Genomic DNA, 144,179 nt, shown 5'->3' with positions numbered 1-144,179 from the left:
ACCAAAAGTTTGTAAAGCGGTCAGTGCATTTTCCTGTTATACAAGTGTCATAAGTGAACCTTATATAAACAAATAGAGAATTATCTGGGAGACTAAGCAGACTTCTGCACCGAGGAGCAGTGCAAAGGGAGTGCCAATTGGGAGCAGGCACCAATTTCTTGTAAAGCTGTAACTAGTCTTTTGCATTTTGTGTCTTAGCCTCTTTAAGGCCCTAGGCTTTAATGCAGCAATATCTAAATGAACACGCAATACAATTCTATGAATTATTTGCTTGCAGTTTGTCTTAGATTCTGTTTTAGGTTGTTTATTTTTTGTGCAATGCTCACAGTTCCATTTTGGTACAGTGTTTTTTATTGGAGATTTTTTCCACATTTTTGAATTTTTTATTAATATTTATCTTTACAAAGTTTTTTTTTCTCTTCAAGGTAAATTTGTTATTAAAGCACCTCAAATTCAGTATTTCAATGGTTGAGGTTGTACAAGATGTAAGAGGACATGCCAAGGAGATCAACTGGACACTAAGGGGATCAGGGGATCGGGTGGGAAAGTGGAGTTGAGCTCAAAGATCAGCCACGATCTTAATGAATGGCGGAGCAGGCTCGAGAGGCCATATGGTCTACTCCTGCTCCTATTCCCCCCATAGGCTTGCATGAAGACCTTTCTTAAAAAAAAAAAGTCAAATGACATGTTAGTATTTCTTATGCTTCTTAACTGGCACCAGACTGTATCTACAGATCTTGGCAAACCTATCTGCCAATGACAAGGACAGCAGCCTTAGTTTGCTACAGGTCAGCAGAACAGAGCTTTGCCATCTGCAGCAAGGGCATCCACAGCTAACTTGCAAATAGTGGTTGGCAAGGCCATCACTGTCCTCAATTGTTATACTTGTGCCTCATTCCTACCTAGCACTTCAATATCAGTTAATCTGTTGTCCAGAAATGGAACAAACAGGTGACTGATGCATCAGTCAGCATAGCCAACAATTTCATCTCTTTTCTCATTGATTAGCATGTCACAGCTGCCCAGTGTCACCACATTGGTGCATTTTCCAAAGCAGATGGTGTTACTGATCACTGTCATGTATCAAAGCAGAAGCCCATCCTGGATGTCCGTAAATGACCAGGTTTATATTCCAAAGCTTTGATGTGTGAAGCTCATGGAAGATGAGGCAAGGTTTCAACTTTATGCTGCATTTGGCCTGTGGCCTCGTCCTTTGGGGCTTTTTTTTGTGGGTGGTAAGGGGCAGGGGGGAGGGAGACCAGGACTTTCCTTGTTGGGCCAGGAGGAGCACTCCTGCTTCTCCTAGCCCCACTTAGGAAAGTTTTTGACTTACCTTGGAATGTCTCCTCTTCTTCCTCACTCTGATTAGCATATATTAATGAGGCTCCTGACTGAGTCAGACAGGCACCTTGAGCGCCTAAATTAAACGGCCCAGTTAAGATGGCAGTAGGTGAGATTCAAACGAGAACGGGGCGGTAAGTCTTTGCACAACTATTTTAACGGCGCACCCTTCCGTTCCAGTTGGGCGAAGTGGATTAAAATCCCCCCCCATAGACTTGCATGAAGACAGTGCCCGTTTTAAAAAAAATCAAATCACTTGTTAGTATTAGCAATAATAGATTATCTTCAGCTCCAGAACAATTCTGCTAACAGCCCTTTGGACCTACTGAGTACCGTAAAAAAAAATCTGGAAGAGCTGCAGTGAAACAAATTCCGGAATCTGGGGTTTCAACATATTTCACATTAAATGCTTGATGTTCAGGAAATGCCTCAGAATCAACATGGGGATTTTTGGCCTATTTTTACACTAGTTTTTCCATATGTTTCTGAACAATATGTTCTGAGCTGGGCTGAAACCAGCTTTTAACTTGAAACGAGGCCAGCATTTAAATCATGTAATTAACCAGACAAATGTACACCATGGACAAGGACTTCTCCCCATTTGAGATATAAGGGTGATATCTGGTTTATGCACAGTAAAAGCCTATAGAGGTTTTTGTACAACTTTACATGCTTTTGATTTTGTACATTCCTATCTTTATTGCAATCAATATCATCTGACTTACTACAAGTAACACCACTGGAGATCTGTTAGCTATATATTAAGAACAATACGATGGGGGACATTTCCTTTCTGTCACAGCACACTTCTTGTGTGTCACGCTTCAAATGTCACACTCTTTGATTGACAGGCGATAGTGAATCAGCCGTCCATTTTGCACTCCGCCCATTTTCTCTTCCATGACTTCAATGGGTGGAGTGTAAAACAGGCTGCCGATTCGCTATTGCCCGTTTTTGCCCTACCTGCCAAGACGCATTTATACCCCTAAGGGGTAGATTTTTGGCTCCACTGCTTGGGTGGTAATCTGGTGGAGTAGACCACCTGCCCGTTATTGAAACCTGCCTGATTTTCATGCCATTAAAATCAATGGAATGAAAATCAGGCAGCTTCTTTAAAGGGCGAGCAATCCACTCCACCAGATTACTGCCCAAGCGGAAAAGATGGAAATCTACCCTATGTTTTTATAAGGCAGAAGTAGTATGTTGTGTAATGCAGAATGTATTATTCTTCTGTTATAGCAGAGCCATGTCCCTTTAAGGCCTCAAAGTCTAATTGTTAAGTAAATGGAGCTTGAGATCATTGGGCTGGAACTTGCCCTGACCAGCGTGGCAAGGATCTCTGAACATCCTGCGAATAAAAATTATGAAGGTACTTATCGCGTGGCCCACGACGTCCACTTGCTCCATTTTGAATTCTTCTCCAGTGGTGCGCTCCGAGATCAGCGTATAGAATCATAGAAAGGTTACAGCATGGAAGGAGGCCATTCAGCCCGTCGAGTCCGCGCCGGCTCCATGCAAGAGCAATCCAGCTAGTCCCACTCCCTCGCCTTCTCCCCGTAGCCCTGCAAATGTTTTCCTTTCAAGTACTTATCCAGTTCCCTCACAGGCCCTCATACGCATGCATAGACTGTGAGAATGGCAACCCCACCCACAAGCAGGCAAGTAATACTCATTCATTTAAAGTGACATTCCCTATGTTAGTCTAAATAAAAACTTAACATACCTTATTATAAAAAGGCAAGGAAATGATTTATGATGTACTGAAACATACAGAAATTAAAAGTTTAAAAAAATATTTTAAAAAATGTTTTAGTACATTTTTTAAATGATTAAAACATATTAAAATATGAATAATTTGACATTCCACGTTTTGAAAATTAAATTTTTTGTTGTTTTGCAGTCATTATAAGTCACTGCGCTTTTAAAAAGTAACGTAGGGCTGGCATTTTCAAGCCTACCTTCTCGTGGCGTAAGTATCTTCGTTCCAACTGAGCAGATGGCTAAGTTTACAGATGTTTGCTGATTGTAGTGTCGGTGGCCCTTTAATTCGTAACCGTCAAAATGCCAGTGAACCAATCGGAGCAAGTTCGCGATTTCAGGGTTTTACTGCGCATGTGCACATTTGCGAACTTGCTCTGATGGATTCGCTGGCGGTTAGAGAGGACGCCATTGAGGGACAATGTCCCGACTGAGTAAGTTCTGCCCCAATGATTTTCTTTATTGTTTAGTCAGGGAACTTTGCAAATTGGAATGCGCTTGTCAATTTCATTCTCAATCCTGAGAAGCGAATAGCATTTTAAGATTGTTTTGCATCTGTAACAAAGTGTACCTGCAGCGTGGCATCTGCGTGTGCTTAGGTACCATGAGTGACCTCAGGTTCTGTCTATTGAACAATTACGTACCATTTTAAATATGTTGGCAGATCTTCTCTGGTGCTGCTCATTGTGAGCAGGAGGATGTTCCTTTTTATAAGGACAGGAACATTATAACCATGAGAAACATAATGCGTTATTCTACTTCTAAAATGTAGGTTGTGTCCCTTTTGAGTTAACAAGTCTTCTCAATGTGTGACTTCATACACAAGTCAATGAAATGGATGCAGTCATTGTGACTCTCATATTATCTGTTGCTGGAGTGTTTGTTGATGCATTCCAAATGACTGACCTTGTTTCTTTATATTTTTTTCAAGTATAAAAATTTGAATTAGTCAGTGTATGATATCTGAAGCGTGATGGAAATTTGAAGTGGAGGAATTCCCTGCCTAAACCTCTCCGCCCCTCCACCTCTAAGACCCTCCTTAAAACCTATCTCTTTGACCAAGCTTTTGGTCACCATCCTAATATCTCCTTCTTTGGCTCGGTGTCAATTTTTGTCTGATTACGCTCCTGTGAAGGGCCTTGGCATGTTTTCCTACATTAAAGGCACAATATAAATGCAAGTTTTTGTTGTTATGAAATCACTATGCAAGGCTGCACACATGTAGCTAGTGCGAATTGATGTGCACATAAAAAGGACTGTAGATGATGACATATTAGTTGTGGGAAGAGAGAAAACAGGCACAGAACTGGTGAGTCACAGGCCAGCTCTGATAATAGAGAAGTTATCTATGTGGCCTTAATTAGTGTAGCCTTCCCTTGGAAAGTGAAGTATCTTCAGGCACTGTTCCTCAGTCAAATGCAGGTAGACATGTCTCTGCCTTATACTCATGTGGAGGTACCAGTGGTGGGTGCCATTTGCCTCTGGGGCAACCTCGCCAATCTGGCATCCCTCTATTGCTTCTCTTCCTCATCTTCCTCCAAGAATCAAAGATATTGGAGAATTTCCAATGGGAAAGGTATTGTGCCCTGTCTGAATTGAGATAGGGTGAAAATGGCAACCCCTCAGCAAATGGCACAAAAATGTATGGCAAAGTTGTTGGCAACAGTAAAAAAGAAGAAATTACTGAGAAATAAGCTTTTAACTGAATCTATAAAGGTTCAATCTATGCCCATTAGATACCCTTCCATCTCCCCTGTTGGACCCAGTAACCATGGTTTCCCATGTTAATACTGCATGAAAAGGAATGGGTGCAAATGAGGTCGAAAAGATGGAAATGGAGTGTATGATGTCACCAGATCATTGCCACCTCATTTACATATGCTCAAGTCAAAAATGATGATGGAAAATGGGACACTCACTAAAGCGGATAGAGATGTGGCATTGTGGAGGTGCACCCCAGCATTGCTGATGGTGCCAGAGGCTACTACATTGTTGAAGGCAGAGTATTTATGTAAATGTCCTGACCCCGGTAATGCAGACAGAGTTAGGGGTGCCTGGGGCCAGCAGGTGGAAATTCTGCCCCACCGTGGGTATGAAATTCGAGGCCTGGGATTCCAGAGTGGAACCAATATCTGCTTTAATTTGACTTGAGATTGTCAGTGTAAAATGCAGAAATATCTGCTCTGCAAATCTATCATAATATGTTTATTATTTAAACATGAACAACAGCAAAAATTGATGTAGATGTAAAACCTGATTTTTTTTATTTAGTACAATAAAATGGGATGCTATTAACAGAGCTTTATGAATCCAATACTGAACCATAGTCAGGAATCTTCAGTACAACTGAGGCAACAATACAGACTGTGAAAGATTCCTGGTGGTAGATTTTCTTGGATCGCTTAGGGTATTAAGAAAGAAAAACTACCGTTTATAGAGCGTCTTTCACAACCTCAAGGACATTCCAATGCACTTTACATCCAATGAAGTACTTTTGAAGTGCAGTCACTGTTTTAATGAAGGAAATGCAGCAGCCAATTTGTGCACAGCAAGGTCCCACAAACAGCAATGAGATAATCACCAGATAATCTGTTTTAGTGATGTTGGTTGAGGGATAAATATTGGCCAGGGCACCTGGGAGAACTCTCCTGTTCTTCTTTGAAATAGTGCCATGGGATTTTTTATGTCCACTTGAGAGAGCAGATAGGGCCTTGGTTTAATGTCTCATCCGAAAGACAGCACCTCCGACAGTACAGCACTCCCTCAGTATTGCAATGGAGTGTCAGCTCGGATTTTGTTCTCAAGTCTCTGCAGTAGGACTTGAACCCATGACCTTCTGATTCAAGAGTGCTACCACTGAGCCACAGCTAACACCTTACTACTACCCCAGCCTTTCACAGACACCGCACCGTTCCACAAGAATGATCCAGATATTTTATTTACTTTCTCTTCCCCTCCCCGTCTCATTCTTATAATCTCTCTCCTGTCCTTCATCCTACAGTCTTCTAGCCTTTAAAGCCGAGCTTGGCATTATTGAATCACTATTCTCAGATTCACCTTGTCTTCTCCTCTGATCCTTGGTGCTGGTGTCTCGCACGATGAATTATTCTCCTAGGTTTCTCAGTTGAAAGGAAATGTAGGAGCCTCCTACTTTCTGTTCATTGAAGCTTACAGATAGAATAGGAATTTGCAAGGCACAATGCAAAAGTCTGACTGTGATATGAGCTCAGCAACAATCTCTCAGCTTCTAAATGAAGAATCTCTGTGGTGAAGTATGTTCTATAGCCTTTGTACCTCCCTTTGCAAAATGTGTTTTTAATTATTCTAAAGTTGTATATCCAGTTTCCTCAAACTTTTTATAAGTCTGTAGAAATCTATAAAAACAATAAAAGCACATTGTCCCGTGTTTAAACTTGTGCAATGATTCCAATCTGATTGTTTTTCTTTTTGAAGCTGTTACATTCCGTTTCATTAATCTAGTTGAAATTTGTATTACATCTAAATTTGCCCTGAGTTTTATAAGGAATAAAATAGATAAAGCGACTGATCCCAGCAGGGAGTTACGCTGGAAGTACCAATTCTCCGATCCACACACCCTTGCAGTGTGGCTCCCTGCTGGACACGTGGAATCGGTGAATTTATCCTATGGTTTCACTTAGTTAAATATCATGTTGCACACCTATTTTGTTTTAAATGAAGAAAGGGATACCATGAAGTTACTTAAAAATTCTGGCTAAGCCTCTCGACTAACGAAAATGCTACGATCTTATAATATCGCTACAAAACTCAGAATAGCTAATCTCCGATTCCTCACAGTGTTCCCTCTTCAACCGTCTGCCTTTACAATTTTTTTTTTACAAACATCAGACATGTGACCCTGAGGTATAGATATTTAACTCAGTCAACTTTTATTTACCGACGAATTACCTCTATGGTTACATAGGAACAGGAGTAGGCCATTCAGCCCCTCGAGCCTGCTCTACCATTCAATTGGATCATGGCTAATCTGCACCTGAACTCTATTTACCTACTTTAGCTCCATATCTCTTGATACCCTTACCTAATAAAACTCTATCGATCTCAGTCTCGAAAGCTCCAGTTGACCCAACATCCACGGACTTTTGGGGCAGAGAATTCCGGAATTCTACTACCCTTTGTGTGAAAAAGTACTTCCTGATTTCTCTCCTAAATGGAAATATATTATTACACATTCAGACTAGTATTGCCATAAAGCATGCATTTAAATTAGTGAAAAGTCAACTTAGAACAGGTATTAAGGAGAACTTCTTTGTTTGAAGGGCATTAAGTATTTGGAATAAGCTGCCAGACAAGGTAATAGGGACAAAGATAAGAGCATTCAAAATGCAGTTGGATGCTAGTCTGGGTGAGTTAGGCTACTAGAGGCATGAGCTTTAATGTGCCAAATAGTCTTTTCTCATCCTTGATTTTTATTATGATTTTCTTAGTCTTGATCGTTCTATGCACAGACATGAAGCATCTTTAGTAATAATCATCCACAAACTGTCACCATCTCCTAGTTACACTGCCAAGTTTATGTTAACCTGACATAAAATCCATTCTGGAGGAAACTGGGAAGCATAAACTGTTCATGGAGTGTTTTATTGGCATCACCACTCCCGCTTTGTAGAATAGGGTCTGAAAAGGCCATGGTCTACAACAGTAAAAAATTATGCAGATTTTTGCATGGTACCTGGAGTAATTAATATAAAATGTGGCCTAACTGCAACTCTTGCTCATTCTCCTCTGCCCAATTTGAGGAGCACAAAAGCAGCTGTTGCTAGTCCTTGTGACTGGCACCCCTCCAATCAGAAGGTCTGAAAAGGCACAATAACCCATTGGATCCTTAAGATTGAAGATCATTACTGCTGTTGCAGGCCTGAGAGTAGTGACTAGATTTCTGTCAAATGTAAGGAATCTTACAACAACAGGTTATAGTCCAACTGTTTTATTTGAAAATCACAAGCTTTCGGAGGCTTTCTCCTTCGTCAGGTGAGCACACTCCTTACATTTGTCAACCCCAGTCCATCACCGGCATCTCCACATCATAGATTTCTGTCAACAATTCTGGACGCACCCCTGCCAGGGGTAATCCTGGATGGCAGAGGGGCACCTCAGAGCCGCACTAATGACCTGAACCCACAATTCCAAGCAGGGTCAGATTAGGTCAGGCACAACACACTTCAGGAGCCCTGCACTTAAATATCACCCTGACGCAGGAGGGGAAAGGATATCCGGACTATTGATTCCACTTTAAATTTTCTACTGATTCTAAATAGACTGAATGGTCAACTCAGTCACAGAAGAGATAACCTTTTCCTCTTGGGGGAGTCCAGGGGTCATGCATTCAGTGGTGAATCAACAAGTGAGAAATGCTGCATGAATTGAGTTGATAGCACACCTACGTAACAACAATGTGTAACTATAACAAGCTGTCTCTGGTTTTTGTTTCAACCGATGGAAACACTAATCACCACAGCGTGTATTCATTAGCAGGTACTGATTACCCCATGAATCTATATTATGGAAGCTATAATCTCCCGGCAACCATAGCTTCCTGCCACCACAGGCCATCATTGTTTGACCCCCGATGACCTGCACCAAGAGATTAGCCTCTGTTGTTTACAGTGAAGATCAGGAAAAAGGCTCAGTTAGATATTGACATAGCTGTATCCACATCACAATTGCGTTTCCTTTATGGGTTGCTGCATGAGTGCTTAAATCCTTGAATTTATCATTCTCTAAAGTGTTACGGGTGAAGCCTGGGTCAGAGAATATCTCCGGTCTAGTCTGAAATCCTGGTAGTTACATGGAGTATTTTATTTAGATCAGATATAAATCAAAAATTGATTCCATTTGGACAATATAAGGAAAAGAAAATAATCATTTAACCTTGTGTAGCGACAAAATACATATCTTTGCTATCACACAACATCTGCCAAAATGCAGTTCATAGGGATTTTATTAATGCCAAACAGATTTTGAGAACATTTATTAAAAAAAACCCCAAAATAACATTTTTCAATTCACAGTACTCGTCAGTAAAATGGAATAAAATAGAAGCAGAAAATTCTAGAAATGTTCAGCAGGTTCGACAACATCTGAAAGAAAAAAGTGATGTAAATATTTTGGTGGGACCCTTCAGTTTGTCAGTCACGTCACTGACCAGCACCCCCCCCCTTCCCCCCACCAATAGGGTTTATGGTGGCTTATGTTTTGTTCCTTTTAAAATTCAACATCATAATGCCTGTGTAAAAAATAATACACACAGGGTTTTAAACAAACACATTCTACTTTCGCACGTCAAGTTCACCAATTGGAATTTCTACCCTCTGATTGTTTTTCTTGCAGATACAAGACCCCAGCAAACCTTCCAAATAATGCAACATTTATTACAAAATATAACCACAGGAATTTGCTGATTGATAAAAGCATTCTATATATCAATGATTACAAGGTTATTATTAGAACAGTATAAAGCAGTGGTTATAATCCATATAATGTACAAGAAGTTCCTAATCCATCAAACCAAGCCATCTCGTGCTCGTAGAGTTTCATTTCCTGCCTAGATCTCTTCCCTGTGCCTCCTGTGTACTCATCACTAATATAGCTGTAGAAGATTAGGGAAGATTAGAGATGCTTTTACTTGTAGGCAAAGGAAAACATCAGCAGCAAAAATTATTTTTCTTACATTTTAAATACTAGTGTTGTATCAATTTGCAAGGGAGGTAGAACACAAATAGATGTCATGAGTCAGCTGGGTCACCAGTGCTGACTAAATGATGGACTGGGATAGTGCCAGTAACCTCAGTCATACATCTTGACAAGCTTTAGTTTTGACCCTAAACATTGACACTGAAAAAGTATGCAACAACATGCTTTTCCAAGCTAGTAATGACCAATGAGCCCCACAGATGAGAGGCAGACCTAATATACAGTAGAGAAGTATCCTTAAGCAGGGTTTGTTAAATACGAATGGGCTGAAAAAACATGGCTTATTGCTGTGGACAACACTTCTGATGATTTGTGTGAGATGTGAATGCTGAATCTGCTTCTCCAGGGACACTTTCAACTGGAACTCGGCTTAGTCATGAGTAAGGTGCTGTCATTTATTCAGCACGATGTCAAGCAGTCTGAAAGTTGTCAAGATAGAAAGATTTCATGTTGTTGCTGTTTTACTTCTTGTTACTTGAGAGTGGTAATTTTCCCAGGGCCTAAACACATAACCTGATTTATTGACTGCCCGATGGTGTGGTTTCCTGTTTTTAAATAGAATCCCTGCATCCTCCATACATACTAGTAGCCATCTGTTCCACCAGAAGGAAGACAATCGTTGAGAATAGTGAGGCATGCCACGTTCTGTAACTCTGAAGATGGGCAGGGCATTATCTCATTTGAACAAACTGATTTGTACATTACACACAATGGGGGTAATTTTGACTTTGGGCGATAGTATAAAACAAGCAATATCGATTTACATCGAATTACAGCGGATTATAGAATTATAGAATGGTTACAGCAAAGAAGGAGGCCATTTGGCCCATCGAGCCCATGCCGACTCTTTGTAAGTGCAATCCAGATAGTCCCATTTCCCCCACTCTTTCCCCATAGCCCTGCAATTTTTTCCCTTCAAGTATTTATCCGATTCCTTTTTGAAAGCCACGACTGAATCTGCTTCCACCACCCTTACAGGCAGCGCATTCCAGATCATAACTACTCGCAGCATAAAAAAGTTTTTCCTCATGTCGTCTTTGTTTCTTTTGCCAATAATCTTAAATCTGTGTCCTCTCATTTTCGACCCTTCCGCCAATGGGAACTGTTTCTCTTTATTTACTTTATCTAAACCCTTCACGATTTTGAACAGTATTTTCAATTCTATGCCTCTAGAAATGAACCCTAGTGCTTGATTTGCCTTTTTTGTGGCCTTATTAACCTGTGCCGCTACTTTTAGTGATTTGTGTATCTGTGCCCCTAGATCCCTTTGCTCCTCTATCCCATTTAGACTCTTATCCAAGCAGTTTGTGGCCTCCTTATTCTTCCTACCACCTCACACTTATCTATATTGAAACTCATTTGCCAATTACACACCCATTCTGCCAGTTTATTAATGTCCTCTTGCATTTTGATGCATTCTTTGTACTTTGTATTAACTACACCCCCCAATTTAGTGTCATCCACAAATTTTGAAATTGTACTTCCGATTCCTGAATCCAAATCGTTAATGTAAATTGTGAACAACAGTGGTCCCAGCACCAATCCCTGTGGATCACCACTTCCCACTTTTTGCCAGTCTGAGTAGCTCTACATTTGTCCCCACTCTCTGTTTTCTGTTTTGTAGGCAACTTGCTACGTGTCCCCTGATTCCACATGTAGCCATGAGTCTACAATATGGTACCTTATCGAAGGCCTTATGAAAATCCAAATATATTACATCTACTGCATTACCCTTATCTACTCTTTCTGTTACTTCTTCAAAGAATTCAATAAGTTGGTCAAGCATGACTTTCCCTTCTGAAATCTGATTTAGACAAGTTATACATCCCTCCCAATTTGCATTTCATGGGCGGCTGAACTGATATCGCCCATTTTACACTATCACCTAAAGTCAAAATTACCCCATAATGTGAGGTTGCACATATTCACGCTTTCATAGAAAGGTTATAGCACGGAAAGAAGCCATTCGGCCCATCGAGTCCGCGCTGGCTCTATGTAAGAGCAATCCAGCTAGTCCCACTCCCCCTCCCTCGCCCTATCCCCATTTTCCTTTCAATTATTTATCCAGTTCCATTTTGAAGGCCATGATTGAATCTGCCTCCACCATCTCCTCAGGCAGAGCATTCCCGATCCTAACCACTCGCTGTGAAAAAAGTTTTTCCTCATGTCACCTTTGGTTCTTTTGCCAATCACCTTAAATCTATGCCTTCTGGTTCTTCTCCCTTCCACCAATGGGTACAGTTTCTCTCTATCTGCTCTGTCTCGACCCTTCATGATTTTGAATACCTCAATCAAATCTCCTCTCAACCTTCTCTGTTCCAAGGAGAACAACCCCAGCTTCTCCAGTCTATCCACGTAACTAAAGTCCCTCATCCCTGGAATCATTCCAGTGAATCTCTTCTGCACCCTCTCTAAGGCCTTCACATCTTTCCTAAAGTGCGGTGCCCAGAACTGGACACAATACTCCAGTTGTGGCCAAACCAGTGCTTTATAAAGTTTCATCATGACTTCCATACTTTTCTACTCTATGCATCTATTTATAAAGCCCAGGATCCCGTATGCTTTTTTAACCGCTTTCTCAACCTGCCCTGCCACCTACAACGATTTGTTGACATAAACCCCCAGGTCTCTCTGTTCCTGTACCCCTTTTAGACTTGTGTCCTTTACTTTATATTGCCTCTCCTCGTTCTTTCTACCGAAATGTATCACTTCACGTTTTTCTGCGTTAAATATCATCTGCCACATGTCTGCCCATGCCACCAGCCTGTCTATATACTCTTGAAGTCTATCACTATCCTCCTCACTGTTTACTACACTTCCAAGTTTTGTGTCATCTGCAAATTTTGAAATTGTGCCCTGTATACCCAAGCCCAAGCCATTAATATATATCAAGAAAAGCAGTGGTCCCAGCACTGACCCCTAGGGAACACTACTGTACACCTCCCTCCAGTCCAAAAAACAACCGTTCACCACTACTCTCTGTTTCCTGTCCCTTAGCCAATTCTAAGAACATAGGAACATAGGAACAGGAGTAGGTCATTCAGCTCCTCGTGCCTGCTCTGCCATTTGATAAGATCATGGCTGATCTGTGATCTAACTCCATATACCTGCCTTTGGCCTATATCCCTTAATACCTTTGGTTGCCAAAAAGCTATCTATTTGATGGTTAGCTTTGTGCATATAATTCCAATTGGCATATCTCACACCTATTGTTGCTCATAAGCTCTAATACCTGGTAACAGGCAAATTAAGCTTGACAGATCTGTCATTTCATAAATGCAATAAAACCTTTAAGACAATCACTTAGTCACTGAGAATTTCAGGAATTTCTAAAGACATATCCCTTTCTTTCTGCAAACAGCAGAATAAGAAGCAACTTCTCAAAGGGATCCAAGTGATTAATTACAAGTTTTAAAATAACTCCAAGCTCAAGGACACCTTTTTATATAAATTCTGAACACCAAATCAAAATGCCTCTTTTCCCTAGATTATGTGAAGTGGAGATCAAGTGGTTCCTTAAAAGTCAGGAGAGAGAGGTGGGGAGAATGGGAGGGAAATTAGAGAGAGAGAGCAACCTGGGCTACTCTTGCATGCCTCCTACTGGCTGATTTCAGAATGACATTGGTGGAAATTTTGAAGCTTATAGAATCATAGAATCTTACAGCACAGAAGGAGGCCATTCGGCCCATCGTGCCTGTGCGGCTCTTTGAAAGAGCTGTCTAATTTAGTCGCGCACCCCAGGTTTTTCCCATAACCTTGCAAATTAGTCCTCTTCAAGTACATGTCCAATTACCTTTTGAACGTTCCCATGGAATCAGCTTCCACCACCCTTTCAGGTAGTGGGTTCCAGATCTTAACAACCCTCAGTGAAAAAAATTCTCCTCATTTCCCCTCTTTTGCCAATTATTTTAAATCTGTGACCTCTGGTTACCGACCCACTTGCCAGAGGAAACAGTTTCTCCCTATTTGCTTTATCAAAACCAATCATAATTTTGAAAACCTCTATTTGGTCTCCCCTTAACCTTCTCTGCTCTAAGGAGAACAATCCCAACTTCTCCAATCTCTCCAAATAATTGAAGTCCCTCATCCCTGGTATCATCCTGGTAAACCTCCTCTGCACCCTCTCCAAGGCCTTGGCACCCTTCCTAAAGTGTGGCACCCAGAATTGTACACAATACTCCAGCTGAGGCCTAACTAGTGATTTGTAAAGGTTTAGCATGATTTCTTTGTTTTTGTATTCAATGCCCCTATTTACAAAGCCAAGTATCCCATGCACTTTCTTAACTATCTTCTGATTACCTTCTTGGTTGGGGAAGGTGTTTATCACAGGCAGAATCAAGAAAGAGAAATGAGAGAAAATACCTTTAAAAATGTAATCAGCCCCTTCCTGAAAGTGGGAGTAAATTTTCTTCTTCACCACCTGGGCGTAATCGGGGGAGCTGATCACCTGCCCATTATGGAACACATTGAAAGTAATGGAATGAAAATCAGATGGATTCTACAATGGGTGGACAATCAGTTCCATCAGATTATCGCCCAGGCAAAGAAGATAAAAATTATATGACAGATTCTTTTAATTTTAAGGATGTCTTCAAATATTAGTTTTGCTTATTTGTATATTTTTCGGACGCCTTCTATTTTTGTTGAAACTGCATCTGCAGCACACAAACTCAACAAGTCTTTGTAAAATGCCAAGCGGGTTTACATTTTAATTGGCTCACACATTTACGAAGACAGCAGCACAGAGTGAAATACAGGTTCAGGTTTATCCTACCCTGGAAGCATTTCATTATCTCTGCTGCTGAAAGGATTAAATTATAACCGGTAAGTTAAGGGAAATTCACAGAACCGAGAACTGGAACTATCCAAAGTGGGTTGTTATCTCTTCAAACCAACCATATCTCAGATTGATTACCTGACTAGGCACATTTTGCACTCCTGTGAATGACACAAGTCCACAACATACAATATCCACCTAGGAGCCTAAATTCAGCTACTAGGTGGATGCTGTACTGAGGAAACCTCTCTCATCACTCTTACCCATCCCCGCACCCCCACCCCCCTCCCTGGAATCCAAACTGACATTTGTCTCTTCTTGCATTTCCTGTCTACATGGAGCCATGGGGGTAGAATTTGGCAGCGATTTGAAGCTTGGAAAATCCCAACTGCTGTGTTAGTTGAAATCAGCTAATGCAACAAGATGAGGGATCAAACCTGGGGCTTTATAGTTTGCATGTAATTCACGTCTTAAGGAAAAGCATAGGAGGGAAAAGTACAGTGTTTGAGGGAGAAGGATCTCTCCCCTATCTCTGCTGACTGACTACAAACTTTTTCTTTTGAACTTGTATCCATCTCATGTTCTGAAGGTCCAATGCTGCAAAAGTCATGCTTTGCTGTAGATTAAAAAAATAACTCTTGAGGAAAGCAATAAGATAAAAATAACCATATAATGAGCTTTGTAGTTAACTGCATAGCACAGAAGGATTTATGTTTAAGGTCTTTCATAGCCTCAGGACATTCAGAGTGAACATGGCATTAATTCTAACAAGGAAAATGAAATTCTAAATTAAAACTGTACTTGCATCCTCCAGGCATAAGCATGCAGAGCAACAAAGTTAATCCCAAGCAATTCATTTTTGTATTCTTATTTGATAAGAGTTCTATATCTTCAAACCAGTACATCAATATGAAAATTTTTAAATCTGAATCTTAAATTTATGTCACTGGTGATTTTTTCCAAAATGCACAAGGGAGAAACGTAATTAAAACCTACATAATTACTGGCACATTTTCATTTGCTATATAGTTAGTTAAAGCTTGCCAATAGCTGACATAGCTTTAATATTTCAGTAATTAATTATTACTTAATCACATGCATCACATTTATTGTAGCACAGCTGCTAGAATTTACAAGTATCTAAAATGATATCACCTTCTAATTTCCTACATAAAATTTCTCAGTGACTCACTTTCCAAAGTCTCAATCCACCTGCCTGCTGAAAATAAAAGTAGAAATGCCCAAGAAAGGTCATATTTGAACTCTTGTGTGTATTTGTAAGGCAGCAATGGTTGTCTGCTGAACATCAAAAGTAGTTCACAAGTGAACCAATGTAAGGCCACTTCATGAGCGGAATAGGTTTCAATGCCCACAAGCAAAAAAAGCTGCAGTGATAGCAAACGGTGCTGGGTAATGTGGCCTAACATAAATTACTGTTAGAATTCATCACCAGGCTCCAAATGTGCCAATGCTATCTCATGCTCCCAGGCTGCAGCCATGCCCCCATGTCATGGTATTTAAGGCACGTTACTCAGTAGTTCATGACCCTTTTCATTGGATAATGATGCTGATTAACTCGATTCACTTTATTCCGCACTACATTAAATTGCAATGCTCATACAGGACAGCCCAACATCCGGCCTTAGATTGTTACACGTGGTCACACAATCACAGAGTGATGGGTAAAGTCACTGGAGGCTCATTTTGCAGTAATAAAATTGTATCTATTAGGTCTGAATACAGTGAAACCTGTATAAAGGGACACTTCCAAAAAAGGGATGCTCATTGACTGTCCCAAATAATTTACTGTACATACAATGACCATTTTGAAAATAGGGACACCTGCAAATTAAGGACACCTGATGCAAGTCCCTTTGGTGTCCCTAATTTACAGGTTTCACTATATAATAAAACTCATGTTAGAAATGTAGAAACTGAGAGGAAAAACATAAAACTGTCACCAATGACATGTACAGTGAAAGGTAATAGATGGGGAAGCATAACTATGGTGAAAGGTTCAAGTGTATGGATGATACTGGATGGCAAACGAAGGCAGGAATCCAATCAAGGGGTTCAGATCATGCCACTAACTCTAGTGAAGCCAGATACTCTCCATTATGTATCCACTCATATCTGAGAGGGTGCAATGTGCTAAGCCACAAACTTTGCCCTGACTACTATTAATGCTGTTCAGTACTACAGCCTCAAACAAAGTAGCGTTAGAAGTTTATAGATACCATAATTTTCGTATCTTCACACTCTTCCCCCACTGTGAAGTAATGGAAGGATTTGTGGGCTGTTTAATAGTCTAACAGGCTGGGATGTGAACACTCCTTTCATGGCTGTAACCATCTTTATACCAGCTGCTAGGGTGGTTAGTTCTATATGGTGGGAGGGTTTTATGGGCTCTCACAGCCCAAGTGATGAAGGTGGGGGAGGGGCACCCAAACCCATCAAACATGAGTATCCTGCTGGATGTCAACCTCGGAGCTCCGGTCTCCGCTCGCCAGGATGGTCTGGAGTGGGGTTCGAACGCCGCACCTTCTAACTCAGAGGTGGGAATGCTACCATTGAGCCAAAGGTTCACTCTGATACCATAGTGAGGGAATTGCATGAAATGTGTGCAGTTATTCTTTCTGATTAGGAGTTCGAGGATACACACTGACAAGGATTTTAGACTTGAAATTTCAAGATCAAGCATCATGATAATTCTTTTTGTAATTCTACTGATAATGAGCATTAACAAATTGAACAATAATAAAATTAAAATCATATTAATATGCCTGTGTATTAATGTGATTATTGTAATTTTACAATCCAGTGAAATGTGATTACATAAAAAGCTTACCTCCATTATCATTGTATCATGCGACAACCTGGATGGTAGAAGGTGAACTAGAAGGACCTTGGTCTTTTTTTAATCTAGCAATTCCTACGTTCCTAAATGATAGATCAGGCTTCATTGATGGCTCAGTGGTAAATGCAATATTTTCAGTGGCATTAGAAAAACATTTACAAACCTGCTACTGCTTGAAGATGCTTTACAGCAGCCAAGATAGTTTTGAGATAGAAGCCTAGTAGTGTTTTCATATGGTACGAATTCTAGATCCACTGAGGGCATAAATGTATAATTTGAATTTGTATTTGTATTCCTTAGCACATATTTGCATATTTCTAGGTTATACATTTTTTTATTGAAGGCCTTTGCAAATGTGTGCTTTTATGCATTTATGAGATTACATTCTTTGATACCATTGAACACTTTGGTTTATTTCTAAAGGTGATAGCCATCTGACCTTAGCATCAGAATGTGAAGTTAGAGAGGGCAAAGGGAATTCAAAGTAAAGGGACGGTTGATTAAGGTGCTCCAGCTACTAAGGTGAAATTTTGGGTTGGGTTGATGCACAGAACGCTCCTCAAATTTCCAGCACTGAATCATTGTTATCATTTCATCCATACAGGAAAAACAAGTTTCAAAGGATCTGCTTTCCACTCAGAACGCCCCTTCATACCTTTTACTCTCGGAGGTCACTGAAACCTCTTGCTCCGACATTGCGATTAGTTCTCAGTTGGACCTCATTCTAGAAGTTACAACATAGATGTTCAGCGTTTAATAACGAATCCTCCTGAATTTGCTGGATGAAGCTAAATAACCTCTTCTGCATCTGCCCCGATGCAATAAGTTTTAGATTGGCATAATACTGAAAGCTCGATTGCGTTGGCTTTTTCAGTGCAATCAAGCTCGATCAGCGCAAAACATAGAGGAATTTCGAGTTACACCCGGCGTAATTCGAGTTTCTTGTGCGCTGGCTAAAAAAAAATTGTGCTGAAGCCGGCCCTGGCCACGCCCCCGCTCAAAACAGTGAGAATGGTGAGTTTCTGCCGATTGTGCAGCCTGTGGCTGTTCGAGGAGGCTTTTAAAATTAAGCTAGTTTGCTAATAGGCATGGTTTAAACATTTTAAAATATTAATTTACTAAGAAACTGACTAGTCTACACCAATGAAAGTGGTAAATGCTTCAGTATAGTTTGTTTGAGTAATTTTCAGTGATTTTATGATACTCAGAGGCAGAGGACTGGACACCTTTATTAAAAATGCTTTTTTTTGATAAACACATTTTCAGCTGTATTAATAAAACTACACTCGGTTACCACTCTTAAACACATCTCTTAAATACATGAATGAATATTTTTTATTAAAAAAAATAAAAGATTACACTATTTTAAGCTGCCAAATTGCACTGATACATGGCAGCTTTTAAGTTTGTGATTATGATAATGCCTTTTAGCGGAAACTTGGCGATTCTTGGCCTAATGCCGATTGCACCCAAGGTTCAAACTCTAGGCCAATACTCTTTAAGGTGGTTGCCTGGTGACAGAGCCTTATTTGTATCTGATTTCCATACAATAAATAGCTCCTGCATGCAATGATGGTTCAAAAATAAACATTCCACGAAATAAAAGGTCGGATAGAAACCTCCCAACATTGTTGGGATGTTTGTGGTTACTGATATTTCAAAGTCCTTCATCCAATGACTTCATGCCAGTACATTTCCACATTTTTGTGAAGTTTCTCACCACCTACCATCACAAAAATTCAACCAATTTATTGATGCTACAAAACAATTGATTAGAAGATTAAAACAGGACAATGTTGTAGAAGAGCAGGTACTGCCCAAAGCTGCGTGTTGAACAGCAGAACTTAAGTGAAACCAAATGTAACAATTGCTGTATACCTGAATATCTAACCATTGCACTTAAGATTAGCTTAAGATCAATGCAGTCCTTTGTTCTGATTTTATTCATTTGAATAGGAATCAGTTTCACTCTAATACAGTTAATTGCTTCTATGAAGAACATTTCTTTCCAAGTCAGGGTTATAAAGTTACAGGCCTCTGCTATTGATACTCTTTGAGTGGTGACTGGGAGATGAGTGAGAGTAACATGCAAGTGATGTTTTCTCTCCCTCTCTGGAGAAACACTTCCTTAAGACATTAAGGATGCAACATGTGAGGAATTATATAGGACAAGCTATACCTAATCTCATTATGTCCAAGCATGACAGAGTAGATGCTGAGAGGCTGTTTCCCCTGGATGGAGAGTCTAGACTCCCCAGTCAATTTTACTAGGTGCCACATTCGGTCAGATGCTGCCTTGATGTCAAGGGCAGTCACTCTCACCTCACCTCTGGAATTCAGCTCTTTTGTCCATGTTTGGACCAAGGCTGTAATGAGGTCTGGAGCCGAGTGGTCCTGGCGGAACCCAAACTGAGCATCGGTGAGCAGTTTATTGGAGAGAAAGTGCCGCTTGATAGCACTGTCGCGACACCTTCCATCACTTTGCTGATGATTGAGAGTAGACTGATGGGGCGGGAATTGTCCTGCTTTTTGTGGACATATACATAGACAAACCATCCCAAAAACTGTTTAACTTTCCTAAGAGAATGTGGCGAAGCTCCTGGTTTCAAACAGTAAATTCTGATCATCTCTTCATATAGGTTTCCAACTGATGTGGATAAATGTGAATTTATATTCTTGCTGGGATGAGACCCAAGTCCACAGAATGGCATCAGCATTGAAACAATAGGAGAGAAGTTATAGGAATTATTTTCTAAATCTATGTAAGTGGTTCTAATTTATAAACCCCCTCTCTAACTCCTGGAATGAACATAAGTTTTATCTGGACCTAAAAATTCACTCCATGGGGGTGAAATTTGACTTATGTATGGTTCAAGTTCTTTAAAGATCTATTAAACGCTTATTGATATTGAGGGCTAGAAATTGGGCCATGTGGTGCTCGTTGTTTCGGTGCTACACAGCCTCTCTCAATGCCAAGATGGCATCTTGGCTGCGCATGCATGTTTCCAGCATGATGTGCGCTGGACACCATCTTGGTATAGGTATTAGCACGTGCGCAAATATTGAATGCCGGCAGCAAGCAAAGTAAGAAGAAAATAGATACAATCAGTGTGCAACGCTGATTTAAAGTGATAAGTCCCAAAATGGTGTCTAACACTCAACTCAACGGACAGTCTTAACCACGACCATCTGAACATGTCTTTGAGTGCCTGGAGGACCCCGACCAGTGCTATTTAAGGGGACCATGCAGGATTTACAGGTTAGTGGCTGGATTATTGCTTTTGGCTGCTGATGCATTTGTAACTGTTTTTGGAGGTCTCTTATACTTGAATACTAGAACGCAGGGACAAAGCCTAACATTTAGAGCCAGGACATGCATAAGTGAAGTTAGGAAATGCTTCTACATGCAGAGGGTGGGAGAAGTTTGGAATGCTCTTCTGCAAACGGCAGTTGATGCTAGCTGAATTGTGAATTCTAAATCTGAGATTGATAGATTTCTGTGAACCCATGGTATTAAGGGATATGGGGCTAAGGCGGGTACATGGAGTTAGGTCACAGGTCCTCCATCATTTCATTGAATGGGGGAACAGGCTCGAGGGGTTAAATGCCACTACCACTAGCTGCCTCCTGATATGCACCACCTTCTCCTGCAAGCAAGCGGGACGTGTGTCTGGATGATGTGCCTGTTGTGGTTGAATAGCTGCCAGTGTGTGTGGCCTGTGAGTTGTGGGTGGGCGGCTTGCAACAGTGGTAATGTGTAAGGGTGAGATGAAGCATCCGATTGGAAGAGTTGAGTACTGATGCAAAGATTTTGTTGGTATGTGGTTGATCGGGTGGGTAGTGCGTGGAGCAGTGGATGTGGCTAGTGGTGTAGTTGGTAGGAGACACCACTTGACAGTTGACCTCACTCACCTTGACCACTCATGTCAAAGCATTGAACTTCTTTCTGCACTGCATCCATGTTCGTGGGTGCTGTGCGCCTGGCATTGATTCGTCCCCCGCTACCTCCCACTGCCTTTTGTGCATATATCTGGAGGGCCTCTTGCTTCCCCCCCAGTTATAGGATGTCCCTCTTTCTGTCCACCTCTTGCACCAAGGCCTCTAGTACATCAGCAGAGAACCTTGGTGCACGCACTCTCGCAGGCCTGGTACAAACTCAGATTGGTGAGGTCTGCCGTGCAGATTCGAGGATGTGGGATTTAGTAGTGCGCAACCTTTATTCAATGTTTTAACATAACTCATCAGTTTGTAAACATAGGGATGGGACCTGCATCTATGTTTTATGTGTGCGTGTCTGATCTCCGTTCAGACTCCGTGCAGACAGCAGACTGTTATTTTTAGCAAATAACAGGTACTGGCTACCTTTTAAGAGATTTTTCAAGATATCCTCCCTTTAAGAGATTGGGGCTCTCCCTGATGGTGGAAAGTTTGCATTTACTTGAATTGTTGTGTTAGGCCTAGTTTTCAACGCTGCTGTCAGGTAAGTCCACAGGCAGGACCGATGTCTCGTCCTGCCTGCGCAGGAAGCACCGGGCGCGCGTTAATTGCGGATCGCAATACCCGCGCCCAGTTTTGGGGGTTATCCAATTTAACCCCCTCGTTGTTTTGGAAAAGACGTTGGGGTAGATTTTTGTCACTGCCTGGACAGTAGTCTGGTGGAGCAGATGACCCCATTTTACAGAACCTACCTGATTTTTATTCTATTATGAAGTATTCTAACCTAGCAAAATCTGCTGTTTTTTTTAACCTGGCTACTATCAGTCTTACTTCTTAATTAACTTGATTCATAGTTTTTAGCCTGTTTTATCAGTATTCATGAGTATTTTCTGTCAGTTGGAAAGGTGGTACATAGGGTATCCCGTACCATTTCCGGTGTGTATATCATTTGCGAAAGAGTTTATTGTTCTCCTTGTGGCCTGATTTCCCAGATTACTTTGCATGTAAGGTCATGTTTCACTTCATAGGGAACAAAGGTTGTTCAGGGAGGCATGTTTTTGCTTTGGGCATGAGCACAAATTACCAGGAGTGAGTCCAACAATTCAGCTGAAGACTTGTTCACACAGCCATTACTTTACCTCAGCCGATTCACTATCACCCAGTTCGCAAAATTGCCGAAGATAAATTTCACCCCCAATAATTTATAAGTATAAAACCACAGTAAAACTTCCTGAGAGCAGAATGATCACACATACATGTTACTTTACTGAGGTAAGATTTTATCAAGATAGCGGGACTAGCTGGATTGGGGGGGGATCGGGACTAGCTGGATTGCTCTTGCAGAGAGCCGGCACAGGCTCGATGGGCCGAATGGCCTCCTTCTGTGCTGTAACCATTCTAAGATTCTATGATCCTATGATTTGAATGCAAGTAAATGCCCCTGGAAATTTTACTGGACTTTGAGGAAGAAACAATGTTGTTGTTTGGTGCAACGAATCATAAATCCATTCATGAAGATTTCCTCGGTTTGGTATTTCTTTTTATGAAGACATTTACAATATTGATTGAAATATCAACCAGTGTAAATGAATAATGGAAAGCTAACATCATGGGGTACAGTCACTGTTTTAATGCAGAACCCCAGTAATTTTATTCATTCCTACCTTATAACAGGCTGCTGTTCTCACACGACTTTCAAAATATAAATGTGGCAATTGGAATTAAATTCTGCTATTAGTCTTTGCATAACACGATGGGGTTAACTGAAACGAAAAAATTTTTAGCAGCAGATTTCTGATTTAAAAGTGCACCTTGTTAACAGTCCTTTAAAATACCTTAGAGATTAAGATCTGAACATGCAGACAAAATACAAATGAGGTTAATTAAATGCAACAGGAAATTGAATTCACATTTAACTACACGCACAGCGAGGGCTGTGGTTTTGCTGTTCCTTTGCCAGCAATCATCATTTTTTCCACTGTCACGGCCTTTTCACATTCCAGATGGCTGATGGTAGCCTTTAGTTGTTAGTACACCTGTAACATTTCACACATTCTTTCCCGGTTAGGATTTTTCCATAGGTTTCACCAGCATTGAGCGGCAGCCATTTCTGGCTGCATTTAGACTGTAGTTGCCAGCCTGAGTTCACTAGTTATAGTACTGATTCGCAGCCTGTAGCATTTTATTTATATTGTCCAACTGCGAATTCGGCACTTGTGGCCAGGAGGGAGCTCTGTGCATTTGCAGACCTTTGCTCCTGGGTGGTAAATTGTAAGAGTGTTGAGCACAGGGGCCGGAGGGGCCCACTTTCCCAAACATTTAAATAAACTCTGGTTAAGTTTATAAAATGCTTGTGCACTTCTTAAACTTGACTTGATGCTGCTGTGGGAGCTCCTCGATTGTGACTCACACTACTGCACTTTGAAGTCAGGTCACAACCCGACTCCAGAGGAACACCATCACTTTGCCTCGAAACAATGCAAAAGTGGCAGTAAGTGGTCGCCTCCATTTTGCTGGGGTCCTCCAAGTAGGCAGTCCAAGCAGCTGCCTGAAGAGGGCAAACAATTCATTTAGGTATTTAAATCCGGGTCATTTGACATCAAATAAGACTCGGACTGCCATTGTTGAACTGAACTGAGTGGACAGTGCCCTAGATCTCTTCCTTTAAAACGCTGCTTAAAACCTACCTCTTTGACAAAGCATTTGGTCACCTGTCCTAATGTCTCCTTCTTTAGCTCGGTGTCAATTTCTGTCTGATTATGCTCCTATGAAGTGCCTTGGGATGTTTTACTATGTGAAAGGCGCTATATAAATGCTAGTTATTGTTGCTGGAAAGGTGAAAATCAGCTCCATTGTATCTGCCACATCCTGATGATGCAGGCATGCTTTATTGCATCTTTCTATAATTTTTATGGTTTTCTACTCAAAAACCTTTGGACATTCATATAGCATGAATAGAGCTGTTAATTAGACTCTCCCTACACAAAAATATCAAATTTTTACATTTGATTGCTTTTTCTCTTCCAGTACCTTTCTCCTTGTCCTTCTTAAGCTGTTAAAGTAAACTTGTGTCCTAGATTCTTTAACTTACCTTCAGTTCAGGAAGAAATGAAAGCTGTGAAATTACTGCAACTTAACGTAGTTCTAGCAGAGATAACACCGCTTCAAATATCAGGTTTGTTTAGGATAGACTCCCTGCTGTTGTCTTATCCTGAAGTTCAATGTCAAGGACTCCCCAGTTGACATTGAAGGATCAAACACAATTAAATGATAATGATGACCTTAAAACAACTTGTTTTTGGTTGAGGCAAAACTACTTGTAATAATATGTTTTAAAAAAAACAGCTGAGATCAAAAGTGATACTTCAAAGAAGGCACCCCATAAAGGCCCAAATCAGATGGAAGTGGTTCAGTCCTCTGTAGAGCTCCCTGAATTAGAAGCTTTGCTTTGCACCTGCTTGGGTCAGTACTTTGGAGGCTGAGTTCTACTGCATTGTGAATAGAGCAAGGCACAAGCATGAATAAATTGAAATGAAGCAAAATGAAACAATTGACCCCACAGTGTTACGCCATTAAACCTTTGGCCTGCTCGCTTGCTGAATGACTGGATAATGAGTCCATAAGCAGTCACATACAATGATAAAATACTGGCAGAGGGGAGATAAAAGTTGAAGAGCACATTTAGCAAAAATTCCACATGCAGTATTTTAAGGTGAATCTGGGTATATGTGAACACGTACATCTGAGTGAAGATAATACTAACATTACACAGGACAATGAGTAACATCGTGGGTGCTAATGAGCCAGAACAAGTTTTTTGTGGAATCAAACAGGCAGCCAGGCGAGATTTCATTTACAAAATTTTGTATAGAATTTTTTTTTACCTTTTTAATAGTGTTCCACCATATAAATGCTCACCTAAATGTTCCATCTAAATTGTTTCAAGAGCTCACACATTGGAAAAACTGTAGAATGTTAGAACAAAAACTGTTTGTATTTCCTAAAATTTGCAATAAAATGTAGCACAGTGGCAGTGAACTGCATCAAATCTTGAATCAAAGGAAAAACACATAAAGCAGAAAGTCTGTTGCTAATTATCACAAAATAGTCATTTAGTTACATCTGAAAATAAGACTGTGAACTTGAGGAAAAAAATGTTTCAAAGTAAGCCAGATGCAGTTAAATGGCAACCCGAGTGTTTGCTCAAATGTTTGAAATCATTGCCAATATGTAGATGGATTTTTGAATAAAATAATCAACAGATTCTTCATTAAATCTCAAAAAAGAAAGAGGATTAATTCAGGTCCTTGTTCGCAGGCCGCATTCCTTCCTTTTCTTACCCGTTGTCATGACAACTTTCACGTGGCGATAAGATGGTTCTGTACAACTCTGAAACAATTCAACAGTCAGCAGCTGTCTGCTAGATACTTATTTTGCTTTTGCAAAATTAAATTGGCCAACATTTCTGTCATAGTTCTTGAAGCTACGAAAGGGTCTACAGTTCTCAGCAACAAAGACTCAAAAAGCTTAAACAAGAGCACATTTATTAGAGAGCTCTTAAATCAAGATAAATATGAAAAGTCTGCTTTTGTACTGTGAGTGCATCCACTCATCTCCTGGGCTTTACTGTTGGGTAGCCACTGCATTTTTTTTTAACTGAAGTCCTCCCCTTGCCCAGAATTAAGATATGGCCAGTTAATGAGTAAATCTCAAACTGCAACAAATGGAGATATGCAATGTGCCATGGGACCTGCAAGGTGCAACAGGATAAGTCAGAAGTGTAAGTTTTTCATAAAGATGCCAACACATTTTGGAAATCAAAACATATGGTAAAGTAAACTACTGTGTAAGAAGTTAGGTTAAACGATTAATGTAACGTCTACTGTTTCTTTAAATGACCAGACAGTAGCAGAATGCTGAGAGTAGATAGAACAGCTAGTCATTTGGCAAAACAATCGGTAATTCAACTGGATAAGAAGTGGTTGTTAAATACAGATTACTGCATTTACCATATTACTGAAGTATTCTAGCTAATCAGAGGTTAAGGAAGGGAAGAGCCAATTAGAAATTTATGGTTGGTTGTGTAAAACTTGCATTTTCAACATAGCCAATCATTCTAAGGTGCTTCATAGTGGGGAGGGGGGTAAGACAGTGAGCAGGAACGGGGAAGAAGAATTAGGGGAGGTAACCGAAGGTACAGACCAAGAGGTAGATTTTGAGGAGGTTTTTAAAAGTGGGGAGAGATTAAAAAAAATTCAGAGATTTAGGAAGGGAATTTCAGAGAGCAGTGGCGTGATGGGTAATGCTGGAGCAAAGGAAGTGGGGAATTTCGAGTAGACCAGTGTCAGAAGAGTGGAGAGTGCAAGGTGGGACGGCAGAAGGTTGTAGAGATAGGGTGAGGCAAGACCACGGAGGGATTTGTAAACATGAATGAGAATTTTGAAGTCAATATGCTGGGGTATGGGAAACAAGCAGAGGTTGGCGAGGGCATGGGTAATAGGTGAGCAGGGTTAAATGTTAGTGGTGGGGCTCTGGATAAATTGGAGATTGTATAGGGTGCAGCTCAAGAGTCCGGCGAAGAAGGCGTTGGAGAAGTCAACCCTGGAGATGAAAAAGACATGGATGAAGGTTTCAATCACACAGGTAAGGACAGAAGTGGTGATATTATTGAAGTGGAATTAGGCTGAGTTGGAAATGGAAGCAGATGTGAAGATGAAGCTCAGTAGACTGAGGTTACAAACATACAAAATTGATGGCCAGGGAAAGACCAGCTGGTCCACCAAGCCTGCCCCACGCTCATGACGGCTGGAGCATCATGATTAGACACTTCCTAACCACACACTCACACTCACTCAATCTTCTGGGAGAGGCAAAAAACCAGAGGAAAAGCCCAGGACCAATAAGGAAAAATTACTCTGGAAATTCCTCCCTGACTCCCTAAGGTGATCAAAACCAGTCCAGGAGATCACATGGACCATGTATTATTTATAAAGACACTTCCCTTCTATATGATGCGATCTCTGCCCCAGTCAAGAACCGGTCTAACTCCCTCTTGAAGGCCAACAGAGAGTCAGCACCCACCATACCAGCTGGAAATGCATTCCAGAGGCTCACTACTCTCTTGGGAAAAGAAGAACCACCTAACATCCATCTAGGTTGTATATCGTCAGGTTCAGCCTGAGTGATCAGCCAGGAAATGGGCCCAATTGTAATGGGACAATTTTGCAGCTAAGTGAGAGCGGAACTCTGGAAAGCTTAGCGAAATTGCTATGCTTTTCTGATTTCCAGATTAAATTTAGCTCAATCGACCTTTGAATGTCTGTCTGGTTTCTGCTGTGAAGAAATGAAAAACACTAAAAGCCCAGAGCATTACAATTATGATCAGTCTGAACAAGAACAGCTGAGGATTAGACATGGGCTTAGCATTAAAATGTTTCTTTCCTTGTCTGTTGAAAATCTCATTCTATATTTCCGGGGAATTTATGCTAAAAGCTCATTTTCGGCCGACGTGGACACAATGGGCCGAATGGCCGCCTCCTGTGCCATAAATTTTCTATGATTCAATGTTGGAGCTCACCCCCTTGAAAACCTTAAAAAAAAACTGCCACATCTGCTACACAGAGCACCAAGATGTGAAAGTATCCTGTGTATTACTGACAGTTAATTTTCATTTCTCTTGTTGGTGATTGCTACATGTGCTTACATTTTCAATTACTCTTGTCAGAATTTTGTACGTTGAATCGTTTTTCACATCAAAACTTTTTAAACATGCAAGACTCTGAAGAGATCGTGCTATAAATTACGCTTTGGTTAAGTCAGATTTTTCTCCCTTTAATTCTCAATAGAATATGTATATAATCAACAGATAATTTATGATTCTACGCATTCAGGATTGAATAATCCCTCAAGGCAATTCTCCAGCGATTAAAAGCAGTTAAATCTAAACTGCTAAACAGTACAGAGATAACCTGCCCTCCCCTTCCTGCAACAGGTAGTGCAAAAGTTGCTGTTCTCAAAAGAAACCACAGGAAGTTGAAAGTAGTGTAATAATTTTATTAGATTCTAGCATTTCCCCGGAAAAAATCATTGCCTGCTTTCACAATACTTCTTGACAGACTGAATCTTTTTGCCAGGGAAGATTCCTTTCTGATTGTTTTGGAAACATTTGTCCAGTTAAAATATAATCAATGCAAAAACATGGGATGGGGAGAAAGAAGACAGCAATATTTCAAACTAGCAAGTATTTATTTAAGGGACAAAACCAACTGTTTCTCGTTCATCATGGCTGCACCTGATCCCAACCTACTCAAAGCTGGGCATCAAACAGGCAGCCGATTGGTAGAAAGAATACTAAATGAATGACTGTGTGGCTTAATGGTACTTGAAGAATGAATCTGTAGCGTCCATTCATCGTCTGAGAGGCAAAGGGGTGTGGAAAGGGTTGGAGGACAATTTAAGTGGCTGCAGAGATTAGACTAATGGGAGCTGAAGGCTTCTTTATTCAGGTTTACGAACTGAATTAGTGAAAGAAGCGTAAAAATACAATGGCTGCGGGTTTGAAAGGAGGACCCCACATGAAGCAATGATGTAAGACTAGAGTCCCTGCTTAATCTCCTGGCTTTCAGGCTGGTCTTGAAACGTTTACAGAAGAACCAAATGACAGTGGAGTTGTGTAAACTCTCACGTCCTTCCCGTACAGGGGTTCTCGTCGTTGTGCTTCCTTCTACAACTGGGAGAGTAGCACAGACTGGGTCACAGGTTCTCCCACATTGCAGTCAACCTTGCACCATGATTTGACAAGTGGATGTAGCCTTCTGAGGGACAATCAGTTTTTCCTAATTTGTGTGGCCAAAGCTTCCTCTTTAAAGTATATAGATGTTGTCCCTTTTTCCATTTCTCCACAACAGGCAAAAGAACTGCCGCAACCTCCAGCAAAAGCTCATTGAAACTGAGCACATAGAGGTGTGCAAATGAGTGGCCTGTTATGATTCCCCCTTTGGATTCTTTCCCTCCCTATGAGAAAGAATCTGGCTCTTGGCTCCATAACTCAGGTGGAAAGCTCACCACATGGGTGGGTGGGGTGGGGGGAGGGGAGGGGAGGGGGGAGGGGTTGAGTCAGAAACATTTATGTTGTTACCCATGTTAATATCCCATGCAGCTAGCTGTGGGAGAGGCCAAATCTGACCAAGATCCCAAAAGAAGACGTAGATGCCAGCATAAACAACAACAACTTGCATTTATATAGCATCTTTAAATAGTAAAATGTCACAAGGTGCTTCACACAAAATTTGACACTGAGCCACATAAGGAGACATTAGGACAGGTGAAATTCAAAGAGGTAGGTCTTAAGAAGGATCTTAAAAGAGGAGGAGAAAGGGAGAAAGGGAGAGAGGAGGAGAGGTTTAGGGAGGAAATTCCAGAGCTTAGGGCCTAGACAGCTGAAGGCACGGCCGCCATTGGTGGAGCGATGAAAATCGGGGATGCGCAAGATGCCAGAATTGGAGAAGCGCGGAGATATCTTAAACGGCCCTCTTAAGGGCCTGTTGTTTTGGAGCATCAAGCTACGATGGTAACCTTTCAACTATGATGGTAACCTTTCAAAAAAAATTCCTTCAACCAGTGTTTCTCCCTCGTAGAGTCCTCACCATTGCCTGTTGATGGCACTATTTCTTCTTCAGCCAGATAACTAGGATAGTCTGGGTCATGGACCTCTCAACAGTTCGTACCAATGTTATTTTTTGACCGGTTAATAACCGTGTATTATTAAGTGGGGGAGGAGGGAGTGAGGCTGGGGCATTAGATCTGTCAGTTTTTCTCTCTCCACCTCTTCCTCTGCCACACCGTGCTTCACCCAGCACAGCAGCTGACAGCTGTTGAAACTTTCCCAGTGAGAGAGCAAGCAAATTTGAGTGTCAGTCAACAATGGCGTCTTTGCTCAGGAAGAGACGTAGCATCCCTTTAAGCAGAGTTTTCGGAGCCGGCTATTGCCGACTGTTTCAAGACCTGGAAAACCCCTGGCATACAAGGAACACCTATTTTAAAACGAGAAAAACCAGAATTAAAAAAAAAAGGCTTTCAGCTCTTAATGAGGTAGAACTCAAGCCTCTGAGGTTTCAAAGCCCACCAAGAATGCAAGTAACTGGATCTCTGCTGTCAGAAGGAGGAGGAGGGAGGGACTCACTGATCTCTTTCCCCCTCTGATTCTATAAATCTTCCTCTCAAACATACTGACAGCTTGGCAGACGGTGTCGCCCTATAAACTCCTCTTTATCTAATGTCACAAATAGTACTAATAGTGTATTTAGCTACAGATGAATTAACCTTTGCATCCAAACTGACTACAGGTGACAGATGGTCAGTTGCTAGTGCTTTTGAGTGACCCTAACCAAAGTTTTTGTTTAATCTATAGGTCAAATCACCACAGCACAGTACAGCTGCTGGTTCATGATAATTTCATTAGTGAAGATGTCCATTTTAACTGGATGATGCTTGCAGTCAAGGACACTGCCTGAAGTAGGCAAACTCCTCACATACTTACTCTTCGACAACAGGCTAAATGCAACAGAAACATTTCAATTATCTGTTTTATTTTTGTTACCCGGTCAACTTTGACTTCAAGTAGCCTGAGGATAGAATGCTCTTTAATCCTTGAGCAACTACAATAGAATTTCTACACCAAAAATACAAGTATTTGGTTCATTTCAAAAACAGTAGGGATAATGATATATTGGGTCTGATTTTCCTGGGATTTATACTATGGTGCACTTATACCCAGGACACAAAGCACAGGAGGTATAGGTGGAGACCCCTGACACTGGGGGGTAAATTTTAATGGGGAGCTGGGAAGAGTGGGGGGTGGAGGGGGAATTTCCTGACAGGAAAACCGGAAGTATGGGTTTCCCAGACGTCGTTACGATTTTGACGTAAGGACAACTTTCAATTTTTTTTCAGTAGGTTTCCCGCCCCACAGCCAGCCAGATTGACAGGCTGGCTATCAGTCGGACAGGAGAGCAGCCAAGGAGTGGATGCCAGCAGGTAAGTCTTAGATGGGGTGGGGCGGCGTCAGCCATCTGGCGGGGGTCATCGGAGGGAGTCATCGGGGTCGGCAGTTATGGGGGGGGGTCATCAGGGTCGGCGGTAATTGAGGGGGTGGGGCTCAGTCATGGGGAGGGTCGGAGATCGTGGGGGGGTCGGAGATCGTGGTGAGGAGGTCGAAGATCGTGGGGGGCGGGGGGGTCGACCTCGTGTGGGATTGTGGCAGGTAAGTTTTTGGGGCCTGGTGGCAACACTCCTGGTCCTCCTTGCCCACAAGCAGTGCAATAAAGGCATTTATCTGTTGATCCAGGCCTTCTCTTACATAACATGAAGCAGAAGGCCCGGGAATCCCAGCCTCCAACAGTTTAAAAGATAAAAAAAACCTATTAAAATGGAGTCCTGCGGCCTCGTTAAAAGATTTTACTGACCGACCCGCCTCCTGAGAGCGGGTTGGTCACCCGCCCCTCGACCAGCCTCCATTAAAACTGGAAGTGGGCAGGTTGGGGCGGGTGTTACTTTATTACAATTTTTACCTTCCCACCTGCCCCCAACCCACTTGTTCGTGGGGTTAAATTTTACCCCAGGGTCTTCACACCCTTTATGTTGCCTTGGGATTTCCAGGGATTCTCCTGAGTGGAGATGGAATGAGGGTGGAATTCCTGCACATACAACAGGTGATGTATGGCCTTGTAAATGAGGTGGGAGTGGACGTTCCCAATCCTCCTGCTTCATTTTCCTCAAGGCTCACCAGAAGACTGCCCAGATGCAAAGGCGCCTGAAGAAGCTGGCATTAGGCATTTGCACCAGGGTTGCCAACCCTCCCGGATTGTCTGGGAATCTGCTGGAATTGAGGGTTGCTCTCCCTGGCACTGCTGCTGGCAACCTGGGAGGAAAACGGAATTTCGCGCCCGTGTGTCTTAGACCGACACGAGAGGGGAGAAAATCTGGCCGATAACCAGGAGGGCAGGAAAGCCCTGCATGGAAGCAGGAGTATGAACTTAAAGCAGAATAATTAATCTTCAGCCCTGCAGCATTCCAATTCTCACCTCAATTTAAATTACCTGTGTGAAATCCTGAAATGTGGATTGGGCCAGATTTGGTCACGCGGGGGCAATTGATTGACAGGAACGGAGAGGGCGGGGCCAGGATAATAGGCAACGGCAAAGGACGGCAGCGGTGAGAAGTAAAGGTAAATAAAGGTAATGTGAGGGAAAAAGAGAGAGTGTGCGAGAAACACAGAGAACGTGAGGGTGAAAGGATTTGGAACAGTGGAAGGTTCTTCTTTGGTAGAGAAAAAATGTTCTGCAGTAACCCAAAAACAGCTCAGAAAGTTGGTTACCCAAACTTGCTTTGATTTATAAATTATGTTGTAATTCATCTCACTGAAATCTTTGTAGTCTACAAAACAAAAAGGCTGATATATTTTATTCAGCCCTTGGTGAGATATTCAACTAAGGTAAATTTGCAAACAGCAGGCAAATGTCATGTGATCAAATTTCACTCAAGCATTCTCGTGATTGAATACTACATGATCAACATCACATGATCAATACCTCCAGGAATACGTCCAACCAGAGTTGGCAACCCAACCTCCGTCAAACCCCCTCAGTTCAGAGCATTGGAGTGGGCCAAGGGAGGCCTCAGAAGGTGAGTCCTACATTTCTCTTTTAGGCTCCCCATACACAATTGGGTCGGCAGGTCTTCTGGCAGATTTTTTTAAATTTTTTTTATTCGTTCACGGGATGTGGGCGTCGCTGGTGAGGCCAGCATTTATTGCCCATCCCTAATTGCCCTCGAGAAGGTGGTGGTGAGCCGCCTTCTTGAACCGCTGCAGTCCGTGTGGTGACGGTTCCCCCACAGTGCTGTTAGGAAGGGAGTTCCAGGATTTTGACCCAGCGACGATGAAGGAACGGCGATATATTTCCAAGTCGGGATGGTGTGTGACTTGGAGGGGAACGTGCAGGTGGTGTTGTTCCCATGCGCCTGCTGCTCTTGTCCTTCTAGGTGGTAGAGGTCGCGGGTTTGGGAGGTGCTGTCGAAGAAGCCTTGGCGAGTTGCTGCAGTGCATCCTATGGATGGTACACACTGCAGCCACAGTGCGCCGGTGGTGAAGGGAGTGAATGTTTAGGGTGGTGGATGGGGTGCCAATCAAGCGGGCTGCTTTATCTTGGATGGTGTCGAGCTTCTTGAGTGTTGTTGGAGCTGCACTCATCCAGGCAAGTGGAGAGTATTCCATCACACTCCTGACTTGTGCCTTGTAGATGGTGGAAAGGCTTTGGGGAGTCAGGAGGTGAGTCACTCGCTGCAGAATACCCAGCCTCTGACCTGCTCTCGTAGCCACAGTATTTATATGGCTGGTCCAGTTCAATTTCTGGTCAATGGTGACCCCCAGGATGTTGATGGTGGGGGATTCGGCGATGGTAATGCCGTTGAATGTCAAGGGGAGGTGGATAGACTCTCTCTTGTTGGAGATGGTCATTGCTTGGCACTTATCTGGCGCGAATGTTACTTGCCACTTATGAGCCCAAGCCTGGATGTTGTCCAGGTCTTGCTGCATGCGGGCTCGGACTACTTCATTATCTGAGGGGTTGCGAATGGAACTGAACACTGTGCAGTCATCAGCGAACATCCCCATTTCTGACCTTATGATGGAGGGAAGGTCATTGATGAAGCAGCTGAAGATGGTTAGGCCTAGGACACTGCCCTGAGGAACTCCTGCAGCAATGCCCTGGGGCTGAGATGATTGGCCTCCAACAACCACTACCATCTTCCTTTGTGCTAGGTATGACTCCAGCCACTGGAGAGTTTTCCCCCTGATTCCCATGGACTTCAATTTTACTAGGGCTCCTTGGTGCCACACTCGGTCAAATGCTGCCTTGATGTCAAGGGCAGTCACTCTCGCCTCACCTCTGGAATTCAGCTCTTTTGTCCATGTTTGGACCAAGGCTGTAATGAGGTCTGGAGCCGAGTGGTCCTGGCGGAACCCAAACTGAGCATCGGTGAGCAGGTTATTGGTGAGTAAGTGCCGCTTGATAGCACTGTTGACGACACCTTCCATCACTTTGCTGATGATTGAGAGTAGACTGATGGGGCGGTAATTGGCCGGATTGGATTTGTCCTGCTTTTTGTGGACAGGACATACCTGGGCAATTTTCCACATTGTCGGGTAGATGCCAGTGTTGTAGCTGTACTGGAACAGCTTGGCTAGAGGCGCAGCTAGTTCTGGAGCACAAGTCTTCAGCACTACAGCTGGGATGTTGTCGGGGCCCATAGCCTTTGCTGTATCCAGTGCACTCAGCCGTTTCTTGATATCACGTGGAGTGAATCGAATTGGCCGAAGACTGGCTTCCGTGATGGTGGGGATATCGGGAGGAGGCTGAGATGGATCATCCACTCGGCACTTCTGGCTGAAGATGGTTTTACAACAGTCAGGGGAAGGTCTATGCCGGAATGTGATTGGGCTTTTCCAATGGCCTGACCTACCAAATTCATTCATGGTCAAGTTAGGACAGGGCAGGTGCAGTGCACTTCAGGCACACTACACCTGTCCAGGCAAACAGGTGGACGGGGTAAATTGGGGCTATTGTGTGATTCAGTAGATTTCACTGATTCTGATTAATAAACGTTTAATAAATTTCTAACTTTTGCTTTCCAAAATTTTAAATTCATATTCTGCTCCCTCATGTAATGTGCCATTCCTGAGCCAAGGGAACAGGCAGGCATCCTACAGGCAATCGCTACCTGTATCGTCTTGTAACTTGTCTCCAGGCGGTGTGTGGGAGTGAGTTGGAATAATTCCGTACGATTTTCATTCATTTCCTGTGCAAAAATATCTGGCCCCTACATGCTGCCTGTCCTGATAGCAAGTTGAGGAGTCTAGAACAATGAGCCATAGTTATAAGATTAAATATAAGCAATTTAGAACAGAGCAAAATAAACTTCTTTACACAGAGAGTTGTGAGGCTGTGGAATTCACTTTCAGAGTTAATAGTTGAGGCAGGAAACATGTCAACATTCAAGATAGATGGATGATGGAATAGGATGGACTATTTGTTGGCAGAGAGGGTAAACACCAACGTGGACAGGATGGGCCGAATGGTCAGTTTCCGTGTTATAACTGGTATGTATATCTAAGAACACGAATAATAGCTCGAGGGCCGATTCAGTGGTCGTATGTTCTGCAATAGCAGGTTTGCAACCAGTGCGAAGGGAGCGCAGTATCGGGAGAGTACGCCCTACACTAATTTCTTTCTGGGCTGCAATTCATTACTTTTCTCCATTTAGTGAGTTGACTTGCTTGTGCCTTAGGCTTTAAGGATGAAGGAACTCCTAAATTGCCTTTGTGTGGTCTCTGTGTGATGTTAACAGTACTGTTGTAGTGTTCTTATTACGCATTGTTTCTATATTTCTGAAGTGTTTATTAATATTGACATTTCCAAATAATATCTGCGGAACAATTTCTTTTCCTCTTTTAAGGTAAGTTTTAAAAAATTAATTCTCTGGGTGTGGGCGTCACCGGCATTTATTAGCCATCCCTAGTTGCCTGTGAGACGGTGATGGTGGGCTTTCTTCTTGAACTGCTGCAGTCTGTTCTTTTGTTCCTTTCTAGCGGTTTGATACAACTGAGTGGCTTGCTAGACCACTTCACAGGGCAGTTGAGAGTCGACCACGTTGGTGTGGGACGGGGGTCACATTTACATAAGGACAGCAGGTTTCCTTCCCTAAGGGACATTAAAGAACCAGTTGGATTTTTATGACAATCTGACAGCTTTTTTTTCCAGATTATTTTCTTTTAAAATTGTTTTCCAATTCTCAAACTGCTGTGGTAGGATTTGAACTCAGAATCTCTAGATTATTAATCCAGGACCATAACCACTATGCTACCATAAGTGCCTCAAATGCAATATCCGATGGTTTAAGTGGTACAAGATGAAAGAGGCATGCTAGGGAGATGAGTCGGCATCAGACCCGTTCTGCAGACCTTAGCACCTATCTGCCAAGGTCTCAGCGTGCTCCAGTTTTACCGTCTTGCAGCAAAAACACTTGCAGCTAATTTTCAACATAGGGATGACACTGCCAGTGGTTAGCAAGGCTACCATTGCCCTCAACTGTTACGCCTATAGCTCATTCCCAGCTTGCACTTCAATACTAGCTAATGTGTTGCCCGCACATGGATCAAACAGATGACTGATGTGTTAGGCAGCATGGAAAGCATTTTTATTTCCTTTCTTGCTGAATGACACAGCTGCCCAATGTCATCACACTGCTGCAATTTTCTACATGCAAGAGGTCTATAATGGCTGTCATATGCCCAACCTCAACCCGAAGCCCATCTGCAACTTAATGTCAGGACAGGCAATCTGACTGCATGGAGGAGGTTGTGGCAGTCAAGTGGATGGTGGAGATGTCGAGCTGGCTGTCATAAGAATGCACATGGAAGCTGACCCCATAGGTGTGCTAGCAGCCCTTCACAGCCCTAAATTCCAGCACTGGCAGCAGCGTTGGATTATCGGCCTCAAGGAGTTTACCTTGCTACCATTTCAAATGGGTGCTGAAGGGAAAAAAGAGTAAAGCCAGCAAAAGTCCTACCGAATGGTGCTATATGATCAATCGCATGAAAGCTGAAATAAGGCTAATTCATGCTTGGTGCGCAAACCCTCAGCCTACAGCGTGAGTGGGTATCGTCCTAAATTTGAAGTTCTGTGACTTCAACCTTCCTCATACTAATTTAAAAAGAAAACAGCATTTTGGACTTCCGTCGCTGGCATCACAGTTCCATGCCGCAGTAAACAAGATCACAAGCCCTTTATGACATAATTCCACATTGTGTATAAGACTGGTAGAATTGAAACCTTTTAAATACGTTTTTCATTTTTACAAAAACAAAAACAATAAATGGCCTTGCAATGTTGTCGAATTCATTCTGGCACTTTTTAATCATGCTTTTTTATTAAGCATTAATGCAGTATTTACACCATGTACACTCAAACAATATTGATAATATAACAATATTTACATTCCTAAAAGAGGTACATGACGCTCGATGCCCATCAAACCCTGCCTCCATCTCCTTATGCTTGACAACAAATCTCAACACGTTTCTAAACAAAGACTAAACCCCAGGGCAAAAATGAAGCCGGGGTCGCTGTGCTTTGTCGTGCAAGTGGAGAGGAGAGCTTTCCTTGCTGGATTCAGCTGAAGCTCAAAGTAACGCAAACCATCTGCAATTTGTTTGATATCTACAATGCCATCTGAGCCCTAGCATTTGCAGAATTGACAAATAAACAAATACAGTGAAAGGCCAGAAATGGTTAAGTTCTACATAAATGAGCCAATAAAAGTATTCATTCAAATTGTTTCTAGGGTCTACCCCATATCACTTAATTACAATACCAATTAGTGACCAAGCTGGTCCAGCAAGTGTCGGGGTTAAGCAGAATATCCACTGGCATGCTCCACTTTTTCTACGTATGTCTATGGTCAAAGTGAGTTGCATGTTGAATGACGCACGTAATCAAATGGACTCTAAAGGGGGCTAGCATTCATCAGACTCATTTCCTACCAAGTGAGCATTAAAAGTGAATCCTATTCTCTAGAGTTTAGAAGAATGAAAGGTGATCTAATTGAAATGTATAAAATTCTTAGACAGCTTGACAGGTCAGATGCTGAGAGGTTGTTTCCTCTGGCTGGAGAGTCTAGAACTAGGGGTCATAACCTTAAGATAAAGGGTCAGCTATTTAGGACCGTGATGAGGAAATAATTCTTCACTCAGAGGTTTGTGAATCTTAGGAATTCTCTACCCCAGAGGGCTGTGGATGCTCAGTCGTTGAGTATATTCAAGACTGAGATCAATGGATATTTGGACACTATGGGAATCAAGGGATATGGGGATAGGGTGGGAAAGTAGAGTTGAGGTAGAAGATCAGCCACGATCTTGTTGAATGGTACAGCAGACTCAAGGGGCCATATGGCCTACTCCTGCTCCTATTCCTTATGTTCTTATGTTCTATTCCCCCAAGAAAGAGGTTGACTAAGTCCACTGTGAGGCTTCTGATTTCAGCTTACTTCATGACTTGGCCATTGACTCCTTGAGGGAATCTTTCATATGATGTAAGTTTAAGCATTGGACATTGGACAATGTCATCTACTTGCTTTTGCAAGATGGTTTTCTGTGCTGCCAAAATCCCCAATCAGGCAGAGATCGACTTTAGCTGCTGCTATCCTGAAATTGCCATGGTTAATACCTTAACTAATGTCAACCTGGTGGCTTTCATTATGAATTTGAGCAGAAGTTCTTGCCTCTGGGAAAGTCCCATAACATGTGTATTAGGTTCCTTTTGTTTTCATTATATCTGCATCATGTCACAATGCAAAACATCCGTGCAAAACATTTTGATCGTAATGCTTTGCATGTGACTTAGAATTTTGACTGGAATTAATTTATTGGCTGTTGCAGATTTATAGCCCTGCAGATAGTTTTTCCATCTCTATTAATCCAAATTTATTTGTTAATCTCTGAACCGTATCTGTTGCAAGATGCACTGGAACTCCCAATGAACAAGGAGCTTACAAATCTCAGATACCCCATATGTTTTTGTTTATGATACTCCAAACATTTCCTAACAAGCATGATGTTCAGTGGAGCAGATAAAAGGCTTCCCAAGCACCATCTACAAGTTGGCTGCAGATATTTAAACATCTGGCTGTACAGCAGTTCATACTTTCATTTCAAGTGGTTAAAAGAGCCACACTAACATATTGCAATTGTGTTTAAGCCTGCATTTTTTCCCAGATTTTCCATTTGATCAGTTTCCCTTTAATTTCAAAGACAGGATTATTTTACAAGGCAGCGAATGTACATGGGCCAGGATCATATTTAAAAAGGTGAAGTGCTTATTTAAAGAACAGTACACTGAAGATAAGTATTTTCATTCTAAAGTATATCTTTAGATTGAGGCCACTTAGAATGTTATTTTTGTGTCTCCTATCGGTCAATCATGGAGTAATGGGTTGGAAAGCTGCCGTGACTCCCTTTATTTACCCGTAGCCTAGTTTCTGTGCATCATGCACCAGTAGAGTTTGTTGCCCTCCATTGTCTCACTCAAGTAACCATTCTCCATGTGTGAGCCTACACAATGAGTAGAGGGGAAATCACAGCTGAGCCCAATCCTGCCCTCACCAGACTTCTCCAAACACTCACACAGGGCCCGATATTAGGAGGGAGGCGGGTTGGCAGCGGGGAGTCGACTGGGCATGTGGGTAACGCACCCAGTGAATTCGGGGTGCTCTGCACGCGATCGCAGCCTAATTGAAGGTACTTACGTGTGCTTCCAGGTTTCCCGTTCCAGACCTGCGCAGCGGGTGCACTGCGCACCCGCATCACTGGCTGTCAGCAGGAGGAGCCCTATTTATAGGGACAGTCCTCCAATGCTCCTCCTGCAGCAAAGAACCAATTTTGGATCATGGAGCAGGCCAGAGGCAAGGCTGCTCCAAGGTTCTCTGACTCCTCCTTCCAGGTGCTGCTCGATGGGATGACGAGGAGGAGGGACATTTTTTTTCCATCGGATGGGAGGAGGTGGCCTCCCTCCGCCACCAAGAAGGCCTGGCTGGAGGTGGCCGAGGAGGTCACCAGCAGCGGCAATGTGTGCCAAACCTGGGTCCAGTGCAGGACGCGATTTAATGACCTAACCAGGTCAGCCAAAGTGAGTATACTTACGCATTCTCCCACACTCCGTCTTTCACATCACCTCCACCACCACACAACTCCTTCTGCACTGCCACCACAACGCTCTCGCATCACTCCTCACATCCACTCAACTATCATCCTCACCTTGCCTGCACTTACTCACTACCCCAGTTCCCATTCGAACACTACCACGCAACCCAATCCTCATACAATCTCATGGCTATGTCTCACACGCACCCTCCCATGCATCTCCCTCACGCTCATCCCCACCCACACCAATGCATGCAGTGGGTCACCATGCAACCATCACTCAATCACGCCTCTGTGTTTTGCCTTGATAGGAGAAGAGATGCCAGAATGCCCGGGATAGGGCAAGGACCGGAGGGGGCCCACCACACCAAGTGGTCTTAACAGATGCAGAGCAGCAGGCACTCGAAATAAGCCGGACGCTGGAGTGCCTGTCCGTGGCGGACGCCAAGTCTGGGAGTGCACAAGCAGCTGGTGACAGAAATCTAGCACTCAGCACTCATGATAGCGAATGATCTTAGCATCACTTGGCATCTGCAGCACCTCAACATCTGTCCACATGCTTAATATTGCTTTCTGTTCTCTTGCAGGGCCATCTGTGAGCGCCGTGATGGTGGAGGGCAATTCCTCAGAGGACCTGCCGGCCTCTGAGGGTGCATCGTCACATATGAGCCAGCCATCCACCAGCGCAGATACACACACCTTGGTGGGTCCCCATCCTCACTTAGTTGGGCTTGCACATGGTGACTCACCAAGCATATGTGAGTGCAAGCAGACCCTGGTGGCAGGGGCAGCCGTGGAGAGTCCACATCAGTGGGAGCATTCTTCTCTAGGCTTTGCTCAGCTGGACTCAGATGCTGAACCCTGGGGACCAGCCATGAAAAGGAGAGTCATCCTGGGCCAGCAGCACATTGCCGAGGTACTGGAACAGTAGCCACGCGCACTCTCTACAATCGCGCAGCAGATGGAGGAGTCCAACTCCTACACGAGTGGAATACTGTCACAGGGACGTGAACGTATCTTTGAGATAATGTCGCGGGTAGGTGCAGGAATGTCTGCGGTGGAGGAATGTCTAGCCTCCATCGAGCTTCAAGCACGGCTCAACAATGGATCCATTCAGGCCCTGACAACGGCCGTTCGGATTCAGGGTGAGCAACATTCTGCCGCCTTAAACAGACTGACAGATACCTTACAACTGTCCTTCCAAGGCTTCACACAAGTTCTCCAGACTGTCGTCCAGCAGGGTGGAAGGAGTGATGTGGGCCTGGGCCAGGAGAGGGATGACGGTGAAAGGGGACATGGAAGTGGGGACGCCATTCAAAGCGCTCCCACGTCTCACCTGTTGCCCCCCTCTCAACCAGTACCTGCAATGCTGCCCCCTCTCCAGGTGGCTGAGTCTTCCCCTGCACAGGTGCAGGTGGAGCAGTCTTTGGAGGGGCCCTCAGGGGCACCGAAACCCAGTGGGCGTCCGCACAAAGTATCTCATCGGTCAGGGCATGGTCAAGAGCAACCTGCCACTACCTCTGCTGAAGCCACAGGGTGTAGCACCACATAGGGGTTCCCGTAAATGTAAGGCGAAGCTTTTGTGAGCGCAAAGGGGATGCACAAGGGTGTAAGACAAAATGTCATGTTTTTGATTTACTTTTGTTTGTTTCGCAAAAAAAACATAAAAATTTGTTATCACCACTACTGCCACATCTTTGCAAATCTTGTCTGGTTTGTGCAATAATTCCCTTTCCTGAGGATCACTATGAAGACCCACACCTGATGCCACCCATTGTGTCACTGCAGAGTGGGTGTAGGTGTATTTGCAGGGCTCTTTTGTGCAGACGACCGAGAGATGTTGGTGATGTCCCCAGTGGCACCCTGGAAGGATGTGGAGGAGAAGTTGTTGAGGGCAGTGGTGACTTTGACAGTTACAGGTAAGAAGATGGTGCTCGGGCCAGCCGGCAGCAGCCCGGCATGAAGGAGGCTGCAGATGTCCATGACTACATGTCGAGTGACTCTGAGCCTCCGTGTGCACTGCTCCTCAGAGGTCCACGAAGCGTCTGTAGATCCTGTGGCGAGGGTAGTGCCCTCTGCGACACATCTCTCTCTGCGGTTGTCCTCCCTCCTGCCATGCAGGTGGATGTGTCACAGCACTGTGTTGTGGAGCTCCACGTGTCAGAGGTGGACGGCGTGCCCGGCGAGGCTGGTGATGCTGTTCGTCCTCCGAGGAGGTCATGACTGCAGCTATGGCGGCCCCCATCCGGAAGATGTACGTTTGAGGGGGTCCGCAAGGTCGGTAAATGTGTCTGCACACAGGGGTTGAGGTTACAAGTTGGTGAATTTTATTGTTAGGAGGAGGGTAGTGCAGGCCAAACTTTGTCCAAAGTGACAGATTGGCCTCCTGCAATGATTGAGGGCCTCCCCCACCACCTGTCAACTGGACCTTTGCAGCTGCCACAGGCTGGTGGCTGCAACAAGTCCATTTCAACTGGAAGTGTTTCCCCCAGTTGACCTGAAAATCCCACCCCTCCTAAAATATCCTCCAAATCAGGTCTCCTAATGACCTGAAGTATCAAATTAATTGATTTAAGTGGGATCCTGACGGCTTTAATTGCCGGCGGGAGTCCCGCATGCGGGGACTGTGCACTCATCTAAGCACGTTATTGGGAACCCGGAAGTGGGTGGGTTGGAGCCGGGCTCCGGAGCTGGCCCGGGAATCCCCAATTTTCGGAGCCCCCCCCACCACAAAGGCACCCGCTCGGACGTCCGAAAATTGAGCCCATAACGTTCATGAGCAGTTCCTCACAATTAGCCATGTCCCCGAATTTGGTGTCATCAGCAAACTTCAATATCATTCCTTTTGTACCTACATCCATTTCATTTATATCTTTAAAATCATATGAAATCAGTAAAGATTTAAATAAAAGGTCCACTGGTCAATTTAGAAACCAAAGCACTGAATATTCGGGGGGGGGATGGAACATACATATTCGATGTGCAGTATCAGTCGAAGGCTACAAGGAGGAGATCACTTGGAGAGGAAGCTACACTTTGGGGGTGATTTTAAACCCCAAGAACGGGTGGGTTGGGGGCGGGTGGGAGTTGAAAATAGTTGTTTTTTGGGTTGCAACTGCAACCCGGCTTTATTTCCGGGTTTAATATTGGCGCGGAAAAGTACAGGCATTGCGTTGGGAATGCAAAGTCCGAAGATTTTGCAGTTGTGATTCAAAAAAAAACTATTTTCCCACCCGCCCTCAACCCACCCGTTCTTGGGGTTTAAAATCACCCCCATTATGAGATGGTCTAGGGAGGATATGATATAATATCAAATGAATATTTAATTATGTTAAAGGGAAGAGCTAACTTGTCACAAAATTCCAAATCTCGTAAAAGGATATATCTGCACATGCTGTTGTGCCTGCAAGCCCTTCATTCTGAGCTTTATGTTATAAAGCAGCTGCTTCATGGCAGCCTGACCCAATATCTTGTGCAGAATCTTCCCTGCAGTAACGTCATGAAATTGGTCCAGCAACACATTGTGAATGAGTGAGTCAAGTAACTTTCCTTTGATTATTTCATCCCTTCTTTTGGAAGAAAGTTTAGCCTTCGTTCAGTGCCTCACTCCTGAACAACCCAGACAAGTTCAAAGACTTGTCCTTTGGAGAGTTAGACATCTGAACCCAAACCGTACCATGTTGTGACATAATGCATTAGCGTCCTGATATTTTGTGGCAGTCAGTTATAGTAAAGCATGAATCAACATGGTGTCCCTTGGTTCCCACTGTGACATAGAATCATGGAATCTTACAGCACAGAAGGAGGCCATGCGGCCAATCCTACCTTTGAAAGAGCTATCTAATTAGTCCCAAAGTACGGTGTCTAGAGTGAGAGGTTAAGCCAGCTGACACTAAACCAGCTCAAAGAATGATGATGAAAATAAATATATTTGCAAAAGTAACAACTCTCTAATCTGGATGAAATAGCTCCAATCATTCACTGCAACCAGTGAAACATTAGTCTGCCAGTGAAATAACTGGCTCAGCCTGAGTGTAAACACACATCATGGTTATGAATAGCCTTTCATTTTATTTTTACAAATCAATTTGTCTTGTTTCTACAGTACTGTTAATAGAGTACAAGATGGCCTCAAAGCAAAATGCCAAGTTGGTTCATTGCTAATGTTTCATGGGCGTTTCAGGGAGGAAAAAATGAAAAAAAGAGCTGCCTAGCTGTTCTGTTTCTGCTACTGTCTGCATTTCAGCACTTGTTCCATTTCCAGGTGTTTTCAATTTAAACAGTGCATTTCTCAAGAATAAAGTGGATACAATAAGTGATCTATTTTCATCTGCCACATTAATCAAATTGGCCCTTACAAATGACACATTGTTTTCTGTGTTCACGCCATGTGATGCATCAAAAGAGCTTTCACTAGTCATTTACAAATGGAACATGTTGTTTTGCATTTTAATCTGATAGTTAAAGATTTATTACTTCGTGCCAATGGTTATCACTTATTCTTCTAATTCTTGGAAAAATGCACAAAAATGACTCATTAAGAAAATTTTCTAAAATGAAAATAGCCAGAGAACCCACAGAAGGCAGATTCTTTCCGAAAATTTTTTGATATTATTTACTGTGAGCCAAAACATAATTCTCAAAAGTGGCAAATCCATCCTGAAAAATAAGCTCAGATCCTCTGTTTATTTTAATCCATTCTTCTCCCTATTTTTCTACCCTTTATAACCTCTTGAGTCATATGTCCTGGATTCCAGCAGAGACACTAGATAGGCTTTCTTCAGTGACATTCCATGGTGAGTTAGTAGCTCATGTGGATCTGGGTTGGAACCCCAGCCAGTTATTGTTGTCTCCCACTTTGGCTTTGTTTGATTCTGTGCTTGGTGACCCAGTTAAGATCAATAACTTACCATGTTGGGGAGGCCTGATCATGTATATCAGCCAAAGTTGAAACTTGAAACTTAATCACCCTGTCTGTGTACTGGTATATTGTGCCACTGCCTTCTTTGACCAATCGCAGTGCTCCCATGCCACGATCAGAATTTTCCCACATATAAATACAATGACAACTTGCATTTATATAAAGCCTTCAAAACAGAAAACGTACCAAGTCAATTCACAGAGTAGAAAAGGACCAGGCACCCAGCCATTCTGGGTGGTTTAGGAGAGGTGACTGAAAGCCTGGTTGAAGAGATGCATTTTGAGAAGGTTTTTAAATGTGGAGAGGGAGGTCGATAGGTGGAAGGGTCTAGGAAGGCAGCTCTACAGTGTACGTCCGAAGCAGCTGAAGACTTTGCCACTGACAGTGGAACGGAGAGTAGGGGTGAAGCACAGGAGGACTTGAGGGGAGGAAGGACTGGTAAAGGTTACAGGGCTATGGGTGGGGCAAGGCCGTGGAGGGATTTGCAGACAAGGATTAAGGTTTTAAGTTGAATCTGTTGGGGAATGGAAAACACTTAGGAGGAAAAAATGTAGAAAAAAGAGACACGAAAGAAAGGATATTATTAAACTAGAAAGAGTGCAGAAAAGATTTACTAGGATGCTACCGGGACTTGATGGTTTGACTTATAGGGAGAGGTTAGATAGACTGGGACTTTTTTCCCTGGAGAGTAGGAGGTTAAGGGGTGATCTTATAGAAGTCTATAAAATAATGAGGGGCATAGATAAGGTAGATAGTCAAAATCTTTTCCCAAAGGTAGGGGAGTCTATAACGAGGGGACATAGATTTAAGGTGAGAGGGGAGAGATACAAAAGGGCCCAGAGGGGCAATTTTTTCACTCAAAGGGTGGTGAGTGTCTGGAACGAGCTGCCAGAGGCAGTAGTAGAGGCAGGTACAATTTTGTCTTTTAAAAAGCATTTGGACAGTTACATGGGTAAGATGGGTATAGAGGGATATGGGCCAAGTGCAGGCAATTGGGACTAGCTTAGTGGTATAAACTGGGCGACAAGGACATGTTGGGCCGAAGGGCCTGTTTCCATGTTGTAAACTTCTATGATTCTATGAAAAGAAGAGAAAGGTAGGGAAAGGAGGATAAGACGGAAAAGAAGAGTAAAGAGTATGGCAGCAGTTGGTCATTGCTGATAGCCACTTTTAACCATGTTTATGCTTTTAGCATGTGTTATGACCTCAGGAATACAGCTCATTACTAAAAATACCACATGTAGGATTGGTCCCATGTCGACAGCTCTGATTATTAGCTGCATAGGGATGCCATGTGGCAACTTGCCTGCTGTTTTATTGTTCCTCCCTGGGGGAAGCTGCAATGCCTCCACTCACTAGATCTAACCATACAGGGAATTGTGGGCACAAATCTTCTTTCTATCACAGTGGCATAGCACCCATGCCCTGTGCCACAGTGACACATGTATCATTTATCTGCATTTTATAACTATCAATATATAAGCACTGTATGAATTAAAATTCCAAAAGCACTGTAGGGTACATTTTCCTGCCATCCACTGTGCCCCAGCACTGGACGGGGCAACGTATCTCCTGATAGGGCCTAGTGCTGAAGCAAAGGGCAGGGAATTTAATTTCAGCAAAGGGCCTCTCAGACTGTCAACTGTGTGTTACAAAAAAAGAAAGAACAGGATTCCATTTATAAAGCGCCTTCCACACCCTCAGGATGTCTCACAGCGCAGGAAATACTTTTGAAGTGTAATCACTGTTGCAGGGAGCCAATCTGCGCACAGCAAGGCTCCACAAACTGCAATGGGATAAATGACCAGATAACCAGTTGGTTCAAGGATAAATATTGGTCAGAAGACTGGAAGAACTCCCCTACACTTTTTCAAATAGCATCATGGAATTTTTTACGTCCACTTGAGAGAGAAAACGGGGCCTCAGTGTAACGTCTCATCTGAAAGACGGCACCTCCAACAGGACAGCACTCCTTCAGTACTGCACTGAAGTATCAGCCTAGATTATGCGTTCGGGTCTATGAGTGGGGCTCCAGCTTGCCCCAGGAATCTGCCTTCGTAGGGATTCAGGGGCAGACCACAGCACCATGTTTTTCTAGGAAAATCCTGCACTGAGTCGGCCAGCCAGCAATCCAGCTCCCTCCCTCTTCGCTTGTATCGCTCCCATGGTTCTGCGCATACTACTGGTGTAGGTCCAGCTGCAACCCTACAGGAAAGCACCTTTTTCCTGACCTTTGCCCCCAAGGAAATGGGCGTTCCTGGGGCAAGGGTCAGGAATGTCTAAAGGGGGTACCTCATAAAACCACAAAGGCATCCCTAAACTTTTCTATTTTTTGAGTGAGTATTGCAGAATAAATTTTAAAAATCCCATAGCAACTTTCCATTTGCCAAAACAAATAGAAATGATATATTTGGCATAAATCATTCTTGCCTGCTTTATATCATTGGGAGTAAAGTAATATGGAATGAAAGTAATGTCATTGCCAATTAACTGAGGCCGCCTTATGGTGATATTTCATTACTGTTGCTGTTTAACCCATACTTCTGTGGACATAGGCTAGGAACTCAGAACAAGAGAGCAATGTGAATGACCATCTCACTTCAAAGATTGCTCATTCTCAACCTATTGGTTGAGCTCACAAGTTTTGTTCAACCATTGATCATGCACCCAAGCCCATTCATTGACAACAGTTCTTCAGATTCTTGAGGTGAAACAGATATAATGCTTTGCTCTTCCCAGTTCTTACCACAAAGACCAATTGTCCTCAAAGGTGTTTCATTCTGTTTTCAAAACACTGATGTGTGTTGTGGTGGAGACCAAAACTGGGGGCCATAAATATAAGATAGTCACCACTAAATCTAATAGGGAATTCAGGAGAAACTTCTTTACCCACAGTGTGGTAAGAATGTGGAACTCGCTATCTGAAGGAGTAGTTGAGACAGATAGCAAAGATGAATTTAAGGGGAAGCTAGATAAGCACTTGAGGGAGAAAGAAATAGAAGGATATGCTGATTGGGTTAGATGAAGAGGGGTGGGAGGAGGCTCTTGTGGAGCATAAACGCTGTCATAGATCAGTTGGGCGGAAAGGTCTGTTTCTACTCTGTGAATTCTATGTAATTCACTCCAATATTGAGATTAACAACACAAGGATGAAAAATAACTTATTTTTCTACCAAGGCTGTTAATACATCTGAAACATAGCTTGGTTTGAAAGATTTTTAAAAATTCGTTCATGGGATGTGGGCGTCGCTGGTGAGGCCAGCATTTATTGCCCATCCCTAATTGCCCTTGAGAAGGTGGTGGTGAGCCGCCTTCTTGAACCGCTGCAGTCCGTGTGGTGAAGGTTCTCCCACAGGAAGGGAGTTCCAGGATTTTGACCCAGCGACGATGAAGGAACAGCGAGATATTTCCAAGTCGGGATGGTGTGTGACTTGGAGGGGAACGTGCAGATTGACTTCTTGGTTGCTTTTTTGTTTTGCTTCTAATCAGAATCTCATTTCAAGCTTTCCAATAGTAATTTTCTGTGCTTCTATAGTTGATATAACAAGCACAAGAGCAGAATTGTCAATGAGGTGAAGAAAAAATGTAACTGGATGTTGCTGTGCAATCATACAGACAAGCTGCAGAGAAAGTAACAAGAATTGCCCAGTCATGCTTTATTAGTCCAATTTGTATAAAATTATGTTACTGAATTAGATGATAATAGGATCAAGATTCACATCAATAGTGGTGCCAGAATTGAATTAATTAATGTATTGCTGTCTAATTAGGGAAATACATACAGGGAAAGAAGTCTGACAATAAGAAACATGACATTATCAGTAGATGTTGTCCAATTGTTTCATTTTTGTGGTGAACTGCCTCTTATTGTTCTGACTCACACCTGCAACTAAAATTCAGTTGCTAAGGTAATATCATAACATTAAGTCAAATACACAGCTAGTTCAGACACGTAGAACTATAAAACCTCAACTATTCTTAAGGTTTCAGAGAACCGGTCAGCTTTCTTAATGCTTATAGGTGAAACACAATTGGTTTCATTTAAAAGCTCATTGTTGTCTTCTTGGGGAGTATTGTGTGGATGGCGCAGTTGTTGTTAAAGGCAGGAATTATCTGCCGCACAAAGCAGTCATTTTCCACTCTAGGAAGAAGGTTGGACTTCAGTTTCTCTGTCTGCTATAGTCTGTTATTTTCAAATCGCAATTTTTTAAAAAGTATTTTCTAAAATGATGTACAACTGGTGATGAGTTAATATCATCAGGCTTGTCAGTTTGGCAAACTAAGTTAGCCTGATCAATTGAATTTCCTTCGTCCTCACTTGGGACACGATTTATATATGTATTTTAAATCTTTAGACCATGGAGGATACATCAAGGCAAAAGGGAAAAAGTGCCAGTTTTCAAAGTTGCAGAGCATGATCTTTCCAACAAATTACTTCTGTAAAATGTTTACTTTTGAGCAATTTTCTGAACTTCAGACTGTGACGTTATAAGATTGTTGGAAATTCCATGTAATTGGGGATGGGGTGAGGAGAAATTTATTTCAATTCCTGTGCATCCCCGCAGTCTACAACCCCATAGCCTTCACGTTCATAAGTTCTTTATGCCAGTTTTGTTGTAAGGCTGTTGCCAGTCTTTACCTCTTTTTGTTGTTCATTGTAAATTCTTTTTGCAGTACTTTGTGCTGTAGGACTCCAGATGGTTCAGAGTTCTTTTGGGGGAGGGTGAAAAGGAGGCTTATTGAACAATAAGATTCATTCCGAAAAAGCCAAACTCACAGCATGGCAAATTGTGAATTTCACATTTTGCTGGCCACTTTTAGGCCCAGGTTACATTGCAAAGATCATGAACTGGTCACATGAACAAAATTTACAGATCATTTCAATCAATTATTTGACTGGATGGTTGTTATTCCAATATTGCCTCAAATGTGCTAGGCACAACCTACTTGTGGTTTTCTACAATAATTTCTGATGTATAATGTACACTTGCATTATAAATCATTGTGGGAAACCACACAAGTTCTTTTTATTGTCGATTTCTGTCATAGCTTTGATAACTTGGAACCAAGTCTAAACTGGATTTAGCTGAAGAAGGCTGCCTTATCCAGGTGGAGCTATGCATGAATGTCAGCCACTCCATCTTGGAAGGAAAAAATGCATATAATACTGGTTGCTTCATTTGAATCCCACATCCTATTCACAGGTCTTGAAACAGGATTGATGGTTATAGAGAAGTCTGTGACCCAGACTGTGGAGCTCAATTGGAAGAGAGAAAATGGAAGATAATGCAAAGAAAGTTCAATCTACAAAATAGATAAAGGGGCCCAGGAATGGTAGGGCATTGCATACAAAGCGGTATGATAGAGTTTCATATCTGTGACTTTTAATTAAGGCAGATGCCAAGCTCATCCATGTTGAGGTGTCCTCGGTGAAGTACAGAAGGCTGGTCAGAAGCCAATAAGGCTATGAGATTGTCTACAGGTATGTCCAAATGGAGGGAAATTGTCATTTTATGGTGAAGCTGTTAAACACTTTACATCAAGGGTGAATGTATGAGGAACTGACGGTCAAAAAATAGGCCTCCTGTAATTTTCTTCACACCTCTGAGATCCATTATAGCCTAATAAGTACAAATTCTTGACCACTCTCATTTCTGACTTTCCATTTACCCACTAATTCAATTAGCTTTACGATGCTTTAGAACCCATTTTCCACAATTTTGTTTTCTTGTTGCATTCACTCCAATGAGAAGGAAATGGCTCTAATCTTCTTTCTTCATGCAGCAATGATGTAATTCTGGTATGACACCCAAGAATGTATTGGAATTTTTGATAGTCCAAAACTATACTCCATCATACTGAATATAATCAATCTTTTGCACCTTGATGTATGGAACAATCAAACAGCAACAGCACAAGCCAAAAAATTAGATCCAGCTTGCAATATTATTCAATAGACGTGCACAAATCACACTCAGGAAATCATAGAATCATACAGCACAGAAGGAGGCCATGCAGCCCATCATGTCTGAAAGAGCTATCCTATTCGTCCCACCCCCCCTACTCTTTCCCCATAGCCCTGCAAATTTCACCTTTTCAAGTATATATCCAATGGATACATTCTTTCATAACTTTTCAGAAAGTAATAATTTTTTCATCTAAATAAGTAAGTTTAACATATTATTTATACACTAGTAGTTAAGAGCCTAGCCAATGTCTTTCACGTGCCCTAATTACTATCTTCTGTCACATTGTATGATATCATCTTTTGCACGCACAAGCATGGAGATCAGAGTATAGACAGAGGGAATCCTTCTTGACTGATTTTCTGGTCTTAAATGTTTTACGTAGAAATTTAAATATCTAACATTTCCTAGCTGTTGGGTGTACTGAGAGCTCTTGTATCAGCAGGAGTTTGAGATTTTTGATACTGATTAAATTTGAATAAGAGGGTAACAGCAGGAAGTGGTGACCTCAGGAAGAATAGCAACAGCATGGGGACAAGACTGGATTTTAAGGAATGTGTTGGAAGATATTGTGATATTGCATTCTAGGCTGATTAAGCTCAGCTGTTGTTCTATTTATCAATACAAACCAAGCTTATTCGATATAATTTTTTTTTGCTACATCCTGTTTTATATGTTCTTACCCTGGGCGAGTGTGTGAACTGTGTAGAAAATCAGCCCACTTCAGAAAAATGCACTGTACTGGGTGTGAGCTCAAGGCCCTAGTCAGGGGTCAACGCTTAGACCTTTAACCTTTTCCTCAAGAGATGAGAGCCACCGCCAACTGACAGGTCATGTAAGGTCATTTGTTTCTGAGTCACATTAACATTGTCATTATCAGTTCTTTCAATCTGTTAAAACCTCTATGTTTTCCCAATTTAATCCTTTGGACAATCCCACTTTGAGAATAACTCATCAGAATGGGATTAAAGAATTTGGTTGCCTGTCTTGGGCTCATCTGATTTTGTCATATTTCCCTATCTTTAAATGCAAGTGATTGAGAACTGGTCTAGGTAAAATGAACTGAAAGAACCCAAAGCCACACCAGACAAATATCAGGGTAATTGTATTTAGGCTTCAGCACAGCGAGAGATTTGGGTCTCAGTCCAGACTCCAAATTTGGAATATTACAGTTTGGGAGTTATTGTGAGCATTGTTATTATATGAATACTTAACATGCTTGTATCAAATTCCTTTCCTTGCTATTTTGAGATAGAAATTAAACAATTTAATTTAAGTGGGTAACATCTCCATTAAAATAGCAGAGAGGAATTTGATACATGTTCATGAAAATATTCAATCATTTTTTAGATGTGCAAATCTAAAGTTTGGATACAGATTTTCAGCCCTTTGTACACTGGCATTCAAGTGTGCACGCACATACACGCACACACACACACTTACTAATATACCTGCATGAAATCACATTTCTAAATTACATTTCCCTCCTGGTTTGATCAGCCATGCCACACATCATTTTTTACCAAGACCATCTCCTGCTGAATAACCAGATGCTAAGAAATGCACAAGAGCAACCCAGGCTGATTTGTGTTCTGATTTCCTTCATTTCCTTTGGGATTTTGCCTCCTCCCCACTCTGCAGAGATCAGCACTTTGCCATCCGATGAATTGTGCATGTGAAGCTACATCCTATGTCTGAACTTCTTAATGGCTAACAAGAGAATTTTTTTTTTACATATTAATGTTGTTGTACATTTTTTCACCACTATTACAGAACCATACAATAGAGTCTGAAAAAGGCTACTCCAAGCATTCTAGAAATTCAGCAAAATTCCATTGTTCAATACAGCCTTTTTACTTTACAGGAATACTGCAATTCTACTTTGTGTAGTTTATAGAGAATTAGTTCTGTAGCAGTTAAGTCATTCCAGAGATGGCCAGAGTTTAAAAATGGTAAACTCCTTTCAGTAGTGAAGTAGTTAAAAGCCTCTGTGTGAAAATGACTTTAGTTGTTCAACTGGGTAACAAAACCTGGTTTGTTAAGAACCGTAACTGAGTCTGCACAGCCTTAACTGCGTATATAATGGATTTGTTATGATGTCTTGTCCTGTGGAATACCTAAAATGCATCCTTTTTTGATGTGACAGTGGGTCTATTGAAGTGTAGATCATATGCTGCAAATTACAACACTTAGCCATTGTGCTTTGGGGAGATTAAAATCAATGATAGGATTTTTATGGTGTCTGCTATCTTCCATTCCCCAGATGAGTGCACTGAGGCTATGATAAAGTATTCTGAACATGGACTGCTGTGTTGCCTCATGGGCTTCAAGTGAAAAATCAGTATCTATTTTATGATTTATTTTTCTAAAGGAACATTTGTCTGCATTTATTTATTTGACTATCAATCATTTATTTATTTATTTTCTGCAACATACCACACTGGGCATAGTAGCCTGGTGGCATGAACTAACTGGGGAAACTTAGGGTGCTAAATTGGGCCATGTAGCGCCCGTTGTTTCAGCACTACACGGCCTTTCTGACATCCAAGATGGCATCTTGAATGAGCATGCATGTTTCCAGCTGACGTGTGCCAGATGCCATCTTGGTATAGGAGTTAGCGCAGGTGCAGATAACGAACGCTGGATTCATGTAAAGTAGGGAGAAAATGGCTTCAATCAGTGAGCAATGTTGATTTAAAGTGATAAGTCCCAAAATGGTGTCTAACGCCCAACTCAACACACAGTCTTAACCCCAACCATCTGAACGTGTCTTAGAGTGCATGCAGGACCCCCACCAGCGCTATTTAAAAGGACCAAGCAGGATTTACAGGTTAGAGGCTGGATTATTGCTTCTGGCTGCTGAGACATTTGTAACTGTTTTTGGAGGTCTCTTAGACTTGAATACTAGGACATTTAGAGCCAGGATGTGCAGGAATGAAGTTAGAAAATGCTTCTACACGCAAAGGGTGGGAACAGTTTGGAACGCTCTTCTGCAGACGGCAGTTGATGCTAGCTCACTTGTGAATGTTAAATCTGAGATTGATAGATTTCTGTGAACCAAGCTTATGAAGGGATATGGGGCTAAGGCGGGTGTATGGAGTTAGGTCACAGGTCCACCATGATCCCATTGAACGGTTGAACAGGCTCGAGGGGCTAAATGCCACTGAGACTTGCTGCCGCCTGATCTGCACCACCTTCTCCTGCAAGAAAGCGGGACGTGTGTCTGGGTGATGTGCCTGTCATGGTTGAATAGCTGCCAGTTTGTGTGGCCTGTGAGTTGTGGATGGGCGACTTGAAACAGTGGTAATGTGTAAGGGTGAGAGGAAGCATCTGGTTGGAAGAGTTGAGTACTGATGGGAAGAATTTGTTGGTATGTGGGTGATGGGGGGTGTAGTGCGTGGTGCAGATGGTAGGGGACGCCACTTGACAGTTGACCTCACTCACCTTGACCGCTCATGTCAAAGCATTGAACTTCTTCCTGCACTGCATCCATGTTCATGATGCTGTGTGCCTGGCATTGACTTCATCCCCCGCTGCCTCCCACTGCCTTTTGGATATATGTCTGGAGGGCCTCTTATGCCCTCCTCCCCACCCCCACTCCCACCCCGTGGATATAGGATGTCCGTCCTTCTGTCCACCTCTTGCACCAAGGTCTCTAGTGCATCAGCAGAGAACCTTGGTACATGCATTCTCGCAGGCCTGGTACTAACTCAGATCGGCAGATTGGTAAGGTCTGACGTGCAGATTGGAGGATGTGGGATTTAGTAGTGCACAACCTTTATTCAATGTTTTAACATAACTCATCAGTGTGGAAACATAGGGTTGGGACCTGCTTCTGTGTTTTATGTGTGCGATATCTGATCTCCCTGCAAACAGTAGACTGCTATTTTCAGCAAATAACAGGCACCAGCTCCCTTTAAGACATTTCCAAGAAGCATCCTGCCTTTAAGAGATTGAGCTACCCCTGCTGGTGGAAAGTGTGAATTGCATTGATTGCACGTGCAAGGCCCGGAATGGAACGCTGATTGTAGGTGAGTCCTCGTGCCAGCCGAAACTCACGTCCTGCCTACGCAGAGGTCATTGGGCACAGGGTAATAGCGCATCACGCTACCCGCGCCCAAAAATGGCCCTTATCCAATTTTTTTTTTCCCTTTACTGTTTACACAAGACCACAACACATTTTGTGGGTTTATAGTATTAGTGCTGAGACATCACAATGTGCCATATTACAGTTGTTAGATGTGTAAATCTCTAAACGTCCATCAGTGCTTACATACAAGTTGCAGATGATTGTTCCTTTTTACTGCTGCAGATCAGGATGAAAGGGTAACAGAGAGAAGGTCAGCAGTAGCTACTCATCCATGCAGCTGAATACATTGAGATCTTCTTGTTTGCAGCTAGGGCAGACAAGATTAATACAATTAGAAAAGAGATGGCATGTTATTGTTTAACATCAAGGCTAGAAAACTGGACGGCCAATCTATAATCAGCCCAAAGGCCCTGTCTGAATTTTCAGCAGAATGGAATGTTAGGATGTGTGCTGCATGTGTTAAGGTCTTAATCTTGTGTGCGAATTATGGGGCAGGCAAGGGAGGGAGGGAAAATCGGAGAATCACTGACCTCCCAAACCTCGACCAATGGCACTAAGAATCTGCTGATAGGAAGGATCTTAGTGTGACTGTCCTGAAGACTTTACTTCTCCCAGTGGGAAGCCCCTGGGCAATGCTCTGCATTTCCACATAGTGATCAAGAATTCAACAGTGGGGAGAGGGGGAATGATTGTAGATAGTTCAACTATCAGTATTGACTTAAGATCAAAAAGAAATTTCTCCAAATCTTCAACATGTTGATAATTCCTTTGTCTTCCTTTACACCATCAGTCAACAATATTATTATAGAATCATAGAAATTTTACAGCACAGAAGGAGGCAACGGGCTGAAAGTGTAATGAGGGAACAAAGGAATTACCAGCTCTTTAAAACAGTTATCTATGTAGGTCCACTCCCCAACTTTCCCCAAACTCTTCAAAATTTTTATTTTCCAAATATTTATTCACTTCCCTTTTAAAAGCTAATATGGATTTTGTTTCCAGCACTGTTTCTGGAAGGGTGTTCCATATCATAACAATCATCTCCATAAAAAAATTCTTCTAATCTCTCTTTTTTTCCTTTGGTGAGGATCTTAAATTTATGTCCTCTGGTTAGTGCATCACTGACCAGTGGAAATAGTTTTGCCAAGTTTAGCTTGGCAAATCTGCTCATAATTATGAACAGTTCTGTCAGATCTGCTCTTAACCTTCAATGTTTTAATGAAAAGTGCATCAGTTTCTCTAGTCTCTCCTCAAAACTAAAGCCTTTCATCCTTAGTGAATTTCTTCTGCACCCTCTCTATGGCCTTGATATCCTGCCTAAAGTAAGGGGCCAAAAACAGGACACAATATTCTAACTGCAGCCTAACCAATAGTTTGTATGGGTTTAACATTACTTCTTTGCTTTGGTACTCTATGTTCCTATTTAGAAAACCAAGGATTCCATATGCTTTTGCAACCACTTCGTCCTCCCACTTTTCAAAATGTGTGTATCTGAACCCTTAAATCTCTCTGCTCCTCAATGCCTTTTAAAGATTTACCATTTAGTGTATATGTCCTCACCTAGTCACCTCCCAAAATGTACTTCCTTGCATTTTTCTGTATTAAATTTCATCTGACATCTATCTGCCCAAACTATTAATCCATCGATGTACTTCTAAAGTTATTTACAGTCGTCTTCAAAGATAACCACACTCCCTTATTTTTATGTCATCTGTGTGCAAATTGGCTGCCGTGTTTCTTACATTACAACAGTGATCACACTGCTAAAGTACTTCATTGGCTGTAAAGGTCTTTGGGATGGCCTGAGGTCATAAAAGTGCTACATAAATGCGAGTTATTTCTTTCTTATCTTTCACTACCACCTTCTTCTGAAATTGTGACTATTCACACAGATTTGGATAAACACAAGTTATTCTCCTCCTTACTATTTTCTTTCCTATACACTCCCCTCCTTCCATTCCAAGTCATTGGCCCCCTGATTGGGATGTGGTTCCATTGATGATAATCACACTTTGGTACATCACCTAAATGTCCATTATTCAGCTTTGAGAATGAGTGTCGTGTGACCATCAGAGCCAAGCCTGATCCTATCCTCACCCACCACCCACACACATGTAGGTGTTGCTGTATAATGATCAGGAATGAGAATCCTGGACAATTTTCCCTTGCTAACCCAGGGGTGCTAAGGTCAATTGGGACCGGTTCTGGGGAAGATGGGACCTGTACAAGCGTGACGGGTTACACCCGAGCAGGACCGGGACCAATGTCCTCGCGGGGGTGTTTGCTAGTGCTGTTGGGGAAGGTTTAAACTAGAGTGGCAGGGGGATGGGAACCTGAGCGGGGAGTCAGAAGGGAATAAAGTTGAGAGCAGCAAGAGAGGGGAAGACCCAGGGGAAATCTACAATACAAATAGTACAAACAGTTGTTCAAGAACAAGTGAAAGGGAAAAGCGTAGAGCAGCGGAAAGAAAGTGTACTTTAGGCACGAGAGATAAAATAAAAACTAGAAGGTGCAAGGCGATTAACCCAGCATCAAAGCTGTGGCAGGGGGTTGGGAACCTGAGCAGGGAGACAGAGGAAAGCGTGTCAGGAAGGGACAGAAGGTATGGAGAAAAAGGTAAAGTGTTAAAAAAGGAAAAAGCAGGAACTAAGTGTCACAAAACATATTTGAAAGTTCTTTATCTGAATGCACGTAGCATTCGTAACAAAATGGACGAGTTAACGGCACAAATAACGACGTATGGGTATGATCTTGTGGCCATTACAGAAACATGGCTGCAGGGTGACAACGACTGGGAATTAAATATGCCAGGGTATTTAACAATCAGGAAGGACAGGCAGGAAGGAAGGGGAGGTGGGGTGGCTATGTTAATAAGGGAAGGAATCACTGTAATACAGAGAAAAGATATTGGGACAAAGGATCAGGATAATGAAACAGTTTGGGTAGAGATAAGGAATAATAAGGGGAAAAAAACACTTGTGGGCGTAGTATATAGGCCTCCTAATAGTTGCAACTCTGCTGGAAGAAGTATTAATCAGGAAATAGTCGGGGCGTGTAATAAGGGAACAGCTATAATTATGGGGGATTTTAACTATCATATTAACTGGACAAATCAAATTGGGCAGGGCAGCCTTGAGGAAGAGTTTATTGAGTGTATTAGGGATGGATTTCTTGAGCAGTATGTAACTGATCCTACAAGGGGGCAAGCAATCTTGGACCTGGTCCTGTGCAATGAGCCAGGGTTAATTAATAATGTCCTAGTTAAGGATCCCCTTGGAATGAGTGACCATAACATGGTTACATTCCATATCCAATTAGAGGGTGAGAAGGTTGGTTCTCAAACAAGCGTACTGAGCTTGAATAAAGGAGACTATGATGGTATGAGAGCGGAATTGATTAAAGTGGACTGGGAAAATAGTTTAAAGGGTAAGACGGTACATGAACAGTGGTATTCATTTAAGGAGTTATTTTACAACTTTCAAAATAAATATATTCCACTGAGGAAAAAAGGGTGTAAAAGAAATGACAGCCATCTGTGGCTAAGTAAAGAAATCAAGGATAGTATCCGACTAAAAACAAGGACATATAAGGTAGCCAAACTTAGTGGGAGGATAGAAGATTGGGAAGTCTTCAAAAGACAGCAAAAAGTAACAAAAGGATTGATTAAGAAAGGGAAGATAGATTATGAAAATAAATTAGCAAAAAAATATAAAAACAGATAGCAAGAGTTTCTACAGTTATATAAAAAGAAAAAGGGTGGCTAAGGCAAACGTAGGTCCCTTCGAGGATGAGACCGGGAAATTAATGGTGGGAAACATGGAGATGGCAAAAATGCTGAACAAATATTTTGTTTCAGTCTTTACGGTAGAGGACACGAAGAATATCCCAACAGTGGACAAACGGGGGGCTCTGGGGGGGAGGGGCTAAATACGATTAAAATCACTAAGGAATTGGTACTCAGTAAATTAATGGGACTCAAGGCGGATAAATCCCCTGGACCTGATGGCTTACATCCCAGGGTCTTGAGGGAAGTGGCAGTAGGGATTGTGGATGCTTTGGTAATAATTTTCCAAAATTCTCTGGACTCGGCAAAGGTCCCGGCAGATTGGAAAACTGCTAATGTAACACCGTTATTTAAAAAGGGTAGTAGGCAGAAGGCTGGAAATTATAGACCAGTTAGCCTAACATCTGTGGTGGGTAAAATTTTGGAGTCTATTATTAAGGAGACAGTAGCGGAACATTTGGATAAACATAATTTAATAGGACAAAGTCAGCATGGCTTTACGAAGGGGAAGTCATGTCTGACAAATTTGCTTGAGTTCTTTGAGGAATTAACGTACAGAGTGGATAAAGGGGAACCAGTGGATGTAGTGTATTTAGACTTCCAGAAGGCATTCGACAAGGTGCCACATAAAAGATTATTGCTCAAGATAAAGAATCACTGGATTGGGGCTAATATTCTGGCATGGGTGGAGGATTGGTTGTCTAACAGGAAGCAGAGAGTTGGGATAAATGGTACATTTTCGGACTGGCAACCAGTAGCCAGTGGTGTTCCGCAGGGGTCGGTGCTGGGTCCCCAACTCTTTACAATCTATATTAACGATTTGGAGGAGGGGACCGAGTGTAACATATCAAAGTTTGCAGATGATACAAAGATGGGAGGGAAAGTAGAGAGTGAGGAGGACATAAAAAACCTACAAGGGGATATAGACAGGCTGGGTGAGTGGGCGGAGATTTGGCAGATGCAATACAATGTTGGAAAATGTGAGGTTATGCACTTTGGCAGGAAAAATCGGAGAGCAAGTTATTATCTCAATGGCGAGAAACTGGAAAGTACTGCAGTACAAAGGGATCTGGGGGTCCTAGTGCAAGAAAATCAAAAGGTTAGTATGCAGGTGCAGCAGGTGATCAAGAAGGCCAACGGAATGTTGGCTTTTATTGCTCGGGGGATAGAATATAAAAACAGGGAGGTATTGCTGAAGTTATATAAGGTATTAGTGAGACCGCACCTGGAATACTGCATACAGTTTTGGTGTCCATACTTAAGAAAAGACATACTTGCTCTCGAGGCAGTACAAAGAAGGTTCACTCGGTTAATCCCGGGGATGAGGGGGCGGACATATGAGGAGAGGTTGAGTAGATTGGGACTCTACTCATTGGAGTTCAGAAGAATGAGAGGCGATCTTATTGAAACATATAAGATTGTGAAGGGGCTTGATCGGGTGGATGCGGTAAGGATGTTCCCAAGGATGGGTGAAACTAGAACTAGGGGGCATAATCTTAGAATAAGGAGCTGCTCTTTCAAAACTGAGATGAGGAGAAACTTCTTCACTCAGAGGGTAGTAGGTCTGTGGAATTTGCTGCCCCAGGAAGCTGTGGAAGCTACATCATTAAATAAATTTAAAACAGAAATAGACAGTTTCCTAGAAGTAAAGGGAATTAGGGGTTATGGGGAGCGGGCAGGAAATTGGACATGATTTTAGATTTGAGGTTAGGACCAGATCAGCCATGATCTTATTGAATGGCGGAGCAGGCTCGAGGGGCCGATTGGCCTACTCCTGCTCCTATTTCTTATGTTCTTATGTTCTTAATTGTAGTATCCGTTCAACCGCCTTGGCTGAGATCAGCTAGTTTAGCATAGACCAGACATCACATTTGGTAACTTGTTACACACTTATTTGTGCCTTTAATAGTTCAGTAGCCTCCCCTGAGCCTCTTTTCTAACTTAATCAACAGCTGGGAATTTCCTTGGAGCTGCTCCTGCACCGTATCTTTGCTGGAACTGCGGCAGAAATCACATCTACATGCATAAATGGGGTTTCCGCCATACTTCCAGCAAACCTATGGCGCCAGAGTGGGAGCAGCTCCGAGGAAATTCCCGGCCAATGTTTTCATCAGCGATTTCTTGCATATGTTGGCCTGTTCTAAGCTAATTTATGATTTTCTTGTATGATGTGGGTGTTGTACTCGTACAGCAATTCTGTCCATGCTATACCAGAGAGAAACAAAGGATCCCATCTAAAGAGCCTGGAACACTAGCATTGGGTACTTGACTCCCGTCTTCAGCATCTGAGTTCAAATTGTAACCTTGAGTGTCATTCAAACTCAATAGCTTGCAAATTCTCACCAGACCCATTAGATTTGCCACTTGAAAGAGGAAATGTTGCCAAGTCCAGTTCATTGCCACAGAAATATACTTCATGTCAACCAACCACAATACAATACCAAGAGTAACAATGCAGAAGTTCACACCCATATCGATCTAACCCAACTATCTAGAGGAAGTAAGAAAAGATTTAACAGGGTGAAAACTTGTAAAAAGATCCTTTATAAAAATTTGTTTGCCTGTTCAGAATTGGTGATCATTAACTTGGACCTAATTGACCATAAAATTGTGCTTACATTGTGCAAATGTTCTAATGCATCATGCAAATGTTCTAATGCATCATGCCTCAACTATAAAGAAAATTAAACACTAACGTGTGTTATTGTTTCACAGGGACATAATTATCTTATGATAGGAGTGCTGATCATCTGAACCAGTAAAGATCCTTCAAGTGATTTCAATGAAGCCATTTATCATGGAGATAACATTCTCACCCAACCCACCACCACCTGTTTGCTTATGACAGGAACACTTGTGGTGTTTGCCAGGTCCTGACCTCCACTGAATGTTGCACCCTCTATGTTTAACATTATAATCAAACGTTGTAAAATCACTGTATATTCTGGACCGGGCTCATGCTGTGTGGACAAATTATTTTTTTACATGTATCCCTGTTTACTTGGAGAAATTAGACAACGAGATCCATCAGTCAATGTCTTCAGGAGAGACAGGAAGAAAAGTGGAGTGGAAAAAACTTCAGTTGGAAGCTGAAGAGTTTATTGTGCTGATAAAACAGGTCATTTAACATTTTTTCCAAGGTATTTTATATTGCACTTCTTTTACTCTATTCATTCCTGTGCCAAGCAAAGAGGGAAGGCAGGTAATCTGTTCCCTCATTTCTGTCAATGCCACTCTATAAGCTAGCAAGCAAGCAAAAACACTCTGAAGTAGCCTGTTCTCTGATTTTCCCTGTGGAGAAATGCTTAGTCCCCTCTCTGCGCCAATCTTTGATAGCATGACTAAGGTCAAGAATTCAGCTGATTTGAAATGTTTGAACATTGTTAACTTTTGATTGTGTATGACCTAAAAAGAAGTTAAAAAGTCTTACAAACTAGGGTTTTGATAAGGTTTACATATAATGTTCTCACTTTAGAATGTCCAACTATCAGAGCTTTAAAATTGCCTTTCTAGCAATGGGCTGGTGATTTTGGAGTTTAGCACTTGGCTCGGCACTTGCTTTAAAGAATCTTGCAGTTCCTTTCCTAATATCGGCCACTGTTTCTCAGAATGGCATTTTGTGCAGTTTATACATACATACATCCAGTAGTTCCTGGAAAATTTGACATCTCTTACATTGCAGCTGACAAGCTTTCCCATTTTACATGAATGCAGCAATCATGAATGACGTTCAGAAACAGCTTGCAATTATACGGCAACAGGATGGAAGAAACTTGGATGGAACCAGTAGTTAGTATTGCCTTCGTTTGTACTGGTGTTAAGAGTTGGAAGGTAGACTTAATATGTTGTAGAATACTTTTCAGATTAGCAGATATTGGTTTCAATTATGTTTTTGAACATAATTACTGGAGTAGTAGAACCCTAGCAATTCTTTCTCAGCATTATCTGTTTGTTCAGTAAAGACCCATTTATGTAGGCAATTGGAGGACAAATTGAACCCAAGTGCAAAAGACAGTTTAGATATGACAAATGATATAAACTGAATCAGTCCTGGTTTCACTTAAACTCAGCTGAGGTGTACATCTCATTCATGGTCAAATTTGAATGCAAGTCAAACACAAAGTATAGGAAGTCTCATTATTAAATTGGGCTTCCCAACAGTCTCCAAATGTTTATAATTTATATAGTTTTGGTGAATTATTTTGTGTTTGTCAAGTTGAGAGATGTCAATGAGGATGTGAACAATTTTTCCACTTTTGTTACCCAATGTCAGTATCAAGCACTCTCAGACCAAGTGTAGCATGACTGGGTAGAGAGTAAAGTACTCACTATTCTTCCCCAAAAATACACCTTATCTCTAGCCTTTGAAAAATACCCCTAACTGCCACAAAGAGATTTTTTTTCATTTCCCACAATAGAATCTCTGTGTGCGAATGTCACATTTGTCCTAATTTTTTGCTGAATTGTGCAGAGTTTTGTGCTTTCGTCCACTCCCGATAGGAGCTGAATTGAGGCTATGCAAACTCATTTGTGGTAAACCCTTGCAGCAGGGAGAGAAAGGAGTCTAACATCCCATCAGTCTGAGCTGAATATGAATTCAGCCTGCAGAGGTGAAAGGATTAGGTCGCCTCCTCCACAATTCCTAATGTTATTACTACATGTGCCATTCTTGCATGATCAAATGCAATATGGGCCCGGAATTTGCTCTGACTGCAAACGAACAGTGCTCGCCATTCATTAGATTTACCTTTACCCACAAACGATCCACAGGCTTTAGTGCGGGAATTTCCTCTAATGGTGAGCTGCAAAAAAGTGCAGCACCCTCTCCTGGGCATCTGTGAGCTGTGTGAGCAGGGAAAGGATCTTTCTGTCCCCTCACCTGATCAAATTGAAGCATCCTTGACAAGCCGCACAGAGTCAGAAACAGGCAGTGCAAGCTACAACAGTTAATTCAATTTAAAATCAGTTAATTCAATGTAAAATCAGTTAGAGAAAGTGAAATAAAGAGAAGGTAAGAAATATTGAATTAAGAGGCAGAGATCAAAGAGACAGAAAGGAAAAGTAAACATGAAAAAAAAATCTTTTTGAAGTGTCCAACAGCAATTAAAATCAGAAGGAATGAGACTCCACAATTTTAAAAGTTAATTTTCAGTGCCAGAGAGGGTGTTTGGCAGTCATTAAGACTTACTACGCTGTTAAAAGTTAGCTTAGACCTAAAAAACCCAGTGTGTAGATTAGTTCGTTTCCAGCTGGGCAGGAGAGCAACTTCGCGTTGGTCCATTCATTCTACCAGTGAGCTGTCCTTCCCACTCAGCTTTCAGAGGAGGGTCGCATCTGGTAAAGCAACTTCCGGATTTCTGCATTTGACTGTGCATGTGCGCTCGCCAGGAATTGCTCTACCAGATGCACAGAAATAACGGTGAACGCTGTTGGCCTCACAGCTATTTTACGAGCAAATTCCAGGCCGTGATTTCAGCATGTTTATGGACATACCCAAAAAAAATACAAATTTGGCCATGGGGGTGTCCTTTGCATACAGCAGTCTACACAGTTTGAGCTGGTTGACTTATGGAATTGAATACTTAGTCCAGATATCAGTATAAAACATGATATGATATGTCAGATAATCCACTATGTTGTATTCAGTTGATAAATTGACACCTCAGAAAGTACATGCCCTTATGGGGAACCAAACTGAGATCTAGGCCATATGGATCTGCAGTAACCCCTTCTTAGTTCAGAAGCCTTGAGAAGAGTCTGTTGTTTGTTTGCCCTCTCTCTTAGCCAGAGGAGATGTGGTGCTATGAAAACAGATGGGAATGCGAAGACTGAAATAAACTTTAAATAGTTATTTTTTTCTCTCTCTGCCTGTGTTGTGGCTTTTAAGTGTGTATTATGTAAGCTGCCATAATTCAGAACTTTATTTGGTTGGGCTTAATTGTCTTACTTTACAAACAGAAGACAATTTGAAATCTTCTTAGACTGATTACTGAACCAATTCATTTGTAAGACCCAAGAGAATTTCATTGGTCATACTTATTGTTATTCATGCTCACATACTGTGGTATTTTTTAACCTATTCTCATATCATTTGGATTCAATTATAAACTCTCTACAGAAGAAAGTAATACGTTCCAGTTTCTCATAAACCAAATGTTTAAAGTATCTCTGAAAAAAACATGAATAATGAAACTTCTGTTGAATATATTTGGAGAACTTTCAAAGGACATTGTTATGTAAAACATTTCAGGAAATATCTGTAACCTTTAGAAATGCTGCAGATTTTAGTGTCTTTGTAAAAATGTGAACTGAAGCAGTTGTTTATAAATACCATGTGAAAGTCTGAAGGAGATTGTGGTATTGAAAGGAAGTTTTGTAGCTTTGAAGTACTGTTTAGTAAGTCCAACCAATAGCACCAGCAGGGTTTCAGCAGTGGTGTTGGGTCTCTATATTGTTCAAAGTTAAACTACATATCTTGCTTGTGTCACACACTATTGCATGCTGCCTCATATTCACATGTGCATGGGGTCTTGTCTCATGCATAGCTGATGCTGCTAGAGCAGGTAAAACTGCTCGAAAGATTTTTGTGTACTTGAGTCCTGAATGGATGGAAGACGACCTCAAGGGATAGAGAAAAGGAACTAGGAATGTGAGAATCAGTAGTGTATGTTAATGCACATTTAAAAGTTTAACGCAGAGAATTACAACATTCTTTTGCCTCATATTTTTAAAATTATTTTACTTGCGCTTTTTGGATCCCCTGAACCTTGCACCATTTCTGAACTGAAAGGCCCTAACCAGGCAATCTCTTCAAGGGCTCTGCCAATGCTGCTCTCAATCCAACTTTAAGGAATTGCACAACAGTAGTAATGGTTGACATGGCCTTCAATTTCCCTCCTCCACCGAGGGAAATACTTTGTTTAAAACCTGACCAACATTCTGAGATCACGAAGCTGCGGTGTGAGAAAAAATGGATGTCTTATTTACCTTCCCATGTTGGAGTGCCTGCTCTCTTGTTGCTGCATTCCCTCTATATTGGAGTGCCCATTCTCTTTGCACTGCATTGTTTCTTTCTGTCAATAAGTTAACTGACTTTTTTGTTGCTATTCACACTTGCTTTTTTTTCTTTATTATCTTTCTTTCTATTCCTCTCTTGGTTGTTCTTCCCCTTTCTTTTGTTCTTTATTTACCCATTTTTTTCCTTCTTATCATTCTTTTTTCAACTCTTCTGTCTTCATAGCAGACCTCTTGGAGCATCCTGCAATAGCTTTGGAATTTTTTGGCATACTGATGGGGGATGTCATGGGCTGTATATCACTGGCCAATTGGTCCATGACATACTTTAAGTGGAGGGCTATTTTATGAGTTCTCTGGGCAATTTGAGTAGCACAGCATGAAAGGAGAGGCAGAACTGAAGCAGGGAAGACAGGAAACAATAAAATTGCCAAGAATCTCGGTACCAGCTTCATCTTGCGGCTTTCCCTGTTTCAGAGATGCCAAGGTTCCCCAGAGAGCTTGAGCAGCTGTTGTATAATTGGGCAGCACAAAACCAGAGTTCTGGGTTTTCCTAGCCATATCCATGAATGTGGATTAACTGAGAGTCATGCTTATAAGCAGCAAACCCAGTCTCTATAAATCAGAAACATTATATAGTATTGAAAATTAACTGATCTTTGTGTAAATGTTTCACTTAAATATTATTAACAAGTTCCATTACCTGCTGTGCAAATGTTCCTTTAAACTTAGAATCATAGAATCATATTGCACAGAAGGAGGCCATTTGGCCCATCGTGTCTGTGCCTGCTCTTTGAAAGAGCTATCCAATTAAGTTCCCAGTGTAAAGAAATAGCTTAAGAACAATATTCAAACAAATTTTGCCAACTTTTCTCATGCTCCCGCAGAGGGTAATGTTTGAATCAGTACAGTGTCAAACTGACATTTACTTCATTAGCACTTGAGATCTGAACTAGACCAAATGTATGGATCACTTCTGTATTGATTTTTTTTTTAACATCAGTTCTGTGTAACCTTTCCTAACAAAGAAAGAAAATCTGTTTAGTCTTAAATATTACATGCTAAGCCTCAATGAAAACATTTTGCAAGTTTAGCATCTAGATCATGACATGCTTCTTACATAAATTGAAACTCTAACCCAAAGGTTCTGAAAAGGAGTTCTCGTCCACGACTGGCAGAAGCCGCATTATCTGGTTACAGCTCAGTTCCTGGTACAGTCTACGCTGCAGACTTCACCAGATCGAACGCTTGGGGAAAGGTCACATTGCTGCCCTATTTGGTGTGGTACAAAACTTTTTGCAAGTATTGCCTTTGTAGAAATAAAAGATGTCTTTTTAAAGCATTTTAAATCTGTTGATATAACACTTGCAAGGCAATGTGACAGCATCATTGCATACTCAGTATTTATCACATCGACAGTACTAAAAAAGTTGGAGAGCAATGACTGGCAGTCCACTTAAACCAGCTGATATTTTCACATTGAACTAATTATTAGCCATGATGACATGACAGCAACAACGAACAAAAGCATTAGCAATGCTAAAAGAGGTAGTATCTTGATTTGTATTAAAACTGTATTCCTTCTTATGCTGTACTGTGTTTCACCTCACCTTAATAAGGAGGATCAAGTGACTTGACTACATTGGAACTCTATAGAAACATTTAAAGAGGCCTGACCTGCTCATTAGAGCAAAAGTGGAAATTACACTTCTCTATCCCGTTTACAATTGCTTTATTGACTAAAATGTTGATCAACGATAAATTTGTCAACAAATGTTGATAGGTGGTTGAGTTAGCTCTTAATTTGGAAATTTTCCAACATCAGATGTACACATGAAGCGCTGGGAAAATAATGTATAATTCCATGGAAAACAAGCCAATACAATGTCTTCAGATGTGAAATAACATTTGGTATAGTTCCATGAATATCCATAGCATGTAAACTGAAATTAAAAAAGTACTGTTGACTGATCATGTCACCTTGCTTTATCACTCTGGATATCAGGAAAAAAGTGATGAAGCAAAGTGTTTCATAAGCACTTGATCTGGCACTCTGAAGATATAAATCAAACTATGCTGATTAAATAAACAGTAGATACCTGGGAGTGATACCTAACCAATGGTGATCTGTATCATAAACTGCAAGAATTAAGTTTGGGCAGTTTATAACAGCATCTTAACCCTGCATTAGACTACAGTGTTGAACTCACTGCCTGATAAGTTATTTTTTATAATTATTTATACCACAAGTAAATTGCTCATGGCATTACACAGTCAGTTGATGAATATAAATATTTTTTATATATAAAATGGTGATGGTGTTGGGTAACAGACTTCAGAATCTTGCTTTAGAGAGCCACCAAGTGGCTAGACCTTGAAATTACATTGTGACTGTTGACATAACATAATTGAATGGGGAATATTGACATAGCAATTTACAATGGTAAATGTTGACAGAAATGCACAATCAAAGCTTATGGCAATAGGAAGTGAGGTTTATGTGTTTATGTGTTATCTATGGAAGATTTTTTAATAATATATAGATTTTCTTTGCAACATTTTTAAAATCTCTATTTTAACCATTATTTGTACACACAATTTGTCATGTCTATTTGTACCCTTGATACAAGATGGTTATCACAAAAGGATATGAGTGCCCTGAGGTACAAGGCACAAGCACAGTAATGAGACTTATTGCACAGCAGTTTACAGGAATTTGGTTTACTATATTTACCACTAGTAATGCAACCACTGCCAAAAAACGTTAAGGACATTTTAACTGTTCTTAAAGAGATGTTTGGTTGACCAGAAGTGTAATAAATTGGACCAGTGCATACGTAGCAGAATACAGCTTTGTCAGCCATGAAAATCTGTGATTTTGCAGACATGGAGTTGATGCGTGCAACTTTTAGCCACAACTCCTGGTCAGCTCAAGATAATGACGTAGCCCCTTTAAACTACTATCTTCCTCCATAAACACATGTGCAATGTTAAGTCCTCACCTCCACATTTGGTGAGCAACCTCTCATCCACCTGAACTGCAGCAACTGCTCTGACTGAGCTGAGCAAGAACACTAATGGAACCACTTTGCTGTTACGAAGGCTGGCGTCACAAGAGCCGAACAATCCTCCCCGGCTAAAGTGTGACACTGGCATGCTGTGTCCTCCAGTCAGTGAATATATGACAAGTCATGTTTTTCTTTATTCGTTCATGGGATGTGGGCATCGCTGGTGAGGCCAGCATTTATTGCCCATCCCTAATTGCCCTTGAGAAGGTGGTGGTGAGCCGCCTTCTTGAACCGCTGCAGTCCATGTGGTGAAGGTTCTCCCACAGTGCTGTTAGGAAGGGAGTTCCAGGATTTTGACCCAGCAACTATGAAGGAACGGCGATATATTTCCAAGTCGGGATGGTGTGTGACTGGAGGGGAACGTGCAGGTGGTGTTGTTCCCATGTGCCTGCTGCCCTTGTCCTTCCAGGTGGTAGAGGTCGCGGGTTTGGGAGGTGCTGTCGAAGAAGCCTTGGCAAGTTGCTGCAGTGCATCCTGTGGATGGTACACACTGCAGCCGGTGGTGAAGGGAGTGAATGTTTAGGGTGGTGGACGGGGTGCCAATCAAGTGGGCTGCTTTGTCCTGGATGGTGTCGAGTTTCTTGAGTGTTGTTGGGACTGCACTCATCCAGGCAAGTGGAGAGTATTCCATCACACTCCTGACTTGTGCCTTTGTAGATGGTGGAAAGGCTTTGGAGAGTCAGGAGGTGAGTCACTCGCCGCAGAATACCCAGCCTCTGGCCTGCTCTTGTAGCCACAGTATTTATGTGGCTGGTCCAGTTAAGTTTCTGGTCAATGGTGACCCCCAGGATGTTGATGGTGGGGGATTCGGTGATGGTAATGCCGTTGAATGTCAAGGGGAGGTGGTTAGACTCTCTCTTGTTGGAGATGGTCAATGCCTGGCACTTGTCTGGCGCGAATGTTACTTGCCACTGGATGTTGTCCAGGTCTTGCTCCATGTGGGCTCGGACTGCTTCATTATCTGAGGGATTGCGAATGCAACTGAACACTTTGCAATCATAAGCGAACATCCCCATTTCTGACCTGTTATGGACTTTGTTATGTCCGTAGTCAGCTAACCTTGTGTAGGCTATTAGGTAGTGAATTCATTTTTAAATCTCTTTCGCTTGAAAAGGCTCTTTCAGTTTTCCACTGTTGAAATAGTCACCTGGGGAAGTCCCAAATGTTCTGAGCACTGGCTGTGCCATGTTCACCACTGAGTAAAACCATTCATCAGAGCCAATTTAATCTAGTTTTGCTACCTGCTCAGTTTTGGTCTGGTTTCTTAATATCATCAACAACAGCAACTTGCGTTTATATAGCACCTTTAACATAGTAAAACGTCCCAAGGCGATTCACAGGAGCGCAATCAAACAAAATTAATTGACGCCAAGCCAAAGGAGATATTAGGACAGGTGACACAAAGCTTGGTCAAAGAGGTAGGTTTTAAGTAGGGTCTTAAAGGAGACGTGAAATTTCAAGAAGGCCAAAAATCTGATTCTTAGAACAGAAATTCATTTTGTCCCATTAACTTGTGTCTCATCACCAAGGTCGTGATTTGTGTTTTTCATTGTAAGAAACGTGCATAAATTGTAAATTCAATCCCCAAAACATTAGGATGTAAAACGGGTGGTCGATCCGAACCCACCCTTTTCCCGCCGGGCGGGTTCGGATAAAAGTGGTCCCAGAATTAGATTTTTCCATTATCCTGTGCCCCATGATTTTTTTTTTGTCTGCAGAAAAGCAAACATCACGAAGTCACACAAGCATTGATCCCACTCTGTACATTATTCTGCTCCCTATCTGGTTTGGGCTTGGACAAAAAGGAGGCAACCCCTAGTTTATCATGATGTCTAGAGCTTTTAATTCCCACATGTAAATTTGTGAAGAAGCGGTTCTGCACGGTGCAGTTAGGAATCGAGCCTCGGGAACTGTGGTGTCGCCCCGTTTCACCAGTTCAGCTGCTTCCGTATAGACTGTGATTGGTTCTCTCGGGCATGATGTCGTTTGGACCTCAGCTCCTCGGAGTGTTTTGATGTCTCACCACAGCTCTGTGTTGTTGGAGATCTTGGACACGCTAACCTGAAGGAGACCTCGGCTCCCAATCTTTCATTGCACCGTTTGGACCGGGGAGTGAGGCTCCTCAATCCGTTGCAAATTTTTCCATCGCGTTACCACAAGGGCATCAAATCACCCCAGACAACGGAGAGAAGCGGGACTCTGAGCAAAAGAGAAACAAGAAGAGTTGTCAGCTGCACTTACTGCAGGCTTTGCACAGACTGCTGAAATCTATCTACTACTCGGCGAAAAGCTGAACTTGGCACCGTATTGCAGAGACATTGAGCTTTATAAAAGCTTTTACGAGGTTTGATTTGCTTTGACTGACCGCATTAAGTAGTCGTGTCTTTCTTTGCTTTTGTCTTTTGAGTGCCCGCGGACTGTTGAAAGTTTGTTGTTTGCTGAATGCCCGAGGCTGCAATGATGAATCGCAAAGGGATGGTGGCCAAGATCTTGTCCCGAATACGGACCGACTCTTTCAACAGCAATTACACTCTTGTGGGAAAGGAGTTAGGAAGGTAAGTGTTAAAGGGGCCCGTCCATCGGAAGTTTGCGGTATATTGATCTTAATTTCAGCCAGTCCACTTAGTAAATTTCCATTGTGTCTGAAATTCATCTTCATCGATCGCAGTAAATAAGACGTTGAGCCATCTCAAGAAACTGCCTCACCAGGGATAAAATGATGCACTGGTATCATTTTGCAGGGAATGCGGGGAGATTCAGAAAGTCTTTGTCGAAGAGACTTGTGGATCAATGTCATTTAATGTGACTGATGCTTATGTTTTGGCGGGGGGCATCTGCATGGGGGAAGGGCATAAAGTTTCTCCATTTAAAGTGTTGGTGTGACTAAAACAAATTGGAGGTTTTTCCCCCTATTTTTTTGGTGTTACTGTCTTCAAAGGGTTAAAGGGACTGCACTATGCGGAGTCTGGAGAAGTTGCATGGGTTTAATTTTGTTTTTAAATTTATGCAGCGCCAGCACATATAAATTACCCGTTCAATGTCTTAATTGCTATTTAACATTTTGTGCAGGCGTAGGTAATGAACACTTTAAATGTACCTGTGGCGCTTTACTATTTTTAAATTATAGTTTGAGCATTACTTAATTGATATTGCAGTTCACTGTTTAAAAAAAAGACTCTGCTGGTCACTTTAGGCCGTGATGAATTATTAATAATTTATACATTCATTTTTGGATGAGTTTTATATGACAATCCTGGGTTTCATCACGCTACTTGTCAAGTGAGCTTCAGAGAATTTGTTTTTCTAGGTTGAGGACAAGGAAGAATATAAATGTAACCTTTCTGTCCATTACAAGCAGACTGTGCAAACTGTGCACCGGATATTCAGATTTCTTTCAATAGTTACTTAAAGAACACATTTTCCGATGGATGCTCAAACCAATGACAAACTGCAGCGTTAAACAGTGATTTATAATATTCTTTTGCAGGGGAATTGATGGTCATTTCACTATCTGGAGTATATTTTAAATGCACAATATTTTCTATGTATTGACCTTTTGGAGGAAAAAACCCTTTTGAATTCAGATGTAATTCAAGTTTCCTGTAGATATTTGCTCAGGTGCTATTTTGTGCACTTCTAAATTGCACTAATTTTCCACATGATTCAGTCTCTTTGATATAACCCCTAGGGTGGTGAATGCCAAAGTCATTTCTGAATCCAAATTGATCGAAGTTGTCTGCGGGATATTTATGAACTCACTGATTGATTCATCTGCAGACAGTGCCTGCATACACATGGGACTAAATTGCACCTTCAGGTGTCTTGATTGATGGCTTATGTTTAGTAGGTCAGACAACCTGAGATGTACTTCTGAAAGTCGGGGATGCTGTCCAAATCTCGACTTTGCATTTGCAGATCCCAAAAATAGATGTGAATCCAGAATGTGGAATTCTTTTATAGTTTTACAAATAATTGGTAGCCTTTTCTGAAGAGGCAGCATCACAGAATCTCATTGCTTCCAGTGGCCTCTCTTGCCAGTATTGCTAACATTTAGAAATCCTCCCTTCCCCAGGAAAGCTAGTTAACCTGTAAAGTAACAATGGTTAAGCAAAATTAACCAGTGTGTACTGTCAATCCATCCATCACCTCCATGAACATTTTCTCCTTTATAGTTATCATTAAGGAGGAGATTATTATATAGATTAAGAACAGAGTCTTATTGGGTAATTCTGTTAAGATCCTGAGTGGCTGGGATGAGATTCATTGATTTCCCCAACCCCACTTGCTAGGCCTCACAAGAGAACAATGAGTTAGAGAGCAATGATGGAGAATCTTTATTGGTTCTATTATTATGTGTATACAGTAGGGTTTTTCCTGTTAGAAGCAACTAACAATGAGCTAATATCAAATTAGTTCATCCAGTTCTATGTGGTGATTCCCTCCAGGATCTGATTATGAATTGTGTAAACTGGATAAAATAAATGGTAATAGATTATTGGGTAAACCTAATCTGAGGATTAGTTTGCTGTCAGTTTTCCATTTATTCATCTGAAACTTGGATGCTTATGTGTTTGAACTTATCTCAAAATCAATTATTGCATCTGTAGTACACTCTATAGTGGAAGTTATCTCCTCCCTCCCCCCCCCCCCCCCCCCCCACTCCATCGCAAAGTATTTTTCCCCACGTTCCCTGAAGATTCTGAATCTCACTGGGATATGGTTCCATGCATGATGTGCAGACAGCCATCCAATACCTCACTCACGTGACTGTTTTTCACCTCTGAGCCTCAACAGTGGGCATTGGTGAGCTATTTGACAGTGAAGGGCATTGCAACTGAGACCTTCCCTGTCCTCACTGCCACCAAATATCCAAGCTTGCACATTTTCCTACAACAATTCCCAGTCAGTGTGGCTGAGTACCACAAGAAAAGCAGTACTTCTAACAAGAACCTTGAACCCATCTCAGGCCTCTGTGATTAATCCAGTGGAAATAATTTTCCAATTTAAAAGAACAAGTCCAGCAATAATTACACAATGTAAGAGTTGTCCTGTCTGTGCACGTCTCTCAAAATTGAAGTGTTTGTTAACATCTTATAAATGATTGCTATTAGGACGCACCAAAAAAAAGATGTAACAAGTAAAATCTAAAAGGATCTAAAAAAAAAATCTGTGCATTAATTGTCACTTCCTGAGCTACAGTGTAATGGAAGAACAAAGGCAAAGCATGGATTCTGCCTTTTTTAAGGGGGTTGTATTATTTTACAAAAGACTCTTGCAAAATAGGAATTGCACAGCTGGGAATGTACAGCATGGTGGTTTTGGAGGCTTCAGTAACTTCTACAGTAAAAATGTAGCTGGAAAGTTTCAAGGATGCTGACTATTATTCACCTTTTTGCAGGATGACACATCCTTTAAAATGATCTGTATTTGTATTAAGGGGCTGAAATACCCCCATTTTCTGTGCAAATTTAAAAAAAAAATCAATTTCAGGTTTTATGTCTCAGGATTAAAGTTATCCACTGGTGATTTATTTTACTTGTGATCAGACTGATTTAAGAGCAAATCTGACTGAGACTGCAGTAGAGCTTGTGTATAACCAAAGTGCAAATCAGGACTTTAATCATTGCAGAGATTCACTTGAGGACAATGTACTTTTACTTTGCTTTCGTTAGCTCTGTGAATAAATCTGAGAGAGAAAATCTTTCAGAACGTCTTACCGCAACTTTCTTTCTTGTAACTCTAATCTCTCAACAAAAGTATGGGCAACGTGCTCCTAAATTAAATGGAACTTTTAACATGAACTCCAGAACAGAGACTGCCACAGAAGAATAATGTTATTTACTAAATTGAGACAAAATGTCTGGTGAAGGTTATTAACCTACAGAAGAATATTACTGAAGAAGGAAAGCCAGTTGTGTTTCTGGAGTACAGCCTCTTAATGGTAGCAGGGCCTGAGAAGTCTTACATTATATAGCTACAGGATTCCTTCCCATCCCCATGATCTGTGTTATCCTCCACTCAAGTTCTCTATGTTGGAGCAATCCCCAGACCTGGAATCTGCAGAGACACTGCCAGCTGTCAGCTTAAGATCAGCCGCAGATTTCCTGGTCCGACCTAGGCATTATGCCAGAACAGCTCCTGTATCTTCCTGCCTCTGAGTGCAAAAGCAGGTCCCTGCAGATGAAGATGTAAATCTAATTAATCTAATTAAAGTAGAATTGTAGCCTTTATTCATCCTACATCCTAGAGATTAAAACAAGTAGCTTATAAAGTTAAGTACGAATCAGTAATATTATCACCACTACAGTAGTTGATGATTGTGTGCACTAACTTGTATTTTTATTAGCTCCTATAGCAGGAAATTAGATTTTCTGCTGCTTTTAGTTGATTAATTTTCCAAAATTCGTCATTCATGCTATTTTTAACTCAGCTGCACATACCTCTGCCTAGGAATTAACTAACGCTTTCATGAAGATATGTACTGGTTTGTATTGTATTACATAGTCTCTTACCTTTTATTCAATCAATGCAGTTTTAATCTTGCTCATTGTTAAACTCTAGCTAGTCCTGTTCAGACCCAAACAAGAGGTAGAGCTATTGCTCCCGCAAGCTTGCAGAGGGAAAAAAACTTGAATAAAGCCCTATTTGTGCCATCGCTGCAAATTAGCATCTGTTGTTTTGAAGTTTGCTGTTGATGAACACTAAATAGTAAAGGACAGAGGATGTCTGTGAATGTCCTGCTGGAGTGAAGGGCTCCCTATTGTATCTTCCTATTGGGATGTGCTGTAAGGATTCATTTACATTGAAATATAGTGCCCTGTTTGGTATTGCAAAGAGATGTGGGATTGGTTTCCTAGTTTGCTGAATCCAACATCCTTTTGGAATGCTAAATGATTCATTACAGTTGAACTCTGAATTGTCCAAGATCCAAAGGGTCTCACTCCCAAGGCAAATGCAAGTTTGGGAGTGCGCTGGAAGGGAGATTGGCGAAAAGGCGTGTGGAGTCTTTACTGAATCCCATGCATCAAAGAGTGTAGTTGCTGTCTGCTCAGGCTGTCCATTTTTACATCTAGCCATTTGTATCTCTGTCTCAAATGTTTCTCGTTTCCTGACTTGGCTAATGAAGATAACCAAGGTTTAAAAGATATTTTAAAAACAAAACCATTGTGCACACAGCTGCATTGCTCACACATGCGCAATGACTTTCTGAAAAAAAACTTTTTTTTTCAAAGCTCATTTCTTCAGCTGCTCCCTGTGTAGCAGCCAGTGAGAGTCGGGAAAAACATCGGACGATAATGCAAACCCGCCATAGGATCGAGGGAATGGACTAAGGAGGTGATGGCCATGTTCAAATACACCTGTGAGCTCCCAAAACCACCCCTGATAGAATTTGTTTTTTGCAGCCAGCAGGCACAAGGATGTCAAATTCAACAGGGAGTCTGCTGATCATTTTACGACTAAATGAACGGTAACTTTAATTACGATCATAAAAATCCAAGATTTAGTACAAAATCTCAATTGAGGAGAGTTTGATACAAATAGATAGTCAACAATAAAACAGATATATATACTTGTACATCATATTATTTGTGTAACAGGAATACAAATGCACAACTTCATCTGGGTGTCAAGTAGTCAGTTTGAAATATCTTCTACAAATGAACTCGCATGATACAAATGAGCACCAGACTAGAATCTGTTAACCACAGTCTGGGGCTGCGAAGTGAGGAATTGATATGCTGACATCAGACTGATACACAGGCTGGATACAAATCGTCTGCTGCGTTCTGTGGGAAAAGAAAACTCTGTTCAACACTGCCAGGCAGATCATTCAACACCTCCTTGTTGCACAAACAGAATCTGGGTAGATCTATGTCTGTACCCTGGGAGATCTCATTCATTGCAGCATGTTCTTGTTTCGAATTAAGTGCAATCTTCACTGGGGCTGCAGCTGATGTAGGCGTTAGGTCAGGTTAGCTGAATATTTACATTAGGCAAGAAAATTGAAATCTTCTGTCAAATACATTCTACAGTGCTATTCAGTGAAAACTTTCAGGGATATTAACAAAACACTACAGACAAGTGTGTGAGAAGTGTACTAAAGAGCATTGTTGTTAGGCTGGGCCTTCTGCAGAGAGGTTTGGTTCCTGGGACAGCCAGTGTCACAGAACCAATGTGACTATTGGTGGGAAGCAGTTTGTCCTCTGATAACGTCTGTCTGCTGCCATGTCAGTATTTTTCCAAAATGCTTTCATTTAAACCTCTCCCTCCTCTCCTGAGATGATAACTCAAACAGGAGTGCAATTCCAAGGAGCTGTCAGCTCTCCGCATCTCTTTTAAAGCAGTCATTCTTCACGTGTCACCTTTAGAGAATGAATGATGGCAAGCTATTCAACCACAGGGGCCAACACAACTCACCTGATATTCCCACATATAACTCTCCATCAGGAGTAACTGGCTAGTGATTAGGAACTGGAACTGGAACCTGGGCCAGTTTTCCCTTCCCTTCCCTCCAGGTGACATTGGGAGCAATTGTCAAGCTCCACTGCTGGCCTGGCTGAGATTAGTTAACTCATCAGAGACAAAGGGGGTAAAATTAAACTTCAGTAGGAGCCCAAAGGATTATATCACACCAGGCAATGCAATTGCCCATTAAGCCATTGGGAAGCTTGAAAATGTGTTTTGCACATATATTTTTATTGTTGTATTTAAAGTTTAGTGGAATCTATATGTGAAGTAATGATGTCACTGTGCATTGAGTTATAGGCTCTTTACAAGACTTTTCACCTCACAGCTTTGCACTTTTAATAATATTTAAGATTGATACGTTATATAGATTGAAGAAGTTTTTGTCCCTCTGACTCTTTCGTGTCAAATGCAGTGAGATAGCGTCATTTGATCATTCATTCTGATCATAGCGTGAGCTAAGCCCATGGCAACTTTCAGGATGATAATGAAATACTAAACGCTTTAGCAATATTGCGTTCCTGTTCCTGTTAATAGGCTCATTGCAAAACTGCAATTGCTGCGCCTTGGACACATTATTGAGTCAGTCACTTAGTCAGTTTCCTGTTAATGAAATCAAACTATAAGCAGTCTGTTCTAGGCTAATATGCACATACGAGTCTTTAATGCATTAATATCCCCCCTCTTTGTCCTTTTCCCAGCCACCTGCATTGAAAATGTCTTGAAGACACTTGATTGTCACAGTGTTTGTTTGCTTTGCTGTGGAGATTTGAAGAGCAGCTGAGGAAATGCTTATCCTGAATGAAGTCACGCACTCCCACATGATGGCTTCCTTAGGGAGTACATGACCTGAAGAAAAGGATTAGATTTGCCATTCTTGGTTTCTTACTTTTTTTCTGAGATGCTTAAACAGTCATTAATGCAACATTGCACTCAAAATAATGTCTTTGCAGACTGTGCTATTATTTGTTAATGATAATGCCAGGGCTCCATGGTTAATTAATTGAGAGGTATGGTCACAGACTGGTTGCCATTGAAATATTTTGATTTTGTCTCTTTAGGTCTACATAGCACGATAATCTCTTCATTTTATCCTAACCATAATTTCTATGGATCAGTTTATGAATTGAAATGACAAGAGGGAATTATGGAAAGTTGACTATTTTATTTAGTATATATCATTGACTTAGTTAGAACAGGTCATATTCAGATGACTGTCGAAGTTATTGCTTGCAGCTCTCAAAGGGGTATTTTATATTATGGGTCACATCAAAGGGAAAGTGGCCTAAGGATACTGCTGTCCCAAATCTACCTTCAGATGCATTGTCGGTGTACCTGTGAGCCAGCGGGGAAGAGAAGCATAGGCACAGAACGGCCATGACAAATTGATCACTGTGCTTGTTCAACATAATTGTGTCATGACATCATCAACTAGTGACATCACAATCCACAAGACGTATATGGAACTGGGGCACACTCATGATGACATAACGTCATTAAGGCAGCCTGCCTGGATTGTGTTGCCACTAGTGCGGTGGTTTTACAAGGCACAGTTAGGATGATAGCAGGCACTAAGACCCAAGTGGGATAAAATCATGTCTTCTTGGCCACCTGCTGTGGGAGACCCGGGCTACGGGAGCCAGTGGCCAAAGAACAATGTAAAAGCAGCTAAAGTTACATTAAGTACCACTGACCAGTTTCCCTCATTAACCTTCTGACCTTCCTTCAGCAAGTACAAAATGTGCTGGACCTTGTGTGTTTTCCATCCAGCTTTTTATCTAGTATTCATCCTGTGTACTTAGCCCCAGGGCACCACCGCAAGTTAATTGCGTAAGAAAATTTGCAGTAATTTAAGAGCAATCATATTTTTGTAATATGCAACTTAAAATGGGAATGGGACTTAATTTACCAGGACTCAATAAAATAGGTTTTGCCAGTCTGAAAATTTAACCTATATTGTCACCACACTCAGGTACTTTCCAGGGACAACCTAGAACAGCCAACTCAGAAACCTTAGCTCAAAGTCCCTTGTGTGAACAGGCTGCAGAAGTTTCTTCATCAGCACAATCTTTTACAATGCACATCTGTAAAATTGTTCCTTACAGGTTCCAAAGGCCAGAATTAATTCTTTAACCTTAATTCTATATGGGCAGATGTGATTGGTGGGACCAATATTGCCATATGTCTTGTAGTATCTCGCAAGCCATTAAATGACAGAGAACCCTACTCCTAAGTCAGTGGCCCTATCTCTTTGCATGTTATATCAACTCATATAATTGTATTTTAAATTGTCTCAGCATTGCAATATTTTCCAAATTTCACTCCAGTTGAATCTCGACTAACTGTATAACAAGTTTTGCAAGGACCATCTCCAGCCATTGGCAAAGGCAGTGGCCTCCAGGAAATAGTCAAAGGCAACATCTTTAAACAACGGTTCATATGCAGTTGTTTTAATGTGCAACTGCAGTGTAATCGGTAACAATGCAATAATGCACTGTAAAGGCAGCACTATTCAACCTTGCTGTCATTAGAAAAGTAACTTTATTGATTAGTGTCTATGAAGGGCCTGCAGAGCAACCATTGTGCGAGGACCTACATGGTCAATTAGTTGTGCAGTTTCAGTGTGCAGCCTGTGTCAAAATATTGCTGTTGGGGGTGGGGGGAGGTGGAGAGGGATGAGCAGCTCAGGGTATCTGAGGTTTCACAGCAGTATTTCCATGTTTTGTTAGTGTGTGTGTGAGAACATGGGATCAAGAATTGGTTTCTTTAAGTTCAAAAAAGTCCTAATTATTTAGACTTGGTCATAAAAATAACTTTAATGGTTGAAAAATCTAAAGCCAGGCTGTTTTTCTCAGTTTTCTCAGTTTTGTCTGTTCATGCTGATGATCACAAAGCATTAATAATTGTTTAGTGCTTGGGTAGCTAAACATTAGGTTTTACCAAACTCTTGTTCAAACAAGTATTGAGCCATGAAATGTGAATATGTTGAGTGACTGTATACATGTATGTTCTGCATGAGCTCTCCTCTCAAGGCTTTGCAGAGTCTTTGTTACGTTTGCTATGCAAAATGTGATCATCTTACAAATGATGCACCCCTTTCCCTCGCATGAATAAGCTCACTATAACCACTTTTACATGGGAGTGCTGTTAATGGCAGGCTGGTGATATTCCCACAGTTAATGGTGAGTATGTTGGTACTCCCTATTGTAAAGCACAAGATCTCTGCAGTCCCAGTGGTGTTGGAGACCCGTATTTTCATGGCTCCCACATTGGTTGTCCACTTAAACACACAGAGGTGATTTTTTATTTCCTTTTTTCAATCAATCACATGTCACTGGCCTCCAACAAGCCTTGAGCAGCAGTTGGAAGAAAGGTAAATGCAGGAAAGTGGGGCATGGAGCTCACAGGTTTCCATTTGAACTCTGCTACATAGGATCGCTGCGTAAACATGCAAGTATCATGTTGGGGTCTGACCTCAGTTTATTTAAATATCCCTATCCTCGTCCCTTCTCCCTGTTTCTCGTGTGCATCTGCCTTCCCACTCCCAAGGGCTGTTATATCCCAATCCTGCAACTTGACCTTGTCTGCATTTATGAAAGTTTCTCATCTTTGGAACTCTGAATCTGTACTTTAACTGGCACCGCTTTGTCATGAGGCACCAAGTAATGCAGATTCTGTTAATTTAATTATGAAAGCCGGGTGAAGTAAAAGGACTTTAAACTTCAACCACGGAAGCCCAGTTACAAAATAGGGACTGTCTGGATTGATTGGAAACTATTTATTGTACTGTACATTAGATCATTGCAACACTACTATTGACATTATAGAGTAAACACGGTATAGACAAAATGGAAATATATATTACATTTTTCTTACAGCTTTATTGAGTAACTGTTCAAAGTGTAGATATTTGACATTAATACAACTATGTTATTCAAAGGTGTTATTCAGAGGTGAACTTACACAATCATGTCATCTCAAGCACTTGTTCATTCTGAATGGATGTTAAGGGCAATGGGATGACATCATTCATGGCAAACACGAAATTCGTGACTTCCCTGTGCCAAATGTGATGCCATGTGTCATTCTCCCCGTGCTTTTGGGATTGCTAGATACAGCAAAAAGGGGCCAGAACTCTTCCTCTCCCCATCCTCACCTTCAGATTGGAAACTTAGATTAAGCAATTCTGTAATCCCCACACGCTTGATTGGAGAAGAGGGTTCAGGCGCCTTCTTGCCTGATTAGAAAAGGCGACCAAGACACCTCAATCCTTCCTCTCTGGTGTAGAAAAGGGGACTTAGCCCCGTTTGAGCACAAAGTGTATCTGGGGCCTGCAGAAATTATTTTTTCTTAAACTACAATGGACTATGGATGAATAGCTATTCCATGGTTTTGTACATTATTCTATTTTACTTTCTAATATTCCGCATTGGAAATGCCTAGTTAACCTTTTCTTTGGGTATGCTGTATGGGAGATGTGTATTTTTAAAAAGCTACAGTTAATTGTTTCTCCACCTTTGCCTGAGCATGTAAAGAACTACTATTTCCCAAACAAGGTATGAATCCATTAATGCTTTATCATTTCTACATGTAGATGGTACAGAGGTTGGTGTTGGCATCAAATGGCACGAACACAAAAGTAATCAAAAGATCTTATCAAAATTCTTATCTGCCAATGGATGCTTATGTTACAGGAGATTACATTAACAACATAGTCTTATCATTGCCCAATGTAGCCTGTTATAAAGATTGAGCAATCTTCCTTGTCACAGCACAAACATGAAGATTCAATTTTTAACTCTAAAATACCTCAGGCTGTATTTCTATTTTGTATTCTTTATTTCAAATTTATTCTCCTCCTGATGGTGCTGAACCTGTCCATAGTTCCATGGTGCCTGTAGCCCTTCAGTATCTCTTCCGTGTGCCCATTCTTCATGTACAAGTCTAGACAGTGAGTGCCAGCTCTCTGGTCAAGGGCATCACACTCAAGCACTTTCCTGTTCTCACCTGATGTCCACACATGCACTTTTCAGCAGGGATTACTGGATTACAGACAGGATCAGGAACTCTATCTGTGTTTTTTCCCCCTTTGCCCTTCTTTCATCACCCAGGGGCAGTAAGGCCAATTTGGTATCATAGAAATTTATGGCACAGATGGAAGCCATTCGTCCCATTGTGTCTGTGCCAGCTGAAAAAGAGCCATCCAGCCTAATCCCGCTTTCCAGTTCTTGGTCCGTAGCCTTGTTATCCTAACTGCTGCCCCAGTGAAATCAGCTAACTTAGCTCAGAGTGGGGGGGGTGGGGGTGGGGAGGAGTGTAATTTTAGCCCTACCCACCTGCCTGACTTTCCGCAGGCCGGCAACCTCTTCCCACCCAGGTGGGAAGTGGACCATTGTCATGGTAATAAAGGTTAAATTATTGCCGCCTCATGCTGCTGCCAGGCAGCTGGGAAATTATGTCGCCAGTGCAGTTTCCCGCTTCAAACCTGCTGGGATTTAAAATCCACTTCTGGGAATCAACTGGGGACCACCTCTTCTGAACGGGTTGAAATATCGTTTTAGCATTGTTTCCATTAAAAATATCTTTTTGACCTTTGCTAAAAAAAAGCTCCTTTTGTTACCTCCTCAGTATTTCCACAAAGGTGATTATTTTACACTCGGCCAGTATTTCCAGGCTGACAGTGTTGACGGTTATGTTTATAGAAACATTGCTTGACAGTTCTTCATTATTTCCATCGGGGCCTCTTTCCATTCCTTGTCAGCATCTCCATCCCAAGCGTGCATGACTATCCATCTTTGTGGCATTAATTTTAATACAGTAAAATACTTTAATGACATAAGGCACTGCTACTGTAATGAAGACTGATGATGTTATGCTTAATATATTAAACAGATGTCCTGGGTAATTGGGGGCTCATGTCCCTCTTCAATAAAGCACACTGCATGAGTAGTCCAATTACAACTTGGGTTTACTTCAGACTTCGAGCAATATGCATTCATGTTAATTATCTAAAACATTTTGCTCTTGGAAAGAAAACAGTTTCACAAGCTGGTAAGGACAAAGTCAAATGAGGATGTGTGAGAAATATTGGTCACCATCAGTCATGCCCTGTACACTCAGATCTCAGATATATTACATTAAATTGGTTTATTAATCCCTCTAAAGGGAGTCCCCTTGTAAATTTGTACTCTGGAGAAGTATAATGGTGTTTATTTCAAAGCAGAAATCACCAAGGACACAAAGATGCCTATGCTGCCCCTATCAGGCTATGCCAGAATCTGTTGGTGCTGAGCCTGCCAGTCTGCATCATACCTGCTGGGGCAGTCGGGCAGTATCAGAATCTGCTGGTGCTGTCAGGCTTTGCTAGAGGCTGCCTGTTTTGACGCTGTAGATAGGAACAGGAGTAGGCCATTCAGCCCCTCGAGCCTGTTCCACCATTCAGTTAGATCATGGCTGATCTGTACCTTAAATCCATCTATCCATCTTGGCTTCCTTACCCTTAATACCCGTGCCTAACAAAAATCTATCAATTTCAGTTTTGAAATTTTCATTTGACCCCCAGCCTCAACAGCTTTTTGGGGGAGAGAGTTCCAGATTTCCACTATTCTTTGTGTGAAGAAGTGCTTTCTGACATCACCCCTGAATGGCCTAGCTCTAATTTTAAGGTTATGCCCCCTTTTTCTGGACTCCCCCCACCAGAGGAAATAGTTTCTCTCTATCTACCCTATCAACTCCATCAATAGAAATTGTCTGTAAAATTCTGATCTGGTTTCATTTTGACATGGTTCTAACCTGTTGCTTCAGCTTTCCTCAGACTGAGTAACTCTGGGTTCAAGTCCCTCTCCAGATCTTGAGCACACAATCTAGAAGGACTCTTCATTGGAATACAGAGGGAGTGTCGTATTGTCAGAGGTGCTGTCCTTTGGGTGGAAATTCAGGCGGGTTACCTGACAGGCGGGCGCTCCTCTCTGCCTAACTTTCCTCTTTGTCCTGTGTGCAGGTGATCCATTAGCAGTGAGCTCAGTGATCTGTAAAGACATCGATTAACCTAAGACAATAGCTCACTGCATCTAGAAATAACTACAGCAATAGCTAGTGTAGAATTATCATGGTATGTGTGATTTTATATTATTTCCCGTAAAGGCTGCTGAATGGAGTTGAAGTATAGATCTAATAGAATGGCGGAACAGGCTTGAAGGACTGGCCTACTCCTGTTCCTATGTTCATAATATGTTAGCTAATCAAAGGCTGTAATAAACGATGAGTGCAAAGGTCAATCAGTTTTATAAGTGCCATTTGAATGGGCTTAATTTCCATTGCTTGTTATCGTTTCACATTTAGATAATACAAAATTCATTGTTGATTGTCACAACAGTGTAATGTTACAAGAATGTTTTCACGTGAGCCAGCCAGTAATATCTTTAAATCAAATACCCAGGTTTTAAGACCCTAAAACTCACACAATGATGGGACCTGATTTGGCCTGATGCTGGGATCTTGTAATGTATCTTGTCCCTTTCGGTTATGTGACAGTCACAATACAAGATTTGGCGATTACAGTTGTGCTGATACCAAAACATGCCAGTGGGATATGGGACAAGTGATTCAGCGCTGTGCAACATTCTTCAAGACATTTCAACATTTTCCATGTGAAGCACAGTTTGCTGCTTGGCTACTACAATTTAGCATTAAAAAGTTACAAAAGCAGTGAAAATGCTGGTATCTAAGTAATTGTAATAAAAGATACAAACTGCAATGGGAAAGCTTGGGAATAGGAGGGAGGACGAAACCAGATTCAATGTCCAACACACTCCCTGTTGTTCTTTGTTTCAGTAAACGACAGGCATGATGGACCAGTTGGCCTTTTCCTGTACTTTGTTTCCATCTGTTCATAAGCTCTGATATTGCCAATGTACATTGAGCAGAAACGTCCACTAACAGATAAATGACTCATACAGTCACTTCACAGTAACTAAAGGATCACAACTCATTAGAACGCTAAGCCCTTCACAACACAGTGGTTATGTGATTCAGGGTAATGGCCATCCTAAAGAATCTTGTTTCTTTCTTTGAAAGCCATGCAAAAAAGTGGGTTATACCAACAGGTGTGTTATTGTGGTATATTTTAGATGGTTTCTCTGTTAGTAAGAGAGCTGTAAGCAATGTAACTTTATTTCAGAAGGTTTAGTGCATTAGAGTGTATTCTACTGAGAGATGATTTTGAACTTGGAAGGCCCAACATGGACCTTCCCACTCATTGAGATCTAAACCAAATACCTTATGGACCATATTAAGTCCCCTTTAGATCGTCAGAGCATGTTTTCATTTTGAACAGTGGGCAGCCTTTCCCTACCATGCTGCATTTTAAACAAGTGAACACGATGGGAACAGATGCTATTCATATAGCACATACTTTAAACTGGCTGAGCTCTGTAAATGTTCAACAAACATCAAGCACTAACCGCAGCAGTAAACCTGAGGTTCTGTTAAAAGGGTTAACTGAGAATGAATCCAAATGCCCCATGGGAAGAATTTTAGCAAGGCATTTACACAACCTGTCTTAACTAATTCCAGTACGTGTTAGCCACAAATTAATTTGCCCTGTCTCCTTCATATGCCATCTTGTGGGGTCTATAAACTGCCACTAACTTTCATGTGAGACATAAATTACACTATTTTATAGTGTGAAGCCAGAGCTGTGCTGTGGTTCTCCCTGTGTCTGTTGTATCTCACTAGAATTGCCAACACAGGATACTACTTTTTTGGGTTGGGGGAGCCCAAAATGTGTTTTGTATCAAAATATCAAATAATTCTAGTCAGCCATGAAATACTTCTTGTTTCTGTGAGTTATAAAAGCTACAATGGTTTCTTGAGACTCCATTATCGTAAGAATAGGAACAGGAGGAGGCTGTTGATCCCCTCGAGCCTGTTCCACCATTCAATTAAATCTTGGCTGATCGGCATAGATGAAGAATATGTGATTTTATATTAATAACTGATGAAACTGCTCTAGTTTATTTCTGTCTTCCTTCCCTTTATTCTTTTTTAGATTCTCCCCCCAGTTTTTAGATTCCCTTCTCCCCTCACCCCCCCTAACACACACCCTGCTTCTTCGTCCTTCTCTGAAGGAGGGAGGGAGGGACAAACATGTCAGAACACACAGCCCTCTGAGAGGTTCTTCCTCTGTCTGAGATACAGGTGGCATTCTATTCCAGCAAAATGGTCCAGATATTGTGCATAGCTTATGCTATTGAGGGCATATGAGGTTGAATGGTTTGTTTGTGAGTAAAATATATATAAAATAAGGGAACATTACATTCATGCTGTAGCAAGTGCAGTGACTACTATGAAACCAACCGTTCCCAGTAGTCCCCAGAGCTCCCTTTGAATTGAGACTGTCCTAGATTGTTTTAGAACATCCTTTCAAAACCTTCCTCAGCAGAACAATCTTCCTTTTAAGATTACTGACTTTAAAATAAATTTAAATGACTTAGAATTCCTCTTTGTATTCCAGTCATGCAAAGGTTGCCCTTTCATATGGCTTTTGCTTTTATATTTTGTATGTCTCATAAACAGTGCATTGTGTGTAAAACAAACAGTGACAGCTAATGACCTGCCTCAGCCTGTATTTATGGGGAGAAATGGAATGCAGGTTATAGGTGGCAAATTGCAACACACAACTGTTATGTGTCATCAATTTGTCACCAGTGGAATTTTACTGCCAAAGGTGAAGAAATGAATATTTTGGATTGGAGCCAGGAACATGAATCCTGCTGTGTGCAAAGTTTTATTAATTTGTTAGCGCTTCACAACAAGCAACACTTGCCACATTAACCAGATGGGATATAGTGGTGGGTTTGAGCTGATAGACATAGTGTTACTAGAAATGTCATTTGAGGTGCAAAAGAAATAGGTGTCAGACAGGAATTGATACCATCAAGGCCCCCTAGTATAAACTTGGGATAGAGGCGAAAGTTCAGAGATTTTGGGGGAGAAATTCAACCTTGTGTCTCCTGTTTTTTGGCCAAAAAATTGAGGTTGGAGGCACGGATTTCGGGTAATGATCTCTCTGGGCCCGATTTCTCCCGGAAGTGTGCCCGCTGCCAAATTGGAAGCTGGCAACTTCCAGGTATGCAGGGCGCCCAACAGGCATTAGGTGCCCGGCATATGCAAATAGGGGTCCTAACGCTGGTTTTAGGGCCCTGATCAAAATTAGTTATTAACTGGGTGGAGCTTGCGTTGCGTATTCTCCACCCAGTCGTTCGAGGTCCTTGGTGGCCTAACCAGTGGTCTTTAAAGGAACCACTGGAGGCCTCCGCCAAAAAAGGTAAGAAAAACTTTTTACAGTTTCATTTCTGTGGAGCCAGGAGGAGCAGGATTGCTCCTACTGGCTCTACAAAAATACTGCAGGCCACTGATGGCCTGGGCCCAACCCTCCTTGACTTCTTTTCTCCATTAAAACCCATCTCCGCTGCCTCCTCTACTCTAACCTCCAACAAAAAGTGCTAGGAGCTCATTGACTTCTTTGTCACTATGACCATCGATTCAGCTGCCACAGTTGCTTCCCCCCCAACCTCCCTTACCCACCAAGCCAAACCTCCTCCCAGGCTCCCACTTCCCTGAACCCGCGACTCTGGTTTCTCTCCCGTCTCCTGGCACGCCCTCTCCGAGCTCATCTTGTTCACAAGACCTATCTCCTTCACCCTTAACCCCGTTCCCATTCCATGCCCTCCCAACCCCCCCTCCCCAACTCTTTGATCCTCCGACTCTGGCCCTTTGTGCATCCCCCTTCCTTCACCCACCATTGGTGGCTGTTTCTTCAGCCACCAAGACCCCACATTCTGAAATTCCCTCCCTAAACTCCTCCGCCTCTCCATGTTCCTCTCTTCCTTTAGGACCCTCCTGAAAACTGATCTCTTCAACCAAACATTTAGTCACCCCTCTTTGGTTAATTTTTTCCTTAAGCCTCTGAAGTGTCTGGGGATTTTTTTTCTATGTTAAAGGTGCAATGTCAATGCAATTTGTTGTTGGATTCACCAAATGTTTACAATGAATCTGGCACCCACTTGACAATGAAAACTGACAGAATTCTGATGTAGAAGAACCAGTGGGCACATATGATGCAGGCCCAACTCCTCCATCACATCATTGTGCCCAACTTACTAATGATTCCAAAAATTAGCACAGCCAAAAGGAAAAATGTTTCAAATTTTGCTAAGTGTCAGATATTGTAATAACTAAACCCTGGGGTTTAGGACCAGGATGATCTGGTCCAAATACTGGAACCATGAGAAATCGAGCCTATGTTACTAGTTACAAACACAGGCTTTAGATCTGTAGGTGTGTGAATGTAGGTGGGGAAAGAAGTTTTCTACAAACAGAAGTGAGTGGGCAAATTTCCTCAAAAGTAAAATGTAATACATTGAGGCACACATCAAAATGTTGAGCTGTAATAAAATTTGAGGATTAAATTAGATGGGGCCCTTTCTAGACCAATCTGATTTGATTTCCAGTTTACGTCAATTGACTTGGCAAAAGCATACATGAGGAAATGGCATTCATCTTATTCCTCGCACCAGTTTATGTGAAAATTCCTTAAGGAAGTTTCTGTGCTTCAGACAAATTTACAGGGCTACAGGGAAAGATCACGGGAGTGGGAGCAATTGGAAAGCTCTTTCAAAGAGGTGGCACAGACATGATGGGCCGAATAGCCTCGCCTTGTGCTGTACCATACAATGATACTAGACTGGGAAACATGGTATATAATACATAATTTTCCTGATCTTCTCATTGGGTTTCTTGGTAAGAAGCTGAAGGAATCACCAATTAGTAAGTTGAAAGACCATGGGGGAGTGGGACTAGCTGGATTGCTCTTGCATAGTCTCGGCCTGGACTCAATGGGCCGAATGGCCTCCTTCCATGCTGTAACCTTTCTATGATTCTATTGACACAAATCAGTTATCATTGGATGACTATTCTCCGCAATAGCTGTTTGTTTAATTTCCATTCATTTATGTAGAATTCTCACATTCCTTCAACAATTACTATTAGTGATTAGTCACAGCCTTGACAATAAAAGTGAATTTTATAGCGTATAAATAAAACCCAAGTTATTTGCAGGCCCCTTCCTTGGACAATTGTAGCTCGAGCAGTGGGATTTGTAATCAACTAGATATCATCAACCCAACTTAATGATTCAGGTGCCAGGTCCTTTCTTTGTTCAAATAGCCTGTTATCAGAATTGCAGAAATGTCTACGGCAGCTTGCGTGCAACAGCTCTTAGTCACTTTATCAGCCTTGCACTATAAAGTCATTGTAGAATAAACTGCTCACGTATACATAACAACCTCAAGGTCTGTTAATAATCTGCTGGTCGCTCCTGTGCTTTTGAAGCTTCAGGAATGGGAGTTAACATCATTCTCAAGAATGATTAAGCAGCGTTTGTTCATTTTAACCCAGTTCAAATGAACCAAAGAGTGGGTTCGAATGAAACACTCAAGTTTGCCTTGTCTAGTGTGACTAGTTATTCACTTGCTTAGCCTACAGTGCAATAACAACTCAGTGTTAATCCTGTGTGGAGACAAACGTGGAATACCTACAACTGAATGAACAAAAAATATATAAATATATATATATATATATATGTACATTGATATATTTGAAGTGAAATATGTTTAATTTAAATTCAGTTTATTGTACATTATCCCCGAATACAGTTGATACCTAATGATTGAGCACTGTGTATGCACACTATATAAATCCAATGATAACTGATTTGTGTCAATAGAATCATAGAAAGGTTACAGCATGGAAGGAGGCCATTCGGCCCATCGAGTCCGGGCCGAGACTATGCAAGAGCAATCCAGCTAGTCCCACTCCCCCATGGTCTTTCAACTTACTAACTGGTGATTCCTTTAGCTTCTTACGAAGAAACCCAATGAGAAGATCAGGAAAATTATGTATTATATACCATGTTTCCCAGTCTAGTATCATTATATGGTACAGCACAGGACGAGGCCATTCGGTCCATCATGTCTGTGCCACCTCTTTGAAAGAGCTATCCAATTGCTTCCACTCCCCTGATCTTTCCCCGTAGCCCTGTAAATTTGTCTGAAGCACAGAAACTTCCTTAAGTATGCTTTTGCCAAGTTAATTGATGTAAACTGGAAATCAAATCAGATTGGTCTAGAAAGGGCCCCATCTAATTTAATCCTCAAATTTTATTACAGCTCAACATTTTGATGTGTGCCTCAATGTATTACATTTTACTTTTGAGGAAATTTGCCCACTCACTTTTGTTTTGGAGAAACCTTTTTTCCCCACCTACATTCACACACCTACAGATCTAAAGCCCTTGTTTGTAACTAGTAACATAGACCCGATGTCTCGTGGTTTCAGTATTTGAACCAGATCATCCTGGGCCTAAACCCTAGGGTTTAGTTAGAACTCAGTAACCAGATTTTACTCCTTGGTGGATTCAACTGCTACAACAACAACTTGCATTTTAATAGCGCCTTTAAGGTAGTAAAATGTCCCAAGGTGCTTCACAGGAGTGTTATCAAACAAAATTTGACACCAAGCCACATAAGGAACTATTAGGACAGGTGACCAAAAGCTTGGTCAAAGTGGTAGGTTTTAAGGAGCGTTTTAAAGGAGGAGAGAGAGGTGGAGAGGTTTAGGGAGGGAATTCCAGAGCTTAGGGCCTAAGCAGCTGAAGTGCTTAGCATACTAACCAGCTCCCAGAAACACTCTTTAAATGAGTCTTTCTGCTACAGTATGAAATTACAGTGAGTTGGCTCTATCCATGTATAATGTCATCAGGTGTTTAATATGACTGTAGGTTCAAAGTGTAATTAAGAGAACACAGTTTTTAAACACTAGTGTTTACATTTTTGTCAAATTGCTAACAAAGCTGTAAAATTGGATGTATTTTGGGTGCTTTCTTATTCACATCTCGAAACTTAGAAATATTTGTAAGTAGTGAACACTACACATTGGCGGGAACAGTTTGTGATCTATTCTTACAAGTATCCAAACAAACCTTTTTAAAAACCTAGTAATCAGGTGTCATTCAGAGATTAAGTCCGGGTGTGTTCAAAGGTGTGTCTGAAGAATTACCATTGTGTCCATTTTAAGGAGTGGTTAAACTGTTTGGTGCAGTAAGCTCTCCATATTCCCTAGCCATTTTATATCATATCAGAAACCAAGCATTTTGAATTGACAGTGGAATCTAGTGGCCCAAATGTGCAATGTCATTGATTGTGGAGCTAGCAATCCCCAGTGTGTACTACTGACCCCGCAATGCATAATGTGTACTGCATTACTGAGTAGTGCTCCTCAGCACTCTCTGGTACTTTAAACAGCTGATTAAATAGTTGCTCAGCCTCTCCTCTCCAATGTCCTGATCGGAGTATAAGTGCTATAAAAAGAATGTTAGCGCTTTTATTTTATTCTATTCATTGCTCTTGACTAAAAACTGTGCAGCACCGCTGAGCTGTTTAAAGTGCTGGTGAGCGTTGAGTGTCATACAGTTAACCAGTTAATTCGCTCTCTCAGGACAATTTAGCCTTACATATTCACAGGCAGATTAGTAGTGTCGCAACTGGGGCAATTGACTTTCAATAATGCGAAAGTGCCACTGAAGTAATCAGCACAACCAAACTGCAATCATTACTATGAACGATTGCAGTAGCAGATGGGTTCTAGTTTTGGAAAGCAGATTTTGATTGTTTTACGTGGTTGATCATTACAAGCAGTAATCAATATGGAATGTATGAATATATCCAACCCTTTTTAACCACTTAAAGCAGGATTAGTCCTTCAGATAGACTTCTGAATAGTCTCATGATTGCACCGCACTGTGGATACCTCTGATTTTATGCCTTTCTCCCTTGTGTCTACTCTGCAGCATTTTTACATTCCTGTCTTTCACTTTTGTAATTTTACCTCTGCCCATATTCTTGACTCTTCCCTCTCCCTTCATTATTTTACAAATATTCCTTTCAGTTCTATTCAATACACCTCTTCATTTGTTTCTATTAGTCCTGTTAACAACAGCCATATTGGTAGTAAATTGGCTGTCATAGAGGGTGCTTCTGGTGACAAAAACTATACATTTAAAGCACAAGGAAACTGAAGTATATGAAATTCAAACTAGTTCTGCGCTCACTAGCAGCAACACTGACTATAAGCGTATCCCCACATCCTGTTAGTTTAGCCGGATCTCTTATATTGCTAATATTCACTTAAATACAGCAACTTAGGGACCCAAAAATACTCTGATTCAAGCTAAGGTTTTAAGCTCTCATAAGCCGGATCATGAAACCCATACAATAACTGTTTAAAACTGGAAGATTAAAAAGTTAAACTAAGCTAAATTATTAAACGCAGTTGTAAGTATTAAGCAGTTTGGTACATACTGAGCAGCAAATAATTATTATTAAATTTTGACCGCGAGTCAAAATATTTCATTGCCAAGGATGTCAGCTTGGCAACTATTATCTTAAGTAAAAATATTGCCATCATGGCCACGATTGTCACTTCTCATTTTTAATTTGTCATTGACTGCTGGATACTTTCTTTTTTTGGCCTTTATGTGGAGCAATAAATGGAGGAAACGATCGTTTTCTGGTACTAGCCTTGCGAGTTCTGTCTTGACTGATCTTTTTGCCACATTTGGCTGACTCATACTGTACCGTTAGAGTGAAGACCTGAAAGGTTGGATGCCTGAACTCTTGGCATATTTTAGACCTGTGGTTGACATGACCACTTCTGCACCTTCTCGAGAATGCAGCAGCATTTCCAGCTCAAACTGTCACGTCACGTCACGGTTGAGAAATACATTCTTCAGTAGTTAACTTAGTAAAACCCAGTGATCTTCCTGATAGCCAGTTGTGATTATTTGGCTACCAAAATGTTTCCAAGTTTTAAACCTGGGGAAAAGATCTCCTGTTGCCTCCCTCCCAATGATGGATAATTGGGTGTGATAAAGAAGGGAGAAAATTTGGGAATTGGGGGGGTTTGGTCGGGGGTTGGGGGAACCAATAAATGAGTAAACGTTTGAACTATATGCAACAAAATCTCCTTTTACCAACTGTCTTCAGTATATCATAAAGTACACAAATGTTTTGTGACACCCTCCGCTTCCATGCTGTAAGGTCCAAGATATTTGGAAAGGGGCCAAGCCACCACATTCGACTGAACTTTAAAAAAAAAACTTTTAAGTAATTCAAAGGAAAAAATGTGTGGACTCCAGGGAATTTACTGCATTCCAGTGAAGCTCACATGCAATATTTTGAGATGTGAAAAAGGCAAAATGTTTGAGATGAAGATATTTTAATTTCCAGCAACTGCCATAATAATTGTGACAGAAACGCTGAGGTGAATTGCACAAGTAACATTTTGTGTACATCCTGAAAGTGTTATTCGTATTTTGCTAATTAAAGCAACTTATAAAATTGGAAATGAATGGTATCAAAAGACCATAAGCATCTCAAACTCTTTAATTATGTCTATAATTGAGGTCTAATATGCATGGCTGTTGGAAGTTTCCAGCTCATTAAAATAGCCATTGAAGTAAATGGGAAAAGATAATGTCTGTAACTGTTCAGTCATTTCTGGGCTTTTAACAAATTAAAATCAAATCTGCTTTTCTGCTGTCCATTCCTGAGGGTTTGGTCCAAAGGCACAACCACATATAAAGCATTGGTTTGGATGCAACCAGGGAAATTCCAGAATTTAGAGCAAGAAGACATGAACTGTATCAAAAAATGAGGAGAGCAGCACTTCTTCCTCATCTTTCCCAGTGGTTGTACAGATGTTTTGGCCTCATTTCTATTTCTTAGCCAGCTCAAACCAAATTTTACCCCATCCTGGTGTTCTTCTGATGCAGTCAGAGCTGGTCTTATTTACCCAACCTTCAAAACAGAAGGAGCACTTTGCCTCGATTATACTGTGCACGTGCACAATAGTTCCGCAATCAGGATTTAATTTTTAGCATTGTAGTATGTCAGAGGCAAAGTCATGCAAGCACTTTCAAGTTAGACATTCATAGTTTGTTGCATTTCTACCGTGACCTTGGAGACTGGCACTTTGTTGAGATGGGTGTTGTACTATTTATGCTACCAATAGTCCTGCGTTCAAAGTGTGGTTAGAGCAAGGGATCACCAGGTGAGATTTCAACTCTTCCAACTCTCAGATAGCGCCCTTGTTGAACATGATTCCTTATCTAAAGACAGCAGCTAATGATGTGGACATTTTCTTCTGCTCACAGGGGAAAGTTTGCTGTTGTCAAGAAATGCATGGAAAATGCCTCCGGAATGGAATATGCTGCCAAGTTCTTACGGAAGCGAAGGAAGGGACAAGATTGCCGCATGGATATTATTAACGAGATCGCAATCCTTGAGATAGCAAAAAACAACTCTCATGTGGTTGACTTGCATGAAGTATACGAGACGACTTCAGAAATCATCCTGGTGCTAGAATAGTAAGTAGAATGTGGGGATATTCTCCTTGTCTGCCAATGTGGAATATTTGAGTATTTTCTTTGTCAATGATATACACAACCTCAACTCTTAAAATGTGAGATCTCAGCATTTTCTGTTCTAAGTATAGAATTCCTGTTTTTAGGAAAATGTAAGGACTAATGGTTTTGTAACTGACCATGTGAAGCATGGCTTCTATGAGCAAAAAAATGCGTCAAATGTTCCGTTAATAAAACCCTTTTATCCAGGGCAGTGAGCAGTTGACCCCACCAACCTGTGTAACCAGTAACTTACGGACATTTTATCAGTAACTGAATACATGACACACATTTCTGAAAAGGTAATGCAGTTGATTAACCTGGAAGGGAAATGCCCTGTGTGCTTTACTTCGAAGAACCTGTAGTCTTGCCATTTCCACAAGGCAGTTAAAATGCTTATGGTAGCAAAATCTGATGGAAAGCTTGAAGTGACAAAGCATTCAAAACCACAGGGGTCATTCATCAGTTCTCATGTATGCAATTTGGAAAATCCATATCTATTTGAGTGTCATTTTTGCTCAGTGCAGCACACTCACCTCTGAGTCAGAAGATTGTGGGTTTAAGACCTTACTCTAGGATTTGACCACATAATCTAAGCTGATACTTCAGTTCAGTAATGACAGTAGTGCTGCATTGTCAGAATTGCTGTCATTTAGATGAAATGTTAAACGAAGGCCCAGTCTACCTGTGCAGTTGGATGTTAAAGATCCCATGGGACTACTGAAAGAACAGCAGAGAGTTCTCCCAGTCTCCTGATCACCATTAATCCATCACTCAACACAGATGAGCTGGTCATTTATCTCATTAGCTGCCCTGTAACCTACATAACAACAGTGACTACACTTCAGAAGTAATTCATTGGCTGCTAAACATTTTGTGATATCCTGAGGATGTGAAGAAGCTATATAAATGCAAGTTCTTTAGTTCGTTAACTGTATGCTGATTCACACCTAATTTATCTATATTCTGGAGTTTTTTCCCTGGAATAGATCTGAACATTGAAATCTATGCTAATGGGTTGTTCATGACCGTAAACAAGTTACTTAGGACAGATGAAGAATAATGATATATGTAAATCCTAGCCATTATAGCACTTGCAGGTGGCAAATGGAACTGTGATTAAGGGATGGCTACTTATAGAGCCTTATTTGTCTGTACACATCACCTAAAGCAGGTTTAGAAACCAAGGACTATACAACAACATGATTGGAGGCACATTACATTGCCAATCACATTCCCCACAAAATCATTTTTAGTTAATTGTGAAGTAAATGACATTGCAAAAGGTTCTGAGGAAAATAGTCACATTAACACAGACAGCACCTTAATTTCTATCACCCACAAAAAGTATTTTATTGCATTTGCACCTGGTTTTTCCTAGGCTGCACACCAACTCTGGTTAATCAGCTCCAGCAATGCTGCTTTGAACCAACAATTAGGAGCTGCAAGGGAATAGCCTGGGAAGACTTCCTTGCTGATTGTCCCAGCACCCTGTGGGAAATACCTTGGTGTCTCCCCACAGTGATACAGATGAGGACCTTAATCAGCAGAGTGGGTATCCGAGCCACATACTCTCAATGGCAAATACATTGGAGTACGGCTGTTAATCTATCTAGTATGTAGATTTTTGTCTTCACCACATGGGCAGTTATCTAGTGGAACAGATCTCTCGCCTTTCATAGAATCCGCCATTGAAATGAAAATCAGACAAGTACTATAAAGGGCAGGTGATCTTATCCACCAGATTACTGGCCAGGCAGTGAAGACAAAAATCTACCCTAGTGAGTTTAAAGTGCTGGGTTTTGTAGAGAGAGGGAAGAAAGAACACTCTACATCCTGAGTAATGGTGATGTTGAAGTTAACAAAAACCTGCAATTTTGTTATTTTTGGAAATGATTCAGAAAGACTTAATAATTCTGTGGTGGCAAGAAATATTTTTTAATTTCACTGAAATGTTGCTGAGACCTTTATTTGTTAAAATGCTGAAATATAAAAGTAAGAAACACATATGAGAACTTGAATATTAATTACTTGAAACGGCTGTAACTCGCACGCACTTCCTGTTATAACAGCAGACAGTTTTGTAAAGCCACATCCTCCAGTACTTGATCAGCACAACAGAAGTCAGACCATCTCACGTAACCGTCAACAGATGACTCCAAGCGATATAGACTCCAAGTGATGTAGACTGTTATCCATATATGGTTATGTAAAATGATCATAACTTTGTGTTGGTCTATATACCAGTAGTTAGGGTTTTACTTTTGAACTTCCTCCAGTATAGCCCTGAGAACCCATTGTGCAAAATCTGTGGGCTATGACCAAATTGGGCAATGTTGAAAGCAGCAACCCTGACTACAAACTGCATTACCTGATGTTCTTGGATATCACTTCACCATGGCAGAGCCACGTTCATGGATTAAAACATTAAAGTTAAATGTATAGAATTCAAGCATCACTATTCATTAACAGTTTCACACCATGAATAGAACATGTGCTGATCACCTGTATGATTTATTGTGGGGTGGGGGCTCAGTAATCCCACCATCATACTGTCAGTGTTGAGGATAAACAGCCCTGACACTTGAATCCATGAGCGTCTGGTTGGAACCTTCTACCACCACTGAAATCACAAGAATTACTGACCACTTATTGTACAATTTGAGAGAAACTTTCACAAAAAAAAGTTTCAGAGCCCTTTATAAGGGAAAGACGGGGACATCAAGTTGGAAGTAAAACAATACATGTTGGGGGAGACCAAAAGCACAGTTCAGGAACGCAGTGTTGAAGAGATTGTTTTCTAGGAGTCTTTTAAAGCCACAGAGAAAGCCGGCAAGGTGAAGGGATTTTTGAAAGAGTTTCAGTGCATAAAGCATTGGCGCCTGATGGCGAAATGGAGGGGACGGGTGAAAAGCAGTAATTCAGAGAGGAACAGAAGGTGTGGACTGTGATGTATGGCTGGTGTAGGGTGGGGCGAGGCCAGGAAGGGATTTAAAGTTGGTTCTCTGGGACACAGGAAGCCAGTGGAAGATTGGCAAAGATAGGTATGTGAGATTCAGTACGAAAGATGACTCGGGCCACACAGTAATCATGTACTGAAAGTATTTGCCAATTGCTTGCTGATTTAGCTATGATAATATTAGTCCACGAGCGATTTTATTTTATTCTGAAATGCCAGAGGTAGATCTAATGATGCAGTTCATTCTCTGTTTAAAAGAGGCAGCATCACCTTCAGTGTGCAGGTTTCAGTATCATTTAAATAGAGGAATGAAAATGGCCACCTTATTAACATACCACAGTAATTAATGTAAAAATATGTTGTGGTTTCATCACTATTTCCAGTTGCTGTATTGAAGTTTTTCTTTCTTTAATCCCCGCTCTAATTTTCTTCCTTTCCTGAAGGCAGTGACTCATTCTGGGATACAGTTCCACAGTTCCACAGGTCCTGGCCTCCTTGCACTTCCTCAGTCAAGTGGCCATTCTTCATGTATAAGCTTAGTGCGTCTTGGCAGACAATTTGACTGGGCTTGGGAAATTACAGCCAAGTCTATTCCTACCCTCACCCAATATCTGTACATGTACCGTTTCCGGCAGGAATCACTCAATAGCCATCAGATGTTGAGATGGTAGCCCACTATAAGACCCTTACTGCCTGAAGTCAGTTGATGCAATACAGACCAAGAATTGAACCTAGAACCTTCCTGGTCTATATTGCTTAGTTCACATTAGGCAGTGCACTTATGAACTGACCCTTCAGGGGAGTTGAAGGGTTTTTTTTAGGATCATTAGTTAAGATAGCTTCCAGCCTACTAAGTTCTACATTCTCCAAATTACTGAGGCCTTTCTATTGTGTAGAGTTTATTCTACAGATTATAGCTGCAGCATCCAGATTGCATTCTCTCCAGAAAAAGTATGTCGTTTCAACTTTATGTGTGCCTCACATGCAATGCTATTAAAAGCTTATGGTATAATTGTGATGTCCCATAACAAATCTGGAACTAGAGAGAAAAGGTGGATGTGATCAAGAAGAGGCTGACATGCATCAACTGGAAAACATGCAGTGTCTCGTTGGATTAGGATTGCCTTAGAAGGCATTTTCCTTTTATTTGCTTAATTAAATTGGAACTTTACATTTCCTGCTCCCTTTCAAAATGTTTAGTTTTACAGTGCCAAAGAAGTAGGTCACTATCTTTTGCAGTGTGCATGTAGAAAATTTAAATTGCATCGTTCAATCTCACTCTTAACCTTTGAGAATACTTCAAATCAGCAATTCTCAAGGTGTCTTACATTTAAAAGAAAGATAAGACATCTGCAAAAAGAGAAAAGTATGTGGTTATGTGGTCTGCCTAGACATTCATTCATTTTGCTGTTAAACAGCATTGGTTGCAATCCAGCCTGAAGCACAAGCTCCAGTTTCACACGCAACTTATCATCCGGTGGTTTCATGTGGTACCTCAGCAAGCATCATTCCAGAAAAATGTGTTCAAATAATAAGAATTTGCACACGTCCTTCACACCACTTCCTCAAGAACTTCAACAATTCAGCTGAAAGGACCTCACATTTCCAATTCTTAAGTTAAATGCCAGTGAAGAGATTTGAATTTTTTTAAAAAAGCAATAAAATGATTATTAACAGCAAGGACAAAACTCAAGTAGAACCAAGTTATTGCGGGGAACTTACATGGACTGATTTCATTCTATTATAGGTAGAGCTGTGCTAATTGGGCTGATGTAGGTTTAACTCCAGATAGTTGCGCACCTGATCTGAACCTAGAATTACCATCTCTGTATCCTTCTCCAGCCCGACAACCCCCCCATCTCCCAAACTCTCCTTTCCCCCCTCCCTTCGCCCCACCATTGGCGGCCATGCCTTCAGCCATCTAGACCCCGCGCTCTGGAATTCCCTCCCTAAATGTCTCCAGTCTCCACCTACCTTTCCTCCTTCAAAGCCCTTCTTTGACCAAGCTTATGGTCACCCCTCTTACTATCTCCTTTGTCTTGGCGTACATTTTTGTTTGATTACGCCTCTATGAAATGTTATATTTTTCTACGTTAAAGGCAGGTGCTATATAAATGCAAATTGTTGTTATTGTGGAATTACAATGTACCAATCATTTTCCATTCATCCCTGTTATATAGGGTTCGTCATCTAATGCTCAATGCACTGAATACAGTCAATCCACTGAATGCAATCAGGTTTCTTTGTGACACCATCAACACACAAATGAAAGAATAATGACTGGGAAATTCCTTGGAGCTGCTCCCGCTCTGCTGACGTTACTTCACTGGAAGTGTGGCTGAAACCCTGGCAAAGTAACATTGGCAGAGCCAGAGCAGCCCCAAGGAATTTTCTGCCCAATGAGTTTTTATTGAAAATGACTATTTTACAAAAAACAATGCAAGTGCCACAATGATCCCAGGCTAGGATTGGCCAGGCATGGGCGGGGGGCGGGGGGCGGGGGGGCTTGCCCAGAGTTCCTGCTACTGTTCACTGACAACTGACTCCTGCTGGAAAGATCACATGCATAGATGTTGGGCGAGGGGAGTATTGAGCTTAGCCGTAATGCACCCACAGTTAAATAGACCACCTAAACTCACACATAAAGACTGGCCATTTGGATGAAATACTGCAGGGATGCCAGTGCCTGTGGAACTGCACCCCATCAAGAGTCAGCACCTTCAGCAGAGGAGGGGAGAAATGGGGAAGGGTGAAGGCAGTGGGGGACAAACACTTTTCTGTTGAGTTGTCCATGGTACAAAGGTTAACAAATTAGAAATGTATTTCATCATGCAACATGATCCTGATCTAAACATAAAATACCTTACTTAGAAAAAGGATCTGTGTGGCTAATTCTTCTAGTTTATGTAGATAGAACATGCACACTTATATATTTTACATTTAAGGCTTCTTTGATCCATTTGTTAGAGCAATCCTGTATCCTTAATGTCCTGCCATATTGGAGTGTGTACTGCTACTATCACCAGACCTTGCAAGAATCTAGTCTCATCAAAAATGGAATAAAAATGGCCTCACGTATATAATGGAGAATGACATAGGCTGCACTGCCTTTCAAGAACATAACAAATCTTAGGGTTCAAAGGTCATCAGTAAATTGCTCAAGCTTCACTACTGAAGTCTACGAGGTCATCTGAACATGTCCATGGGTAACACACTCCAGCCTACGCATTATTCTATGCTGATTAGGGAAAACGTTTTGACATCAAGTAGTTGCCATTTCTTTTAGTGGCTTTTCAGTGCAGTAATTACCTGTTAGCAAAGTGTTAAGAGTACAAGCTGCTACATTCACAGTGATACTTGATACGTTCTGCAGGCTGATAACCAAGAAGGAAATAATTGCCTGCCGCTGACTGAACATAGCCTTTTTGTTTGTAGGGTGAAAGCTAACACCTGCGTGAGTCAGGAAACACATTTCACTCGGGCGACTGACCACCGTCTCTATGGCTTCATGTGTTCAGATAGAGTGTCTACTTTTTTTTGCCAGTTGTCTCATGAGGTTGTGTAGTGTTGTTACTCTGACCATTTTATAAAGAGTGCAACATTCTTGTAAAGCTCCATGTGCTTAAGGATATTTATACCTGCTGTAGCTATCTGGATTACACTTTATCTGAATTACTATTTTAAGTACTTTTTTCTTATCGATCTTTAATGGAAAAATAAGGTCCTATAGCAGCCTTGTACTCTAGTATTCATGTAAAAAAAAGCTGCTATGGAGGAAGATTTCCTCTGTGATCCAGTTATAAAGAACATGTTTATGGATTTGATTATCTAGTGCACAGAGGAAAGGCTTTCTTTCTTTCTTTTTTTCTCTCTTTCTCATAAGTACAGCTCCATAATGAAGGATCTCTACAATGGTGTTTGTTAATAATGATACTAGATTTGTACTCCAGAATAAGAGATACTAAATATACCAGAACAGGTTTTACGCTTTTGATAAAATACAACAGCTATCATTCGAGAGTTTTTAAAACAAAACAAAAAAAAACTCCACAAACAGCATTGTTGAGACTGTAACCAAATGTGACGGATGTCCTGAGAGAACAGGTTTAATTACCGAGTACTTGAATTATAATGTCGACCATTTTAACACAGAACAGAAAGTCATGGTGGTTTCTCAGAGTATGAAAGTCACTTTGTTTATTACATAGGTGTGAATGGTCAAAAAAAGGGCTCTTGTTAAACATTAAACTACAGTGACCTGTGATAACTAAGTTTTGTGCATGCAGACCACATCTTGCCAACATATGAGCTACTCCATCACTTCAGTAGTGACACAAACTGGGCAGTGCCAACTGCCATGGGACAGTGGGCCCACTTTGTTGACCAATTAATGAACTGTGAAGTTCACTCTGTTGTGATGAATCAACATTGATTTCCTTTTATTCAAATCTTATGGGGGCGCGGATAGCCAGGTTATTTAGCGTTTTATATGTACTGCAGTGCTTTCATCTTCAATCAGGAGAGCGGTTAGGTGAAGGCATGTACTTCCCCCCCCCCCCCCACCCCACCTCTCAGCTCTACCACCTTTGATGCTCCCTCAAGTGGCGAATAGTGGGTATGTGTTCATCTGAAGATAGTTAGGTTGCATTGTGTTCCTATTAGAGAAGAAAGAAATAATTTGTATTTATATAGCGTCTTTCATGTCCTCAGGATGTTGCAAAGCACTTCACAGCCAAAGATGAACTTTTGAAGTGTAATCACCAGTATAACGTAGGAAGTGCGGCAGCCAGTTTGCATACAACAGGATCTCCCAAACAGCAATGAGATAAATGACAAAATTAAGTTGTCTTTGATGGTGTTGGTTGAGGGTTAAATGTTGGCCAGGACACTAGGGGAGACTCCCCTGCTCTCCTTCAAATATTGTCATGCAACCTTTTACATCCACCTGAGCAGGCAGGTGGGACCTTGGTTTAATGTCTTAATGATAAACACCACCTCTAACAATACAGCACACTATAGTACTGCACTGAAGTGTCAGCCTAGTTTATGTGCTAAGTCCTGGAGTGGGGATGGAGCCATTCCCTTCTGAATGAGGAATGAGAGTGCCACCATTGAGCCAAGGCTGACAATTATCCCCAATTGTATTTGTTTACCATATAGAGTTCACAATCTGCTACTCTACCTGGTGGGAAGTGAAGCCTCCTGGAGGGGAAAGACTGCCTCTGTTCACTATTTCTGACATAAAATCATGAATGCATTTGGCAAACAACACATGGGAGATCTGACCCCCCCCACCCCACTCCCCATTGCCGCACTCCTCAAAATACAAGTTAGTTCTTTCAGACTTTCTCCACACTGAGAGAGGGTTTTAACAAAATAAAAGTTCTATGTAGATAGCCTGCATCTGAAAGGACCATTACCGAGAAGGCACGGTTCCCCTTTGGAAGAAAATAGCTTGGTTAGACAGGAAGAAGTGACTGTGATTCGAGATATATTAGTTTATATGAGGAAGTGAAGTAGACTAATTTTGGCCAGTCTGTGTCACGTGACTATTTGATCTTTCTTTGTTTCTTCTACTCACCAGTCTTAGCATGGTAGTTATTAGTTTAATCCCCATGTGATAAGACTGCATTATTTGTTTTGAAAGCTCTGTCAGCATTCACTGATAAATTAGGTAGCAAGGTGCATAAGTCCATGTTTAGAAATCAGCACTCGAGAGTGTGGTGATGTTCTAATCAATTACCATTGTCCCAACACACTGTGATATATGAGGTTCTGATATGGAGAGAGCACAGTTTAATTAATGATGTTTAGATGAGTAGATAGCATTCATCATCCCAGTGCTACACTTCTCATTGTCTTACAACATGGCTAAAAATGACCAAAATTTGTACTTCCAGTTTTGACTTCCAACAATCGCATGAGTTTCATTTTCTAATCTCTGTTCTTGTGCAGCTTTGTGCTTGGATGGTTATTCCCTGTTAGAGTTACGAGGCTGTCATGAGTCCAATGTATATTTTGGGACAGGGAGCCTCTGCTGAAAAATCACCTGCTAGGGGAGAAGTTTAATTAATAGTGGGCTCTGTGTGAAGTTCCCAAATAAACTGTTCAACTTGTTTGACATTTTAGGGTAAAGATTAAAAAATTGTCAGATTGGGTCTTGGATGACAAATTGAGTCAAGTGACCGTTTATTTTTTTCTGCAGTCTTATGTTTATATTCATAAGTCTCTGTCTACAGAAGTCACAGTGCATCTCAGTTCTGTGTTGTTTGACTGTTCGTGTGAGTAATTCAAACCAGCTCATTATAGAGCTCCTTCTATCCAATGCAGAGCCGTCGCACTTTCTGATTTCACTGTAAACTATCACTGAAAGCACAGTACTACTAGAGGGGCAATTACTCTGCAATTGTGACTGGTTATTTCTAGCATTAGTACTTCCTTGTAAAGTAAACTTGTGTTCAGTTACATCCAAGGGCAGAGGGCAGGGGAAACTTCTTCATGCAAAGAGTGATCAAGATTCGGAACAGTCTTCCAGACAGGGTAGTGAAGGCAAAAATCTTCATTCAGAATCTGATTTGATAACATGATGGGAGGGAGGAGGCCAGTAAGTTTATTTTTCTGGATGGATAAGCTAAGATGGGCCAAATGGCCTCACTCACCTGTATTTATCTTGGAAACATTCTAGTCTTCGAAATTGGCCTTCCTATTGTTTCTGGCATTGTTGACAGTTTATAGCCAGATAGAAGGAGGGGAAAAAAAACAACCATTTTAGTAAGAACCATTTTTAGTTAATCCGCAATGTTTGTTTTTCTGAGCCACCAGCACTTTGCAGAGTTGCGCTGACAGCAACTGTGAATCGGTAATTAGTGCAATTTTGTGAAGCAGAAACTGGTCTTGTTGATTCTTACTTTGCATGGAGTCATTGGCTTGCAGGACTCCAGCTAGTAGGCCAGCTGAGAACAAGCAAAATTCTCCCAATGAGAAAGGTGCTCATGCCTTATTGGCCTTGAAATTATGCTGTGGGATGACCGTGTACAAACACATAACATGTTCGTCTGAAGACCCTCTCTGGTATTTGGTGGAAGTGTTAATCTATTTAAAATGAATGGGTGAACGCCTCCATTAAATAGCAGAAAGAAGAATTTTGAATTAATGCATTACCAATTACTACTAGCAACCCCACAGTATAATTTCAGAGCCATTGGAACTAAGATTAGTTTCCTGCTGAGTAGGTAAAAGAGAAATCTATAGTTTGTGTTTGCTCGACTTAAACTGCATTCCAACTACTATGAGTTTTTGCAGCCTTTTGAAAATTGCATAAGTCTCTCCCTAAGAAAGGTCTCTGGAATATTTAGGTGGCTGTAGAATCACATGGCCCATGAAACCTTTGTCAGAGACAGTACAAGACATCAAGAAACCTTCTAAGCACAAACTGGTTGTAACTGAAGCTAACAGTATAAAACAGGCAGATGCCCTCAATACCACAGAATGTACAATCCTGAGCCAACAAAGATGTCAACATATCAACCAATGAAATGTTTGGGGAATTCTGTCTTAGGTAAAAATCCTACATAAATCAGCTTAGTGGCAGAGTTGTAACCTTTAATACCCTGCACAAACTAAAGCCTGTATTTCAGGTTAAGTTATATCTGTGCAGAAACCACAGCCAAGAACAATAGGAGCTAAAGATGGTTGGAGCCTTAGATTTTTCTATGGTAGGCAACCGAATTTTATATTGGGTGCAACTTTATCCGGTTGAAATAATTTATGAAAACTGTTTTCTTGAACTATAATTAACACTACTTTTTTTCCTTAAAGTTTGTTATTCTTCCTCAATACAAGCACTTTGTGGTATTTTCCTTCAATTTAGGCCAATTTCCTTGGGGAGCTACTCCCTTTTATGTAAAGAATCTGAAACTGGAAAGTAAATGGAGTTGTTCTGAAAGAATTTCATGTTGGGGTACTTGTGCACTGCACCATGCAGTGTTAAGACACAGATCTTAGCCAATCCATCAGGAAGTATCCCCAGGCAAAAGTGAAACACCCCTCCCTTCAAGAGAGGGACAGAACAGATGATGAGTTCAAGTTAGCAAGGCCCATAGTGCAAGGATATCACCAAGCTTGAAATAAAATAAAAGATAAGGTAAATCAGGAAGTAGTGATTAATGAGGATGTGGAGAGGAGGAGGACCATGTAGGGTTTTTTCTTATATTCGTTCATGGGATGTGTGCGTCGCTGGCAAGGCCAGCATTTATTGCCCATCCCTAATTGCCCTTGAGAAGGTGGTGGTGAGCCGCCTTCTTGAACCGCTGCAGTCCGTGTGGTGAAGGTTCTCCCACTGTGCTGTTAGGAAGGGAGTTCCAGGATTTTGACCCAGCGACGATGAAGGAATGGCGATATATTTCCAAGTTGGGATGGTGTGAGACTTGGAGGAGAACGTGCAGGTGGTGGTGTTCCCATGTGCCTGCTGCCCTTGTCCTTCTAGGTGGTAGAGGTCGCGGATTTAGGAGATGCTGCCAAAGAAGCCTTGGCGAGTTGCTGCAGTGAATCCTTTGGATGGTACACACTGCAGCCACAGTGCGCCGGTGGTGAAGGGAGTGAATGTTTAGGGTGGTGGATGGGGTGCCAATCAAGCGGGCTGCCTTGTCCTGGATGGTGTTGAGCTTCTTGAGTATTGTTGGAGCTGCACTCATCCAGGCAAGTGGAGAGTATTCCATCACACTCCTGACTTGTGCCTTGTAGATGGTGGAAAGGCTTTGGGGAGTCAGGAGGTGAGTCACTCGCCGCAGAATACCCAGCCTGCTCTTGTAGCCACAGTATTTATGTGGCTGGTCCAGTTAAGTTTCTGGTCAATGGTGACTCCCAGGATGTTGATGGTGGGGGATTCGGCGATGGTAATGCCATTGAATGTCAAGGGGAGGTGATTAGACTCTCTCTTGTTGGAGATGGTCATTGCCTGGCACTTGTCTGGAGCGAATGTTACTTGCCACTTATGAGCCCAAGCCTGGATGTTGTCCACGTCTCGCTGCATGCAGGCATGGACTGCTTCATTATCTGAGGGGTTGCGTATGGAACTGAACACTGTGCAATCATCAGCGAACATCCCCATTTCTGACCTTATGATGGAGGGAAGGTTATTTATGAAGCAGCTGAAGATGGTTGGGCCTAGGACACTGCCCTGAGGAACTCCTGCAGCAGTGTCCTGGGGCTGAGATGATTGGCCTCATCTACCATCTTCCTTTGTGCTAGGTATGACTTTTCCCCCTGATTCCCATTGACTTCAAATTTACTAGGGCTCGTTGGTGCCACATTCGGTCATATGCTGTCCTGATGTCAAGGGCATATTTGTAGCTTAGAAGAAGCAAGAGAGGAAAATTCAGAGAAGGACAGAGCACAGTAGTATTGATAAAATGAAGAAAAGCAAGAAAGGTTGCAATAGTCAGAGAGAAAGAGAGAGAGGCAAGAGGCTCAAGGTGAGGGAGAGATTATCAACCAGCAGAGAACAGGCTTTTCTTGTATCCTGTCCATAAAATAAATGACTGTGCTAGTTATTCAGGTTATTATTCTTGGACAGAAATGGGTTCACTACAAATCGAATTGAATTAACAGATTATCAGATACAGTTTTTGAACCTTGGGTGGTTCAGGTCCCGTTAATAATGTCACTTCTGCTCTCTCATACCATCAGGCTCTGTAATTCTCCAAGCCAGTTGCCTTGATCAGAGCTCGCTGTTTAAGGAAAAGCAATCAACAGAGAGACCAAAAAGAAGAAAAGGATGTTAAATTTAGTGGCAGTTTAATTTATTAAAAAATGTTCCATTGGTGACACTTGTCATTTTTAGCATAGTGGGTTGATTGAGAACTCTTAGGGGGGGAAAAAAAGAATTGGAGAAGGCCTATTATTGGGCGTGGGTAACGCGATCTGGTATTAACCCGCGCCCGATGGCCCCGGCACAGGCAGGACGAGACTTTCGTCCAGCCTGACTCTTACCTTCAAGCAGCTTTGGAAATCAGCGTAGACACAAGGATTCAATGTAATTCACACTTTCCAGCAGGGGGAGCCCCAATTTCTTAAAGGCAGGCTGTCTCTTAAAATCTTTTAAAGGTAGCTGGTACCTGTTAGTTACTGAAAATAATAGTCTGCTGTCTGCACGGAGTCTGAACGGAGATCAGACATCGCACACGTAAAACACCAGACGCAGGTCCCATCCCTATGTTTACTAACTGATGAGTTATGTTAAAACATTGAATAAAGGTTGCGCACAAATAAATCCCACATCCTCCAATCTGCATGGCAGACCTCACCAATCTGCTGATCTGTGTTTGTACCAGGTCTGCGAGAGAGCGTGCACCAAGGTTCTCTGCTGACGCACTAGAGACCTTGGTGCAAGAAGTGGATAGAAGGAGGGACATCTTATATCCGCGGTGGGGGTGGGGGTGGGGGTGGAAGAGGCCCTTCAGACATATGCCCAAAAGGCAGTGGGGGACGAAGTCAATGCCAGGCTCACAGCACCATGAACATGGATGCAGTGCAGGAAGAGGTTCAATGTTTTGACACGAGTGGTCAAGGTGAGTGAGGTCAACTGTCAAGTGGCGTCTCCTACCAACTGCACCACTAGCCGCATCCACTGCTCCACACACTACACCCCCATCACCTACATAGCAACAAACTCTTTCCATCAGTACTCAACTCTGCCAATCAGATGCTTCCTCTTACCCTTACACATTACCACTGTTGCAAGCTGCACACCCACAACTCACAGGCCACACAAACTGGCAGCTATTCAACCATGACAAGCACATCACCCAGACACACGTCCCGCTTTCTTGCAGGAGAAGGTGGTACATATCAGGGGGCGGCAAGTGGCAGTGGCATTTAGCCCCTCGAGCCTGTTCTGCCATTCAATGAGATCATGGTGGACCTTTGATCTAACTCCATATACCTGCCTTAGCCCCATATCCCTTAATACCCTTGGTTTATAGAAACCTATCAATCTCAGATATGGAACTCACAATTGGGCTAGCATCATCTGCCATTTGCAGAAGAGCGTTCTCCCATCCTTTGTGTGTAGCAGCATTTCCTACCTTCACTCCTGTACGTCCTGGCTCTAAATGTTAGGCTATGTCCCCTAGTCCTAATATTCAAGTATAGGAGATCTCCAAAAACAGTTACAAATGTCTCAGCAGCCAGAAGCAATAATCCAGCCACTAATCTGTAAATCCTGCATGGTCCCTTTAAATAGCGCTGGTGGTGGGTCCTCCAGGCACTTTAAGACATGTTCAGATGGTCGTGGTTAAGACTGTGCATTGAGTTGAGCGTTAAATTCCAAAATGGTCTCTACCACTTTAAATCAGCGTCACACACTGATTATATCCATTTTCTCTTTACTTTACATGCAGCCGGGGTTCGGTAATACCTATACCAAGATGGCGTCCGGCGCACGTCATGCTGGAAACGTGCGTGTGCAGTCAAGGCGCCATCTTGGCACTTCAGGAGGCCGCGTAGTGCTGAAACATTGGGCGCTACATGGCCCAATTTCTAGCCCTTAGTCCCTAAGACAATGTGGATTCCACCTGCCCTCTCCACCCACTGTGTTATTGAAACAGAAGCCAGATGCACCGGTGAGCCATGCCAGTTCCCATCATGCACTTAGCTTATAGTTACTACGGTGATTGATTTCCAGATTCATAAACTATAATGTTATTTCAGTTGCTTGGTGGACCCAAACTGTTACCCGAACCCCAGTAAGTGTGCACCAGTTGGTTTCTAATGGTACAGTGCCATAAGTTGCTTTGGGTGGTTAATCTGGATGGAATCTTTTCTACTTACTAGATACGTAATGCTGCAGACATATTAATTAAATTCTGGACAACAGGGTCATTCTAGCAAATTCTACTACTTTAAAAATAACTGAAGTGGTTAGTTTATAGAGAAGCAAGATGAAAATTTGATACAGTCCGTTTCTGACTATGCCTTTCCCAGGATATGAATAGACAAAGCACTGATGTACCAAGTCTAAGCTTCTGGAGAATAAAGCCAAAACCACTGTCAACAACAGGGATGCATTATTCAGATACCTATCATTGCCACTAAACTTTAGCATTTCTAAACTGCTGTAGAACTCCTGGGTTCTGATAAGAAGTTCTAAGTGCAGACACATTCTTTCTCCTACTAGAAAAATGGATTAAAATTTACTAATGAAGTGGGACATTGCCTTTTTTGACCATGCCACGCATTAGCAAAACAAACCCTTGATTTCTTCAACAAGGCATGCGTATAATTACCTGTTATTACACTAATCCTGGAGAGCTTTTTTCATTCCTGTAGTAGCTGCCAAGCAATTCCTTTAGGCCACAATCGGCTCTACAATCAAAACAAAATCAGCTCATTTTTTTCTTGTTTTGATGTTTCCATGAAAATATCCTTTTTTTTTGATTTTTGCAGGAAATATTTTTGAATGCTTAACTTAAGTCCCAAATCTAATGTGCCTTCAGCCACATAGTTCTAATGTTAACTTGTTGGCCAGATGGTAATCAAAACACCAGAAGATCTCCTGCATTTAGTGTATTGGGGCAGGTTCTGTCAGTGCAAGTGAAATAGAAGAGAGCTCCTAAGAAGAAAGCAGCAAATCTGCAAATGTCTTTTTTTTTTACAATACTTGGTCAGTAAGTCAAGTAAAGCAGAAAATTGGACAGAAGCTAAGACACCACTTCAGGGCAGTACCAATAAACTGAATTAAATCGGTTACTAATCTTAATTACTGGTAAATTAAACAATCCATTAATTCTCTTGCTATCCAGCCAGCACTGTAGTGGGTCATTCAAACCCTGTTTTTCAGAAAGCATTTGATGTCACTGTGATATTAAATCAAAAGAGTAAATGCTCGAATGTATTTTTAGCCTTCAGTTATTTTTTCAAAGTTGGTCAATTGTCCTGTGTATCAATGGGGAGGAAAACCAGCTAATCCCAAGATGATGGGCTGGAAAGATACATTTAGCCATTCCACATCGACACAGCGGTTTAATACTTCGATAGAAAAGAATTCCACAACAACAACTTGCATTTATGTAGTGCTTCTAATGTAGAAAAACTTTTCAATTATTTTATAAATATAACCTTGCCCCATCCAGTAATCACAAGGTGGCGGGTAACTATTCATGATGACCCGTCTTTTCCTTAAATGGAAGATCTAACATCATGGAGAGTGTACGGTGTGACAGTAGTTTTTCCACATCAACAGTTGTTCAAAATGCAGGGTGTGACTTGTTTTCCATTGACAATATGAAGCATACCTTTGTTATCCAACTGAATGTGCTGTGTACTAAAACATCTAAGTCTAGAATTTACAGTTTGTGATACTAGCTTATGGACATTTAGCATGTTTGTATGGCATTCCTCTGTCTGTGACTTTAACGGGTTTAAATAGTGAACAGAGAAATATCATGCAAACACACTAAATGATTGTGTGCTAATATCACAAACAGTAGGCACTTGTTGTTTGAGGTATAACTGGTCATGCGAAGCAACCCAGAGTTCAAGTTCCTTCTCAAGCCTAGGAGGAGAAAACAATAACTCCTTTGCCAAGTTCACCAGTACTGTGATATTCTGCTCATTAAAAGAGTAGCTTGACAAAAGATAAACATTCAGTACGGACATTAAGTTGACATCAACCATCAAAGCATTTCAATATCTGTATGTTACATCAGGAATTTTGAGTGTCTTGGGGGAGGGAAGACAGTTACGAAAGATGCCCCTGATGTTTTCAAAACTGTAGATCTTGTTTTGTTCATCCATTAAGTTCGATATTAATGATTACTTTTCCCACTTACAGTGCTGCAGGTGGAGAGATCTTTAACCAATGTGTTGCTGATAAAGATGAGGCCTTTAAAGAGAAAGATGTCATCCGCCTTGTACGTCAGATCCTAGATGGAGTTGCTTTTTTGCATGGGAATAATATAGTGCACCTAGACATAAAGGTAAGGTTATTCTTCAGCAAATTTGAGCTCAAATTGTTCCAAGTTCAGGGTTTATTGCAGCCAGTCCTGAATAACCAGAAAACACAAACACTGATTCTTTGATTTGAATAAAATTGTTGCCTGTGGAAATTACGCCAGAAGATGCAATTATACAAATGGTTATGTGCAATTCCTTCCTCTGCTGTTTAAATGGAGGCGCTAATTCATTTAAAAAAGTTTCAAGGCTGCTGAAATTAAGGCAATGTTGAGGGAGTCTTTTGTAGGTTTGATTCTTAGTATACATCTAAGATTTATCAGGATTTTGAGAGTTTATATAGCCCTGCAGACCTTCCGGTGCATACTAATGGATGAATTAAATAGGTCAAGCAGTAAGACCACTTGCTCCCAACCAGTTGGTCATAGGTTTAAGCTCCAGTTCTGCCCTTGTCACTGTGCGACTAGACAAAACAAAGCACTCCAGCAGGGTGCTTCATCTCAGCCTGTAGGAAGAAGCGGAGGGACTGATCTACATCAAGTCATGGAGCGTTCCAAGTAGCATCCTGACTGAAGGGGTGTGTGTGTGTGTGTGTGCATAATCTTTCCCACCTGATTTTCCTATATGCGTTCCACTAATGTGAAACTTTACGCTCAAACGCTAAAGAGGAAGATCTGTCCCATGGCGTGACATTGTTGGGTTTTCCTAATATCACTATTTGGATGTCAGCTGAGAACTTCACACCATGGGACAGGTTACTTGTGTGTCGCAATTGAGAATTCATATAGTGTACCTGCTTGTACATGTTCTTAATGGATAGATTTAAACTCCCTAGTGACACTGTAGGAAAAGTTTATAGATCAGACACCGATTTGGCTCTGTAACTTGACAGGATTGCTGTCTGCTCATGTCTGTGGCTAAGTGGATTGGGGATTTCTCTGAATTTCCATGGGACACTTGCCAGATTGTAAATACCTGCTGATTCCTTGTTTTTTTAGTGGTAAAGGCTTAGTAACTGATAGAACAAGTGCAAACAGTATGGATGAAACACATGGGGAAGGCAATAATAGACCAATGTCTTTTTCTCTTGGCTCATTATTGGAATTCCATGCTATTTATTATTTTTTATATGACAGCATACCTGGAGTTTCATTTATATTAGGAGTTTCACTATACTGTGAGCCATCTTTTTCTATTTGTACTGACTGACAGTCTGATGAAAACAGAAAGGAGCAAATTCATCTTCAGTCAGAGCAAACAGCATTGGGCTAGACTGGGAGAAAAATCGAGCCCATATAGCTCAACTTCACAGATATCTGATGAACTGGAAGGTCAGATTCAGGTCTGTGTCTTGTCCAGATCTTGGCTATTACCTGCAGCTGGAACTGGAATGAACACCTTTTCTTAAAACGGAAAACCAAAGATTCAATCGGTGTGTGGAAGAAATGATAAACTGTACGACTGGAGGTCTGGGTTAGCATTCAGGCACATCCCAAAGCTTAATGGCAGTAAATCTAAACACCTGTAGGTTGAAGCTCTAACTTTCACTATAAGAGGTAAATGTAACAGATGTATTGTTCCATTTAGTTATCTGCCAGGGCCTTCAAGTGGAGGGGATGGGGAATGGCCACGAAAGGCTTCCAGGACCTGCTGCAGTGCACTGTGAACACAGCCTCTGTCTGCTGGTTGAAGATTTTTAATTTATTTTACAAAAAGGCTCACTCTCCGATTGATTGCATTTTCTTTTTGGGCACTTAAAATTTAAATCCTCCCATCCCAGATAACAATGCTGGATGAACAAGCATTTCTTGCACCCAGCATTGATATGACACAATGACGGAAAATACCGCTTATAGAAGACTCAAGCCTAGTTTTTCTGAGTCTCTTCTGATTTTTCTTTTGTCAGAACTGGGACGGATGTGGGCGGAAAATGGGTCGGGGACCTTTTCCACTGAGTTCCCGTCCATTCGTATGACCATCCAACTATCTGCTGACAGTGAAAGCTGATATATAACGAGCTGCACATATATAGACAGACATATTGTAATGGTTTTGAAATTATAGAAATTACGTCTAGCCCAGAGGACTTAAGACCAATCGCTGCCCTAGCTGCGATCACCTTACTCAGCACAGATTGGAGATCAAACCTGAGACTTTCCCGGCCTGTGTAGCTCAATTACTCATCGGATAAATTAGTTAGGCCACTGGGGGAATTGTAGGGGATGTTATGGTCTCGCCACATCAGAGGGGGAAATCACAACAGACAGCATTTCAATCCCAGTGCTCTATTACAAGTGAGCTCTTAGTTAAATTAATAAATTACTTTGGCCCATCAAACTGAAGATTTTCCACGGTATCTGTGAGTTTTATCATGTGGCAGCTCTCAAGTGTCCTTTTATCGGGCTTGATGCATGCTGAGTAGTGTGAGCTATAAATTAGTGTAGAAATAGCATTGCACTACACATGGATACTGTACGAGGTCTACGTACAGTCGGTGTAACGCACAAGTCTTGGATATAAAAGTAGGTGTGGAAGAGCAGAAATGGAGAAAGACAGTATTTTGGTAAGAAGACCTCTGAATTAAACAGTTAAGGGCAGTCCTGTGTGATGTTTTAACATCTGGACGGTCAAAAGCTCACTGCAATGAACCAGACTATAAGCCCTATGAAAATAAAAGCGCACTGTTAATTTGTTAAACATTTACAAAATTAATAGGAAAGCGCCAGAAACAGTCAGCTGTGACCGGTTTTGATGAATCCATTGTGAACATTAGTACCACATGTTGAGTCTGCAGCACCATTGCCCCAGGTGAGAATAGAGTCCAGTCAGCACAGATTAGACAAAGGCTAATTTAAATCAGAACTACTTTATGGTGCACTTCAGCACAGTGCAACATCATGTGGAAAGACCCAAGAAATTGTCAGTGGCTTTGGGAAGATGATCTAATAAGCATTTCCATATCCTGTAGACGCAGAGATGCATTACCCTGTGTAACTAACATTTTCCATTATTTATTTCCATTTATAGTCATTTTTCTTCTCGTGCTAGCCCACAAATTAGAATCATACAGCACAGAAGGAGGCCATTCGGCCCATCGTGCCTGTGCTGGCTGTTTGAAAGAACTATCCAATTAGTCTCACCCCCCCCCCCACCTGCTCTTTCCCCATAGCCCTGCAAATTTTTCCTTTTCAAGTATTTATCCAATTCCCTTTTGAAAGTTACTATTGAACCTGCTTCCCCCACCTTTTCAGGCAGAGCATTCCAGATCATAGCAACATTAAAGGGGCATCGTTTGGTTGTTACGGGAGGGAGAAGATTCAAAAGCGCTGTTGATCGTTTTGCTTATGATAACATAATAAATGAGTGGCAGACGTTTATTTCCAGTAAAACTTACATCATATTGTGAGTTTGTAAACAAATAAAAAATTCAAAACATTTTGTCCATGAGGACTGTGCCCCTTTAAACAAAAATAAGTGTCCATATGCATCAAGTTTGTAGTCCACAAACCCCTTTGTCGTCATTGCTTTTACACTATTCGGTTCAATCAGTGTCCAGCACTCTACGCATTCTTTTACTGTCCTATTTGTAAATATAAAATCACTTTTTCAATTTTTGTACTGAAGCTCTTTTGTTATGATGCCTGTGACATTGTAGTGATTATGGTACTGGACTGGCAACCCAGATCTCAAATCTCATAAGGGCAAGTTGTGAAATTCGATTCTGTAAATCTGGTAAAAGAACCAGAGGGGAGATGAAGAGAATATTTTTTAAGCAGCGAGTTGCTATGATCTAGAATTCACTGCCTGAAAGGGTGGTGGAAGCAGATTCAACATAAGATCATAAGAAATAGGAGCAGGAGTAGGCCATACAGCCCCTCGAGCCTGCTCCACCATTCATAAGATCATGGCTGATCTTGTACCTCAACTCCACTTTCCCGCCCTATGCCAATATCCCTTGATTCCCTCCGAGCCCAAAAATCTATCAATCTCAGTCTTTAATATACTCAGTGACCGAGCATTTACAGCTCTTTGGGGTAGAGAATTCAAAATATCACGACCCTCTAAATGAAGAAATTCCTCCTTATCCCAGTCCTAAATGTCTGACCCCTTATCCTGAGGCTATGTCCCCTAGTTCTAGACTCTCCAGCCAGGAGAAACATCCTCTCAGCATCTACCCTGTCAAGCCTGCTTAGAATCTTGTATGTTCCAATGAGAACACCTCTCATCCTTCTAAACTTCAGACAGTATAGGCCCAATCTACTCAATCTTTCCTCATAGGACAACCCTCTCATCCCAGGAATCAATCTAGTGAACCTTCATTGCACCGCCTCTAAGGCAAGTATATCCTTCCTTATGTAAGGAGACCAAAAGTGCACACAGTATTCCAGGTGTGGTTTTACCAAAGCTCTGTACAATTGCAGCAAGACTTCCTTACTCTTGTACTCCAACCCCCTCGCAATAAAGGCCAACATACCATTTGCACCATTTTAACAGTAATTTTCAAAAAGGAATTGGATAAATACTTGAAAAGAAAAAATTTACAGGGCCATGGGGAAAGAGCAGGGGAGTGGAACTAATTGGATAGCTCTTTCAAAGAGCCGACAGAGGCACGGTGGGCCGAATGGCCTCCTTCTGTGCTGTATGATTCTATTTTGTGGGCTAGCACCAGAAGAAAAATGACTATAAAAAGCTGCTGAATTGTTGTAAAAAACCCAACTGACTCATTAATGTTCTACAGGGAAGAGAACGTGACAGCCCCACCTATCTGGCCTACATGCGACTCTGGTCCACACTTTGTGATTGACTCTTAATGCCCTCTGAAGTGGTCAGGCAAGCTATCCTGCTGTAAAAACAATCCAGAGTAACTAGGGATGGGCAATAATTGCAACTTTACTAGTCTCATCTACATCCCAAGAGCAAATAAAGAAAGAAAGATTTCTTTTGCATGTGTATTCCTAATAAATGCTATAAAACCTGGTGTATAAGTCATACAGGTTTTATTACTTGCAAGCAACCTTTTTCATTGTAAAGTCATGATTATGACATTTACATCTGTGTACATGGGGTTTACACTATATGTGATATCGTGGAAGATCAGTGGTGCATTTAACAAGCATGTATTCTATGTACTTGACAGTGTTTGGGTTCCAAGCCTGAACAGCAGTGAACAATGTATTAAAGCTCTATTTCTGTTCTTTTTCTTCCCTCAGCCACAGAACATTTTGCTGACCAGCTGCAATCCACTGGGCAATATCCGGATCGTTGACTTCGGGCTTTCTAGGAGAATGGACAGTGTAGAAGAGATTAAGGAAATCACGGGTACTCCAGAGTATGTAGGTAAGAGCCAGGCTGCAACATTTTGTTCACAGGACTCTTCCCAGTCCACAAAAGTGTATTTTAAGAACCAATATTACAATGATACATGGCTGGCATACTGATTTTTCTTTTGATGATCTAGGTAGAATATCTTTCAAAGCATTTTTTAATTTTTCAATGAATTCGGTGATAATTCAGAATTACCATAAAGCATAGCATACAAATTGCATCAGCTTGTAAATCGCTTGCCTAAAAGACATCAAACGTGTGTGACAGTGTGTCTTATACTCCAAATTTCACAGTAGTTGGAACATTAAACCTGAAAATAAAATTGCCTCTAAATCGGAACCATGCTGTGCTGAGGGTGAAACCACTTTATAATGTGTAGTTAAATGGTTAGTGATCTCTGCTCAGGAGACAAGCACGGAACAAACTTTCAGGGTATCTAATTTTTTTTTTCTTTTTAATTCCACTAGCTCCTGAAATATTAAATTACGAAGCAATCACCACAGCGACAGATATGTGGTAAGTGTACATTTTGCAGTGTCGGTAACAAGATTTTGGGGGTAATTTTCTGCCAGTGGTGCATATTGGAAAATCATGTGCAAGGCATGCCTAGTATTCTGATATGCATGACCAACAGGTGAAGCTTCCCGCCTAAAAAGTAAAATCTGAAAGCTACGCCTTAAAAATTTATCTTACGATAAGTGAAATATGGAATAAATCCTTTGGAGGGTTGGGGCAACATTTCTGCACCAAAATATTTTTTATGAATTGTATTTGCTTCCTGTGATGTTGTGGAGCATTTTGGAATTGCTCTTGTGTCTCAGTAGAACCACTCAATAAACAAGATTGTGGTACAAACTTGCCTCAAAATGCTTCAAAGCACTTGATGGAAAATCAAAAACTGCAAGCCCACGATTTCTTGACCAGCGCTGTCTGCAAGCTCCTCGCCAAGGAATCGCGTCATTCAAAAGATTCCAATACAGTTTAGCCCGGAATTTCCGCTCTTTTCCTCCGATTTCCTGCCATAACCTTGGAGGAAGTTGGGTGGAACGACTGGAGAAATGGCTAAAACACCTGTTCCTGCCATTTCTTCAGGGTTTCCACTTAACTTTGGATTTACACTGCAAATTTAGCATTGGAGCCAAGTGGAAATCACTTCACACCAAAATTAAACTTGCAGTGTAAATGCACCCTTTATGAATGTCAATTGCGTTGTTGAAATATTTATTCCTCCCGCTCCCTGCATTGGAGAGACTAGTATTATTGCGGTCCATGGCATTGTCATTGAGGTTTGGTTCACATTCAGGTGTAGAATAACAATTACATAAATCCTGTTTTCCTTTGCTTTATTTTTTCCAGGAGTATCGGGGTGTTGATCTATGTAATGCTGACAGGCATTTCGCCTTTCCTTGGAGATGACAAGCAATCCACGTATCTCAATATTTCCAAAGTGGACATTGAGTACTCTGAAGACATCTTTGAAGGCATCTCCGACTTGGCTTTAGATTTCATTCAGACTCTTCTAATTAAGGATCCGAGGTAAGATTTTAATTCTCTTGTGAGTAACCATCTTAGTTATTAACCAGTAATTAAAATATTATTGTGTTAAAAAGACACAGCAAAACAAAGAACCCCAACCAGGAAAGTACCAGATTCCCTATGGGTTCTATCTATTCACATTATCAGTGCATGAGATTATACATAAATCATACTTGTTTAGATACCTAAGCCATAGAAGGGAGGAAGAAAGTAGCGAAAGGAATGAAACAAAAAAAGAAATTCAAAGGGAGAAAGACTTTCCTTCTATGACCATCTATCACTGGGAATTCACGATACTGTTGCTGAACAGTACTTCAGAATAGTGACCTTGCGCCCACTATTATTCGAAACAACTATTGCCCAACCAAATTATTTCATAATATAGGTACCTAGCTGAATCAACTGCATCAGCCATGTGCACAAAGAGTCCAACACAGAAGCAGAAACCAGACCGTGAAGACCACTGGTCTTCTTCACCCAATGTATAGCATGGAAGAGGCAGTCTAAGTTATTCAATGGATTAGGATCTTCGATCTACTCCTAGCTGCATTTAGATGTCCAATGACTGACAAGCCTGAGTAATGGAAAATGTTTTCCAATCTCCCATCAGTCCTGAACTGCTCATTACTATAAATGTCTTTTTTTTTTGGAAAATTAGTTCATCTGGAACTCGACCTCATATTTTGTCCCTTGTGCTTAAAGATTCCACATTTGCCACTTTCTCGATTCTCATGTCAAAAAGTATCTGCAAGGGAGAGAGATTACGGGGGATAGTGATTCCAAAATCAATTAGTTTCTGTACTATGTATGAACCCTTCTTGTGTCTGTATCCCAGATATCATCCTTAGCATTGAGTATGATAAATTTTGCCCTAAGTGCATCTGACTGGATAACTGGCCACTGATAAGTTCACAGTTGCGTTAGGGTCAGGCTCGCAGACAAAGATGTTTATCACATCATATTGCTGGCTGGGAGACATGTTTGTAGCGGATGTACTGTACAAGTGGGTATAACTCAGTTGCAGAGCATTTGACTGCAGATTACAAGGTCTCTGGTTCAAAACCATGTGCCCACTTTGCACATGTATTTCACCACCCTAGAATTGGGTGCCCAGTCTCACTCTTATGGGCAGTGCTTGGTGCCTTTAAGTGGAGTGTAGCTCATTGGCTGCTATATCAAGAGGACCCTAATTCAAATTTAGGTGCCACTTAACGGTTTTACAAGTGGACACATGGGATTAGCACAACTGCTCACATGGAGGATAAACACAAGCATGGACTGGTTAGGCCAAATGGCCTGATGGCCTATTGTAATTCTGTGTTGCAATTGAAAAGAATTAATGAGTATATTTGTAGATTTTTCTGAATGAAGATGTTATTTTTATCTTTGTGATGTCTCATTGGTAGAAATTTCTTTAACTGGTATTTCTCTGTGCAAAATTCATCAAAGTTCATAACAATGCAAAAAAAAATCAGCTCAACATTTTAACAGGACGTCGATTAAAAAGGGAAATATCCTTTAAACAAACATTAGCTGTGAAATTATGTTGTGAGTGCTTAACACATTTGTATGAAATTTCTTCGCCCACTCTGCTGATTCAGAGAAACGCCTCCATTAAAACAGCAAACAAAAGAATGTCATACACATGCATTAATATTCACACTGTAATCTTCACACAGCATAATCTCAAAGTCCTTGCACCTTAACTGTTAGCAGATCTTTAGTAAATTAAATCCCAATGTATGCGTTCAAATTGATTATGGAAATCACAGTCAAGGATTTATGTTTCTGGTAAATATGATTACAGTTAAGGAACAAAAAGTTAAAAATAATAAAATATTTGGAGTGCAACAGTAGCTGTAATAATTCTCTTTTTTCTTATTAAAGGAAAAGAGCAAAGGCAGAACAGTGTTTAGACCACCCGTGGCTTTCCTCCAACCTAGAAGTGCCAAAACCCATAACCGAGTCCGAGGAGGAGCAGTCTGAGTCCGAACAGAACAGCCCTGATTCAGAGGAACTGGTGCTAATGGCTTCCTACACGCTGTGTAGGCAGTTGGACAAGAACATTGAGATTGAGCGAACGGCAGTGCACAAACAGTTCAAATTCGAGGAGCCTTTCACAACGTTGCGAGATTTTCTGAGTGCTTAATATATACTGGACTGCAAGTACACTGGCTTCAAACTAGCTACACAGAGCACTGCGTTTGTTTGTTGCTCGGAGTGCCATATGGCTGAATGCTCTGCAGGCTTTCATTACTTAGGGCAATTAACTTTTTATTAGGCATCAGCCTGGTGTAATATAGAGCGAATGGCCTGAATTGAGCACAAGTTTAAAAGAGAAAAGTACAGTCTTGTTCTGGGGAAATAGTGCCCTCTTAAGCCTAGTGATAGAGCTGAGAGATTGGTACGGAAAAACCTGGTTAAAACGACAGCAGCTTTGCTAATCAAACATGTAAATTCTGTGTCGTCTCATTATTTAGCAATACAAGATAAATTTTGTGATGGTTGAAACAAGCAACATGGAAAGATTTGTGTCAGAGAGGAAAATGTAGAATGTTATTGAGGTGACAATCTTAAATTCATCTATTGCTGTTGGGTTGTCCTTTTTTCTGTTTGTTGGCAGCAAGGTAATGTCAATCAGCAGTAAAAAAAAAACTTTTCTTTGGCACTGCTCCTTTAAGCAAAAAAAAAGCTTGCATTACTTGAGTTTAACTCGGCTATTTAGTGGAAGAGGCCTCTCATTGCAATGTAACTGGAGAACGCTCTTTGTTCCAGTATGCCGATGAGCATGTCCCCACCCCTCCAAAAGCCAATTTTATACTTGGCTTATTTCTAATTGGAAAGGGAAATTAAGTGCTGTATTTAACAGCCTTAAAAAAAATTAAAAATGGAAGTCCAGCAAAAAAAAAAGTTTGGGTTTGATGAATGAAATTGCCAGTAAAATTGCCAAAATTGTTATGTTGAGAATAGGTACGTTTTTTTTTGCTTCGAAGGCTTACAAAAATAGTTTTGTATGCTTTGTACAGCAAATAGTTCCACTTTGGTTCTCATTCATTTCAGTTCTATTATAGGGTCTGACTTTTTTTCACCCTGCAATTATGATACTGAGCTATGGCTCTTTATTCCCAGGAGATCAGGTTGGTGTCTAAAATTCAAGTAATGAGGTTAAATAATAATTGTAGTTCTGTGGCTACAGGACATTTTATGCAAATCTCCTTGTAAATCTGTACATTGGAATGCGCCAAGCTGCAATGAAATAATGGCACATAGAGTCTAGAGAGCATTAGTGCACATATTATTGTCTTTCTTTGGTTTAGGGAATAGGTGTGTCTTTTTTTTTTCTTATTTATTGTATCCTGATGGTTAAAAATAACCATTATTGAAAGATTTTTGTCAGGGACTAGAATGTAGTCATTTTCTAAGGAATATTCCAGAAACATATCAGCGTTGTTATTACAGCAATTTGACATTCCTCTTGATTACCCACTAGTGACTCACTTCCTCCAATTATAAATAATGCGCACGCGCATCGTAGAGCTCCTGTGACTGTGTGAAACATATATATATTTTTTAAAATGACAGTGCCTTGACACTTATCTAAATAATGTGGGACCAAGTACGTTCAGGTGTTTGAATTCTGAATAGATACATGGATTTTGAGGTCATTCAGTATCACCCAGCACCTGGCACTAGGAGGAAAAGAATCCATGGGTTGGGGGGGGAGGGAGGGGCGGCAGGAGGGAAAGAGCACCTTTTCGGCACATGTAGCAGACACATAAACTGTCACTTTATTTTTGTCACTGATACGATTTAAGGAAATTCACAAGCAAGTCACATGTAGGCCAGTGAATCTGTACTGTAAACTGAACGTGCATTCCAACAACTGAACAAGTCAGAAAAGTAACATTGAACTAGTGACGCACTGTGGTTCACTTTTGAGGCCTGTTGTACAAGGTCTAATCTGCAAGGACCAGGGGATGTGTCAACTGCAGTGCCTTCTGGGTATGGCCTAATTCTGACCATCGTGTTTGCACATTCAAAATGAACATAGTAAGAGGAGGAGTGGAAGGAGGAGCATAATCTTGCCTTTTTATGAAACAAAACCTTTTTTCAAAAATTACAACAGCCAGTGTTATCTGCACAACAATGCACAATTCTGCTTTCCTTCTTTCCCTTTCATTCCTGACTAATTTGGACCAAAAAAAAAACTGAGGACTGCAAGAAGTATCGAGACATCGATTACAAAACTGAATCTATTGCACAGCGGGCTTTGCCATGTGGCCTTCAGGAAGTCTATTGGTCAACATAAGTGAAAAGCTGTTTTATTCAACATTCCTGTTGTACATTATAGAGTTCGAAGATCTTTGAAATTGCGATATGGAATTTTGTATTATATTGTATTTTCAGTCATTGAATGGAATTATCAAAGAATTATTCAGACATGTTCTTCATTCAGCGTCTGTTGGCCAGGTGAAAAGACTGTGCTGAACTATTAAGGGCGCATTTTGTTCTAAGGTTCAGTGGGCAGCACCTGCTTTAAAGTAATTTGGTGCTTAATCAGTACAAATACTTATGTCAATACTGGCATCACAACAACAACAACATGCATTTGTATAGCACCTTTCATGCAGTAAGAAGTCCTAAGGAGTTTAGGTGTTTTCCAACAGATCACATCCCCTTCGGTGAAGAACTGAATATTCTAGAGCACCGAATCAGCAAGCAGACATTCTGCAGAGCTGGTAAAATGTATCTGTGTGGCGCTGAGGGAGAAGAACAAAGAGTACGGCAGTGCATTAGTGCCACTCCTCAATGCCTGACTGGCACTGATACAAATTTGGGGCAGAATCGCTTTTAAAAAGTCAAAGCACAGAAGTTTAATCTTGAAGTATACTTCATTCAGGACACCCCAATAATCAGTGGTCCTGTGAAAATGGGATGATTTTAATTGATTGTTAAACAATGGGGGATAAAAAAGGCAGGAGGCGCCTAGAAATCTGCCTTATGTCCAGAAATAATCCTTCCATATTGGCAAGACAAGTGGAGGAAGAAGCCCATGTTCTTTAATTTTTAAAAACTGACAACGTTTAATTAAGGTAAAATGTTAGTTATTTACTAATGCCTCTTGTTTCATGTATGTTGAGGACATCACCTCCACTCACTATTCTAATAGTCATTAACCTGTTTATTTTAAATGGATTAATGATAAAATAGCAAACAGAAGATTATTACCAATGAATGCCAAAGCAGCCTGTATCCCAATCTCCTTTTCTGTGCGTTTTCAGAATATTATTTTAATTCTGTTCTCATAAGAACACAACGCAGTCATTGCAAATTTCTCTCTGCTCTACTTTAGTGTCACTGTTAACCCATTTGGACATTCAAACATCTTTGAAGGTCATAGGAGAACCAAAAAATCTGAGACTCATTTCCTCAGTTTCCAAAGGACAAGAAAGTAGATCATGTTATTAATAGTCTCTCAAAGGGACAACATCTGAAGATTGTGAGAAGAGACAATGCCAATTAAATGTGGCCACCCTCTTGGCTGCAGATGGTGCAGGGAGGTTGAGAAAGGAGAAAACATATCTTAAAATGAGCCAGTCTTACATATTCATACCTCCTCATACCACTAAATGGAGGAACAGTTTGGAGCTTGTTCTGTTGATACATGCGGGACAAAACTGTGGGTTATTAGATCCTTTGCTTGAGTGGTTTGGAATTATGTGAAAATATTCCTTACTTTCATGTTAATATTGCAGCTTGTTTATTTTGTAATGTAAAAATGTCACATTTTGGTGCACAAAGCAATGGCATGGGCACAGGCTTTATAGAGAACATAACCGTTATATTAGCAATCAGGTGGATAAATACTCATAAACTTCACAATTAACTACTGTAATTCCACTGGATGGCTGTATGTATGTCTGATAATTCCTTGGTTGCAGAACACATTTGTTGGACCAGATTTTTGAATTGTAATAATCATATTTTAATTATTTTTCCTTTAAAATGCTGCAGACTTTGTTATCAGCACCTCCATAAACAAGAGTAAAATGTACAATTTCTTTTATGCAATAGTCTTGACCACCAAAACTGGTGACAAAGGTACCGTTTGACATTTTCCATGTAATGTGCTGTTTTTTACAATAATAAAACAACATTGCAAGTCCGTCAGCTCCCTTTCAGTTTTTGAAAATTGACTGTTGTAAAACCATTCAGAATGAAACCGGGTCTAAAAGGATTAAATTATGAGGACAGGTTGCATAGACTAGGCTTGTATTCCTTGAATAGAGAAGATTAAGGGGTGATCTAATCGAGGTGTTTAAGATGATTAAAGAAGTTGATAGGGTAAATAGAGAGAAACTATTTATTCTGGCGGGAGAGTCCAGAACAAGGGGGCATAACGTTAAAATTAGAGCAAGGCCATTCAGGGGTGATGTCAAAAAGCACTTCTTCACGATGGGGGACATAGTTTGTATTTATCCGCAAGGACCTGTGTCGTCGTCGTCACAAAGTCACCTTAAGTAAAGATTTCAGGCACGGTCCCTGTCCAGTTCAAAAGTGATTGAGAAACGCCCAATTATGATATGGCCAATTGAATCCGGGTTGACGGTCTGTAAGGTCGGAGATGGTATCCGCAGTGCAAAGTCCCGTCTTCGCACTGAGGACACCATCCAACGTGTTGTGTGCCACTACCACTGTGCTAAATGGGATAGATTCAGAACAGATCTAGCAGCTCAAAACTGGGTATCCATGAGGTGCTGTGGGCCATCAGCAGCAGCAGAATTGTATTCCACCACAATCTGTAACCTCATGGCCCGGCATATTCCTCACTCTACCATTACCAACAAGCCACGGGATCAACCCTGGTTCAATGAGGAGTGTAGAAGAGCATGCCAGGAGCAGCACCAGGCGTACCTAAAAATGAGGTGCCAACCTGGTGAAGCTACAACTCAGGACTACATGCATGCTAAACAGTGGAAGCAACATGCTATAGACAGAGCTAAGCGATTCCACAACCAACAGATCAGATCAAAGCTCTGCAGTCCTGCCACATCCAATCGTGAATGGTGTTGGACAATTAAACAACTAACAGGTGGAGGAGGCTCTGTAAACATCCCCATCCTCAATGATGGCGGAGTCCAGCACGTGAGTGCAAAAGACAAGGCTGAAGCATTTGCAACCATCTTCAGCCAGAAGTGCCGAGTGGATGATCCATCTCGGCCTCCTCCCGATATCCCCACCATCACAGAAGCCAGTCTTCAGCCAATTCGATTCACTCCACGTGATATCAAGAAACGGCTGAGTGCACTGGATACAGCAAAGGCTATGGGCCCCAACAACATCCCGGCTGTAGTGCTGAAGACTTGTGCTCCAGAACTAGCTGCGCCTCTAGCCAAGCTGTTCCAGTACAGCTACAACACTGACATCGACCCGACAATGTGGAAAATTGCCCAGGTATGTCCTGTCCACAAAAAGCAGGACAAATCCAATCCGGCCAATTACTGCCCCATCAGTCTACTCTCAATCATCAGCAAAGTGATAGCACTGTCGATGACATCTTCTATCAAGCGGAACTTACCAATAACCTGCTCACTGATGCTCAGTTTGGGTTCAGCCAGGACCGCTCGACTCCAGACCTCATTACAGCCTTGGTCCAAACATGGACAAAAGAGCTGAATTCGGGAGGTGAGGTGAGAGTGACTGCCCTTGATATCAAGGCAGCATTTGACCGAGTGCAGCATCAAGGAGCCCTAGTAAAATTGAAATCAATGGGAATCGGGTAAACTCTCCAGTGGCTGGAGTCATACCGAGCACAAAGGAAGATGGTAGCGGCTGTTGGAGGCCAATCATCTCAGCCCCAGGACATTGCTGCAGGAATTCCTCAGGGCAGTGTCCTAGGCCCAACCATCTTCAGCTGCTTCATCAATGACCTTCCCTCCATCATAAGGTCAGAAATGGGGATGTTCGCTGATGATTGCACAGTGTTCAGTTCCATTCGCAACACCTCAAATAATGAAGCAGCCCGAGCCCACATGCAGCAAGACCTGGACAACATCCAGGCCTGGGCTCATAAGTGGCAAGTAACATTCGTGCCAGACAAGTGCCTGGCAATGACCATCTCCAACAAGGCAGAGTCTAACCACCTCCCCTTGACATTCAATGGCATTACCATCGCCGAATCTCCCACTATCAACATCCTGAGGGTCACCTTTGACCAGAAACTTCACTGGACCAGCCATATAAATACTGTGGCTACAAGAGCAGGTCAGAGGCTGGGTATTCTGCTGCGAGTGACTCACCTCCTGACTCCCCAAAGCCTTTCCACCATCTACAAGGCACAAGTCAAGAGTGTGATGGAATACTCTCCACTTGCCTGGATGAGTGCAGCTCCAACAACACTCAAGAAGCTCGACACCATACAGGACTAAGCAGCCTGCTTGATTGGCACCCCATCCACCACCCTAAACATTCACTCCCTTCACCATCAGTGCACAGTGGCTGCAGTGTGTACCAACCACAGGATGCACTGCAGCAACTCGCCAAGGCTTCTTCGACAGCACATCCCAAACCTGCGACCTCTACCACCTAGAAGGACAAGAGCAGCAGGTACATGGGATCAACACCACCTGCACGTTCCCCTCCAAGTCACACACCATCCCGACTTGGAAATATATCGCCGTTCCTTCATTGTCGCTGGGTCAAAATCCTGGAACTCCCTTCCTAACAGCACTGTGTGAGAACCTTCACCACACGGACTGCAGCAGTTCAAGAAGGCGGCTCACCACCACCTTCTCAAGGGCAATTAGGGATGGGCAATAAATGCTGGCCTCGCCAGCGATGCCCACATCCCATGAACGAATAAAAAAAAATATGGTGATTTTTCGGAGCATCTGCTGTCTACTCTTTGCACTTTTGTAAACAATTTTACAACACCAAGTTATAGTCCAGCAATTTTATTTTAAATTCACAAGCTTTCGGAGGCTTCCTCCTTCGTCAGGTAAATGTCTTTGCACCAGTGAGTTGACAAGGAAAAGTCAAAGGAATCAGGAAAGGTTGACCATATCGTCTTTGCACCAGTGAGTTGACAAGGAAAAGTCAAAGGAATCAGGAAAGGTTGACCATATTGGGTGTCTCAAAGGGAGCTGCACTATTGGTGGACAGAACAATTTCATTGGAATGATACCAGGAATGAAAGGTTATAGTTATGAAGAAAGCATCGAAAAAGTGGTGATTTTTGCTGGAACAGTGAAGATTATAGGAGATCTAATAGAGGTTTTCAAAATTATGAAAGGTTTTGAGAGGGTAAAAAGGGAACAATTGTTTCCACTGGTTCAGGAGTACCACAGGGAGAACAAAGGGGAAAGTTCAAAGAACATTTTTCATAGAAGATTATTAAAGCAGGGAATGCTTTACCACAGACTATAACATAATTTAAAAGGGATTTGGGTAAGTATTTGGAAAGGCAGAATATAAAAGAACACAAGGAGAGGAAAATGGGAGTAGATAGCTCTGACTGAAGAGCAAACACCCAGCACAGGTACTGTGGGCTGAATGGCCTTCTTGTGTCCTGTAAGTTCCATGATCTCAGAGCTACAATACAATTCCTAAACTATTCACTCTGACTCAAAGAAAGAACTTGCAATAATATATCATCTTTCACAATCACAGGACGTCCAAAAGCACTTCACAGCCAATTAAATATTTTTGATGTTTAGCCATTGCCATAATGCAGAAAAAAGCAACAGCTAATTTGTGCACAGTGAGGTCCCACAAACAACAATGAGATAAATGACCAATTTAACTGTTTTTGGTGGTATTGGTTGGCCAGGACACTGGGAGGACTGCTCGGCTCTTCTTCAAACAGTGCCATGGGATCTTTTGTGTCCACCTGAGAGGACAAATTAACATCTCATCTGAAAGACAGCACATCCAACAGTGCAGCACTCTCTCAGTACTGCACTGAAGTGTCAGCTGAGATAATGCGCTCAAGTCTCTGGAGTGAACCCATGACTTTCTCACTCAGAAGTGCCTGCTGCCACTGAGCCAATGCTATTCTGGCATTGTACATTACAGTTGCTTTTTTTCTTTCATTGTATGAGCAGCAGTTACATTTCTCTGGAAGCCACTATATTATGGTTTATGGATAATTTTACCAATTAAATCACAGCAGGAAATTCCGAACATAAAGCATACTGATATTTATCAAAGCAACTAGTTGGTGTATACAGGTCAATACGAAATGAGCTACTAAAATAAAAGTACATGGGTTAATAATTCCTCTGGTCACTATGTATAGCAACACCATGACTGCAGTTGGAATATAGAATTTCTAAAGGAAAATTTGTTACTTTACCAGAAGATTTCAGGTTCTGGTGACAGATATTTGATGTGAATTGGGGCATTCCCATTGAGGTTAAAGCAGCTGATCTAGAGAGTTTTGTGCTGGTATAGGAAGGATGGACAGTAGGATTGGGATCTATCCTATAGTGGTTGCATGTGGAGTGGGCATTTTGAAGGGGTTATTTTCAACTTTGGAGAGAGCGGGAGACTGGTGGAAGTGGATCAGCCGCCCATGATAGGCCATCTGATTTTCCTTTCCATTGACATCTTTATTATCCAGTTTCTGTTTACTTTGAATTGATAAATAGATGTTGATAAAATCTATAGCTGTTACCTTCAAAATTCAACATTGAGTTTCCATGCTTCAATCCCACCTGCTCCAACGGTGATAGCTTTGGGATTTGATGAATTTGATAGTAAACATCTGTGGGGTAAAGAGTTCCTTTTTAAAGCTTAAAAGACATCTAATTTTTGAAGAGCTCACTGAAAAGGTTGTGCAGGAAAAAATAAAAGGAAAGCCAATGTAAACCTAGCAAATTACAAACAAGTAACAACAACACTGTAACCAAACAATGAATTAACATTCCCAGGATAGGTCTGTTGTCAGCTGTACCATGCTTTACCAATGTGCGTGGGGCCAGAAAAGTAGGAATCCATGAAAATCTAGGAAACCAGTTAGAAAGTTACCTCCCTACCAACTGAAAAGGGGTCAGGAAAAAAATTCAAGATCTCCCCCTCCCCACTACTGTACCATAAAGTAATAGAATGTGGTGTTGGCTCCTAATTCTCTTCATGTTTAATTTCCAATCTCAGTTGTGTTAACATTACAAGCAAAGACCTGGCCATTCTCCACAGAAAAAATACAGTAAAAGTCACCCTGGGCTCCTTCTGCAAACCTAAGTGCAGCTGGCTACAGAGGGGAACTAGCAGAGGCTGGGAGCTAGTCACCGGACTGTCCTCTCAGCGATCTACTGAGACGAAAAGCCAGAAGAAAATAAGAGTCCCGAGGAATGAAATTGCCTAAAATTTACTGCAAATAAACTGGATATAGCTGGAATGTCACATAAGTGCAATTAGACAGCAATTGCTCTGTACTGGGCGTGCTGCCAGTGTGAAGGTATGTGGTCTATACACAGAAGTAGCCTGACATGTTGTGCAAATAGCTGGAAAATTGGCAGGAATAGACTGCACACATACATGCACACAGAGACACATGCACACAGACATGTGCTGAAAGACACACATGTACACACATGGTCCCCGATATTAGAGTAGAGGTGGGATGGCAGCGGGGGGGAGGGGGGGCGCGATGGAGGTGCGCGTGGCAAACCCGAATAAAAAAAACTTACCTTTTCCGGCGCGATCGTGATGTAATTGATGGTGATTAAAGTTATTTCCGGGTTTCGCACCCGGCAGCCAGCCTGATTGACAGGCTGGCTGCCGACAGGAGCTGCAACGCCGGGGGGCGGGTGGGGGGTGAGAAAGAGAGAGCGAGACATCATCCACGCTGGAACAGAAGATTGGGGGGGGGGGAAGATCGGAGGGAGAGGGGAAGATCGGAGGGGAGAGGGGAAGATTGGGGGGACATAGGGGGGGAAGAGGAGGAGATGGAAGAGGGCATCGGGGGCGGAGAGGGACATTGGAGAGGGACATCGGGGGACGAGGGGGAGACCGGAGATGGAGACATCGGGGGCTGAGAGGAACATCGGAGAGGGAGACATCGGACATTGGAGCAGGGTGGAAAGGTCGGTTGATTTTGTGTTTTAACTTTGTGCAATGGTTTTCTATTTAATTTACTTATTTAATTTTTGCCTGATCCGGCCCTTCACGCCTGGTTTCACCAGACGTGAATCGGAAGTCATTGGAAAGCCGCCCAGGTAAGTTAAAAATCGTTCTAACTACCTAATATGTCACATGTAGAGTACCTTAAGTACCTCAATGAGGTACAATTGGTTCTTAATGATCATTCCGCTGGCTTTAATTACCGGCGGGACTTTTGGATTCGGGAAGCACGCGCACACACAGGTGCGTCTGTGGAGAACTCGGAAATTGGCGGGTTGGAGCCAGCTTCCAACCCCGCTCTGCATTTTTGCAATTTTCGCAGCTCCCCCGCCCCCAATGCACCCGCAATTTAAGTTTAAAAGTGAGCCCAAGGAGAGGCAAATGTTGCAAGTCTGGTTTATGTACTGTATTCCTGTTTTTGTGTATTAATACTATTGCTATCATCACAAACAATTAATTGTTACTCATAATGAATGCTGACACTTTATAATGTTTCCATTGCAGTGTTTGAAAATATATCAATTTTATGGGTTAAACTTGCAAATTTGATTAAAGGAGAAGATATTTCTATAGCTCCCATAACAGACACCAATGGATTCCAGCAGAAGCACTTTCCCATAGAAATCCTTTGTGTTCCTTATCAACCCATATAACCCACTGATTTTCATAGGTTTGCTCCAATTACAACATAGCTCTGAACCTCTCTCTATTTTTACAATTGTAAGGAATCTTACAACACCAGGTTATGGTCCAACAAATTTATTTTAAAATCACAAGCTTTCGGAGATTATCCCCTTCGTCACTCATTCACCTGACGAAGGGGATAATCTCCGAAAGCTTGTGATTTTAAAATAAATTTGTTGGACTATAACCTGGTGTTGTAAGATTCCTTACATTTGTCCACCCCAGTCCATCACCGGCATCTCCATATCATGGCTACTATTTTTACAATGTAAGACTTGGATGTAACTTGGGCTAACATGATGTGACAAATACTGAAAATGTTTTCCTGTTTAGGCTTGCACTTTATTTAAACAGTTTGCAACCGAGTTTTTAAATGGCTTCCACTCTCTTTTCCTCAAATCTAAAATGAGGTAGCCATCAGCAATGAGGCAGTCATAGGCAGGGAGGCTAACCAATGCTTAAGAAGTATATTTTGGCTTGAGAGATATTTACCAACACAGACATAGCTGTGGCCAGCACAATCTTCACCAAACAAATCCTGCTGATTGCAGAGTGTAGTATGGAGGTGGTTCTGGCACCATTACTATAGCATCGGTGAGAGGTCACGCTGTCCTTGTTTTGAAGGCCCAGGCTGAGGAGGTGCTCACAAGGTCAGTCAGAGGAACAGAAAAAAAAAACTGAACCCGAGCCCTGTGCTCAACTCCTGTGACATTTGAATCCTCACCACCCACGCATTAGGTAGCAACTGACCTGGCTGAAGCCAAACCAAGCGAGGCAAAGCAAGCACTACAGATTGTGGCACATTGCTCTTCCACTACTAACTCCGAGGGAGCAGTTAATTCGTACAATGCAAACATGTATTCATAACGAACTTAAGTATCCACCATCAAATAGCCTGCTGACAATGTTAAGACTCAGACAATAGCCATTTAGAAAAGGCAACAGAGGACAATTGGCACTGTGGAAGCATACCCCAATATAAATTGGTGATCCCCACTTAATGAACAAAAATTATGGACCAAATTTTGAAGCGTTAGTATTAAAATTCTATATTTTAACAGTGGCCAGCACATTCCAGGAACCTATTTAAAATTCAAATAGACTCTCTATTCTAACATAACGACGAAGGAATGTTTGTTTTATTCACTGTATCATAGCAGGAAGGGCCTGCAAGGGTCAAAACTAAAGGAATGTTTAGAGTGTCAGAAACATTGTCAGGTGTCTCATTCTATTGATACCACCCTTAGCATTCCTTTACCATTAACCCTTGCAAGGCATTTTAGCTTCTTGTTATGGTGCAGTGTGTGAACAGATAGAATAAACAACATCTGAAAACTGGGCCTATTCTGAACCGGGGAAGCTCATGTTAATTAAAGCATTCAGCTATTGCATTGTACTTTGAGCAGATTTCTGTCCAAATTCCAGTACAGAGTTCGCGTGCTAATACTCTAGAGTCACATTAGTGTGCTCACTCATCAGAGATCATTCTTTAAATTATTTACGGTATTTATTACACTCGCTTAAGCTGAAAAGTATTTTTTGTGTGTGTGTGTGCCTATTATGTTGAAACAAATTTCTGCATTTTATTGCATAATCAGAGCTTAATGAATATTCTGGATGTTGCCCTGTTAACCTTCCTGTTTTCTGACCGACTCTAATTGAACTTCCTGAAAATTGTTTATGTTTATATTGGAAAAATGAGTAAGTATGCAGAAATAATCAAGTCACAAGAACATCTCACAATGTTTTTTTTCACTCTTGGTAAATAATAGATGTGACCTTAAACAATGTTTTCAACTTTCCACAAATGTTAATTGAGATTGACGAGGGACTTTGTGACAGTGTTGGATATGCATCAGGATACATTATATGAAGAAATAGGTCAGGAACAGAACTGTGTAAACAGTTCATCAGACAGGGTAGAGTGGTTTAAAGTTATGAGGAGATGAGTTAGGTGAAAAATTCGTTTCATGGCATTTAAAAAGATAGAGAGTGACTCGAACAGTGAAACCTTGCAGACCTCATTATTGAGGGCAAATGGAGATTTAAAAAATGAGAAGAACTTTTCCTCAGCTCATCTGTGACATCGTATTGTGAGGATGTCACAGCCAAGCTCAATCCTGTTCTCACCTGATGTCCACACATACGCGTTTTCCAGCAGGAGTCATTGAAGAGTGATCAGGAGTAAGAACTTTGGTTGATTTTCCCCTTCCTAGTTGAGTTACTACAGAATAGCTACTGTCATTCTATCTGTTTACATCCATCTGCACCCAATTCTGTTAAGAGCTGTTGTTTCTTTTTTATTATTGTTGTCATCAAATGTTGGGATGGAGTGCTGATATTGCTCATCTTGTGCCATTATAAACTCTTCACATTCAGCACCGTGCTTGACCATAAAGTAATGAATATTGCGAAACAATAAAGAGTAAATTCACCAATTCCATTTTCCCAGTGGGGAGACATTTGAAAGGAGCCAAAGATAGGGCGACAACAGTGAAGCAGCAATTCTCTGTCACATGCTCTATTCAAGTACAGTTCCATGCTTGGGGTGCTGGATGAGTGAATTTACTCTTAATTCTCCAATATTGTTAACCCTCACCCTCAGGTCATGTAACAGGAGACATCCTTCCTCTATGTACTGGCTGTGCACCAAGATGCCATTTCACAATCCTCAGGAGCACGATAAGAAAACAGAATGCTTTGCATTTTAATATTATTCAATTTCATCGATGGTGGGCTTCTAATATAACACCTGCCTGAGGTACTACATAGAAAAATGATCTCATAAACTTTGTTTCAATACCAAAAAAAATTGGCCAATACTTGATTTGTTTTCATTGCCAGGTTCCCCCCTACAAAGCACCAGACAAAAGCAGACCCTGCTGAAAAGCACAAAGGAAATGAAATACTTGGAGCTCCCTGGAAGATGAAGGTGATTGGAGCTATCCAATTTATTTTATGAGCCTGTCTCTCTTGTACTATTACTTGGGCAAATGCCAGCGTCAACTTCCACAACTTGATTTCTCTCTGTACCATAGAGTATAAGTTTAGAGTGTAATCTCATGGCCATGAACTCTGCAATGTTTGTCCAGAGGTAAATGACTTTGTTCTCTTGATGATTTTTTCCAGAAAACCAAATCACATAACCGTTTAGGAGAGGAAATTTCATGGTCAACAATAAACAAAAATCCCTAAAAATGTCAGATGCATTGCTCAGTGATATCAACCTGGGAATATCTCTTAGTAATATATCTGGTCTGTTGTTGGTACATGGTGCTATCATACTGGCGTACATTGCTCAGTGATATTATATCCAGGGACATCACTTAATAATAAACATAATCAGTACATTACTCTATAATTGACCTGAGCAGGTCACTCAATGATTTCATACCTGGGCACATCACTTGGTGATATCACACCCACGTACATCAGTCAGTGATATCATTCCCACACTACATCACTCGGTGATTTAACTCAGCAGGAAATTGGGCAGGGCCTGGTAATGCTGCGTCTCCACCCTGAAGACACATCCACGGAGATTTCCTCTTAGGGCAGGAGTGGGTGGTATTTGCATCCACCCCCTTGCAGCCTGATGTATCAAAAGGAGATGGACGTACCAGAATTCCCACTGTTCCTGATTCCTGTGCTCCAAACACATTGGACGCCAGGAAGATACTGACATTCAGTACTTTGGAGTGACGGAAACGGGGTAGACAGGAGTGTTCCAGCCCAGGATAATGGCCTGGATCACTTCAAAAAAGAAATTTCAGCCACGGTGAGATTGGTATTTTTATAGAGGAAATCAATTTCAACTTTTTTCTGCAGTACTACCAAGCCTACCAGCTTCTCCCCCCTCACCCAACCAGCACCCATTGACATATACGTCCACTGGTAACATGTAAATTGCAGGCCACCAACAGGGCACAATTACCCACTCTGCCATAGTTATGGTTGGAGTGGATTTTTGACCCCAGATTGTCTGGAATCCAAGCAACTGCAATAAGAAAATCAATCCAATTTACACTTAGAGCAAAGTATATTTATTTTAGCCAACCCCTGATCAATAGGAATCTGCCTTTTTCTCACAACCTGATCATTACCAGTCTTCCATGTTGAAACTGGTTACCACTGCTTTGAAAACTTATTTGGATATATACAAGCCTACTAAGAGAAAAAAAAATATTATTTTGTCACAGCTCCTCAGGCCTAATGTCATGCACCGTGATGTCATGTCCAGGTAGATCCATTGGTTGCAGCATTGTAATGCTAGGCATATGTGTCAGCCTTGGCTCAATGGTAGCACGCTTACTTCTGAGTCAGAAGGTTATGGGTTCAAGTCCTGCTCTAGGGATTACAGCACACTAATCTAGAATAACACTTCATTGTGGTACTGAGTGAATGCTGCATTCTTGAAGGTGCCATTTGTCAGATGAGATGTTAAACCAAGGTCCTGTCTGCCCTCTCAGGTAGATGTAAAAGAGCAGGGGAGTTCTCCTGATATTCCAGCTAACAATTATCCCTCAACCAACCTCACAAAAACAGTTTATCTGGTTATTTATCTCATTGCTGTTTGTGGGACCTTCCTCATCGCAAACTGACTGCTGTGTTTCCCTCCATTACAACAGCGGCTACATTTCAAAAGTATTCCACTTGGCTGTGAAGCACTTTTAGATGTCCTGTGGTCATGAAAGGTGCATATAAATACAAGTTCTGTCTTTATATTGCTCAATATCATACCTGAGAATATTGTTAATTGAAAGAAACTGAGTGAAACATTTGGGCAGCCTGATTTTGGTGTTAAATGTGACGTGTTGACAACTAATCTGACTTCATAATCTAATCCAATCCAGCCAGTCTCTAACATCCCAGTCCCAGGATTTCATACTGTCTTCCAATCAGACATCCAGCTGACACAGCTGCTGGCAGTTCTTGAATTATTACTTTAATAGTTACGATTACTGTAACAACCCATCATTAAACCCAAGAAAATTACATAAGAATACTGATTCAATGCAACCTTATTATTAACCACACTTAAACTAACTGCACAAGGCAGCTGCTTGAGCTTTCTTAAACTGAGGTGCCACAATCATCACCGTGGCAACCAATTATTTATGACAGTTTGTGACTCAATCCGGAGCTGTTTGTGGCTTCTCCAGACTGTTTACTTTCCTTCCATTTCTACCTGTCTATGCTGTTCTTATTGCTTTTGCAATTGCTTTCATTCTCTCCTCTTTTCTTTCCTCTTGTGCTAACGTGCAGCAGCAGACCTGCCCAGCTCGCCACTCTTTGGGTGTGAACCTCAACCCTGAGTGTTGACAGCTGTTCAACCTTGGACAGCATCACAGCCAAGCTCAATCTGTCCTCATCCCAGTTCACATTTTTTGAGTAGGAGTTACTGAATAGAAATCAGGAGCAGGAACTTTTTTTCCCCTGTCCAACTGTGGCCTGTTTTAGCATCCCAGCTGTTGTCTTCGGAGCTAACTCAGCAAAAGCAGAGAATTGGTACCTTCCCGCCAAAATGGCATTCATTTATTATGCATTCAGGGAGCTTTTTTTAAATTGTATTATATTATCTATATGATCATCTTTGTCTGACTCTAGATTCATGTGTGAGATTTCTGATTGATTCAGTGTTTCCATTGTGAAAAACAATTCATTTTCCGTTTGAACTAATCAGATACAAGGGAATAATTTTTAGCTCTTCTTCTGCCACCATGATAGGAAATGAAAGGAATAAGACAAACTTTAACTTACCTGCAAAGCTCTTTCTCTCTCAGTCCCTCTGGCTTCACAACTTGCCACTCGCTCCCCGGGAACACAGTAGCAACCTTGCCCTTCCCTAACCCTTGTTCCCTGAACTTTGCACTCTGCCCTTACTTGCCATTAAGTGCTTGCCCTCCCATTCACCCCCACAGCTGGTGATGGAGTAACACCGATGAATATAATTGAAACTCTTCAGAACAAACACATTCCATCCTCATCTTCAAAAGGGGTCGCACAGCAGAAAACAGTTTCATAGGGGGTACAGAGAAAAAAAATCAAGGACAAGAAAACGTTAATTATTCACTTAGCAAGAAATCATTAGCTTGTTAAAGAGCTCACAGTGAAAAATTAATCATATTTTCCATCGCATGGCTTCTTGAGAACCTTTATTTGTAATGGAAGATTTTTTTTAGAAATTCAAGCCGTTCCGTACAGTTATTATTGTTAATTTTTTGTAATTCACCAGATCATTGAGGTAACATTTCATTCAATGCAGCGTGCAGAACCTGACACTCTGCAATTTTAGGCTTCATTTTAGTGAAATTTTAGCTATTTCCTGTTGCGTTCACTTCACAGGATAAATTATGTGAAATGAGTCAGTGAAGAAGACCAAATGCGATGGGTATAATTAGAAAATGGGGTTGGATTTTTAATTTGTATGAATTTAATTTCTATGAACGGTTTCCTGATATACTTAAAGAGGAAGGAAGGCATTTGGAGAATGGTTTTTGTTTAAAGTATTCCCCCAATGTTTGTATCAAAAAACATATACTTATGTGAAAATATCTGTTACACTTAGAACCAGACAGCACAGAAGGAGGCCATTCAGCCCATTGTGCCTGTGCCGACTCTTTGAAAGAGCTATCCAATTAGTCCCCTGCTCTTTCCCCACCGCCCTGCAAATTTTTCCTTTTCAAGTATATACCTAATTCCCTTTGGAAAGTTACTATTGAATTTGCTTCCACCACCCTTTCAGGCAGAATGGAGACCTGATAGTTCAGATCTTCTGCTCTCCAAGTCACTCTGGTATGGAGATTCACAAGGAGGAACTGTCTGTATCCCAGGATGGATCTATTCATATTCAGCAGTGGTTTCAATTTTTGATTTTTCAAGGTCCAATCCTGGACAACATCCTTGGAAAATGCACAATTGGCTAGGTACCCTGCATACTGGTGCACTCTTGATTGGAAAATGCCCTTCTAAGCTTGGATTTAACGTACTAATGGCAGTGTAGTCGGTGTCTGTAAGCTGTATCTAACCTGTGCCATTCCTATAGACCAGAAAGTGCTTGATGATTTTACTGTTGCTACATTGGACAAAGATAGCTTGGCATGCATAGGGACAACTGCTCTTTTCATTGTAGGCAGTGAATAGAGTCTCATTCATTCAGAGTAACTATTTGGGTGGCATTCTTACAAAAATCTGGTAAATGTCTAAAGATTGTTTTAGTTATTTTAAATACACCCAGAATTCCCTCACAGCTGTCGGACAATCTTCTGGCATGCGTTGGCCCAGGTCAAAATTTCCTTGCTTTTTATTCCTAATTTCAGTTCCTTTTATTATTAAACTAGCAGGAAAAGGAACAAAGATTTGAATTTATATCGTGTTTTATCAATTCTCTCAGAGAAACGTTTGCAAAGTGCTTCACACAATGAATTACTCTGATGTTAAGTGACTCTTGCTATTTAGGTAAACAACAACTACAGCATTGTCCCGATTTAATTGGTAGACTAATATTGAACATTGAAAGTCTGTTTGTGGTATGTGACTTCATAAAAATGGTTGGCATTCAGCATCACCATTGGGGTGATGTGTTGGCATATAATTGGATGGATTGTTAGCATGTCTTTTAATGGATTGTGGAGCTCCCGCTTAACTGCTCATTATGTGATATTGCACTCATGCGAATTTCCATTCTTAATTATAACCTCCATGAAATACCAATTGTGTGGGTAGGCAGTGAAATCCCAAACATACACACTCTATAATAATGTTCAGTTGTTTCTTTTAGAGCAACTATTTAGGCACAATACTTGAAAAAAAATGTCAAAAGATTGTTTCAGTTGTCTAATGTACAAGCAAATCAGAAGTATCACACAAAATTTGCGATGAGGGCAAGTATGCAGTAGGTGTGGTAGTGACTTGCCCCTTTAACTGTCTGCATGCTGAGTCCCACAGGATCATTTGTGTTTGACCCTCTCCCATTTAGATCAGGCAAAATCATCCATCATACAATCCGCAAATGTGGCTGCAGACAGCTTCCAGTGGTCACATTGTTTCAGTTACAATCCATGCCAGTCACCCTGTTAATGGGATTGCTCATTTCAATGGGAACCTTGCTAAGAGACCAATCTATTCACCAAAGGAAAAACTGCCGTTTTAACAGGAACAATTTAGACTTCATAGAAAGCATTTATAACTTGTGCTGCAACTAATCTGTTGTAGCCCTGTTGTACTACATGTTACACTGTCCCAAGCATTCACAAGTGAGGGAAATACATGCCTTCTTATTTAATTTTGTTTTCTAGAAAGATAACTCATAAAAACCCCACTAAAATAATCTTCTCTTGACATGGTCTCCCCAGGCCTGAGTGAGAGGTGACTTGCTCCAAAGATTCAGCCAATAACAGGGTGTAACTGGTCACCAGGAGGCATGTGAGGTTGGCTTGAGGTGACTCAAGCTCGGTTATTCCTGGTCATTCGCCATAGGATTTACTTTCCGCTGGTGGAACATCGGCTAGCGCATTTGTGTTCATTTCCTTTAAGCTGTACTTTGTGGCAGTCATTAACCCTGTTCATTTTGAATGAGTTGGCAACTGCGTTAAAATAGAGCACAAAGGAATTTTAAGTGGATGCATTAATCAGGTCACCTATTCAAAAAATAAACATAAATGTGCATCCTAACAACACATAGCCCAGCACATTGTGGCTGCACCACACCCCGGGCATCTTGGGCAGTAACACAAAATGGGCAGTGTGGAATCGGCCGCCTATTATACTCCCCGGCATTCAGTTGAATTGACATCAATAGAACGGATTATCAAGTGGAGCATATAAGAGGTGGTCGATGCGATACTGCCTGTATAACGCCCAACATCCCCACTTCCATTGCATGCACCACACTGCTTTGGCATTTACAGTCCATCCACTTTGGTACCATTTTTTTTGGGTTCTGTTTCTGGTGTTGTTTATCCATTGTTGCATTGATACAGTTCTTGATACAGTGCATTGTTCTCTTTAACAGATGTGAACAATTAATTTTCTACTCTTGTTTGATTAGGACAGGCCATTGGATTAACAAGGGCTTTGCAGCTCCTAATATTTTGCGCACTTAGCACAATTGTGCAAAGTTGATACTTATCAGAATTGCAACACTGATATCTGAAAACAAAATGTGGTTGTTCTATAATGATCACATTTGATTTGTGTTGTATGTGCTGGAAACTAGTTCAGACCAACCAGTATAAGATCAAATATTAATTCTAGTTGGAATAGCAGTCGTAACTATATTAAATTGGAACAAAATTAACATTCAGTCTGTTTTGATTCATTGGTGCGGTTAGCCAAGAGCTGCGACCCTGCATGATGAATACTTCTGTTGATTACCATTTTCATAAATAAATGAAGTTTAACTACAGGGGCATGACTGTTTGAGTCATTTTGTCTTAACATGCTGCTACTGCTATACAACAGTCACGGGAGGCCAATTCTGTCTTTAGTCAAAATATGCCTGACTAGCTTGACGCTGATGCTCGCCCAAAAGTATTTAACAAAGTAATTTTATTGCCTCTGGTCAACTATTGCAAGCCTAAGATGGGTGGATTGGCTAGATCATCAGCAGAAATCAGTGAATAGGGCAAGCCCTTCCCTACAGGGAGGGAGAGGAAGTCAGAGGGCAAATCACCATGACGCACACTCTCACACACCTTTTAGAAGGTGGCAGTAACAGAGACAAGAGCTTGCTCATCTATCCTCTTGACCAGGAAAAGGTAATGTTGCATAGGGAAGGTTAAAAGAGAGAAAACAACAAAGAATAGGTCAATATATTGTCTTTTATTCCTAATTTTCAAATGAATGTTGGTGCTTTTCAGGGGAGTTCAGGAACACTAATCCATTCTTGCCACTCATTGTCAGCAAATAGCATGGCCAGATACACAGTAAAGTTATGAACAATGTGCCTGAATCTATCCTCAGAACTGTATACCTACTGCACCACTGCAAACGTTTCCATTCCTCTCGCCAGCCATCCTATGATCTCTCTAACAGTCATGGCTCAGTGGGCAGCACTCTTAAACCCACAACCTTCTGACTTGGAGTCAAGTCCCACTCCAGAGACTTAAGCGCGTGAACTAGGCTGTTACTCCAATGCAGTACTGAGGAGTGCTGCACTGTCGGAGGTGCTGTCTTTCGGATGCGACATTAAACCGGGGCCCCATCTGCCCTCTCAGGAGGATGTAAAAAATCTCAAGGTACTATTTTGAAGATGAGTAGGGGTCTCCTGTCTACTTGCTTAAAATGTATATTTTTAAGGAATTATGGAATTGATTCCCTAATCCAGTCAGCCCTGTTTTCCTTTACCCAGTCTCTGAGTTCGTTGAAGTAATGAATGCACTAGTGAACACATCATACCTGGAAAACACAATTAGACTACAACTGGGACAAGGTACATAGCTACAGTTCAGAACCCACTAAACCCAACCACGTGCAAAATAGTGGCTGTGGAAGGGCAGCAGTCCTGTTCCACTTCTACCTACAACCTAATAATTTATTGTATGTTTTTATTGCGGTAATTATTGGTTTTGGAATCACAGTTGTAGCCATTTTGCTGCCAACATTCCAAAGTTAACACACGTGACTGCTTTAAAATAAATATTTCTGTTAGCAATTTAAGCAATTAAATATTTTAAAAATACATTTGTAAATTTTCTCATATGCTGAAATCCAACCCTGACCCTGTACTAAGAGTTGCCATAGAAACAAAACACAGTCTATTTGAGGGTGTACTCAATGCTCATTGGAAGTGTCTTCGGGAAACACTGTTTTTGTGCTGACCTGGAGCGCTGAGCTGATTTGTAACAATTTTGGTGACGTAGCTGTCACCCCATGTGAGGCTCTCATATATACTGTAGGTCTACAGTTCAGATCTGCTACCCCTTCCTTTTCCAAACTAGCTAGAGTGAGACTGCCACCTGATCCTAAATAATGTGCAGCCTCAGCTCTCCCTTGGTAATCACTGGTGTTCAAATTTAGATTATGAGTTTAATCTCCTTGCCATGGAATCTTTAATGCTTATTTAATCCACTGAAACAGGCAGCTGGGGCCCAGTTTAATGTCTCACCTGAAAGACAACAACTCAAACAATGAAGTACACCCTCAGTAATCACTGGCGTGCCAGCGTGGATTATGAGCTCAATATCCTGGTATTGAACTCAAACCTACAACCTTCTGACTGGGAGGGGAGAGTGCAACCAACTTAGCCAAACAATCACAGCATGATTCTCCTCCACAATCACTTCCAGATGTTCCATCCACTCGAAGATTTTTATTTTAAACGCTTCACATTTTCACAAGCACATTGCTTATTTCCTTAAACTGTTGGGGACTGAGAAATATTTTAGTTTCTCACAACCATGTTTTTCATCACATAGATTCCTAACATAAACTGGATTTTAAAAAAGCAACAAAATCCTAAATATCAAAACAATAAGAACAAAGTACAGGTCAGGTTAAACATTTTCTTTACTACTGATGTGGATTGCTGCAATGTTTCACAACTAGACGGTTGTACAGTGATCAGAGTGATGCTGCTAATGCAATACATCTCTTACCTTAGCATCAGACTGTATCAAATGACTGAGCCAGGCCTCACTCATAGTCTGTGTAACACAGTGCTGGCAACCCTGCAGAGACCACACAGAGAGAAGTATATTGTACATCCTAGAATCATAGAATCTTACAGCACAAAAGGAGATCGTTCGGCCCATTGTGCCTGTGTCAGCTCTTTGAAACAGCTGTCCAATTAATCCAACACCCCCGCTAATGTTAAATTGTTTTTCTGCAGTTTTTCTTCAGTTACCATCAGAATCAGGGAAACTTTTACACAGCTTTATCTTCTTGGCAGCCTTAGCTCTGGTTACACAGCTCCTTCGGGAAATTAAGTGCCTTAGAGGAAGAGTCCATTACAGTGCAGGTTATAGACAGTCTACAGAAGGGAACAGATGGGGCCTCAATTTTGAAATGGCAGCAATTGGCAGCAGGGGGATGAAGGCACGCTTGGCAAACCCAAATAAAAAAAACTTACCTTTTCCGATTCGATCGCGATGTAATTGATGGTGATTAAAGTTGTTTCCGGGTTTCGCGACAGGCTGGCTACCGACAGGAACTGCAACGCTGAGAGGAGGAGGGAGAGAAAGAGAGAGAGTGGAGGCCGCAGAAGATCGGGGGGGGGAGGGGAAGATCAGGGGGAAAGGGGAAGATGGGGGGGATGTGGAAGATCAGGGGGAGAGTGACATCAGGGGGGGGAGAGGGGAAGATCGGAGAGGGACATCAGTGGGGGAGGGGGACATCAGAGAGGGAGACATCGGACATCGGAGCAGGGTGGAAAGGTAGGTTTATTTTGTTTTTTAACTTTGTGGAATGGTTTCTTATTTAATTTATTTTGTTTATTTTTGTCTGATCCAGCCCTGGTTTCACCAGGCGTGAATCGGAAGCCATGGGAAAGCCGCCCAGGTAAGTTTAAAATCATTTCAACTATCTACTACGCAGAAATAAAGTATCTTAAGTACCTCAATGAGGTACATTTGGTTCTTTAACTATCATCCCGCACTTCCGGATTTGTGAAGTCCGCGCGC

General features: G+C 41.5%; 1 protein-coding gene across 1 annotated transcript; it reads left to right on the top strand.

The window, feature by feature from the left end:
• Window positions 1-70,972: 70,972 nt before the first annotated feature.
• Window positions 70,973-124,918, top strand: LOC137299907 (serine/threonine-protein kinase 17A-like). Its single transcript, XM_067968903.1, has 7 exons — window positions 70,973-71,550; window positions 94,734-94,946; window positions 111,773-111,917; window positions 117,102-117,228; window positions 117,684-117,732; window positions 118,573-118,752; window positions 120,640-124,918. The coding sequence occupies exons 1-7, from the start codon at window positions 71,438-71,440 to the stop codon at window positions 120,899-120,901; spliced, it is 1,089 nt and encodes a 362-aa protein (XP_067825004.1). The 5' UTR covers window positions 70,973-71,437; the 3' UTR covers window positions 120,902-124,918.
• Window positions 124,919-144,179: the final 19,261 nt, after the last annotated feature.

The sequence above is a fragment of the Heptranchias perlo genome, chromosome 30 (assembly GCF_035084215.1).
Source record: "Heptranchias perlo isolate sHepPer1 chromosome 30, sHepPer1.hap1, whole genome shotgun sequence".
NCBI classification, from domain to species: domain Eukaryota; kingdom Metazoa; phylum Chordata; class Chondrichthyes; order Hexanchiformes; family Hexanchidae; genus Heptranchias; species Heptranchias perlo.
The sequence above is the reverse complement of the archived record's forward strand: the minus strand, read 5'-3'. Positions and strand labels throughout refer to the sequence as shown.

What these genes read in the sequence shown, in the direction of transcription:
- LOC137299907 (XM_067968903.1), top strand. Translation starts at nt 71,438, where the DNA reads ATGCCCGAGGCTGCAATGATGAATCGCAAAGGGATGGTGGCCAAGATC. An exon ending in ACCACAGCGACAGATATGTG is followed by an intron (nt 117,733 to 118,572) that starts GTAAGTGTACAT and finishes TATTTTTTCCAG; the next exon opens with GAGTATCGGGGTGTTGATCT. An exon ending in CTTCTAATTAAGGATCCGAG is followed by an intron (nt 118,753 to 120,639) that starts GTAAGATTTTAA and finishes TTCTTATTAAAG; the next exon opens with GAAAAGAGCAAAGGCAGAAC.